We start from the raw sequence: 144,179 nt of genomic DNA, 5'->3' as shown, positions 1-144,179 counted from the left end.
CTATTTTATATAAAAATTTTATTTGTGCAAAAAATATAAAACAAATTGGCATCAAAATTTAACACTTTTTAGTCAGAATTTTTCTAAAAATAGTCTATTAAGTTATGAGCTCTTAAACAACAACGAAGAAGAGGCTCTTAGTGGTACTATTAGTACAGTTGAAAATATGCTAGAATACCCCGCTCTTAATGGCACGAAAAGAGCAATAGAGAGAAAAGAGCAAAAATCACAAGTCAGATGGAGAGGATTGAATAAATGGAGAGCTCACAAAATATGGCGGAGAAGAGTTGATTAAGCAGTTGCATGAGCTAATACTTCAAATTTGGGGCACAGTAAATATGCCTAAAGGATGGCATACAAGCTCAAATTTATACGGAAGGGGCCATATTAAACTGTGCAAATTATAGGGGGAAATTCAATGTGTATGCAGAAGAGATTGTGGGAGTTGGACTGTGTGGTTAAGATTGATTAAAATTGTAGTGTGACAGACGGCTGCTATGCGGATTAGTGAACAGCTGATTTGCTTATTGGATAGCTTTGTTAGTAAAAGATGAACCGCAGACAAAAAATACGGGTAATACTCTGATGCTAAGAAATGATTATTTATTAAAAAAAAAAAAATCTTGTATTGCAATTTCTCAAACTGCTCGGAAATATCGAAACAATTAATATAATTTTGGAACGTGTTAGTGCAAACTATCATTGCATTCTGTCTTTCTTGTTCTTCTCCTTAAAACTTTCAATATTTTTCATTTACCATAGCTATTAACAATATTGCCTTCGAAAATTCCCCGAATCCGCTTAAATTGTGAGAACTAGGTCTATTTGTCAATCCGCATTGGTTGCACTTAAGCACTGAGATAATTTCGAAAAGTCATTAAGCCCGATTAATGCGCCGTTATCTGTCTAGGCTGTTTTTTTCTGTTTTTTTTTTGGCGATGGGGTAGGGTTAAAAATGCCTTCGCACCATATAGTAATCGTTGCTTATACGTGTGTGACGGCTAAACTAAAAATATCCCTCCTCTTCTCTTGGATTTTTCACTCCACCCCGGGACTGCTTCCGCGTTGCTTCAAGGTAGAGGGCCAAGACGGCGTCCTAAGAAGGGCATTTACTTACTCACCCTCCGTCCAGGGACGTCTGTTTTGAGAAACCTATGAATGCTCTTCAGCATAACTTTCCATTTCGCGCTTCTTTTATCGGGTAATATCCTCCACGAAATTTGCGGCGGTATTCCATTTTTCTTCGTCTATCACCATTTTCTCTATTATTTCTTCAGATGTAAATACACCAGAGCTGTTCTCTCTATGTTCCACCTCTCGCATTTAAAGAAGAGGTGGTCCGCATCATCATACTCAGTATCTCCATATATGCAATTTGGTAGGCTCACTTTTCCCATTTGCCACAAGTACTTGCGAAAGGATCCATGTCCGGACAAAGACTGTGTGAGGTAATAGTTAACCTCAACGTGCTTTCTTTCTACTCATTTTCTTAGATCGGGTATTAGTCTCGCTGTCCATCTACCGTACCGTTCAGAGTTCCATCTTGCCTGCCAAAGTGTGTGCGTTTGAACTCTAATATCGGAGAAGCGTGGTACTGGGATTCCTGTGATTTTTGCCTCCCATCGCCGTTTGTGCTCATGTGCTAGGCTATTAGAGTCCGATGCTCGACAACAGATCAATATTTTATAGGTTATGAGCTCAACATTAACCTACACTGCCTCTTTATAGACTTAAACAAGAGTTTGATAAACTTAACAGAAAATGTATTGATTATCCCCTGAAAATAGTAGGTATACCCCAAAAATATTATATATAAATCTGATTAATATGACTCCCATCCACTCATACGCTAAAGTAATAATGAATGGCGAATATAAATATAATACGAATTTCAAACGAAATCCGACGTAAGGCAAGACTACTCAGAGACATAGGAAGCTGGACAACAAGGTCGTACGATCACAGCAAGATCCTCCTACAGGGACCCTCGCTGCTCAAAAATAGATCAGACTACACAGTCCTCGACTTTAACGTCCAGAAATACTTTACGGTACGTTTTCCACCGAGAGCCGAATGGGGCAAAAGGAAGGTGAATGGAAAATGGAATATTCAAATCTACACTGACGGTTCTAAGATGAACTGTGGTGCGGGAGCTGGCTTCCATTCGGAGCCGCTCAACCTATCTCAGTCAATTCGACTTCCTGACTCTGCCAGCGTGTTCCAGGTTGAACTACCAGCGATCAGAGAAGCATGCAAATCACTAAAACTCTACAATGAAGTTGGTGCAAGAACAGCTATCTATTCAGACAGTCAAGCAGCTATCAGGGCCTTAGACTCCAACTCCATTTCATCCAAACTAGTCTTACAGTGCAGAGAGGAACTAGAATTGCTTAGTCATTGGCTTGAAATTACTCTGATATGGGTTACCGTCATAGGAACATACGGGATAATGAGATAGCGGATGAGCTAGCAAGAAAAGGTTCGGCACTAGACATAGCAGAGGCGGTGGCAGTGCCCATCCCACTCAACACAATAAAAGCAACCATTGCTTCGCACTATCATGATTTAGCCGAAAAAAGGTGGAAGCATGTATTACAACAAAAAACACATGGCCGTCGTACAAAATCCAAAGGACGAATCACCTGTTAGGATGGTCTCGACCAAACATTTTCACAGCAACCCTTACATGCCATTGGAAGGTAAGGGATCATGCATCCAGACTCAACCTCCTCTTCAATCCTATCTGCAGAAGCTGTCAAGTGGAAGGGGGGAAGGAAAGTCTTTTCCACTGCTTATGTGAATGTCCAGGGCTAGCTAGCGCACGACTTCGCTCTTTCGGTAAGCTTTTCTTACAGCAAATTAATGAGATCTCAGACACCGAGATAAAGAATTTGCTGCTATACTTGAATCTCACAAAATGGATCTGACTTAGAATAAAAAAAAAAACATGAGACATCATCACACGAGGACAGTGATAGTAAAACGGATTATTTCAGTAAAAATACTCTACCACTTCAACAACAACAACAACAACAAGACAAGATGACTCATTGTCAACGCGTTTGTTGGATTTAACACTAAAGTTAGCAATCAACGAAATAGATCAAAGTGGCACAATATTTTATAAATCGCCACAAACATGCGCATATGCCGTTGACATCGTCACCTTTACGGGAAAAAGAGAAACGTTTCCGAACGTTTTCTTGCACCTAGTGCAAGCTACAAAGCCAGCGGGCCTCCTCAAGATAAATGAAGAAAAAAACAAGTATATTACACGACCCCTTCCGGATAGTCACATCAGAATCAGATGTTTACATTTTCAGCTCATACAGGAATTTAAATATCTGGGCGTAGTACTCAGGATAAATAAAGATGCGTCAAAAATAAACACAATCGCATTCAGGCAGCTAACAGAGCATATTTTGTGTATACAGGTATCAAACTTATGAAAATTGCATTGTTGTCAAAGGAACACACACTGCAGCTGGGAAGAGGCAATGGCCCACCCCCGGATTGTAATGACAATATATGAATGGGCTAAAATATGTGCAGGCCCAGAGTTTTTCTAAAAATTCTGACCGAAAAGTTTGGTCTTTCAATGAAAATATGTTGAATTCTTAAGTATTTTCTGCATAGTTTGAAATTTTGGATGATATGGCTTTTGTTGTAGTATAAACTATACTTGCATAAAATAATTAAATAAAAATTAAAACTAAATTAAAAAAGTTATGAGTCAAAACTGGGAACCAAATAAGTATAAGAAAATAAAAAAGTGTGAAATAAATAAATAGTTACAACTTTTCAATATGTCACGCTACTAATATTGTGCACATAGGTGTATGTTGAAACACATGTACAAGGCCTTGCCCATAATCACTTGTGCGTATACAGCTCCCTCTAGTGGAATTTAAAGTAGCCTCTTAAAAGGCCCTATACGACCCAATTCATGACGGCATTTAAGCTGCTGCTAAGCAAATACCAAAGTGAGCTATGTTAGGATTTGTTTATGTATGTGACACTAAACTAGTGCAAAATGTAGCCAGAATGTAGCAACTGCCATAGGCAGTAATTACGTCAAGTAGTCGTTGTGTTTTTAACTTCTGCAGATATCATCTCAAAATGGGTTAAATTTGAGACAAGTCGATTTACGGCAAGTGTGGTGACGTGATGTATGGCTATTTAGTGAATGATGGGATGATGTGTATTTGGAGCGCAAAGTGCCAGAACAGTGATTATGGCATGCCATCATATTAATGAAGTTAGTGGTAAGGCATATTCACGCTGTCAGTTCGGCAATGATTTAGAGGAGGGGCAAAAATTTGAATATAAAATAATAATGCGACTAGGCTCATTAGGCAATTGACACAGTGACCCTTGAATATAGGGAATGTATAGAATATGTACATAACAGATAAATATGCATGAGTGTGGAAATGTACTATGCAACTGATATTAGTGGTCAATATAATAAATACTGCGCCTCGCGTTAACATACAAGTATGTATAATTTTTTTTTTTTTTTTTTTGCTGGAATGTGCCTCTATAGTGTCGCAAAGTTTGTGCTTGATCTGTCTATTAGCTTGTTTTTGCGATTTAATTTTATCAGTCAACCGCAGGTATGCTCTGCGATTTTCTCTATGGATAAAAATATCGAGCAAAGAATTTGCTTTGAACGCGATTTCGTGTGCCGAATCATTGAAAATGTTGCACAAAGCCTATGGCGATTGTGCTTTATCAAAAATACGGGTCTATGAGTGATATAAGACTGTTACAGGGGGCCGAGAAGTCTTGGAATATTTGCCCATCAACGTCTTCAACGGCTGAAAACGTCGACAAAGCCAAGGAAGTGGTGCTGGAAAATCATCATTTAAATTAGAGGAACATAGCTGTGGATCTTAGAGTGTCTCACGAATCAATTCGGAACATTTTACACCACAATTGGGCATGAGACGCGTGGCTGATCGACTGGTTCCAAAAGAATTGAGTTTCTTTCAAAAAGGTCATCGGAAGAAGGTGGCTGAAGACTCGAAGGATTATCCAGCGCATCTTAACAGATGATGAGACGTGGGTGTATGAGTTTGACATGCAAACCAGTCAACCAGTAAACAGGTGGCTGAATGGCGCTATACACATGAGCCTGAACCCAGAAAACCACGTCTAAGTCGGTCAAAAGTGGTCCTGCTACTCGTTTTCTTTGATTATCACTGGTGTTGTGCACTCGGAATTCATTCCAAATGATTCTATGGTAAATAAAAAATATGGAATATTATCTGGAAGTTATGTGACGTTTGAGAGAGAAGGAAGGAAGTGCGTAGGAAACGGCTTAATTTATGAAAAGAAAGCTTATGGCCATGCACAATGATAACGTACCGTCTCACAAGGCTCATATTGTGAACACTTTTTTGACCAAAAACTCAACAAATATCATCGAACAAAACCCGTATTCACCAGATTTAGCCCCGTGTGGCCTTTTCTTTTTTCCAAAACTTAAATTGCAACTCCGCGGACGCCGCTTAGAGTCGATGGATGCCATTGAAAGAGCTGAAGAAGATATCTTCAAACGCATCTAAAAGGTGCTTTGATGACTGGACTAATCGTTGGCATATGTGTCTAACTTCGAATGGGGCCTATTTTTTGAAAGCGACAAAATAATGATTTGATGATTAAACAATTATTTTGCATTTAATTGAACAATTCCCGGTACTGAACCAAATGTACCTCGTGGAAAGTCCACACTAATATTATTTTACCTCGGTCTCATCACGGAAAAATAAATACATTATCCCATGCTAATATTTCACTGAGTGCGAGACTTGAGTTAGAGCAAAAGAAATGGTTTCTCAACGTTAGCATGCGACAGTAATGACTTTTTTCTCGTACTTCGTGATGATAATTTGAGTTTTAAGAGAACACTTCGGAATGTTTCGTGACTTACTCTCACACCCCGGCGGTCTTCCAAATCTGCGGCTAACATTCTAAGGCTTCACTGCGGTCGTTAGCCAATTTGTTTTACTATTGTCCTTTCCATCCTTGGTGTCAGCTGTTTTGGTCCACCAGTGTTTGGTCTAGAGTGTTTTAACTATAACCGATTTTCGAGTTACACGAATTTCTATATGATGTTGCACACTGTCCTTACATTAATAGAAAACATTTCAGCCATTGTAAAAATACTAATTTCATTCACACGTTAACTAGGCATAATTGCAAAAACTTTTTTATTAATGTGAAAGGAGAAGTATTTACTTCTCACGACAATGGAAAATTGCTCAAATTACCGCCATACGCAAGCCATGAAATGATGCCACCAAAATCATATCGACCCATCAGCTTATTGCTTGAATACTTTCAAAAGTGTTCAAAAAAATATTGTTTGACCGACCAGAACCAACTCTGACAGCAAAAAAAGAGATACCAAGCCAGCAATTCCTATTTAGACGACAACTTTCAACAGTCCAACAAATCCACAGAGTTGTCAACAAAATACTTAGCGATATGAATGAGCTATCGGCTCCCAAACTGGCAAAGGAAATCCAGCAGGAAGTGGGCAAATCATTTTGCGTTGAATAATCAGTGCAACGGGTGCTTCAATGGTCGAGCAGCACGAAAGAAGTCCTTTTTAAGCAAAAAACAAATAAAACCAACTGAGCCGAGTTGCCTTTGCCAGGGAGCTAGAAATTAAGGATTTAAATTTGTGGACGATAGTAATTTTCTCTGAAGAGTCAAAATTCAATATCTTTGGCTCAGATGGAATGACTTACGTGTGGCGAAAACCCAATACCGAGCTCTACAAAAACAACATAAAGCCGTATGTGAAGCATAATGGCGGCAGTGTAACGGTAAGGGCGTGTATGTCAGCAGGTGACGTCGGAAATTTTGTCCTTGTTGAGGGTGTTATGGACAAATCAATGTACCTTAATATACTGAAAGATTCATAATTCCAAAGTGCCGAGAAAACTGGAAAACGTAAAGATTTCCGTTTTTACCAGTACAAACATCCGAGACATCAGTCGACGATTGTGCAGAATGGTTCATGTGTAACTGTTTACATTTAATGCAAACACCGGTCCAATCACTCGGCATAAACCATATTGAGAGTAAGGTGAATTTATTTGTCAAACTTCGCGGGATTGAAATTTCGCTCTAGTTATTTTTTTCATGAGTTGGCAGCACTGTTAATAACATCTGGGCCAACTTTCATGTGAATGTCATTATCAGTAATATATTTACGCTTGTGCTTACCAAACGACCAAGAGTGCATTTTTCGATTTTTACAATGTTTGATTTGATAGAGCAGAGAAGTGCCATCAAATTTTGTTTGCGGAATGAAATTTCGGCTGCGGAAACGTTTAGCATGTTGCAGAAGGCGTTTGGTGATTCGACCATATCGCAGAAAAATGTTTATAAGTGGTACAAAGACTTCAAAGAGGGTCGAGAACGTGTTGATGACTTGGAGCGCTCCGGACGACCATCGACGTCAGCAGATGACCAACACGTCAATAAAGTGAAGGAGTCAGTGCTCAAAAATCGTCGGTTGACTGTTAAAGACCTTAGTGATAAGATCGGAATATCAGAAGGATCTGTGAAAACCGGTGCATTTTGAAAGACCATTTGGGCCTACGAAAAGTCAAATCTCGTTTGGTACCGAAACCTCTCAATTTCTTGGAAAAAAGTCGTCGCGTTGATGTGTGTGAAACAATGCTTTCAGACTATCAGGACAAGCTCAAAAGAATCATTACGGGAGATGAGACTTGGATTTATGCTTACGACCCTGAAACAATCGACCAATCAAGCGAATATCGTGCTAAAGGCGAGGCCAGACCGAAAAGAGCACGTCAAAGTCGTTCAAAAATAAAGGTCATGATGACAGTTTTTTTCGATTTTCGTGGTGTGGTGCACTATGAATTCCTTCCACCTGGCCAAACTGTTAATAAGGAATATTATTTGAGCGTTATGCGTCGTTTACGTGAAGCAATTCGTCTAAAAAGACCAGAATTATGGGCCAACAACTCTTGGTTTTTGCATCACGATAATGCACCGTCTCACACTGCACTCGTTCTTCGTGACCATTTCGCCAAAAATTCCACGCATATCGTTCCGCAACCACCGTATTCGCCTGATTTGGCTCCGTGTGACTTCTGGCTATTCCCAAAACTCAAGAGACCACTCCGGGGAACACGTTTCGAGTCGATTGAGGAGATAAAAGCTGAATCGAAGAAGGTGCTGATGGCTATACCGGAAATGGACTATTTGGCATGTTTCGGGGATTGGAATGATCGTTGGCATAAGTGTATTTCATCGAGAGGGGATTATTTTGAAGGGAATAAAATTGCTTTACAAGAATAAATAAAGATTTTTCATTTTACAACCAAATTCACCTTACTTTTTGCCCACAGTATATAAGCGAGATCAGCTGAAAAATGTAATTTTGGAAGAGTGAAACAAAATTGGATCTGAAATTACCAAAAAGCTAGTGGAATCAATGACAGAAAGGCTTAAAGCCACGCGTAAGTCATTCTATCTGATACGAAGAGATTGAGTTTTGACTTATCAGAGAAAATTACTGTCCGTCTGAAATTTAAATCTTTAATTTCTAGCTCCCTGGCAAAGGCAACTCGGCTCAGTTGGTTTTATTTGATTTTTGCTTAAAGAGGGCTTCATTCGTGCTGCTCGACCATTGAAAACCCACTGCATTGCTTCAACGCAAAATGATTGCCCCACTTCCTGCTGAATTTCCTTTGCAAGTTTGGAAGTCGATAGCTTTGGATTTTTTTTTTTCTTTTTTTTTGCACAAATAAAAGTTCGTCAGGTTCATTGACGTGCTTTGTTTGGTGCTTTACGGCCTCTATTATTTATACTATTTTCATGAACAAAGCATTCAATTCATACATTGCACTGTAGCATTCCTCGAATTAACAATTTCGGCAATTTTTCGCTGCGTTTTTTCCACCATGGAAAAGTTTAATCATCGATTCTCGCAGCTCAATCGAAGTACGACGGCCCATTTTATTTAAATTTGTGTACCAATCAGTTAGCGAGCAAAAATACAATAAAAAGGGATACAGGCAACGTAATAATTGAATATTAGTTACAAAAACTAAAAGAGCGAAATAACGTTAACCAAGCGACTAGGTCGCCTCAACATAAACCAGCATGTGCATGAAATCAGCTATGACAAAGATTTTGCTTTGTGGCTGCGTGTCAAACCCTAGAGTGAGTGGGTCAGTATATCCACGAATGCTGCTCTGCGCCCTATGTTTGTACAGCAATTGACTAAATATTAAAATTTAATTTTGTGTGTTTTTTGTTTTTTTGAATTGCGCCAGTTCTTCACGTCATAACAATCTACGTATACTCTGAAATTCAAACTGCATAAAATAAGCGGCGAGCCCCTGTAATTTAAAATAACAATACCAATACAACTTTTAGTAAACAAATCCTTTCGTAGTTGACTTGCGTTGGTGGTAAGCTGAGTATTTTACACCTGACTAAGTCTGACCAAAGAGGCTTTAAGTTGACTGCTTTCGGCTTTTGACATAAAACATCATAAGCTATAAAGTAATGAAACCGAAATGCTGCAAAGTCGTTTGGCTAAGAGAAAGTAAAGTGAAAACCACAAACATATTCGACGCACCTATCCATGCGTACATAAGAGATGGGAGAATATCGGTGATGTTATCGATATACCGATGATTTTCCTTTCCAAAAAATACTATCGATGATTTAGGAATATCGTAAAAATGAAATGCAAGGTGAAGTCCAAAATAAACAAGACTGGCGCCATTAAAAACATTTTGCGCCATATTTTCAATGAGTTAGTGCGTTGGAAGTTCCATCCCTAGCTGACTTCCAGTGAAATCTTGGTGACATTCGGTTCAGTGGAAGCGGAGTTATTGCGTCTAAAGTGTCAGTATGCTTGTGTCATCGGTACAAAAGTGAGTTTCTAACAAAGACCCAAATAAAGTTTTGTTTTAAAAACATTTGAATTAATGAAAAAAGTGTACGGCGATGATTGTCTACCTCGTGCCAGAGTTCATGGGTGATTTACACGTTTCAGAGATGGTTGCGATCGATTTATGACATTTGAACTTAACACTTGGACTGCTCATTGGACGAAAGGTTTGTGCACGTTTCATTCCGCACAACTTAACTGAGGACCAAACATTGCTCAGAATTCAACATTTGAAAGACCTCATTTAAGAGGCGAGAAAAGACGAGAACTTCCTAAGCGTCAAAGTGCCTAATGGAAGGCTCCAGACGTGCCACCACCCAAAAAATCGCGTTTGGAGAAGTCAAAAATCAAGTCGATGCTCATTAGTTTTTAGGATTCCAAGGGAATTGTCCACAAGGAGTTCGTGCCAACACCCACAGTGGCGGCGATTGTCGCGAAAACCATATTTGGAGTAGCTCAACTGCAATTATAAATTTGATCCATTAATGCATTGGAACAGGCAGTTTAAAGGTTTATAATATTTTCTGCACGAACCAAGAAATACGAGGGGCGTTCAATAAGTACCCGTGATAGAAATGAAAACACCATTTTTTTTTTAATTTTCATTTTTATTTCCAAAATAGTCCCCTTTTAGAAAGATACACTTCTCTCAACGCTCCAGGCATTTTTTTAATCCCTACAAAAAAAAAAAGATTTGTCGAACTTTCTAAAATACGCCTCTGCCTCTGCCTCTCTGTTAGGGAACACGAAAAGGTTGCTGGGAGCCGGATCGGGTGAATACGGAGGTGCGGCAGTAATTCATAACGCAATTCATGCAGTTTGGCGGCGACAACTCCGGGTGAATGTGCTGGTGCGTTATCGTGGTGAAACAGCACCTTCTTTTTCGTCAAATTCGGCCGTGCTTCCTTCAATGCTTTGTGAAAGCGGTTCAGTAACTAACTGTAGTATTGTCCAGTAATCGTTCTTCCCTTTCCGTCCGATGGGACTGTTTTCGCCTTCTTTGGGGCAGATTCATTGGAAGATATCCATTGCTTTGACTGTTGCTTAGCTTCTGATGTGCAATGGTTTCATCAGCGGTGACAACCCGATGCAAAAATTCCTTCAAATCTCGCTTAAATTGCTCCAGACACCGCCTCGAATTTAACCGCCGCATCCGCTTGTTGTTCATCGTGAGCTATCGCGGCACCCATCGGGCCGTCAATTATTTCAGCGCCAGCTTATTATGTAAAATATTAAATGCCACACTGGTCGACACACCTATGGCCTCTGTTACTTCTCGCCCCTTTTTTCGTCGATCAGCGAGAATCGTGTCGTGTATTTTCTGAATGATTTCCTCGGTAACCACACCTGCCGGGCGTCCTAATCGCTCCTCACTAAAAACGAATGTTCGCCCACGTTGAACCAATATCCAGCTATGGTCATAGATGGCGAAGCTTTCCCATATACAGCATCTAACTTTGCTTTTATCTCCTCGCATTTTTCTCCATCCAAAAACAATAGGCGAATTACCGAATGATCCTGCTTTTTTCTTTATTAGCGAAAATTCCGAAACATATCTTACTTGAATAGCTGTCAAATCCAAACGAACCAGTCAATCAGTCTGAAATTTGTTTTTCCGATAGATGGCAGTACGCGATGCTAACACCAACTTCCCTCATGAACGCTCTCTGCCATCAAATACGGGTACTTATTGAAACGCCCTCGTACCTTTGCGTTCCAGCTTCATCTGTCGCAGCAGAAGCAGAATATTTAGCAAGACTGGGTCAATTATCAGCGATAAACGCACTTAACTTAAGGCAACAACAGTCGGCAAGTTGATTTTTTTTACATAAAATTTATATAACGCATCAAAAGCCCTTAAATTTGGGATAAATCGATAGAGGGTGCGAATACTATCGCATTATCATATCATTAATCCTTACCATCGATAGTTTTCCACCTCTAGCGTGCAGGTGTGTGTATTTAGAAAACTTGAAAGAAAGCAGCCTCCATTGAGTTATTCCACTATGACTAAAGAGATTATAAATCGAGACAAACAGATGAAGACAAGCATTCAACAACAGTAACAAAGGTGTTACTGAGTCTTTAATAAAGTTTGTGCTGTAAATAAAGCTTACAAATTTTAAAGCACAATTTTTTTCATTTGAGCTGCCTTAAAATTGCAGCTCTTACAGCTTTGGCACAACAGTGAGCAAAGATTTGGGTAAACAACCGCAATCAATTAAGAGCAGCTGCAAGCTATAAATTCGCATGAACCTCTATCACTCACAGAAATTCAATGGTAAATCTATATATTTGTTTACTAACTCGAAGTACAGTGGGTTGCCAAATTATTAGGTACAGCAAATTTTTTGCTTATTTTCTTTATTTCGATGCACTTGGCTACAGTTTCAGTGGTTAAAAAGTTAATGAAATTTATTATTCCGTTTGGCATGTCTCTTAGGCTCATATTTCAAGTGGTTGCTAAAAGGTCTAGGGCGTATAATGTTGATAGTGCTAGTCGCTAACCCAGCATATCCGTTTCTAAAAGAGCTGTGCAGCGAAAATTGCGAAAGGAAGGCTTGGCAGTACATCGTCCAGTAAAGAAACCTCGCCTAACTGAACCCATGAAGAGTAAGCGACTAGACTGGCTCAGGAAACCGCCAAATGACTGTTGTGGATTGGAATAAAGTCGGTTTGCCTACTTACAAATGATAAACATTAATTTAGATACTATTTTGAAATATTATTAACTTTTTTTAGGTGTGTTTCTCAGATGAATCTACTTTTGAAATTCTAAGCGAAAAAAAGTAGCTTCGTCAGAAGGCGCCCAGGTGAGAAATACCACCCTGGCTGGATAGTGGAGAGGGTGAAACATCCCATCAAAGTAATTGTGTGGTCAGTTATTAGTAGAGCTGTGATAGTCATGCAAATGCATGTTGCATGCATATTTTGCATGTTTCGTCCATAAAAGCATATTTCGATTTAAAATGCATGTTTGCATATTTTTTGAGTAATTTTAAGAAATGTAAATCATTCTTCTAACCAAAACATAAAGCAAAACAATTCGCAGCTAAACTTTCGTTTCAAGAAGAGATCTATAACACTTTATGCGCCCATCTTTTTCAAAATTTTTTTATTTGCTTTCTCCAATGAGGCGACAAATTTGTTCATAAAAATGGGACTCGAAAATTTCCACGAAATAAGTTTGATCGGTTGATTGAAAATTGGGTTAAGATGCCAACAGATAGAAAAGAAACGCCGGGTGAATTTATTGTGCGTATGAAAAACCAATTTCCCAATGTTTTTCGGTCGGACAAATCAGTTTTATTTTGTTCACATTGCAATTGTTTGGTTTCTGCGAAAAAAATATTGTATTTCAATTCAAACAGCACATTGATTCAGTGAAACACAAGGATGCTCAAGAAAGAAAAAAAAACAGAATTCTGAACGTGAAATGAGCCAATTGTTAATATCAAATCATCAACAGAAACATGGGCCAAATCTTTCGGAATTCAATATGGATTTATGTAAAACTAAACTGAAATAAAAATGTTTACTAGCCCAGGAGAAAAAACTATCTTTTTTGCATTTTCGGTATTTTTTGAGAGATTTTCGAATATTATTTTGGACTTTTTTTGCATTTTTTCGTACATATTCCAGAGTTTTTCATCAATTCAGAATCAATTACTGCCGACCCTGAGGGAATGGTTACAGGATGGTGAAGACTTCGTGCTTATGCACGATTTGGCGCCGTGTCATAAAGCCAGCAGTGTTACTAAGTTCTTGAATGACCAGTCTTACCTTGACCAGGCAATTCTCCGGATATGAATGCCATAGAAAGTCTTTGGGAGATCACCAAAGCTGAGACTACCAAATGATAGATAGAAAAGCTGATAGAGGTTTGGCAACACAACCCTAAAATGAGAGAAAGTGCTAAAGAAAGCAAAAACGTATGCCCAGGCACTTAGAAGCCTTTAATGAGGTTAAGGGAAATGTTACAAAATAATGACTCGTAAGAATTAACACTTCCCCCAAAACTTTAAAATTTGTGTAGGTAATATATTTAACGACGTTTTTTTTTCATTTTTTATTTCGTTTATAATTTTCTTAGATGTTTTCCTTATCATATTAAACGTAATTTAATTCCTTGTTTAATTTAATAATTTTAGCCAAATACTCAACAAATGCATTCTTTGCGATTGTCCCTAATAATTTGGCAACCCACTTGCAATCTAGCACTACGAGTATAAATCTCGTGTCAGGCAAAAAGCACTACAAAACCCCTACACAGTAAGCGTTAACACTCACTCACTCACGCGTGCTTGCAGAGACAACTGCAAGTTGTTCTATTTTTGGCCCTTACAAATAAATAGATAAAATAAAATACGTACAAACGATTTTCCTTCAAAAATGTGTGTATATATTATTTTAGCAAATTCACGTCCGCACGAAAAAGAAGCACAAAAAAGGAAAGTTGCGTGCATCAGGCGATGTTTTATAAAAAGCTGACGTAATGCGCTGGCACAACAAAAATTGATGCTCAAATCAAAATAAAACATAGATATGCACATTTGTAGTAATGAGACTAGTTTGTAATCCATGTTTAGTGGGTCAAGTGCGCCATAAGGCATCCATATGCAAATCCTTTTGCTAAATTTATTATTTAAGGCTGTGTTTTTTATTTCCTTTGGTTGTACCTTCTGACTTATACGTGATGAACCACTTATAGTACACATGCGAGTATAATAAAATGTGTATGCAAGTACGCCTGTACACACATACAAATACATAAGTCAATAGTTTCTCACAAATACACAAAAACACAAGGCGAATTCCAAAGTAAACAGAACTTTTCAAACCGAAAACAAAAGCAAGGCAAAGGTTTTACTCATTTGAAATCAATACAGCAGTTTTCATGCACTAAAAGGGCTCAACATGAACTTTTTAGATCCTCGACGCGGATGTACTTTAATAAGCCAGCAAAAGCCTTTTCGGATGGTTTCTATTATGACGGGCGGCAAATCTAAGATAGAACTTCAACCCAGTATGGGAAGTGGTCTTTATTGTGCCAAGTTTTTCCTGAGCGATCTGCCTGAGCGTAGCGGTTGTAGCTCCCCAAAGTTCGTTGAAGATCTTTCTAGCGATCCCGAAGCGGCAGCAAGAGTAAACAACATGAGACAGCTGTACCGCATAGTTGGTCCCCTAACTGACCAACAAAGTAACAGCAATCAGCCGATCACAGATCTAAATGGTACTTTGCTGATTTCCAATTATGATCAGATCCGCAGATGGAAGGAACACTTTGAAGCAACTAGAAACTTTGCTCTTAGCAGTACACCTAGCTTTGAAGTGGGGAACACAACAACCAGCAATAAAATAACAACATTCTGCCCCAGCTTAGCGGAGATTAAGCATGCAATTAAGAAGCTGAAGCTCCACAAAGCTGCGGGTGAAGATGGCACACAGCCTGAACTAATGACTGCCGACCCGCAAATATCAGCGGAAATTCTTCATCTCCATATCACCGCCGTCTGGAGCAATGAAAAGCTATGTCCTTTCTGGACAAAAGGCATCATTGTAAAGCTGCTCACGAAAGGCGATCTGCGTGACTGGGACAACTGGCGAGGAATAACTCTACTTAACACCATCTACAAAATTGTAGCCGCGATCATACAAAGCAGGTTCAAAGATATCGAGCGCTCCTTAAGAAACAAGCAGGCTGGTTTTCGCTCTCACCGAAGCTATGTTGAGAGTAGAATAGCGCTCTACATGCTATTCGTGGACTTTTAGAAGGCGTTCAACGTTATCAAACGAGGCGCAATAATCCCCCTTTACGAGAACTCCAAACTGGCAATGCTTCACAAAGTGTGATATCAGCGATGCATTCACAAATCTCCAGGCACTCTAAACTGCGAATATTCAGCTCATGCGTGAAGTTCGTCATATTGCACGGAATCGAGATATGGCTGGTCTCTAACACCATCAGACAGAGGCTACAATCCTTCATCAATGAATGCCCCCGCATCATCTGCAGAATAATCTGGCCAAACACCATCAGGAACGACGCACTGTGGAGATTAACGAACGAAGAACCCATCCTTAGGCAAATCAAACGCAAAAAGTGGCGATGGATAGGTCACACATTAAGAAAACCATCAGACAGCATCACGAGCATAGCACTGAGCTGGAACACGCAAGGGAGCAGAGGTCACGGTCGACCAAAAAACATTTGGTGAAGGTCGATGCTGTGTGAACTAGCAGATCTCATGGGACGATGCAAAAACAACACAAAACCGTATACGATGGAAGAGTCTTGTCGAAGTCCTATGCTCCCGAGAGGAGTGAACAAGGGCGGGAAAAAAAGCATGGATAAGTCAGTAAATCGAAACGAATGGATGCTAATGAATTCGCGGTCTTATTTTTGTGTGATACAAAATAGAGAATGTCAATACGGTGATGATGACCCATTGATAATTTTTTACGACTTATTGATTCCGAGTCTACTGCAAAATAAGAGCCCGTGGAGATAGATTGTTTGAACCAGTGGCTTAGATTCTAAGATATATTTGATTTCCCTCTTTTCTTTTTGTGGAAAGTGAAGGAAATGGGTCGCCATGAATGCCGGTTTCTTCCTTTTTGACAGGGGATTTGGGGCAAGTCGGTTTTGTGGCTTAGGAGCCATGATTATTTTTGACTTACTGTAAATGTATTTAGTTTAGACAAATGAGAATATGAATGAAAATATTAATATTAATTAAAAACTTGAACCACCCTTTATACTATTACTGATTAGGCATAATCTGATTGGAGATATAATTTCACGCCCTTGTCACTTAAAAAATTATTTTTTTATTGTTTCTGGTTTTATTGTCAAGCACATCACCCCTCCTTCCACATGAGAAGCAAGGATAACATGATTTCTCTTTAACTACGAATATAGTGAGAGAAAAGTTAGGGGAACTTCAGCCGCCACCTGGTCACTTGGGAGACTCAGCCGAATACTGCACGATCGAATTCTGCACACATATTCACACACTTGTCCAGTTGTTGATTCAGACGGCAACGATGTGTCATTGGCCCATTTTTTCGTATATCACCCACACAATCTCAGTTTTTTGCACAAATATATCAGCCCATCAGCTGATTCTGTCTAACGAACACACCTCTAAAAATCTTTTTTCCATGCATATGAAGTATACAGTGGCTCAATAAAGAGTTCGGACATACAGAGCAAATTCAAAATTTTTGTAAGAAATGCAAGTTAAATATTTTTATTTTTGTATTTTTCTATTGGGTATTCAAATAAGTTTTAAAAAATCAAAATAATAATTTACAAATCTATTACCTCCTTTTTATAAAAAAATATATCCCGCAGCATTCGCAAAATTGGTGTCAAAAAAGAAGTCGGGCATCTGGAATTATTGCGATTGCTTGGCACTTTGAAATGGAGAATCCCACAATGAAAAAGAAAGAAAGAACCAAACGTCATAAATTAAAATAAAATTTCAGTCGTGATTTATTGAATAAAAGTCCAAATTATAAACATGGGTAGACGGTGGAGACAAAGCTCAATTGAAGTCAGAAATTTAATTGTTAGTCTTCATAAAAAGGGCAAAACCGTTCGGTAAATCGCAGTAATAGTGGATAGACCCCATTTGACTGTATACGTCGTGCTAAAACGTTTCAAAGAAACAAAATCTGTCGCAAATAAGAAGAAATCGAGACGAGCAAAACTGTTTTTGGATGCAGATGAACGGTGGATAGCGCACGAAAAAACCTTTGAGCAACAGCAAATTAACCGACACAAGAGAACAAAATTCGCAAAGTGTCATAGAGATAAGGATTTCGAGTGCTGGAATCACTTTTTTTTGCAGTTGAAAGCAAGTTTGTGGAGAGAACCTAATTAAAAGTTCCTGGAAAAAAACTTACGTCCGACAGTTAAACATGGGAATGGGTCGGTAATGGTATGGGGTTGTATGTCCGCTGCTGGTACTGGGAATTTGTGCTTCATTAAAGGAAAAATGGGCTACAAGCAATAACTAACAATTTTGAAAGAAAATTTGGTACAAAGTGCTGAAAAATTTGGAATTAAGGACAAGGTCCAGTACTATCAAGACAACGATCCCAAGCATAAGGCACCTGATGTTCGCCTACGGTTTATGTACAACTGCCCCGAAGTATGATACTTGAAGCACTTCCATAATCTCTAGATATCAATGTAATTGAACAGCTGTGAGCTCATTTGGAAAACCAACCGAAAAAGCTTGTTATTAGAAACAAGAAATACCTAAAAGATACTACATATTAAAGAAGAGTGGGGGATATTGCATCCTTTAAAATGCAAGAAGCTGGTCGTATCCATGCCAAGAAGAGTGGATGCTGTGATAAGAAATAAAAGATTGCCGACTAAACATTAATTATATGTTTATTTCATTATTAAGAGGAAGGTATGCCGTTAATAGAGGAAAATTACATCAGGCAAATGACCACCACGACCACTCTTACAGGACAATATCCTTTTCATGAAATTTTCCATAATCGAATTGCAAAGTGGCTGCCCTATGTGTTCGATGATTTCACGACTTCCATGTATGAGATCTTCAATCGACCCTGGGCTATTCGTGTAGACCTTCTCTTTCACATGGCTCTAAATAAAAAAGTCACAAGGTGTTAAATCTTAAGATTTCGGTGGCCAATTGTGATCACCTCTTCGAGAGATAACACGGTCCGGAAACTTTTCGCGTAAGAGATTAATGGTTTCGTTGCTTGTGTGGCACGTAGCGTTGTCGTGTTGAAAATAAACGTTGTCCAGATCAATACCATCCAATTCCGGCCATAAAAAATCTTTAATTATCTCTCGATAGCGTAATCCATTCACCTGCAACATCTGTTATTGGGAAACTCTTTATTATTTGCCTAACTCTACTTTAAAGAAATGTCCGAACTCTTTTTTTTTTCATTTATTTTATTAAGTTCTTATGTTTGTATTTTCTATGTACGAATGAGTTGAAGTTTGTTTAGGTTTTTTGTAGTTAGAAAAATACGCTTGAAGAACGCAAATAAATGTGACAAATAAACGCATTCGATTTGAATTTTAATATATATTTTTTTATTTAAAACCATATCACTTGGGTGTCCGAGTTCTTTATTGAGCCACTGTATGCATCACTCACGCTCACAAGAACTCACTCACGCTTACTTCTAACCTACACATCTGAAAGCACTGCAGCCCTACCTTAAGGGGTCCAGGTGGTGTAGAGCTTAAAAATTTAGGGTATTTTCAGAAATTTTTTTTTACAATAAAAAAAAGAAAAACGATATTTAAAAGTTTTAGGCTTTTTATTTAACTTCTTTTACATACAAAAATTAAAAAAAAAAATGTTTTTAATGGTTTAAAATTTTTAACTTTTTATAATGAAAAAATTTGGTTTTTTAATTTAAAAAATTGCCTGAAGTTGACCCTCCCGGAAAATTGGACATGAACGGTGTTGTCTATTTTGGCTCTTCTATTTATCTGAAACATAAAAACCAAAAAAATTATTAATCAGTATGACTGTAGCTATGCCGCGCTACTAGAATAAAAAACAAAATTGACAAAATGGTGTGGTTTTGAATTTGACGCTCTAAAAATCGGGTTTTTTCAGTTTTTTAATAAAAAAAATACGAAATGATTGGAATAATAATATGATTCTAGTGCGGGCGATAGCAATCGATGTTGTGAACAACTGATTAAAATTTCAGACGATTCGGTTGAATAGTTTTGTTTTTTACTTGAGAACACCAAGCCGAAAAAGTCGTTTCGAGATAAATGAGTTTAAAATTTGAGGTACAGGAGCGTGCGGACCGCTCTCTACCTAGTTAATGGCCTGTAGAAGCTATAATATTGGGAATTTCTGCATGAAAATTTCACAGTATAATCTCAAGATGCTATACTCTCGAAATATCGAAAAACAAAAAATCGATTTTTTGAAATTTCTAGCCCACCGGGTCCCCTTAAACTTAACTCTAGCTACGGCCATGAGTCCATGGCAATAAATTTTACTGATATCTACTTTGCTTGCGTTGTTTATATGTATTTTCGTTTATTATAATTTACCTTAAAGGTCACATTTGGCCTTATCTCCTTTTTTTTATTTACAATTTTTAAATCCTTCACGTTAATTCATTCATACAGCCCTCAGATAAACAACTTAATACAAACTTAACATTTTCAAGGATATCGCAACAGTAAAATAAATATTTTAAGCCAGCAGGTAGCTCAGCGTAATTGGCAACTTTAAAATACAACTGCATAACATTGTGTTTTACCGTGAACCACGCGCTGCCCAACCTTCTGGTTACTACGATTTCCAATGAATTTTAATTACATAAATAGCTTTCACGTACATTCGTAAAAATGAATTAAAATCACATGTATAACTATATTTTTTTTTTGTATAATTATTTTCCTTATTTGTACACACATACATCCTTACAGTACACAAGCAGTCGCGCACATAGATTTCGTCGTTTCACAGAAGAAGCTTGCTTTTATGCCTTTTACAGTTGCTGGTATTTCATCCGAGTTAATTTATTCGTAAGGTAAAATTAAAAATGGAATGGTTACATAAATTTAATTCCCACAGCTGGTATTAAAGAAAGAGTGAAACCTCATGTGTAGAGGTAAAACCTATCTGCTAGAATATCGTCATCTTAACCGACCGGCAGGCAGTACTCAAAACCCTTCCCTCATATGAAAAAAGAACAGGGATCAACCCTGTGTGCTTGTGGAAGTTAAGTGCGCAATTTCGACTCAGGTCATAGTGGTGTAAAGGGAGACGAGAGAGCAGATATTTTGGTAGGGGAAGCTGCAACGCTGGAAAGAATAATGGGATGGCGCCTATCGTCGTACCGTTACTTGGCTCTCAGCGAATTTGACAATGAGTTACGTGGTTCTAGCACCAGTATGGCCAGATTACCATTTTCGTAACTTGATTTAGCATTTTTTTGTTATTTAATCTCGGAGTTTTAGTTCTTTCTTCATGACTTTTTTCTAGTCTGTACTAATTAAAGTGTAACGTTTATAATTTTGTAAAATATACATTTTTTTAAATTAGTTCAATAATTCATTCAGTTTCAATTAGTTTTACTTTTTGTTAACATCTGGTCACATTGCCCGCGATTGCAATTGTTGTTGGTGTTCTTCTGCTTTCAGCAGTCAAATCTCTCTCTCGCTACTGCAGTGTTGCCTAGCTTTGGATATAAAAACGCACTAAAATGCCCATTTAAAGACAATAGAGAACTACTTAAAGAACTTTGTATGCGCGACAAATTATTTTTAAAATGTGCGCTTTTTTAAATAAATGTGTTACAATTCAATTTATGACTTTTTTTTTCTTAAGCGAAACTATTTTGTTAAGGGAACGATTTTTGCTATATTTGAGGTTATGTAACTAGATAAGGTACTCTTTGTGTAAAAATGTCGTTGGGGTTTCTTCAGCATTTTCTGGTATTTTGTTTCGCTAATTTTTACTATGAATGCACCTCTTAATGCCCTATGTACCACTAAGCATTGATGACCGGAAGAAACGATTACACCTCTATGGCTTTAATTCGCATTCAGTAAGCTCAAACGCTTTTTAAAATGTGTTAGAAGGTTTTGAATGCTAAGAAAAGTTGAGAGAAGAAGGCTTAATATTCTTGCCTAACCTTAAAAGAGCACTTTCACAATATCAAATTTTATAAGAATTAACAATATTTCATTGACACTAAAACCTTCTCTGAGAGAGAGTGAAGAGGGTTAAAACTCTTTAGTTTAATAAATTAAAAAATTGTTAAATGAAAAAAACAAAATTTTAATTAAAAAAAGCCCCGAACTTAAAAATTTTCGCATTTTGGGTATAGAAAAGCACTACATTTATTGCGAAAAGCAATTGGTTGGCAATACTGCACAACTCGGCTAATGTGATGTCACGCACTCTCTAATGGGCGCAATCTTGTTTTTGTCATTCTTGGGAACCAACTACGATCAAAGAAAACCTTAGAAAAGAAACCGAACCAGGGATGAGAGATTACAAAATTTGACCGTCAGAAGCAAAATTGTGAGAGTAATTTCGGTGGCTACGTCATAGGGCATTCACACACCTAACCAATCAGACTGCAACTAAGTAATATAGGCGAAGGCTGCGCTGATTTTTTCTTGTATCACCTACACATTCGTCACAGGTGACTCCCATATATTTATTTTATAATAATAATAAATATAATCGATTCATTTCATAAGTTTCATAAGTTCATTTGAATTATAATCAATGAAAAATCGGTAGTCCGCTCACATATAGATTGTCGGCCTTAATTCGGTGGTTCTTAACATATCGTCCTTCCAGGGCGAACCGTCGTCCTCTGCATTTGCGTCGTATTTAATATTCAGCCCTGGCGCTTCACTTTCTTTCACGCTCCCCTTAGTTGCTGTACTGGCCTTGTTGTATGTGTTAGCTTTTGATATCGGGAAAGTACTCTGGAAGTTGCTTTGAAGCCGTGAGCAGATCATGGTCGTTTCGACAGGACTTGGCACCGTCGCGCAAAGCTCGAGTGAACCAAGAATGGCTAAAAAACAACATTCCGATGAAGTTCGTTCACACGATGATTCTCAAATTTACCTAAAAAGTTCTCAAATTCTCAAGATAAATTCTGAAACTAAAAGGTTCACCAGTCTCGAGGCGCTGAAAAAAGTCATTGTCCGCGAGTGTGCCAAAATACTTGCAAGTCACATTCGGGCAGCTTGCGATTCGTTTCTGGACCGTCTCAAGGCTACAGTCAAGGCAAAATGTGGTCATATCGAGCAAAAGTAAATTGATTCTTGTTTTATTTTTGCTTATTTTTTACTTTGATTTGAATAAAAGTAATTTTCCAAACTAAGGCTTTCAGCACTCATGCCATCGTTTCGGTGGTCTTTCGGTGGTTTACTCCACATTGCGTTTCTGGCTTCACAAACAGCACCCACTCTCTTCACATGCTTTTGCCACTCTGTCCGTTGTCTTCGGCCCCCTTTTGAGATGAATGGCTCTCTCTTAATTTGTGATATGATCAAGTCTTGTGCGCTCACACACCGCTCTGAGCGTTTGTATTTCTGTGGTCGTAAAGATATGCTGTGTTGTAGGTATATCTGCGCGCGTTTCGACTGTGTATGCCATGGTAGGGAGAATACATGTTTTGTTTACATGGGTGTGGGGTTTGCTCCTATTTTCTTTCTATGCAAAGCAAGAACAACAAACTAATATAAAGCAACTGTCTCTTTTTCTGAAAACTTTTCCAAGTCGAATTAAGCAATAAGACAAAAGTCCACTTCTTATTGAGAATTGCATACTTACAGGCTAAACAAAAGTTGCATAACAATAAACGTAATAAGTACAAATCACTTAAAGTGTACTCTTCACGAAAATTTATTTAATAACTCAGTTCATTTCTTACCAAAAAAGAAATGATACGCCAACCTTTCTTCTCTGGCTTTTAAATCAAACACCAAAGGACGTAATAAGATGCTGGCGTACTCTGAAATAAAATCTTTTTTCTGTTTTTTTTTTCAAACTTTAAGCAAAAGTAATACAATAGCGCAAGAAGGCGAATCATAGGGTAATTATTAAAAAAAGAAGAGAAATAAAAAACCTCAGTAAAGGCAATTCGATTTTATTGTATTTTTTTAACTCTTAGCTTCTTATTTCTTACAAGTTAATTATTGAGAATGAATTATTAAGAGGCGTACTTGTATTTTGAACTTAATCCTCTTCTTTGTTTCCAGTTTGAAATATCCTTCATATTGGTCTTTATGCGAAATGAAATAGCCAACGCCTCTTTATGAGTAGCGGGGAAAAACCATGAAACACTAACCACTGTTGTACGAGTATTGTAATTACAGAAAGGGAATCCTCATTTGAATAAGCCGGAACGCCTTAAAGCTATGGTGCTTACTTTACAGAGGCAAATGAGTTATGTATGTATGTACATATGTACATAAAATAAAATGTTAAACGCAAATAAGGAGTAAAGTGCAAAGAGAGAAAGCTACTTAATCTCATTGCTGTTGGACCGCAATTTCATTTTATCTTCTTTATATCAAACATTTTTACTGTAATTTGCAACAATGAAATGAAAAGCTTAAAAAACGATAATTTAAATTGCTTTGTAGAATATTGCTAAGTAGAATTTCTTTGCAGTAATAACAAAATGAATAAACTAATTTTTGTTTCTTTTTCGTTATGATTTTTGCTGTTTTAGAAAGAGCAAATATTCCCAGTTGAGTGGCGGTCGCTTCTTCCTACTGACCGAAACCATGTTAGCAATTATCACAATTGCTATTTCTCATTTTCAAGCAATGTCTGCCCCCGAACTGCATTACCCCATTGAAATGCTCTAATGAAAGCATAATTCTATAAAAAGCAAAGTGCATACCCCAAAATGGAGTAAAAACGCACCTCAAATGTTTGTCATAGACAAGTGCACTACACTAGTATTTAACTACAGAGTGTCATTATATAAGGAATCCGATTTGATGTATACAGTGACCGACAAAAGTCTACATACACCCCCCAATTCCACTGGATCGAAAGCTCAAAAACTTTACTGAAAAATGTGTTAACCCAGTTTTATTTTAAAACTTTTTCTAATCATTATAAACTTAAAAAAATCCATATATTAACAGAAAACAGCAAAGCTATGATAAAAAAACCTAAAACCAACGTTGACAAAAGTCTACATACAGTACACAAATATCTTACTCCAGTGTGAAAAACTTCACTTTACTCTAAATAATATTGCTTCTTAGTATTTAGTTGGCCCACCATTCGCATCAATTACAGCTTGAAGCCGTCGTGGCATCGAGGTGACTAAATTGTTTCTTCTATTAGTCGTTCTTTGCGTACTGAAGCGCTTGAAATTGGATTTTTTCTAATTTTTCGATCTAGAATTTCCCAGACATGTTGAATAATATTCAAATCTGTTCTTTGCGGTGGTGTATTTAATTGCCTTGGCACATGGTAAAGCAGCCAATCCTTCACAATGTGTGCTGTGTGCTTTGGATCGTTATCCTGTTGAAAGACCCGACCTGGACCAAACTTCAAATCATCCACCGAAGATTTCAGATTGACTTCCAACAGTGATTTGTATTTATAGCGATCCATATTACCTTGAATAAATACTAATCTTCCAACTCCATATGCAGCAACAGCTCCCCAAACCATTACATCGCCGCCACAATGCTTCACTGTTGATACCAAATTCTTCCGACTCAGTGCAGTACTTTTTCCCCTCCACACTTTTGATCTTCCATCGCTACTGAATATACTAAACTTCGAGTCATCTTTGCCAAAAATCCATCCCCTTTTCCCAGTGTGCTTTGGCGAACTCTAGGCGAAGTGTACGGGGTTTTTTCAGAAATACGAGGGGTGCCTTTTATATTTCGGAATTAGAGAACAAAAACAAATCACTTTATTGTTTTTCAAAATATTCTCCATGAAGATCTATACACTTTTGCATGCGTTTGAACCAATTGTCGAAGCACTTATGCCACTCTGAATGAGGTACCTCCAAAACATGCATTCTGAATGCCGCAACCGCTTCTTCAGGTGTCGAAAAACGTTGACCTCTCAGTTTGTTTTCTATGTTCGGGAATAAAAAGAAGTCATTCGGTGCCAAGTCAGGACTATACGGCGGATGACCCATTAATTCGATGTTTTGGGTGCTCAAAAATGCAGTTGTTTGAGCCGATGTGTGAGAGCTCGCATTGTCCTGGTGAAGAGTGATCCGTCTTTGGCGATTGGTTTTCCTAATTTCTTGGAAGACAACTGGCAAACAAATGGTTGTGTACCACTCAGTATTTACTGTTCTGCGTTGTTCTAGTGGTACGGTTGCGACATGTCCAGTTTTTCCGAAAAAACAGGCGACCATTTGCTTGGAAGTGCTTCGTGCGCGAACAACTTTTGTTGGATTTGGCTCATCTTGAAACACCCATACAGTCGACTGCTGTTTACTTTCGGGCTCATACGCGTAAATCCATGATTCATCACCTGTCACGATGTGTTTCGAAGCCCCGGGATCGTATTTTTTGAGCATTTCCTTCGACCAATCGACACGAGCCTTTTTTTGAGCGATTGACAAATTGTGTGTGATCCAACGCGAACAAATTTTTTTGACTGTCAAATGTTTATGCAATATTGAATGTATGCTGGTCCCACTCATGCCTAAGATTGTCTCAATCTCATGATAGGTAACATGACGATCTTGCAATATCAGTTCGCGCACAGCATCAATGGTTTTCGGAACAACAACAGGTTTTGGACGACCTTCACGAAACTCGTCTTGGAGTGAACTACGACCACGATTGAATTCACCATACCATCGATAAACACTGGTCCTTGATGGGGCTTCATCGCCAAAAAATGAATTAAGTTCATCCATGCAATGTTGCTGAGTTAATCCAATTCGAAAGTTGTAAAAAATAATCGCACGAAAATGCTCACGATTTAATTCCATTTATGAAAGCCGTTCAGAGCTCTTTGAAGTGTTCTTGGATGAGCACGCTTGTTTAATAAACTTGCTATATCCCCGGCCAATTTCGGAGCAGAAACTTTTGGATTTTTGTCCACTTTTTTTAGAATCAAGCTGACGTCTCTGCGAGATAGTTTGCTCGGGCGGCCACTGCGCGGCTTATTTTCGGTGGAACCACTATTTTTAAAGTTTTTTACAATGGTCTGGACTGTTGCGCGACTTAAGTTTAAGATTTTTGAAATTTCGTCATTTGTTTTTTTTTTTGTGCTGAATAACTAAATTTCTAACGTCAACTGATATTTCTTTTCGATGTAGATGCTTAAGTATTCAAATTGCAACTAAAACCAATATTAGCAAAGCAACAAACATAAGAAAAGGAAAGAAATAGACAAACGGTATTTTACTGTTATCACAACATAGGATATCAGAGTACAAGGTAGGAAACCGGTTCTGTGTGTATACTTTTGCCAACGCTGTTTTTGCGTTTTTTTAGCATAACTGTGTTGTTTTATGTTAAGGAATGGATTTGTTTTAGTTAAGTCGGTTGGAAAAAGATTTCAAATGTAATTGCATAAACACATTTTTAAAAAAAGTGTTTGTACTTTTTAAACAACGAAAGGGAGGGGTGTATGTAGACTTCTATCGACCACTGTAGGCTTTTCTTTCGAGTGGTAACGACCCATAACATCGAGGCCAACCACATCACACCATCTTTTTGTCAAGTTTAAAGCACTTTGCAATACATCGCAAAGAGTGTTCTCGAACCTGCCTCCCGCTATAATTACAACGTCAACCATATATCCCTAAAGCAGGTCGGCTCCACAGGAGGTGTGATAAAACTCCCTCTGCGGATACCCCTTACTTGTTTGTAGCTGGATAGTACTGTGCGCTGTTGCAGTTTCAGCTATCCTTGTTCGTAGCAGTGACTCTAACCATCTGCAGATGTGTCCCTGCACGTTTCATTTTTCTAATGCGCGACATACCCTTTAGTGAGAGGCATTGTCGAAAACTCGTTCAATATCGAGGAAGGCACAGAGAACTGTTTTCTCACAGTCTTTCCGTAGACCGTCCGTAGACCTTCCTACCCTGTACGCATGTTGGTTTTGATGGCGGGGTGTTATACGCAGAGTGTTTGATCTGATTTTATTATCAATAATCTTTTCCATTGCTTTTGGTACAAAAGAGGTGAGACTTATTGATCTGTAGAATTTAGCCAGTGAGTAGTCCGTTTTTCATACTTTTGTTATGTAACCCACTTGTGCCCACTCCACACTGAATGCCAGCGCAAAACTGTCTCGCAATATCCCAACTAGGGGTGGTGTAATTAGCTCCACGCCCTGCTATACATAGTACTGCAGGGCGGATACTTAACCTGTTAAGCGATTAGTTTTTCTTAGACAGCTCGATTTACTGTGCTGAATTAATTTCAAGCGATGGACTGTCGATGCAAAACCGGTTTTCTGCCAAATATTGGATTCACCGTACTGGATTACTGTACCTGAAAGAGTTTTGTTTAATTTTAAGAAAAAAAATATTTTTGTCTACACTTTTGATATGAAAAAGAATAGATATTTAAAACAGTGGGGAAAATCGGTGAATCAGTGGAATTAACTACTCTGGCGTCGTCAAGAGATGTTGTAGCCGTCTTTTTATTGAGTTAGTGCGTTGGAAGTTACACCTTAGCTGAATTTCAGTGAAAGCTTGGTGACATTCGGTTCAGTGGAAGCGAAGTTATTGCGTCTAAAGTGTCAGTATGTTTGTATCTTCGGTACAAAAATGAATTTCGAACAAAGAGATGATATCAAACGTTGTTCACTTGAATTAATGAAAAAAGATTCTGGCAATGATTGTCTATCCCGTGCCAGAGTTCATGAGTGGTTTAAACGTTTCAGAGATGGTTGTGACAATGAACATACGGGCTGTCCAAGTAATCACCGAAACCCCCATAGAAATAGTTCGTAAATTTATCAAAAACGAACCGAAAAAACGAATCAAAAATTGCTCAGAATTCAACATTCCAAAGACCTCATTAAAGAGGCGAGAAAAGACGAGAACTTCCTTTCCAAGTGTTAAATTTTAGTTGGTGATGAAACGTGATGTTTCCAAAATGAAGCTAAAACTAAGCGTCAAAGTCCCAAAAGGAAGCCCCCAGACGAGCCACCACACAAAAAATCGCGTTTGGAGAAGTCAAAAATCAGTTCGATGCTCATTTTTTTTTACGATTCCAAGGGTATTGTCCACAATGCAATTTTCTATCTTGGCGTTTTGAAGCGTTTGTTGCATCCCATTCGTCGAATTCGCTCTGAATACCGCGAAGGAGGAAGCTCCCGCTAATTGCATGATTATGCACCATCTCATGGATCCACTCTTGTGACTTATTTTTTGACTTGAAATCACATTTTAACCATCAATCACTCACCGAATTCGCCTAATATGGCTTCCTGTGATTTCTACCTATTCGCAAAATTGCAATTGGTCATTAAAGGAAAACGTTGTGCGACCGTAGAGGTCATCCAAAAAGTCTTGTACCGACATCATGAAGGAAATTTCGGTCAATGACATGACACACTCTTTCGAAAAGCTTTAAGATCACGTCAAACAGTGTATCGAGGCCAGGGGGGACTATTTGAATAAATAAACTCGAAGTTATCAGAACAAAGCTCCTGTCGTTTCTATTTTAGCTCAGTGTTGTTTACTTTGGATTTCACCTTGTATATTACATTTGTACATTTGTATGCCAGCGATTCTCGAGAGCAGTATTCTGCATTGATTTGCAAATAAGGGGATGCTGCTGTGACTTGACTAGACTAGACTTTATTGGGTCTATAGCTCCTCCTCCTCTTTATGGCGTGTGTCTTCTTCATGGTATTCCTCAAATTGAAGGGACCTACAGTTTTATGCCATTCGGCTACGACGGTTGAAAATCGTTAAATAAGTTGGTGTTGCTAAAAGCTAATTAGTTTTACCGTCAAGTTGTCCTTAAATACCGTACGCACCGTGTATTATATTGTTCAAAGTGTAATTTTTTGACAAATTGATGGGTCCTTTTGTTTTTGTTTTTATTTTTTTTGTCGCTTTCGGTATGATGAAAAGTGGCATCTTTCATTGGTACGAAAATTTTTCCTAGGTGTTTCAACTTCAAATCCCAAACAGTTGGGTGCGTACATGACTGGATCACTTGACATGTAATTGTACATTTGTATATTTCGTACAAAAAATGTTGTCCTAGCACCAACACCGCTAAATGAAAGACACACCAAAAAAAAAAAAATTAATCAATAATGCGCAATTCTTCATTGCTGCCCAAGCACAATAAAATTTAATAAAGACGCTTTCCACTCGCGTTTCATTAATTAAGCAAAGCAAGCCAGCAAATACAAAATTATAGCCTTTGCTGTTGTAATTGTTTGTAAAAGTCACTTGCTAATATATTTAATGGCATTTACCAATCAGGCACGTCATTATTCACATGCAAGTGGGAGTTGAAGTTTCCGATTCTCACTCATTGAGTCACTCACTCCCTGTTGCTTGAAATAAGTTCTACTATATTTTATTTTATATTTATATTTAAGGGGACCCTGTGGTCTAGGAATTTTTAAAAACATTGAACTTTTTTCTCGACATTTCAAAAGTATAGTACCTTGAGAATATACTGTGAAACTTTCATGCGGGAATTCCCCCAATACTATAGCTTCTACAGCCCATTAGGTAAGTAGAGAGCGGTCCGCGCGCTCCTGTACCTCAAACTTTAAACTCATTTTTTCGGGACGGCGGTGATGAAAGAAAATATTCAACCGAACACTTGAAATTTCAATATGTTGTTCACAAAATGTATGGCTATCGTCGGAACAAGAATCATAATTTTATTTAAATAATCTATATATATAAAAAGAAGTTACATTTCCTTGGTAATCTTATAACTCAAGAACCGCCGAACCGATTGACACAAAAATTTTAGAGTTCTTTTCTGCCTTTGAGGAGGTGGTTTGTGTGAAGTTTGATTGAAATCGGCCGTTCCTGAGTTATGACATTTTATGTGAGTAATAGTTTCCTCTCATACGAAATGCCTATATGGGAAAAACAACAACAAATACACAGCCGCTTATGAGCGTACCGCTTATGAGTTGTACTGTTGTGGTTGTAAGTGTATTATGTTAATATTAATTTTGGACGAAATTATAATAAAAACTGGAGCATTCAAGGAACTGGAAAAACATTTTTAACTTTATTTATTTTAGCATAATTTTTTAGCGTAAAAAATTTAAATGGAGATTAAAGAATCAAAGTTTAATTACATTATCGGCTCTTTCACCTTACCTGTATATAGGTGACCACCACAATCAAATTTTAAAAAAGTACAGAAAAGGCTATTATGACATCTTTAGAAAGTATGTTGAATGAAAAAAATCAACTAATACAACTGTTTAAACATTTTACGAGTTCTATAAAGAAAACTTAATATGAAAAATTTCTTGCGATATAAAACAAACATTTTATGTATGGTGGTGCGAAGCCCACTGGGAAATGCTAGTTTCCTATGTTTTACACTAAAAAACTAGTAAAAAACGACCTGATTTTGTGAGTTTTTTTTCAAAAGCGCGCCATTTTGTCAATTTTTAATTTATCCGATTTCTTCTAATTCCTATCATAACTGCACTCTTTCTAATTAAGAATCTTCTTGAATTTTGTGTTTCAGCTGAGTAGAAGTCTCGAAATCTCCTACGCCGTCCGAGTCCGATTTTGCGAAAGGGTCATCTTTAGCGGCGTTTTTATAATAATAAATATTGCAGTAAAAATTTAAAAAAAAATTTTGTATGCTCAATAGATGTAGTTATAAACACCAAAAATTGAATTATCATTTTTTTTTTTTTGAATTGTTAATGCCAAAAAAATCGTGAAAATAGGTGAAATTTTCGTCTTCTAGATCACCGGGTGCCCTCACAAATGCCTGTATAAGTTGTGCATCAATTAAAGAATACACTCGTTTTAATTGAACTAATTAATATGAAATGTAAGTACAAATACATTTTCGGTAAGTGTGAATGTAGTAATCCATCAAAAAATACACCCACACCACTAAATACACCTAAAGTTAACAATGGCAAGTGTATTGCTTTGTTCATGCCAAGCAAGTCATTTATCTTCTTCAAATGATTCAACTGCCAATGGCCCCTATTGCACCTTTACAAAAGACATTTGTTCGACAATGATGAGTCTATTGTGATATGAGACGGTCAGTGTAGTTATGGCATTGTCATGAGACGTGAAATATGTATGCACATACCTACATACGAGTGTGTAGAGAATTGCTCCGCACGTTGTTATAAGGGCAAACTAGAGATATGAGTGTTCATTGTTATAGCCTTCGTTGGCACTGACTCGCTTTGATTTGAAAATTATATGAAAATACTTTTGTGGTGGGCAATCACTTAGTAATATTGATTCTATAGAATTTGTTTTATATTTTTTTTATCTACTCAGAACTACACCTCATATTATAACTAAGGGGCGGTCACTTTAGTAGTATCAGATTTTAAATGGAAATAAAACAACGAAAATTCATTTTGATTGGCCAATCTTTATTATTTTTGTGTAAAACCATTCATGGCATTTTTTTTAAGATAGTTCCTTTGAAATGTTGGCGTGATTCGGCCATCCCTAAACACCAATTTTGAATGACTCGCTGGAGGACTTCGGTCGATATTTCGTGAATAACTTCAGTAATGTTCACTTTCAATGCCTCAACCGAAGCTGCTATATCCTCAAAGCATTTAGACTTCACATACCCCCACAAATAAAAGTCGAAAGGTGTGATATCAGACGATTTTGATGGCCTCCACTGGTGCGAGACGAGAGATAAATTGCTCACCGAAACAAGGACGCAGTAAAACCATTGTTTCACTGGTCGTATGCCAAGCATTTAGCTTCGTCTTGTTGGAACCAAATGTTGGAAATGCTTCAATTTCCAGAATCCGACATCCGGCATCAAAAAGTCATTTATCATGGCGCGATAGGGTTCACCATTCACTGTTAGATTGGGACCAGCCTCGTCTTTGAAGAAATATATGCCATTGTTTCAATGGATGAAATGGCTGTTCTTGAATGACTTCGGGTTGCTCTTCAGCCCAAATGTGGAAATTTTGTTTATTGCCGTAACCATTAAATCAAAAATGAGCCTCATCGCTGTACTATACACCATAAGTTGGCCTGAGTGCGCGATGAACACTTTTCAACCTACATTGTTGAGGCGTAAGTCTTTCCATGATGAAATCTCAATGAATACTGAAACAAATTATGTACTTAGTTTGACAGTAGTCACGCATGGTCTGTAAAAAACCCTATTGGAAAAAGTACCTCCAATCTGAGGTACGTATGTCTTTATATGCTGTGAACCAAATTAAAAAGAACCCAGCTGATCTTCATATCGGCAATGCACGTTTCGAAGCTGTGGAATAATTTAGATATCTTACAGTGGGGCTTAGTGCCAAAGACGACACAACAATTGCCACACAAGACAGGCTGCCAGCAGGAAATAGGGCATACTTTGCGCGTATAAAGCTATTGAAGTTCAAACTCCTGAAAAGAAACCAAGAACTACGTGTGTACCATGCTCTCTTACGTCCAAGCATGACATACGGTTGTGAAATCTAGACCATGAAGATTTATGGCACATATCGTATTAGATACAACTTTTAACCTTACCTGATCCAAGGGCAAAACACCATAAGCCCTCCGTTGGGCACCTTTTTTAAAACCTGCAGTTGCGTAGCCGGATCTGGCCTTTTCTCGTTATGTTCGAGAATCCTTTTTAAAAGGTGATAACCATAAATCGATAGAAAATTAAATTTTATGAAGCTACCTGGAAGCTCAAGTCGTTAGCTCACGTCCAAAGTCGAAAAAGCCCATCAGGATCGTAAAATATAAAAGCCCAAAGCATACGCTGGCATCGGCGCGTAGAAGGAATACCAAAACGAGCCTTCAATAAATAACCGTATGCGAAGCAAACTAAGAGCAGACCAAAGAAAAGATGGATAGATGCAGTTATCGACGATCTCAAAAAGATTAACGTAAAAAACTGCTGGCGGTTAGTAGCGGATCGAGAAATTTAAGAGAGGATAGTTGCGGAAAGGACTACAGAACTATTACAGGTATGCTGACAGGTCATAATCTATTGGCTGCACATGCGTACAAGATAGGGATTGCTAACACGGACAAATGCAGGAAATGCAGAGAGGATGTTGGAGAAACTTTGGAACACCTTCAGCGCGTCTGTCCGGCATTATTAAAAACGAGTTTAAAATGCCTGGGAGCCTCACTGTTGGAGGGTCGGGAGGACGTCTCAAACGCGGATCTGCCGGCTCTGCTTAGATTCGCCAAAACCGTTGACATCCTACCTGATGTCTACTTTCAGAATTCATAAAAGTCGGTCTCCATCTGGTATCGCAAGGGACCAAAAGGTCTATGCGTGGCTTCATGCCAACCAGACTAACCTAACCGAACCTAATCGCGGAAGCAGGGTCCACCCAGGATTGTCATGCTAAAAAAGATGAAGAATCGCTCTTCACTGAAAATGTCATTCAAATCAAAATATGTTGCTATTTATTTAACTTTGCATAATGAGAAGCAAGGCGTGATATTTCACCCGTGAGGATATTGATGCTTGATTTTTCTGAGGATCGTATGAAGGTTAATTCGATCTGCATAACTTTGTTGCATTAACTTTAAAAAAATTTTTACTCCACATTTTCTTCAGTTTTGAGTGTTGCCGAGTTGGTTCAGTTTGTATAAAGTGGCGCAAAATTAATCATTCACTTTTGTTTTTACATAACTTTTGTACTAAAAAAAAAGGATTTTACGTGATGGAAAACCTTATTTCGAACTTTACGCGCATAATTGCTTGTTTGTTTGTAAACTGGAACTCACAAGTGTCCAATATGAACGGACGTACGACGTCATTTACAAAAATTATAAAACTTCCGATAGGGTGATTAATTTTGCGCCACCTTATATAATTACTCAGAACCGATTCACATTGCTTTGGCATTAAGTAAATTAAGTTTCGCCATACAAAAGTTGATACTATACTCCCCGAAGCCTCTATAAGTTACCGAACCTACCGAATATACATATAATAGACGCTTCTACTGTATTTCAAAAATTTTCAATTGGATTTGGGCTTGGCGCTTGTGGTGGTTACTACAATTTTTCGCCCTTGATTTCTTCTTGGAGGAGCATAGGATCTCTATAGTATAAGGCTTCTTCAAGCTGTCTCCTTGTACAAGCTGTCGACGGTCTCTTAGTTATTTCTTACCTTTTTTTCTTGGTAGGAGGTTGAAATCGAAATGTGAAAAACATCATCAAAGGCGCTAAATTCCACTCCGGAACCTAAAGATATTACAACAGAGTGGAGCCACACTTTTGTCTGCTGACACAACAACAGGTGCCTGCGTACAGATTTCTCTCCTGTGGGCGTATGGAGACTCGATAGACTTCGATAATTTCCATGTCTTTTTCAGCGTTTTTGTATTAAATGATGTAGCGGAAATTTTGCGATAATGTGAATTTTACAACCTATCGAATTTTCATTTGACTGCTGCTGTAGTGAGTGCTTGTCTCAAGCGTCTGTTCGATTGTTTGTTTGTCTCAAGCAGTTCGCCTCCGGTGGTATGCTGCTGCTATTGTCGCCGTTGAGCTTTCCTGTCCCAACGAATGTGTTGCAGCTTCCTCATGATTGAGAGCGCAAACGCTCTTAGGTCAGATTAGATTAGAATTGCGTGGGGCTGGACAAGTCCACGTGCTCAGTCAGGAGACCATTGTACTACACCTGGGTAGATTTCAGTAGAAAGAATAGAGATAGGAAAGATAAAAAGTGGTTGGTAAGACGGATAAATTATTTTGAGGTCACTCTTCCACAAATCTCTGGAATTCACTGATGAATCTTAAGAGATCCGGAAGAGGAAGAGTATGAACTTTATCCATACTCAGTATATCGCAACCTAATACTCGTATCCTAAGTTTGATTCTGGAAAATGCTGGGCAGCTACAGAGAAAATGCTCTGCAGTGTCGTCATTCTCAAGGCAGGATAGGCATATCGGGCTGTCGATGACCCCATGGCAGCCATATGCTTGCCACACGCGTTGCGCCCTGTGATTATACCTACCAGTACTCTCAGGTTCTTCCTGCTGAGTTTTAGGAGAAAGGTCGCTATTAGGTCGCTATTTTCCTGCTTGGTTCATTCACAAAGCACTTGGTAGACGTCATGAAGTCGTCAATCCATAGTTGAATCGATGCAGAATTGACACCTAGAAAGGGTTCAGTGCCTAGTGGCATACTTGCAGAGCCTTCATTAGCCAATTTATCAGCTAACTCGTTTCCCTGCAATACCACAATACCCAGGCACCCAAATAAGGCTAACTTCTTTGTATTTTGCAACACAGTTCAGTTTTGTCTTACATTCACTGACTAACTTCGAAGAGCGGCGTGGGTTAGCAAGGGCTTTAAGTGCAGCCTGACTGTAACTACAAATTCCAATACAAACGATCTTACGGCGTTCGATCTCTGTCGGCGAGTATTCTGAGACCGTCGTGAGCAACGCCAAAGCGAATGCAGTGCTCTGCGCTCTCTATTGCATTGGCGCAACCGGGGCAGTAGGAGCTGTCTGTAAGTTGAGAGCGATGTAGGTATTCCAGAAAACAGACGCGTCCGATGATTATTCGGGTGAGGTAGTTATTATCCGCTTGGTTTGGCGTAAGTCTGTCTGTAGACACTGTTTGGCAGACACTATCCATCTTCTTTGTCGCTCGGTCTCTTCGTGCTCTTTCCGTAACTTTTTCTGCTGCCACCGGTTTTGTTCCTTGTGCACCGTATAAGCGAGGTTGCGCTCTCGGGTGGTTATCTACTAGCATCATTCCGGCAATAACACATTTGTGTCCTCCGAAACCATTCTATAGGCACATGCAATCCATTGTTTCTTACCTGTTCCTTATGCTATCCATAGTGAAGGGTTTCAATAAAAAATGCAAATTTTTTAGATAAATTTCAGAATGTATTTAATTTTATAGCGTAAAATTCGTAAGGTTCAATTAAAAATTTTAAAAAGCGAATTTGAATGAAATTTCACAATTGGCGCTCATACATACATATTATATATCTATTTTTAACAACATTGACCATTTGGCGATGTACGCCAAACAATTTGTACATCAGTTTTATTTGTGTGCATATTTTGAAATATATTTACAACTGTAAAACACTTGAATATTTCGCTGCGAATATTGTAACTTTGATTATAATTTGGCTATCAAACTATTTAATTTGATTTCATTTATTATTTATTAGGCCCAAATATGAAACCTAATTAGTTAATTTCTACACGCCTCACATTTACATATACACTTGCGCTCACATAATTGCGTCACTTTCAATTCTTACTTTTTTTATTGCTTAAAAACTTTGTAAATTGTATAATTTTCACAAAAATGTATGAAATAAAAAATTGACAAAAAAAATTTCGCGCGAAAAATATTGCGGTTATTGAAAAAAGATAAAGTGACTCAATTACGTGACCACCAGTGTATATATGTACATAGATCACAACTTTGTTTGTATTTGTATAGTTAATTTTACGAGCCAATTTGTTGGCCAATAATTCACCTCAATAATTCACCTCACCTCATTCCACCTTGTATGTAATTTTATTAATTTGATTTATGAATTTTTGGAAAATTCACAAATTATTTACATAGCCTCGCACTCGCCAAATTCATCAAATTTTATTTCTTGCATAACAATATTTTTATTATTATTTCATTAAAATATCTGCACTTACACATAAATACATATAATTAGTGAATGTAATCAAAACGACGTACTAAGAGCACTGCTCTTCCCTACCAACCACTCGCACCCGCCCGCCCAAACATGCTGATCTACACCGAATCAGACATCTGTCGCTGCCATTTTGGAATTCTGCCGTGCTGGCGTCGCTTTTGCCCTCAGAGCCGCGGACTGTCCAGGACAGTGTTTGTGGTCATCATGGTGCCGCTGTTGGCCATTATAATTGAGTTTCCCGCCACCGAGAGGTTCGATGAGTTTTTACGCCGAAAAAACCCCCCACTCAGCTGAATGCCCTTGAAGGTGTCGAGGAAAGCGCGACGAAAGCCGGCGTTCATGAAGCAATAGGTTATTGGATTGCAACAGCTGCTGGAGTAGGCGAGCAATTGAAAAAAGGAAATCGATGTGTAATCCACATATTCATAGATGGCCGGCCCAATGAACATCGCTACCGTATTAATCACATATAATGGCGTCCAGCAGATGAAGAATTCGAGCACGAGCACAAACAGCATTTTGATGACGCGCTTCTTGCTCTCCAGACTTTTCGTCTTGTTGGACCTGCACGAATAAGCCAAGAAAATAAATTCAACCGTTAGTGTAATAAATGATTGCGTGCCAGCATTGTAATAAATCTGTATTTGAATGCTATTGATGTGTTACATTAAATTTAAATCGAATTTCTGCCAAATAACGCTACACGTGCCATAATCTTATGGCAGCGGCTCAACATCCTAGCGCTTGGGTGGTAAGAGTAAATACGTGAATATTGGAAGTAATAGGAATAATATAGTAGACTGCTGGTGTATATGTAGATGTTTGCGTATATGTGGGTATATATGTAAGCTTCTGCGTCAACTTGTGTTATGCCGCTTAAGAGTATCGAACAAATGTCGGATGCGGTGAATTTATATTTAAAATTACAGCGCCACCGAATGGCAGCTGGTTTTCATAAGCAGATTTTTCTACACTAGGCAGTTTGCCATTGCCTGCCGGCAAGCGAAAGCTGCTCTTTTACATGCAGGGTGGCAGATGAAAAGCGCTGCTAAAAATAAGGGGTCTCTCGGAAGTGACGCCTAGATAACAGTAGTAAATAATCCTTATACGGTTAATTTTTTTATGTCAACTTTGGCATTTGTCAAGTGGGCAGATGTACAATTGTACGCGCTAGAACAGAGACGTTAAAATCATTTAAGCTTAATTTGAAAATTGTCCGTCTTTAAGGACAACATAACGCAAAATTCGTGATTTTATTGGTGAAAATAATAATCGGAATGAGTCAAAGGTTCAAAACTTCAAAGGTTGGTCAAACAACTTCCATAAACAGGGTTTGTCGAGATTAGAAAAAGGACTGGCATACCAAGAACGGGTCGTTCTGTTCATAATATTGCTGCTGCTGCATAAGGTAGTAGCCCGGTGTGACGGGTTCAAAAAATCGATTTTTTTTCTTTTTACATTTTTCGGAAGAAAAACATCTTAAAAATATACTATAAAAATTTCAGACTGAAATTTTAATTATTTTTAAAGCTCGAGCTAAAATAAGAGAGCGCGGCGTAGTGTGTATGAAAGCGTGTGACACGCCAGCAGCAAGTGTTGTCGAAACTTTAAAGGCGTTTTTCCCAAAACCATGTTTTCGAAATTTCGGGGAATCACTGACTCAAAACTATTCAACCAATTTGGCTAAAAATTTAACCCGTTAGTCTAGACACACATATCTAGATCCCGGACCTTTAAAACATTTAATTTTTAATATTAAACTATTTAATTTAAACCATTTATGAAGAAAAAAAATTAGATTTTGAGAACTTTTTTCACAAGTCCGCCATTTTTTTTTTATTTTTATTTTTTTTATGTATATTTTAGGTTCGGGACCTAAAATAAAGTCTGCAGAATAATAATATCTTTGAATTTTTTATTTCAGATGACTTTGGAAGGTGTGTATTTCCCCGAACCAACTCATCTTTTTTTTAAGGGCTCCAATTTGACGTCAAAAATTTTAAACAAATTAATATAAAATAAACTTAAAAAAATTTTTTTTTTATATACTTCAAAACACCAATAAAAACATGTAAAAACTTTAAAACGATCGCATTTTATTTTCTTTTTAAAAAAGATTCAGAATTTCGGTCGTTACACCGGACTGCTACCATAAAGGTAGCATTTGAAATGGTGCCTGTTTCTAATGGGTGTTTCCTTAAAAGTGTGTAAAACGGAAACGAAACAAATCTCTTATTTTTGCTTTAGGTATTTTATTTTTCTATCTATTGTTAAAAAATAAGGTTAGTTCAAAAAGTTGTCAGCCTTCAAAAAATAGTCTTCACATGAACAATGGACACAGCTATAGCCACTTCTACTGAACTGATTTTGGATGAAATAAAATTTAAATGGCGAAAAATTGATGTCGTTATCGTGTGAACTGCGATCATCTGAGAAAACCAATTTTGGTATATTTTTCGAACCTTTACGGTCAAAAAACAAAAAAGAAGGGTCAAAAACCGGTTTTCCATCTTTGAACGTCCGCCACTTAATTAAATTTTATTTTTTTTTAACATCGTAGTTTACACGATAACGAAATTCATACTGAACAAGAACCTGTTTGACTTTTTGATTTCAGACACCTGTGAGTCCCGGAATCCGTGTCGCCAGCGATATACCGTTTTTTCAAAGACCATTTTTTGAAGGCTGACAACTCTTTAAACGAACCTCGTAAGGCAAAAAAAAATTGTATTTCCTAACAATGGATCAATAAAAAAATATTCAAAATACAGAAATCAAAAATTTTTTTCGTTTCCGTTTTGCACGCTTTTAAAGAACCACTAAAAAACATTATTTCAAATGACTGGCTGATCTGTAAAAAGATCTCACTTAGACCTCTAGGGTCAATTGTGTTTCCAGTGTTACCTATATACAGGGTGGCTGATGAATTTTGCTACATTAAGAAACTCAAATAACTTTTTTTTTAGTGTATGGAATTCATTTATTTTTTTTCAAGTTGAAGGTCATTAAATTTTATTAAATGTAGCTTAACTAGTTTTAAAAATAATTGAATTTAAATGCCCCCCATGCTCGTTGACACAAGTGCGGCATCTTAGTAAAAAGTTGTTCATTGCTGTTTTGAGAGTTGCGACAGGAATAGCCGCAATTGTTGCCCGAATGGATTGTTTTAGTTCATCCAAATTTGTTGGCTTTGTTTTATAAACTTCTTGTTTACATAAACCCCACAAGAAAAAGTCAGGTGCAGTAAGGTCAGGCGACCTGGGGGGCCAACGAAATTCGGAGTTTCTTGAAATCAGTTTATTGGGAAATTTTCGTCGCAACTCTGTCATAACAGTCTGGGCTATGTGAGACGTTGCCCCATCTTGTTGAAACCACACAGAGTTGAAAGGAATTCTCTTTCGGCGTAGTTCTGGATAGAAAAATTCTTTCAGTATTTTCAAATAACGGTCTCCAGTAACCGTAACGGTGTGACCATTTTCTTCAAAAAAATAAGGCCCGACAATACAGCGTGAAGAAACCGCACACCACACTGTCACGCGAAGAGGATGCAATTCCGTCTCGTGGAGTATCTGTGGGTTAGAAGTACTCCATATTCGACAATTTTGTTTGTTCACATTGCCGTTTAAATAGAAATGGGCCTCATCAGACATGAAAAGGCAGTTTAACATGTTTTGGTCTTCTTCCACCATTCGCAGGATCTTCTGGCAAAATTCCTAGCGAATCGGCAAGTCTGCTGCATTCAGTTTGTTAACCTTTTGTAGGGAAATAAGTCTAAATCTTTGTGCATTATTGTTTGCAAAGACCGTCGGCTGACACCAAGTTGAGCAGATAAGCTTCTTGTTGAAACCCTTGGATTGCTTTGTATAGCTGCAGCTACAGCAGCGATCGTTTCCTCCGTCCGAACTGGTGGGTTTCGATGATAAGGCCTTCTTGCGACTGTTCCTTGCTCAGCAAAATTATTCACCAGTCTCATTATGGTCCATTTGCTCGGGGGATCGCCGCCAAACATCCGCCTGTACTCTCTCTGTACCAAAACTACGGACTCCAGTGCGTGATAGCGGCGGACTATCCAAATTCTTGTTTGCGTGTCCCAGTCATCCATTTTAATAAATTTTAAAGATCAATCTGCAAATTAAAACAAAAATGGAACAGATAACTTAAAAAGAAAAAAAGTTATTCAATTTTTTTTTGGTAGCGGCTTTCATCAGCCACCCTGTATTTGGAGTTGAAGTATATACCTATTAAGTGAGACTTTCAGCTATTAGTCCATAGATGTCGCTAGGAGTATTTTTAAAGCTTCCCAAAGGTCTTGTTTCTTTCGTCTGTCATCTGTCAACAATATTCAGTTCATTGTTCGCTACGTTTCATACAACCATGCATTTTTGTAGCTCTTAAAAGTGTCAAATTTCGTGCCTTCAAACTACGATTTGCGGACATCGTGAAACCACTTATGAAATGCTGCTCTCCCGGTTCAAAAGGAAGTCTTTTTTGTATCGAATCGTTACGGGTGATGAATAACGGGTGTGTTTCTCCAATCCAATGCGTAAACGATCGTATAGTCCGTCCGGTCACATGCCAAAAACAACGGCCAAACCAAATCGCTTCGGCCGCAAGGCAATGCTGTGTGTTTTTCTTTATGACAATGCACCGCCAAATCAAACAAGAGCGAAACATTGCCTAAAGCATGCTCTATGATGTCCTGATTTAAACGGTCCACACTTACTGATCCTGGATCCAGTTGTTGTGCAGATGGTAATGAAGTAACATAAGCGTAGACTGTGTCGATTTTTTCGTACATCACCACCACAATCTCAGTTTTTTCGTAATAAAACCCGTTTACCTATGTCAGCCAATCAGCTGATTCCTGCAAAATCACAGGAGCCGGTTAACGGTCCGATGTTAGCCACACCTCTGGATTGTGTACCTAACGCTCATGAGAACACCTTTTTGAAAAAGAAATGTTTTTCCTACACATTTTTATTGGCTTTCACCTTTACTCAAAATTTCTAGAGTTTGTTGCGCAGTGTCTTGCTAGACGAGTCGATTTGTCAAGAGGAAATGAGAAATTTGTTTATCGAGCAAACCTTTTTGTATTGAATCATGTTTCTGACTATACTGACTTGCCGGTATAAAATTGGTCATGCGATTATACAGGAGAGATATGGGAATCTTTGTGCATTATTACCTACCCACTATTTTTATTAATAAAGTTCACACGCTGTACGACTTAACGAGCCGTTTGGACTTAAGACAAAGAATTCTTCAACTTCGTTTTTATGACAAACGAAGCCTACATAGAAATAAGAAAATTGTTGTCATACTGGAAACATTTTTCGGCACCATGTGGAGATGACTCTTTTTAGGCGTTCCAGAAGCATTTCTGGCATGCATGTAAAATCGCTTTTCGATGCCAGTCTTCAACTGCCATTGCTTCTATATATATAAAAATTCTTGGTTGGTGGGTTTAGATGCTGTCTGGGTGACACGGCCCAGACTCAACTTGGACACAATGTGCCATTTTGATACACCACTAGCAGAACTACTGTTCTTATTTAGTCAAACCATCTTGATTTGGCTATAAATCTGCCCATGACATCTATTTTCTTTCCTGCAATTTCTACCAAGCTGTTCATTGAGAATTTCTTCCCCAGCATTCTATGTCGTATAGCATCCAGACTTGGGCACTCACACATCTAGTGGAAGACTGTCTCAATAGAATCCTCTCGATTGCAGCTTCTACGGGGTTGCCAATATTCGACGGACCCATCTGGCAACCCTGTATCTTTTGACAGAGACGTCAGATCGCTTAATAACATACCGCGTTGGAAGCGTCAGTCCAAACAGATTACCATGGAACAGTACACGCCACGCGAGAGCTCCCAAATTGTTGTCAACAAAAGAAGTCAATTGTGAAAACTCAACGTGCGTATAAAAAATTAAATAATGTGAAAAGTGTGCCTTCTAAGAACACCATTAAACGTTTGTACGAAAGGTTTTCGACTGGTGATGCTCTTTCTAATCCAAAGAGGCCAAATCACAACCGACCATGGCGTCGCCAAGGACATCCTAAAATCGCCGTTCTCAGCAGTTGGGCATTGCTCGGACCACTTTACAACGAATTATCCGCATTGATTTGCATTTATTCCCGTACAAGATTCAATTGACGCAAAGATTGTTGCCTGCGGACAAGCCTCGTCGATTGGAATGGGCCCAAAGAGTCATCAAAATCCGTCGGGTCCGTCGAATATGGGCAACCCTGCCATCATCTACATCATACATCTATCGTTGTACGGCCGCCCCATCTTCCTAGCATCGTCTCCGATAGGTCAATGGCCGGTTATTGTTGACGTAATTCTATAGATGTCTGTTCTTGGCTTTCGTAACAATTCGTTAGTACTCAACTTGTTGTACTCTCGCCAAGTTTCCTTCGGTATTTCGCAGGTTTCGGCGTTAGTCCATCTGTCAACAGCCTGCTTTTCGTGTTGCAAAAAGATCTCCCTTTTGTGACAAAGAACTTAAGAATTTCATCAATGAATTGCAGTAAAGATTACAAAAAAAGTTGCTCGAGTTTTTTAATATCGCCAAATTAATCGGTCCATCCAATCGATTGCAGTGCCTGTTGCAAAAACAAATTTGACCCTAGCATTCATCGCAAATTATTAATCTGCACTTCATAATTTCTTCTAGCAAATGTTCTTTACTTAAAGATAGTGAGTTGCCTGCTTTTCGTTTCAACTGTTTGTCATAGCTGTAGTTCTACAATGGACCACTAAGCTATTTTCCACATAAACAAGTACGGACACAACACTCAAAGACTATTTGGCCATTTGCTTACCTTCTCAGTGCGGTATCGTGTAACCGCAGGCTTGGCGTCGATGTTGATTTACTTCGTTCCATATCCTGTTCCAAGTATATCTGCAGTTGTTGTTGTTGTTGTTGTTGTTGCTGCTGATGTTGATTTAGTTGCTGTTGGCTTTGATGTCGCTGCTGGTACAACTTAAATCGCTGCTGTTGCGGCACATTAATCACAGTCATCGAAGAGGATGGTGACACGCTGCTGCTACTGCCCCCCAGTCCTCCACTGCGGTCATTATTATTGTGATTCAGTGATTTTATCGAACCGGCCCCCATGCAATACAAATGACGCCGCCCATCTGTCGCCGTGAGTAGTTTACGTTTCTGAGTTATCGCCGTTGTCGTCATTGCTGGCGTTGGAACGACGTCGTCTTCAATTGAAAAAGGAAAAGTAATGGCAATAAATATATATTTTATATAAATACTAAAATGAAAAATAGCAGATGAATTTTCTCATTGTCACGTTTGCTCGTATGCTTGCAGTTGGACACTCATTGATGGCATTACGATTCTTCATTTTCTCTGCGCATTTCCGATACAAACATATTGGAGAGATTTGGATGATGAAGAATAAAAATGAAAAAATATTGCGGAATATCAGCACTGAAAAGGTTCATAATATTTAAAACCACCATTGAAAAACCTACAAAACTGCAGAATTGCTTTAGAAAGCAAATGAACGACAAAAATTTTCAGCTAAATTACAAATATTCTCGGCTTTCGTGAAAATTTAAAAAATAATAAAAAAAGTGAACAATAGGAGTGTGAAAAATAATAGCCTATCCGTACAAGGACGAGCAAATGGAATAAAGTAAACGTTGGGTTCGCGTGCCACGCGTTTAAAAAGTTGCTGTTCTTTCTGTCGAAAAATTTAAAAAGCCAAGACTTTCTGTCGAAAAGAGCAAACTCGTCCGGGGGCTGCTATTTATATTTCTGGCCTCACAATGGAAAAATAAATATTAGAAATTGCAAATGATTTTATTGTTTTCAAAAAACATTCTTCTTGATGATCAATACACTTTTGCATTTGTTCGTGTGCAAATAGATTTTTTTTTAACGGCTAGAAATATATTTCAAATGTGTAGGTTAGGTTAGGTTAGCCTGGTTGGCAATAAGCCACGCATAGACCTTTTGGTCCCTAGCGATACCAGATGGAGACCGACCTCTATGAATACCTAAAATAGACAACATGTAGGACTTCAGCGCTTTTGGCGAATCTAAGCAGCGCTGGGAGATCCGCTTTTGAGAAGTCCTCAAGACCCTCAAACAATGGGGCTCCCAGGCATATTTAAACGCGTTTTTGATAATCCCAGACAAATGCACAGAAGGGGATCTAAAGTTTCCTCAACATCTTCTCTGCGTTTCCTGCATTTGTCCGTGTTAGCAATCCCTATCTTGTACGCATGTGCAGCCAATAGATTATGACCTGTTAGCATACCTATGATAGTTCTGCAGTCCTTTTGCGAGAGCGTAAGTACGAATTGAGTCAGTTTTTTGTCGTTAGTTTTACACAGTACAGTAGATATGCAGCCTGCTGTTTGCGGTTAGCCTTTCTATGGCCACCCTGCTCCGTCGAACATTTTTGGACTTAATACAATATGAGCGTATTGCTTTTATTGCTGCTTGACTATCCAAGTATATATTAATTGTTGAGTTCTTTCTTGTTCTAGTGTAGGCTAGCTCCGCGGCATTCCCCACAGCAAAAACTTCCGCTTGGAAAATACTGCTGTGGTCTGGCAGCTTGAGAGGCTGCCTTATCCCTAGTTTTGAGCAGTAAATACTCGATCCCACTCCGTTCAAATGTGCAAGGTGACACAAAATTAATCACCCTATCGGTAGATTTATAATTTTTGAAAATGGCATCGTACGTCAATCATATTTGACACTTGTGAACTATGTAGACAGCTGCAGTATACAAACAGACAAGTGCGCTCCATCACTCCAAGGTCAAAATAAAGATTTCCTACACGCAATTTTTTTTATTTAGTAAAAAGTGATTCAAAAACAAAATTAGATGATTAATTTTGCGCCACCTTATATATCAAGGGTGATCAATTGAGAGGTCTCGGATTTTAAATTGAAATAAAAGAACAAATATTAAAATTGATTATTATTTTTTTGTAGAACTATTCGTGATATTTATTTTTTAAAGACAATCCCTTTCAAATGTTGGCAGCAACTGCTACGTAATACGGCCAGTCTTAAACACCAATGAAAAAACATTTGAATGACTCGTGACTCGCTGGAGGACTTCAGTCATTATCTCGTGAGTAACTTTAGTAATTTTGGCTTCCAATCGAAGCTTGTTTATCCACAAAGCCTTTAGACTTTATGGTACATACCCACACTAATAAAAGCCCAAAGGTGTGATATGATCCACTAATCCATTCATCCACGACGAGAGATAAATCGCTCATCCATTTATTGTTTCACGAGCTGTATAGCAAGAGCGCCGTCTTATTAGGAACCAATTTTGTGGCCATCACGAGCTGCAATTTCCGGGATCAAAAAGTTATTTGCCATGGCGCGATAGCGTTCGCCATCCACATTTACATTGGCGCCAGCCTCGTCTTTAAAGAAATATGGACCGATGATTCCTCCAGCTCATAGGCCGCACGAAACGTTTATTTTCAATGAATGTAATGGCAGTTCTTGCATGGCCTCAGATTGCTCTTCAGCCCAAATACGGCAATTTTGCTTATTAAGCCAAAAATGGGCCTCATCGCTGAAATTGGTGTGAGCGCGCGATTAACACTTTTCACACAGCGTCGATTTTCGTAATAAAATTGTACGATTTTTAAACTTGTTGAGGCGAAAGTTATCCAATAACAGGTGTTATCTATCGCTATCGAGAGATGTTTATAAATTTTATTTATGGCCGGATTTGAATGGTGTTGATCTGGACAACGTTTTTTTTTTTTTGACAAGACGGCGCTACGTGCCACACAAGCAACGAAACCATACGGGAAAAGTTTCCGAATTGTGTTATCTCTCGAAGAGCTGAGCACAATTGGCCACCAAGATCTTGTGATTTAACACCTTATGACTTTTTTATTTGGGGCCACGTGTAAGAGAAGGTCCACGCCAACAGGCCAGGCTTAATTCAAGACCTCAAATATGGAATTAGTGAGGCTTTCGAGGACATAGGGCAGCCACTTTGCAATTCGGTTATGGAAAATTTCATGAAAAGGATATTGTCCTGTAAGCGTAGTCATGGCGGTCATTTGCCTGATGTTACTCTCCACTTTAAACGGCACACCTTCCTCTTTATAATGAAATAAACATCCGACCATTTATATTAAAAAAATAGCATTTTTCTTTGAATATAAAAATAACACCTCTTATTAGATAGGTAACCATATATTTCTATCGTGAAATGTCAATGATTACCGTAAAATCACGCGCGATCTGTGAAAAACCTAATTGGAAAAGGTGCCTCCAATCTGATCACCCGTTATAATACTCGTAAACAATTCGTGCAGTATGTTGAACAAAATTTAACGTAGCTTGGCTTTAACGCAGCTTGTTAAACGATCTAAACTTTGTAAGTGAATAACTGCAGCTCGTTCACCAAAATTCGACGCAACTAACGCCTGTTGTTGTCAGATTGTCAACACTTTTCTTTCATCATTTTGTGCGAACCCTGTCGAGCGTCTCCAGATGCAGCAGTGGCATTCTCTGCCGAACCAGCAGTACGGAGTCATCCCCATCTTGTAATATTCCTAGTGAATCCAATTTGCTCAACACGCGCAGCCAAGCAAATAATTGTTCACACGCATGGAAAAGGACTAGCACAAAAATAACGACTAAATTCACGCTGCGCTAAAGCAAGAAGGCCAATAAATTAATTATCTGTCTGTCTGATGGCATTTACAACAATTATGATACATTCACATTGTGACTTTACCTCTAGCCCCCTCTGCCTTACGCACACAAGCCCAGTACTTAGTAGCCCAGTGGAGTTAGACAGATGCCGTTGCGTTGACATGGATTGCCGACTGCACTTTATTTTATTTTCGTCAAACGGACAAGTTTAACTAAGCGTCAATTAAAGCGCATTCATTTTTAAGTAACATCTTTTTAGTTGAACTGAAAAGCCTGAATATTTAAATATCCGTTTAATGGCACCAAAAGTTTTCTGCAATTTTGTTTTATATTCGCTTTCCCACACTTTTAGCTGCGCAAGTATATTTTGCAAGTGCAAGCCTGATGGTGTGGAACGTAGAATATTAAATTGGACTTAAACTTTATTATCAATTTCACGCTTAATTAAAGCTAGTTAAATGTAATTAAGCTACTGATCACCTACGCCTCCTCCGCAGCAGTCAACAGCGTCTGGCAATTTTGGGCATCAACACCTCTAGTATGATAGTTAGTAATAATGCCACAAACATATAAACCTATGCCTTTGTATGCTAAAGTGTGCTTGTGTATGAGTGTAGAAAATTTGTGCATTCAAGCAAAATTTCAGCGTTTATTCTCGAACCTTCATTCGTGAATGAAAGTGAGTGAAAGTCAAAAAAGTTAGTAGCTGTGTTTGAGCAGCAAAACTTTTGGCAATTTGAAACTTTTTCAAAATCTATGTATTCAAGCGAAACCACCGTCCAATAACTAAATTTGTCGAAATCAGCTGCTCAGATTAACAATTTGCTACCATTAGCTTTTGAGCAGTTCCACGACTTGTAATTCGGTACTCGGGGATTTTGGGGTGACTGGTTAATTAGTTTATTTTAGCGTTAGCTTTTTGAAATTCCAAATGACTCACGATATTTGAAAAAAAACTTTAATTTTATTAAAATATTGGCTTGGAGAATAAGTTCATAGCGCTTTTATATTTTCTCTTTTTTTGCAACGATTTGTTTGCTGTTTGGCAACTGGTAAGTATTCATTCAATAGAACTCTTCCTGCTCTTAAGAACTATGTTACTTGTATTTTTAAGTTATTTAATTTTTTATTAGTTTCGAGGCTTAGAAATGGAACACCCAGGACCTAAAAATCAACTTTTCCGACACCTGCTCTTCTTTGCTTTTCCTCGAGGCCAAAAAGTTGCCGAAGCAGATCTGGACATTTGTGACGTGTATGGAGAAGCTGTCATAGGCGAGTCTGCAGCACGGAAATGGTTTGCAAAGTTCAAAAATGGCAACTTTGATGTCGAAGGCTTTTTGAATTCAACCAAGAACGTCTGAAATCACTATTGAAGGAGAACGGTCGCCAAACCAGTCGTGAATTGGCGGAAAGATGAACTTCCATCATAAAACGATTCTCAATCACCTTCATTTAATGGGATTTACCGAAAAATTGGGAGCCTGGGTGCCTCAGCAGCTCAACAAATCAACATAAAAAAAGAAAGTCGACTTCAAATTGCTTCTCAGCATCTCGCCCGCCATCGAGCAACACGCGGTCATAAACAGCGCTTTTTCTACTGCATTGTCACGGAAGATGAGAAATGATGTCTATACATCAATATGAAATAAAGAAAGGAGAGAGTGGATCCAGGAGATACGGCAAAGCCGAGAGTCAAGCCGGATTTTCATCTAGAGAAGATCGTGATATGTGTTTTATGGGGCTGGGAGTGCACGATGCATTGGGAAATGATCAAAAAGAATGCCGCGGTCAACAAGGAGCTCTAAATTGCCCAGCTACACCGCGTGAATGAGGTTATTCGACTGAAGAGGCCTAATCGACATGGTCAAACAATACTTCTTCGTGACAACGCGCAACTCCATGTTGCACAAGTCGTCAAAGCCGCACTCCAAGAACTCGAATGGGAGAACCTTCAGCATTCTCCGCATTCTTCAAACCTTGCACCAACCGATTACCATCTTTTCCGCTCCCAGTCAAACCATATAAAGGGCTGTACCTTCGATACCAAAGAGTTCTTTAAAAATTGGCTTAACAAACTTCTGTGACATCAGAACAGGCGAGTTTTGGCGGAACGGCATCAACAAATTCGTCGAGAGGTGGGAACAGGTTGTAAACAGCAACGGCGAATACATAATTGATTAACTTATTAATATAATTATAGTTTTTTGTTTAAATAAAAGTCTTCGGTAAAAACGTTACGAACTTATTCCCCAACCGAATAGTTGTCTATTGCACGGTGTGAGAGTTAAAGTTATACTTGAAAGAGTCTTATATGGTGGCCGTGGCCGTCGATCCTTGCACGGTGAATTGCGAGAAGGTCGTCCAAACGCGGTTGTTGTGCCAGAAACAATCGACGTCAACGACTGTGCGTCAATTCATAAAACAAAGTCGTCTTGTGACCCATTGCGAGATAGAGACATCCCTGTGCATTAGTAAGGTAAGATGGCCAGAGTACCCCAGGTACGCTACAAGTAGCACTTACGTGCCGTTTTGATAGTGCATTAGTAAGACCAGCATAGGATCAATATTAGATAAGGATTGGGTCATAAAGAAGATTTTTTCTCATTGGATATAGTTTAAATTGACAAGAAGAACGGACTCGTGTGCTGGTGTAAAAAAATGTTGAGCAAATTCAGTCGCGGTGGTTTGAGATACATCTCCGATATATGTATATATATATATAATTGGCGCTTACACCCTTTTGGCCGAGACCTTCCTCCTAATTGCGGTGTGCGTCTTGATGTTGTTCCACAAATGGAGGGACCTACAGTTTCAAGCCGACTCCGAATGGCAAATTTTTAATGTTTATGAGGAGCTTTTTCATGGCAGAAATACGCTCGGAGGTTCGCCATTGCCTGCCGAAGGGCGATCGCTATTAGAAAAATGTTTTTCTTAATTTTGGTGTTTCACCGATCTACGATATGGTAACATGATTTAAGAGTTCCAAGACGAGCTTAGTCTAAAAAAAGTGTTTCGTGGAAGAAGGACCTCAAAGCGAATAGTTGCCTGTTTTTTTAAAAATCTGATCATGCGTGCCACTAGAAAAACGTACAACAATCAATTCCAAACCGAAAACAAATCATCCTTCACCAAGCCAATGCGAGCACTCACGTAACGATCCACCCCTTGGGGGAACCTGTTATCCCTATAGGGCGCGTCCCCAGGTGGTGGATAGGGGAACGCCTCCCAGATATGGAAGGTAGGAGAGTAGGTCTCCCGCGAACCACACAGGTCGAAGACGTAAACTTCGTTAAAAAAACTCCCTCAACCCAAGGTGTAACGCGACCCGTGCCTATTGGGTGGGTTTGGCAGCCGGGGGATAAAATTAGGCTGTCTTTTAACGGAGCCCTCCTGACACCAGGCCGCCTCAGGTTGTAACGGTGGCCTTACCATGGTATGGGGCGCTGCCATGGCGGACTGTATATTTCCCCTAAATCCTCATTGGTCACCGCACATGGCGACATGTGCAGCCTTCTGGAAGGGCAGGTGACCGTACGAAACAGAATGAACAAACAAAATAAACCAAAAAATTCGGATAAGATTACAAAGAAGACGGACAAACGGACGGACACAGACCCAAAAGGAACGGTTAAACGGACGCACCCATTGACACAACAGTTGGACAAATGGACAACTCGGACCGACACCAACGAACTGAGGAAGTTGGGAACTTCCTCAGAGGACGAACTCTTGGCCTCCAGCCAAGAGACGGTTGATGGCAACGCTGTGGGCCACAGCACGCCATCAACCACTAATCAACCATCCACATCCGCTGATGCCAAGGGGCAAAAGCGCCAAAACGCTAAAAAAGGCCCGTCCAGGTACAAGCTCTACCAGAGGTCTCTGACTATTCTCGGAAGAATAAGAAAAAATGAGGCTGAAGGGAAAGCTCATCCAAAGGACGCGGTCGATAAGGCAAGGTGCCAAAAGGTGGTCGATGAGTACCTGGCGTTCCAGGCCACCCAGAAGGCAGAAGCCGTGAAACGCAATCGTTCGCAGGACGAAAGCGACAAACCAACGAAGAAGCCAAAAGTGTCGGTTCACACAGCTTCAATACCAAAACCAACCAAACGCTCATTTAATGAGGTGGCACGGGATCACCTGCAAATAGCGTTGGTTGACGAATTAACTAACCGCGGTAAACCTGCATCGGATAAGTGGTCCGAAATCGAGGCACGGCTGTCCCGCATTGTCGTCGATCACGTCATGGCAAACCCGGAGGGTCATGTGCCAGGATTTGATTCAATGGAGGTGGTCCGCGGATACAGGGTGATCAAGTGCGACGATCAACTCTCCCTTAACTTCCTGCAAACAGTTGTGGGCAAAATCCAGAGCGACTGGGAAGGTTTGAGGCTCAAACTAATCCCGGCCAGCGAAATCCCTCGACGGCCGAGGGCCCGCATCTGGATTCCAAACATGGAATTTGAAGCTAAACAGCTTATTCCATACCTGCAGGCACACAACCGCACTGTTCCGATGGATGATTGGAGTATCATCAAAGCGGAGGCTCCGCAAAAGAACAGTGTGTCCTTCCTTCTCCAAATATCGGAGGAGAGCATCGAGCCACTGGGGAAAGTGGACAATAAACTTCGGTTCGGCGTCAGGAAAACGCAACTGAAGATATTCCGATCTGCAAATCCGGAGGATGAACAGGACGAGGTTGACGGCGCCAACGAGTTGCTCACATGCATGCAACTTGACGACGCCGCATCCACCAAAAACGATGGCGCTAATGAGCAGCACCCGGAAGTGCAGCTTGACGACGCCGTCAAATTGTAAAGCGACCAGCAGCATGGGTCTCAAGGTTGTCCAAATAAACTTGCAGCACTCGCGGACTGCAACGGACAACCTAACCGTTCTCCTGGCGGAGGAGGACGTCGACATCGCTTTAATCCAGGAACCCTGGGTGCGGAGCACCGAGGTGAAGGGGTTTACCGGGAACAACCACAACCTTTTCTACAAACGGACCGAAGGTAACCCCAGATCTTGTATTGTAGCTAAGAAACATTTGAATATATTTTTAATCCCATCATATTGTTCACAGGATGTGACGGCTGTGGAGGTAGAAGCCGCTGACGGTGTCGGCATCATATTGGCTTCCATCTACATGGCACATGATCGGCCAGCACCACCCGAGGAGGCTCGTCGGCTTGTGCACGAAGCCAGAAACAAGAACCTGCTGCTCGGATGCGATGCCAACGCAAGGCATGCGTTGTGGGGAAGCTCCGAGACAAACGACCGAGGTGAGTCTTTATATAATTTTATTATTAATACTAACTTATCGGTATGTAACAGGGGTAACACTCCCACTTTCACCTTTCCTAGTACGGAGTACTTCAGAGGATGGGAGGAAGTGATTGATGTTACTCTACTGTCTGAAAATAGCTCAGTAAGGGTAGATAATTGGAGGGTATCCAATAAAAGGTCCTTTTCTGATCATAGTTGGATTCTATACGATTTGGATCTTAAGGTAGATCCACCCCTACCGTATCGAAATCCTTTAAGAACCAACTGGAAGAGGTTCAAAAATATAGTAAACAAGAGGATAGGAGAGACTCCTATCCCTCAAATCACTCTCACGGAAAACCTTGAGAGCAGGGTCATAACACTGGAAAAGGCATTTAGTAGGGCCTACAAAACGTCCTGCCCCATAAAATTTAGCAAAAAAACTCACCCTCCTTGGTGGAGCAGTGAGCTCTTAAAACTAAGGGAAAAATCCAGATCAACGTTTAACCTCAGCTACTCGACGGGAAATTGGGAATTGTACAGAGAAAGTCGGAGACAGTACAAGAAGGCAATCAGGGCCGCCAAAAAAGAGAGCTGGAGGGAATTTTGTTCGTCAATCGAATCCACCAGGGATTCTGCTAGGCTCAGCCGTGTTCTTTCCAAAGACCACTCAATGGCTTCTTGGGTCAAGAAACCCGATGGAACTTGGACTGCTACAGCAGAAGAATCGCTAGAGCTTCTGCTAAATACGCATTTTCCGGGATGCAGCGCTTACGAAAGTGAGAGGGGAAATATTAGGCGGAGCCAATATAATCCACAGCATCTTGCAAATGAAATTATTACCAAAGAAAAAGTTGCATGGGCAATCAAATCTTTCTCACCCTTTAAATCTCCGGGGCCAGATGGGATCATTCCAAAGATGTTACAGGAAACCTTGGACTGTATCCTACCATGGCTAGAGGAAATTTTTAAAGCGTGTTTAAACTTAGGCCATATTCCAGATAGCTGGAAACTAGTCAAGGTCGTCTTCATACCAAAAGTAGGTAGAAGAGGACATGAATCAGCGAAGGACTTCAGGCCAATCAGTCTTTCGTCTTTCCTGTTAAAAACTTTTGAAAGACTTTTGGATACGCACCTCAGAAGCTCTTTGGAGAGCTCGGGTTTATCAACTGCACAACACGCATACCTTAAAGGCAAATCTACGGAGACAGCGCTTCACGAGGTAATCGGAACAATAGAGGGCTCTCTAGAGAGCAAACATTATACCATGGCGGCGTTCTTGGATATCGAAGGCGCCTTTAACAATGTTAGCACAGATGCCATCCAACGGGCGTTGATAGACCTGGAAGTGGACAGTTGCATCAGTAACTGGATCATCTCCATGCTAGAAACCAGGATCATCAAAGCTAATATGGGTAATATCAACATAACCAAGAAGGTCCACGGAGGCACTCCACAAGGGGGAGTATTATCTCCACTTCTTTGGCTATGTGTGATTAGCAAAATCTTAATAAAACTTGACGGAGGTGGGGTAAAAGTGGTGGCGTACGCTGATGATGTGGTGTTAATGGTGTCAGGACTGTGTCCAAATACGATCAGTGGGATCATCCAAAGGGCGTTAGGCGAGCTTAACTCTTGGGCCACAGGATGTGGGCTAAGTTTAAACCCGCGTAAAACAGAACTTATGCTTTTTACCACCAGATATAAGGTACCAACTTTTACCCTACCAAATATCAACGGACAAACTCTGTCTTTATCAACCAGCGCAAAGTACTTAGGGGTAATTTTGGACTCCAAACTTAGCTGGAAGTTAAACGTCGAAGAACGGGTAAGGAAAGCAGAAATTGCTTTATATGCCTGTAAGCGTATGCTTGGAAGAAGATGGGGTCTTCAACCTAAGCATACATTATGGCTGTATAAGGCGGTTATACGACCCATTTTATCGTATGGTTCGGTAGTTTGGTGGAAAGCTCTAGGGAGAGAGTACAATACCAAACTACTCGGCAGAATACAAAGATCAGCCTGTGCAATAACGGTCGGTGCAATCAGATCATGTCCTAGAGAGGCTCTCAATGCACTGACACACGTTATTCCAATAGACCTACATATAAAGAAGACGGCAACCATGAGTGCATTTAGGTTAAATGAGGCGGGTCGCTGGAAAGGAAAAACTTATGGTCACGCTAGTCTATTATCGCGACAAACTCAGTTAACCTCGGTGAGGACTGACTACATCGTCCCGATGGTAACGTTCAATAGGAATTTTGCCACACTCTTTCCAACTAAAAAAGAATGGAATAAGGGATTCTCTCTAAACAACTTCGATACCACAGTCTATACAGATGGCAGTAAAATGGATTGTGGTGTTGGAGCTGGTATATATTCTCATAGACTTGGAATTGAAAAATCTGTGCGTCTCCCTAATACCAGCAGCGTCTTCCAAGCGGAAGTACTAGCAATTGGGGAAGCCTGTAGGTTACTAATCGCAGATTTCTCTTTTAAGGGCAATATCGCTATTCTTTCGGATAGCCAAGCCGCAATCCAGGCGCTGGACGCGACTATAACAACCTCTAAAGTGGTGGAGCAAAGTAGGAATAGCCTCACCAACTTGAGTGAAAACCATAGAGTAACCTTAATTTGGGTGCCGGGACACCGGAACATAGAAGGCAACGAAAAAGCTGATGAACTGGCAAGAGGGGGATCTGCCATGAATAGCGCTCTTGCAGTACCAGTATTCACTCCACTAGGTGCGGTCAAGAACGCAATTTCCCTAAAATACCTTCGAATTGCAGATTGTAGATGGAGAGACCAGACGAAATGCAAAATCAGCAGAACGTTATGGCCAACCTACAACCTCAAGCAATCGTCGACATTAATAAACATGAAACGACGGGACACCTGTAGACTTACGGCAGTCATAACTGGCTTCTGGTCTATCGGAGAACAAGCCGCCAAAATGGGCATCCCTCACAACACATACTGTCACAGTTGTAAACAACCGGAGAAAAAAGAAACAATCTTCCATTTCCTCTGTGAATGCCCTGCCCTATGGAGGGACAGAATGTTAACCCTGGGCAAACCGCTGTTCGAGAGTCTCGAGCAACTGTCTGGCTTAGACGTCAACAACCTAATAAGGTTCCTAAACCGCACAGACTGGATATAGTCCTGCTGCAAATAACTGTTAAACAATTTGGTAACGAGGATGTGGCAACAAAATGGTGCGGAAGCGCTAGTTGGATTCTGGCTGAATCACCACTCTAACCAACCAACCAACCAAAAAATCGAACTAATTTGTAATACGTCTTACAGACCTTGGCACCTAACGACTTCTTTTTGTTCGCGAACGTCACATCAGAAATAAAAGGCGTGGTCAACCTTTTTGAACGCCTGAAGAAGCTGTTGAATCCTTTAAAAAGCCTTTGTGAGCTCGTTTTGAATGTATCCATTTGTGAGTGGCAAGTGTTTTCAAAATTTGTTCAAGCAATTACAGATATGTATTGGCTTCGAAGGAGAATAGTTTGCTAAACAATAAAGTCATTTCCATTATTTTTTACTGTGTTTTCATTATTGTACGCAAAATAGATATAAAAGACAATCATCCTAATAACTTATTTAAGCACCAAGCCAACTTACCCGGTAGCCCTGTTTATACTTCACCATTTCCGCTCGCTTGAAACTTGCATCAGCACTTTGATAGTAAAACTATGCCAAACAGTTTTCTTTGTGTCCAATGCCGTAGTCTCTTTTGGAAATGCGCTACCAGGTGCAAGTATTCCTAACAACTGTTGTGTCTCTTCGGCCATACAATTACCAAAAGGAGCCAATGGGAGCATTGCCAACAAAAGGATTTTCTCCTTGCCATCATACTGATGGCATTCCTCACTTGCAAGCGAGCATTAAAGCCAAATTGCATTTGTTCTTACTTGGATGTGTACACAAATGTTTTAACAAGCAACTTATGACGATAAAACCCCTTTGAGGTTAAAGACTAAAAGCAAAAGTGGTTAAAACATGTGAAAACGAAACTCCAATTTTCTGTTATGTGCCTCTATTGCGTTATATCGCAAACGCACATTTTCGCTACAGACATCACTGTCGCTGAAGTGGCTGATTTTGAAATGCGAGTTAACGAAATTTCACCATTTTGAGCGCATAGACCACAAACAAAACCAAACAAAAGAGCAAAACAAAACATCATTAATTCACATAGGTAAAGTAAGACCTGTTCGTTTTTGATGTTATCCTGTTATTTCCTTTCTCTTCTCCCGAATGACCTGCGCTAAAGTGTTCGGGATGTGAAGGATATCGATGAGTAAGTTCTCATTCCAAATAATGAGCTGCTGAATTTGTTGTTTACTTTGTAGTGGCGTAATTGTGTTTGGTGGCGGCACTTCTGGGTAAGCAGCTGCAACTCTACTGGCAAATTCAAGCTACGCCTGGATATGTTTTTAGATGGATTGAATGTATGAAGTATAAGAAAATGTGAGGTTCTTTCAACATTGGCCACCAGGGATAGTACACAGAATAGATATTTGATAAAATTATATAATAAAGCTTGTGACGGCTGTCACAATTGGGTTTTAAAGCATACAAACACGCAAAAATTAAATAAAGGCTTTCTAATATGAATCGACCTTTCGGCAATCCATGCTAAACTTCCGAGTAGTCAGAAGTTGACATGCCACCTTGATTCTGGCATGTCAACTCTGACACTCTCCAAGTATGACTAAAGCGCCGCTTTAATACCCTTATGAGACCTTCAACGGGCAAATATGTACAACCAACCAGATCTGTTGATTTAAAAGAGAAAATTTATGGGGGTTAGATTGCCGCACTGGCCCTAGCCGTCGAAGAAAGCAGCACCTGAATCATCTAGCTGTCAAACCCGTACATTTACAGAGAAAGTGCTCAACAGTCTCCTTCTTTGAATGGTCCCCACAACTTCTGCACTGGGGATTAAATGATAAACACAACTTTTCTGCATGAATGCCGATCGTCCAATGACCGGTAAACACAGCTACGAGTGTGGATCACCTCGACCAAAAAGTTACCGGAATATATTCAGAAAATTCAAATTTCAAGTTTATTTTTCAAAAGTGATAATATCGTCTTCAAAGTACGCCCCATCAACTACAACGCACTCACGCCAGCGTTTGATCCAGCTCTCGTAACATTTCTGGAACTTTATTTTCGGTATAGCATCACAGCCATCTTCGATTTTTCCTTTACTTTCTTTCGGTTGTAAAACACGTTCCCTGTAATGGCTTCTTTAACACTGTGCGGTGCCAAACTCAAGAGTTGTTTTTCCATAAATCATTTTTTGTTGGCAAATTGCCTTACGTATACATCTCATAACGATCAAATATTAGTCCTTAATAACTGTCTGGCCTTCTGAAAAGGATTCGTGGTGTACAATACAGTTGGAATCCATAAAAACCGTGAGCTTCGCTTCGATTCCTTTTTTGATTGAAAGCGAACTGTTTATTTTTTTTTGGTCCTAGTTCATTTGGAGCTCTCCACTCACTGGCCTGATGTGGGGATTGCGTTTCCTACTCATAAATCCCCAACTCGTCTCGAGTGGTGATGCATTTGATTCCGTCTTGTTTTTAGCAATATCACGAGCCTTTTTTCCATGAAATTCAAGTCCTTTAATACCAACTTTGCCGCAAAGTGGCACAAACCCAAATCATTAACTACTATATCCTGAATGGATCCCTAAATAATCTTCAAGTCCTCTACCAACTAACTCTTCAGCCTTCTCATGGTTTATTTGGATACTTTGCGGTTATTGATCAACTTTTCTTTCATTTTATTGATGTTTTCATCAGTTTCCGATGCCAGTGGCGTGACACTGCTTTCGTCATCCTCGATGCACTCACGATCTCTTCTTCTCTGCCTTCATGGCACTCGTAAACGGCAGTTTTCTCTAGAGTACCATTAACGAAACAGTTTCCCAATATTCTTAAGGTTTTCGACCATTGAATCTATTTATAGCGCAAAATTTGATACAAACTCTTTGTTGCAATTCCAAATCCATTTTTAAAACTGTAAAATATCGAAAAAGCGTGCAGAGATAGATTTACTTAAGACGACGTAACTTTGACGAATCTGAAACAATGGCGATAAAATTTTAGTAGGAATGTTAATCACAGATGTGCGAACCTAACAAGAAAACAGAACTGGAATCAGTTGACTTAGAGCGTCACCTGACATTTGTTCGGGGAACTATTTGATCCAGGTGTCAATCCATTATTGCTAATTAATTATTTTCAATATTTACTTGGTAACTAGTAGTTAATATTTACTATTCTCATTTGCAAATGACGTCAATTACACAGTGCGACAATTTTCAGGTCATCGGCTCGGGCCCAAACCAAACCAATTGCAAATGAAAGTACTTATGTAGAATAGTAAAACCCCAACTGGGTTTTGGTCAGTATCGATCAAATGTCATATTAAATAATATGGTAAATCCAGTACAAATATTGATTTTTCTTAAATTTCGTCTTAGAAGACTTTAACAAATTCAATGATAAATTTTTTGTAGAACATTTTAACCCAAAGCTTTTTCTAAACTCATCCCATATTTCACTCAGAGTGTCAAGCCAATTTAGCTGCTTTTGATTAACCACTTCGCTACGTGCTAGAGTGTTTGGCTGCTTGCCAAGCGAAAACTTTGTATGTGAACGCTACAACAGTTTAACGATGTTGAAGCAACTTTAAGTTTAACCTCTCAGCCTACAAGCGCCATGCCTAGGGCAGTGCTACCAAGTATGAGTAAGGGTATTTTACTTCGTCTTAGCAAATAGAATCGTTCATTGTCTATATATATATTTATTTGACTCGTTGACTCGTTCTTTGACACAAAAAACTGCTTTAAATGTTTATTCTTTGCAAGTTGTGAAAACCAAAATAATGCGGTGCTGCCAAATATTATATATGCAACGTTGGGTTTAAGGAGAGCTTGCTGTTTTCCTTCCTATTCGATAGGTGGTTGATGAATCAAAATCAGCTATTAAGGAGTAAACGAATTAAAACAAAGACATGTAATTTGTTTTCCGTCATCACCAAAATGCGAAGGCGTCTAGTGCTTACGGGAGTAATTAGCTTCATTCTCCTAGTCCAAAAAAACGCTATGGAGATGCGTTGAAGTTTATGATAAAGAAACGGAAAGCTAGAAACAATCAAAGCGATGAAATGCCAGTATTAAAAGCATATGGACCAACACTCTACCCCCACCATTGGGAAATGACAAGTCATTCTACTTATCAGAGCTACGCATTCGTACTACTTCCGCACGTCTATTTGCGCAACATGCTGCGTCACAGAGCTAATCACACAACTTTCTTGTCTGCAATTCAGCAACGTCACATCCAAATGAGTTCGGCTGATAAGCGTAATGGCAAACCCGCAAACCTGTGTTGATAGATAAAGTCACGAGATGTGCAAAGTTTTCCTAACTGGTGAAACTCGAAACAGACGACTATACTAATTGCGGGAGTGGGGTGGTTGGCCCAAGTTGGTACACAAATACTGATGCGAAGACACATAGGTGCTATTTAACACTAACAGTAGGCGGAAACAAACAAATGTTGAGTGTATTGTTTATACCGGCCTCCAGGCAGTGCTTTGCTGTGGTACCGCAAAGGTTTGGGATAGTAAACAGTTGAAATTTTTTGAAATTTAAAAAGGTCGCGCCAAGGAGCACCAGCAGACTTGGTGGCTCCTAAAACACTCAGGCTAAAAAGCCCATTGTATTTAAAGCTCTGTAAAGAGGGTGGATAGTCAAGGAGGGAAGGAAAAAAGCATCAGAGAAAGAGATAGGAAAGAATAGAGACAGAGATGGAGATAGCTAGTCCTGTGAGATTTTTTCAGATTCTTTGGTAAATCTGTAAATATCCTCTAGTTTTAGAAAACGAATATTACTCATTCTCATGACATCGGAACCCAAAATTCGTAGTCGTGCTCTAGCAAAGGCAGGAGAAAGTGCTCAGTGCACTTCCATCCTCCTAGCATGACAGGCACATTGGGTCCTCAATGATTCCAATGGTGGTCATGTGCTGACCCCATGGGTTGTGTCCTGTAATGATACCGACCATCAACCGAACGTCTATTCTTCCAAGTTTTAGTACAAAGTTTGACAGTTTTCTGTTCGGACTTGTCACAAAACACTTTGCAGTTCTGCAGCGTTCTAGACCGGACCATCGCTCTTTATGTAGATTGCCTACATAATCGCTGATCCAATTCATGATTGCTGCGGAACTGATTCCAATTATTGGCTCAGGCCCTTGTGCGGAAACCGTTGATCCACGATTGGCCAATTCATCGGCAATTTCGTTTCCTGAAACACCAGAGTATTCTGGAACCCATATACGTACAAGCCTGTTTTGTCTTGCGACAGGATTAAGCTTCTTCTTACATTCTTGAACAATCTTTGAGGTCTGCCAACAAGACAGCGGACGGCGCTACTTGTCATACAGCCCGTGAAGCAATGAACTTACTGCGTTGTCCTGTCGGTAAGCAATTTATTTCACGTCTGGAACTAGTGGATTGGCCACCAAGTTCGTGTGATATCACACCTTTGGAATTTTATTAGTGGGGGTATGTAAAGTCTAAATGCTTTGTGGATAAACCAGCTTAGATTGAGAAATTGGAAGCGAACATTACTGAAGTTATTTGCGAGAACCGGCCGAGGTCCTCCAGTGGGTCTGAAGTCATTCAAAATTGGTGATTTCGGATGGCCGAATTACGGCACAGTTGCGGCCAAGGGGAAAGGGATTAAAAGGGGAAAGGATTAAAAAATGTCATGAATGGTTCTACACAAAAGTAATAAAGGCTGACCAATCAAAATGATTTTTCGTTGTTTTATTTCAATTTAGAATACGATACCTATAAAATGATCACCCTTTAAAATGCAATTCATGCAAATAAGAAGACTTAGTCAAATAAAAGTAAAAGCCATTAAACAACCAATCTAAAACCACTTTTTTCTCGTGATACTTAAGTTCTTCTCTATTAGATAAAGCTCAAGGGGCTACATACTCCCAGAATTTTGGAAAATCAATTTATTTGTTTTGACGTAATAACGTCTTATAATTTGATTTAGCCGGCTGCACCCACGAAAAAATGTGTCGTTATCTTGCTCATGCGTCGTTACCTTGCTTGAACTGCAAGCGAGAGCGCGGAACGAACGACAAAGAGCACAACCGGCCCCCGCATTCGGCAACGTTCGACATCTGGCTCTCTTCTACTTGAGTGAGCATATATACTATGTATGTATGTATATGTGCATATTAGACTGGCCGCAGCTTGTATGGAGAAAAATAAAAATTGAAAATCCAAAAGTTTTCGAGTCGTAAAACATGAGGTTAGATGCAATAAAGAACGGTATATTTTTTCAGCCCGATCCGATGATGTCTAACCGTGCCCATTTGATCCCAAAGTATGGAAAATTTGAAAAAATTACAATTTTTACTAATTTTTTTTCGTTTTCAATTTTTTTGTTCGAATCTTATAGTTATTTATTGATGTGATGAGATTTTAATGATCTTGTTTACTTTATTGCGGTATGGCCCAATTTATATCGCGAAAGCCACCTGACAAAAGGCGCTTTCAGCACACATAACTGATTAGTGATACGTGGAAAATATGTCACCGTCAGTTGAGTAATAGAAATTGTGTTTTATGAACGGTGTGTTGAGCCAGCTGCTAAATGAAATAATTATTTTTAAATTTTATGCCAAGGTACTTTTTAAATAATTTTTCACACTTCACTATAATAATAAAAATAAAAATTTGTTTCATAATAAACACTTTGGTGATCACTAAACAATTCATCAACTGTTGTGTTCGCTGAATACGCTAAAAGTTTTGAATTTTTACTCGACATTTGAATTAGTAGACTTTGACATTGCGTTCTTATTCAGTGTGAATGTTTTTCTCGATATTTGAATTGGTAGGCTATGGCATTGCATTTTTATTCAGTTTCAGTTGTCTTATGCGTTTAATAGTACAAAAGTAATTAGTTAGTGAAAAAATGAGTTCAAAATCATTATCAGGCATTCCGAAAAAAAGATTACGTTCTGAGCAAAAAATATTTCTTGTGGGTGAATGTGAAAGTGTTATTTTGGGGGCCAAGTTGCCATCAAGGAAACAGATGCTCCAATTATTGTTTTACAAAATGAGGCTCGAAAACTTGACTTTGGAAAGCAGTATGAAATACACGATTGGTGCCACGATTGAATTTTGGAAAAAAACTAAAATTCCCACGGCGCAAGAAAAAAATTTTATTAAAAAACATAAAAATCTTTACGAGGAATGGAGAAATTTACAAAAACATTCCAAGACTCCTAACGAGAAGTGTCGTAAAAATGAAGCAGAGTTTAAGGATAAAATTGAAAACTTCATATTTGACATTGCAGCCATGGATGCCCTAGGTATAATGAAAATGCAGGAAGATAAAGACTTTCTTTTGCTCCAAAGAAATAGAGGACGTCCAGGTAGTATGTATGGTGTCGATACTGTACTCACAAGAAAAGAAAAACACAAAGAGTAACGAATGGAAGAAGAAAGAAAACGCGTTGAAAAGCATTTAGTTCATAGTATTATAAGTTTATTAAAGTTAAGCTTTACTGGTTCTTTTTTTTAATATTTGATCCCATTTGAAGCTAATTATTCTCTTGAAGTCACTGATACCGAGGATGCTGAAAAGGATATTTCAGCTGGCGAAGAAAATGCAGCAAAAGATATGAATGGAGGCGAAGATACAGACGGAAGTAACATTAATTTACTACCGAAAAAGGCAAATCGAGGAAAAATTAATTTTATTGATGATAGAATGCTTGCATGCATGGACAAATGTAACCTCTCAACAAGAGATGCCATGCATTTGGTGAGTGCAACGGTTGCTGCCTTCATAAATACCATGCAAAATGTTAATGGAACGCCGTCAATGAAAATGGAAGATTTAATTCTTAATCGAACAAGCTCGCAGACAAGCTCAAAATATTATTAATGGATTCAATGTAATGGTTTTACTGAATATGTTTATAAGATTTTGGATTCTTGAAGTCTCTTTTTACTTGTTTGTAGATTCCCGACGTTTTTGTCCTTGACTGGGATAGAAAGCTGCTTGCAGAAATCCGAGGCACAGAAAAGAAAGATAGATTGTCTCTCGTTGTCACAGGAGAAAATATGGAAACACTGCTGGGGATACCAAAAATTGAAAGTTCAACGGGAGATGCAATAGCTGCACAAATACATACTTTTTTGTGCAAGTGGAAGCTCGATGATTTAGTGGAAATTGTATCATTTGATACAACAGCTGCTAATACGGGAGTTAATAATGGAGCAGCGTTCTTGCTTGAAAAAAGGTTGGGCTGAAATCTACTTTTCTTTCCCTGTAATCACCATGTTAGTGAGTTGCTAGTCAAAGCAGTGTTCGAACTAAATTTTGGCAAATCATCAGCACCGGAAGTTCCCTTATTCAATCGTTTCTCTAACAGCTGGAAAAACATTAATTCTAAGTCATTCAAAAGTGGAATATCGGAAAATGAAGTTCGGAAAGTCTTTACAATAGCTGAAGTGGAAATATTTAAGAATTTTTGTCTAACTGCATTAAACAGTCACCACACTCGTACCGATTATAAAGAATTACTACAACTATCTTTGCTCTTTGTTGGGGAAGACGTACCAAATTTTTCACAAGTACGGTCACCTGGTGCAACATCACACGCAAGGTTTATATCGAAGTGCCTATATTGCTACAAAATGTTTCTGTTTCGCGAGCAATTATTAAAATTATTAAAATATTATATTATTAAAATAAAATAAATTATATAAATAAAGTTAAATTATATATATATTAAGTAATTATATACATATTAAATTAAATTAAATTATATAAATTGGAAACAAAAAAAAATGTTTGTAAAAATTGTGATTTTTTGAAATGGTCCATACTTTGGGATCAAATGGGCACGGTTAGGCAACATCGGATCGGGTTAAAAAATTACACCGTTTCTCATTTTTGGATTTCCACAAAAAAAAGTTACGGCCAGTCTAGTGTATATGTATTTAAATTCACATATGTATTTGTATTTGCATATGTCTTCTTCCTGTGTGCATGGTAATGAACCATTTCTCTGTTAAGAATAGGAGATGATAGGAAAAGTAGGAAATGAAAGGGAGTGTTTCGAGTGTAAAGTGTAAAGTGTCTTGAAAAAGTCAAATCGATGATATTGCCTCTTAGTGTTGTTGACTTATTAACGTCTGATGCAAAATCGAAATTGAACATATCTTTCAAGAATTTGAAAAATGTTTCGTCATTTTTCACGTTTTGTGTAAATGTAACTTGACCTATTCCATTGCGATTCCATTCACCTCCTTCTCTATATCCATACAAAATAAAACAAATAAAATTAAAATTTTGTTTTGAAAATTGCAACCATTACATCAGTATTTTCTTATGACGTTGTCACGTTAAACTATCGTCAGTAAACCGACTTTACAGACAACCTCTTTTTTTCGATATTTCGAAAGTATATTACCTTAGGAATACACTGTGAAATTTTCATGCCGAAATTCCCAATCTTATAGCATTTATAGCCTCTTAACTAAGAAGAGAGCGGCACGCGCGCTCCTCATGGGTCGAACTTTAAACTCGATTTTCTGGAAGCTACTTTTTCCGACACGGTCGGCATGATAACTCATACAGTTTTTAACATTTTTTAATGCGGTTTTTTTTTAAATATTCGAAAATGTTTGCTCTATAGATTTGATTTTTAATATTTTTATTAAAAAATTTTATAAACCTAATTAAAGTGTGACATTTATGACGTAAAACGCATAATTTAAAGAACAAATGCCGTAAATTGTAAACTTTTTCGAAATTCAAAAATCCGACTCGACAGTCTACAGGTATAACTACAACTTTATTTTACAAGATTTTTTTTTCTTTTTACAGATCCATCAACATTTCAAGGATCGACTTTTCTTTCATTGCACTTTGGGTCACGTGATTTTTTATATACTAATTTTTGTAAAGAAAAATTAAAGTAAAATTTTTTATAATGTTCAAGTACTAATAAAAAAGGTATACATTTTTTTACATTTATTTCTATTATTATCCTTCCTAAAAATAGACTTTCTTTTAGCGCTTTTTTGACGCTGCTGGACGTATGTAACCCCTTAATAAACTTTGCTTTCAACACCACACAGGTTAAATATTTCACATCAAAGCCTTGGAGCTGCTAAGCGCACTCCCATAATATTTTTCTATTTTTATTTATTTATTTATATGAAATATAATCATACAATAAATAATTACATTATAGGAGTACGGCAAATAGCAACTCGGGCTATCGGCCCATATATGGACGCACTAATCCGCAAAATGTTTCTCGTACGAATTTATTAAAGCAAATCGAACAAAGCAGTTATAAAGCCGTTAAAGTCGAAAACTCCACACTGACAGTTTTATTATGTTTATGTATGTGTTTATGGAGTTATAAAGTAGCACCAAATTCAAGATTGCTCTGTCAGTGACGCACTTTCACACCTCCTACGATACACATACGAGTACACCTATACATTCGCACTCCATATGACTCGAAATTTAGCGCATATATCTGCAGCCAGATGCTCAAATAAAGTGAATCGATAACCATTACCGCGCGCTATGTAAATTATCCACATAAAAGAAAGGCGTGTAGAGCGCAAAGAAGTGCGATTTCGAGCAGTCGGCTATACATTTTCCCAATACGTACATATGTGCTTCTCTGTTTTTCATATACGCACACGCGTATGCACATGCAAGGAGATAGAAGAAATGCAATGGGATGCTATAACATAAATCACCATAATTTATAAGTCTATAGCACCGCCAGCTGTGTTAAAGCGATCGCTGTGTTAAATGAGTGTTTTTATATATACAAACGAGTATAAAACTTTTGATAGAGAAGGGAGTCAAAAAAAGGCGATGACTTTTGGCTTGATGTGTATGTGAGTAAGCGTAAAAACTAAACAAATGGTAAGTACTTTTCAAAATTGAAGTTATAGCTACGCGCAAATAATGGTATACACGCGATTGGTTACCCAATCGTGCGCGAGGCACGTATTTGAAGGTAGGACGAACTCATGTAAGTTTCCTTTTTTCGCAAGTTTAAAAGAAACCTAGAGTAGCTAACAAACGTCAGATTTCTGTGGTCACAGCGCTCTCTTTGAGCAAAGGAGACCTAAGAAACCACTGATGAGATATATTCCAATCCGTCAAACTGTGGTGTTCCCAAATAGTTTAAGTGCCACCTGCACTCTACATTTCCTGCATTCGTCGCTGTTCTAGATTCATATTTCATAAGAATACATTGCTACTGAGTCGCCGCTTCAGCGCTTAGTCGTTTAGTAGGACGCTATGGAAGACCTGGCGGTTCGGTCAAGCTTCTACACTTGATACAATGAGTGGTTATAATCAAGAAATCGACTACTTCATTCCTAAACCCACCTTCACCAGGCTCTTCTAGACTAGCAAAGACCATGGAGAAAAGGGGAAATTATTTTTCACACAGATGGATCCAAGCTAGAAAAAAAGTAGGCTATGGAGTTTTTTCAGAAGAATTAGGAATAGAATTATCTGTCCGACTTCCGGTCTGCTATAGCCTCTACCAAGCAGAAGTTTTAGCCATAGAAGAGGTAACTGTGTAACTTAACACACACGCCGTAACAAAAACTACGATGCGTATCTTCTCGGGCAGCCAGTTGGCCATAAAACCAATGGAGTCAGTCATACTAAGATCAAAGATTGCGCAGGAAGGCCTAGCAGCTTTAAATGATATTAGCACCGTCCTCAAGGTTCCGAACATATTGAGGGAAATTGCAATCAAGCTAGCCAGAAAGTGTACTGCTGTTACAGCTTCCAAATTAATATTCTCCAAAAGGTCAATAGGTCATGCAGAGAAGAAAATACTTGTGTTACAACCTGACTAATTTGGCCACAAATAGATCAGAAAAAATTAGGAAAATTGCTTAACCTCTTTTGAGAGATCATCTCGATGGTTGTGGCTTGTATCACCGGTCATTGGCTGTTAGGTAGGCACTCTTCTAGACTAGGAATATTTCTGCATGAATACCGAATTTTTTTACTCCCTTACGCAACTACGAGTATACGACGTTGGATTAAGATCTATATATGTCGTCGCAAAGCTCATACAGCTCCTTGTTTCAGCGCTTACGATACACCAAGGTGAAAATTTCCAAAAGCCTTTCGTAGAATCTTTCTCTGAAATACTCCAAGAGAAGCCCGATCGGATATTGTCATCGTCCAAGCTTCTGGGTGATACGTTAGGACGGGCTTGATGACAGCCTTATACAGTGTTACCAACCTCATTTATACTCGACATACATATTATTCAGATCGTATAAAACACGCCCAGGTTTTTATATGCTAAGTCTAAATGTCTGTCCTGTACCTGATATTTCATAAGTTTGTTTGTTTCCAAAAGATTAAATTAAATTATATATATGTATATAATTGCCGCTTAAATTGTTTATGTGTTTTTGGCCGATGTCTTCCTCCTATTTGTAGCGTGCGTCTTGCCGTTGTTCCACAAATGGAGCGACCTACTGCCGATTCCGAACGAACGTTGGTTTTTCATTTTTAGGAGGAGGTTTTTCATGGCAGAAAGAGATTTGCTATTGCCTGCCGTAGGGCGACCGCTATTAGAAAAAAATTGTTCTATCATTTGCGGTTTCATTCGAACCTGCGCACTCACCAACCCATTCGGCTGCGGCAGCCACGGTCCGAATTTAGTACGTGTTTGCTTATAAAGGGTGCTTAAATTTGAAAGGCCGATGTTGAATGTGAAACATACCTAAACTTCAAGTCTTTTTCTGCATTTCATTTGACATTTTATACTATAATTCCAGACTAACTCAATTTAAACCATGGAAAGATACACAATCGAGCATGGCGTTTAAGTTATTCAGGCTTATTATTAAAACGGACGTTCAAATCAAAATGCATATCGCGCACTTCGTGATTTTTTCGGCAATTTAATCGTTCAAATGTGCGTACAATAGGAAAAATTGTGCAAAAGTTTGAGCAAACCGGGTCTGTAGGAGATGTGAAAATGCCAGTGCATGCTCGTACAGCTCGTACTGCAGAAAATATTGTTGCTGTTTGCGATAGTGTGGTTGAAGAGCCGTCCACCTCAACTCGTCGTCGTGCCCAATAATTGCATCTCTCACGCTCGTCATTGATGAACATTATGCATAAAGACTTGAATTTACACGCTTATAAGGTGCAATTGATTCAAGAACTAAAGCCTCTTGACCATTTCAAGCGTTGTCAATGCTCAGAATGGTGGCAGGAAATGGCAACAGTGAATGACCAATTTTCGAAGAAAATCATCTTCAGTGATGAGGCAAATTTTCACCGCATTGGATTCGTCAATAAGCAGAATTGTCGCATTTGGGCGAATGATAATCCAAGAGTAATTGCGGGAAAACCAATGAACCTACAAAGAGTAGCTGTTTGGTGCGGTTTATGGGCCGGCGGCATCATTGGGCCGTATTTTTTTCAAAATGAGGCCGGTCAGGCAGTTAGTGTGAATAGTGTTCGCTATCGTGAGATGATAATGAGCTTTTTGTGGCCCGAATTGGAAAATATGGATGTGGACGATATGTGATTTCAACAGGACGGTGCCACTTGTCTCACAGCTAACGAAACAATGGCTCTTTTGCGCGAAAAATTTGATGGCCGAATATTCTCACGTCACGGCGATGTCAATTGGCCGCCCTGATCATGTGATTTGACACTGTTGGACTTCTTTCTTTGAGGTTATTTGAAAGAAAAGGTATACGTCGATAAGCCAGCAACAATTCAAGAGCTAAAAGATAAGATAATTCGGCAAAACCTCAATTATGCCTCAGCGTCATCGAAAATTTGGACCATCGGATGGAGGTGTGCCGCCAAAGCCGCGGCGGCCATTTGGCCGATATTTGGTTCTGTACGTAATTGAGCTATACCAATATTATCATAATAAAGAGAAATGATAATAATTTCCTAAAAAATTGTATTTTATTCAAAATCAACACCGGCCTTTGAAACTTAACCACACTTTATGAGAGTAGTTTTAATAAAGCTAACCTAAAAGAAGCTAGTAATTTTCAGAATATAACTATTATAAATATTTTTCATTATAATTTTCATCATCCATTACTCGGATTAAAATATTTACACACATTCGGCACCGAAGTGTAACCCATTTCAGACAGTTAGCGCAGCTAATTCACGGGCATCAGCTGTCTGTTAGTTGACTAAATGACAGTCCAGAGTATTGTTTACAAGCGCGTGGAAGCATCTGGCCCAGAATAAGCACGAAAAAAGAAAATCTGTAATGGATTTCAAACGTAATAGTTTGATTGCACTATATTTGACTAGAAAATCACAACCAGCGATTGTTCGTGAGCTCGAGCACCTCTGTGTTTTTTGACGAGAAATTTGAGTATTTCGTAAATGATTTCCCAAAACGACCGTTCCTAGGAGAATTTGAGTCGTCAAATGGACACCAGCACCCGCTACAGGTAATGGTTTGGCCCGCTATAACCGCTGTAACCTCAGATGGGCGCTCTCCAATCGTTTTTATCGAGCGTGGCGTCAAGGTAAATGCGAAATATTGTCGGGAAAGTATTCTGGAGGTTGTTTTGAAGCCGTGGGTAAACAAACACTTCGGTGGCAGGCCATGAACGTTTCAACAGGGCTCGGCACCGTCTCACAAAGCGCAAGTGAACTAAGAATGGCTAAAAAACAACGTTCCGAACTTCAGAACGTCCACACAATGGCACTCAAATTCACCAGACGCGAATCCGATGGATTATTTTCTTTGACCCATTTTGGAGTGCAAGGTCCGAACTAAAAGATTCACTAGCCTCGATGCGCTGAAAAAAGCCATTATCCTCGAGTGGGCTAAAATATCTGCACGTCACATTTGGGCAGCTTGCGATTCGTTTCTGGACCATTTCAAGGCCATAGTTAAGGCAAAAGATGGTCATATCGAGCAAAAGTAAATTGATTCTTAATTTTATATTATTTTTACGCATTTTTTACTTTGAATTGAAAAGTAGTTGTAAAAACTAAAGTTATGATCTTTTTAATTGGTTTCACTTCCAGTACCGGACTCTGTACTATATTTAATAAAAATTATACGAAAGCAAAATTGAATACATTTTGCGCCACCTTGCAATTGTACTTCACTATAATTTCATGCAATTGAAAAATAAAATTCCACATCTCTAAACAAACTTTTTTAACCTAAGTAACCTAAAGCAAGTATTAAAATTTTTTGCCGTGTTTCATTTGAAAAAAGTTATACATTTTTATCTCTAAAAAACATCCGTTGTATTGGATATTTAACTTTATATTTATTAGCTAACTTTTTCTTTTCACTTCAAATATTGTAGCCTATGGGCGTTATTTGTTTGTATGTACTTTTAACTTTTGCAACAGATTTGCCAATGGCAAACTCGTTCACTGAAAGCCAAATTGGCACAAATATCACAAATGAACTCAACGGCACGTTCAGCCAATTCTTTGCAAAAGCAAAGTTGCACATTTTTTCACTTTTGGCTTTTCCCCAACAGTTGTGACATTATTTTGCTGCTTTCTTCCGCTTGCTTATTTATTGGCTTAATACCTTAGCCTCCCCAGAAACACTTGCAGCCAATTGCAAATTGCTTTAAATCGGCTCAAATAAATACATGGGAAACTTAAACTTTGAGCAGAGAAAATGATGCTATTCAAATTTGTCAGCACTAACAATGCGCGCAGGTGTGGTAACAAACGAAGTTCTAACTAATTCTCCGTTTCATTTACAAACATTGAAGAAACTATTTCTGAGCCTCATTACACCGCAGGAAAGAGCAAATACCTTTATCGGGTTGCTCTAGTGGAAGTAAATATTTATATGTGTATGTTTTTGCTTTTGTTGTCTTTCCGTTCTGCTTACTTTCTAACTTTTGGTGTTGGGATTTTGCTGTCCGCAGAAGCATCGCCGTTGAATGAATTGACGAAGATAATGCAATTTGTTGAAAATGGTTTCGCAAGCCGGTCAAGGCGACAGGTGGGATACTTATCGAATTCGGAAAGTTTGACCCTTTGAGTTTGAGAAGTTTGTATGTTCTTTTAAACGAAAACGAGCATCAAAAGTGTTTACGACAAGTATTTGTGTGCCTGTCGCGCCATCCTTGCAGTTACACCAAGCAAACTTACCTTGAACTTGAAAAAGAAAAAACTTTGGAGACTGCATATAAATAAAATGAGTTAAAAACTTCGATTGAAAGAAAAATAAATGCATTACAAAACTTTTTTCCAATTTCAAATAATTTGTGTTTTGGCAACTTTTTCGAATATATCGGCTAGAGAACTTGCACACTCATGGGCGTGACATCTGGCGTATTGCATGGCGGAAAGTTTTTAAAGCCACACAAACTGCAAAACTACTTAGATAGAATCACTTTATTGGTGAAACAATTTTTGTTATGCGCGCATCGATGGACTTGAGCCAACTCGAACCGTCGTCTACTTGAACTAAAACTCGCTACAAAACTAAATTCTCTACTATATTTAAGAAATAATGTTATGAAATAAAAAATTGTGGCTGAGAAATTGGGCATTTAAGAAAGGCTGGCTTATTATTCAATGTTAGAAAATATTTCTTCAAACCAACAGTCGTTACTAGGTACACATTTTCTTCTTTTCTAAAACGAGTTATGAACGACGCGCCAAAAAAATCAAAAAATGTTTTTTGTTCTCGAATTTCCTCGCAGTTTTGATTTAACAAATTAAAAAATGTGTCATTAGAATTTTAAATTTGTTTATTAGAATATTGAGAAAGCATCAACGTATGCAGTTTTCTAGGCTGTGCAATTTTAGGACCAAAAAGTGTAAGTTTGAGTCACTCACACCCCTTTTTGATGATAGAGGACGTTTCTGAGAGAAATTGGTGTTAGCATCGTGTGCTGCTTTCTATCAAATGAAGACAAAACAAATTTCAGACTGATTGATTGGTTCGATTGGATTCGGCAGCTATTCGAGTAAGACGTGTTTCGGGATTTTCGCTAAGACGGAAAATGAGCAGGGTCGTTCGTTAGTTCGCTTTTTGTTTTTGGATAGGGAAAAATGCGAGAAGATAAAAGCAAAGTTAGATACTGTCTATGGGAAAGCTTCGCCATCTTTGACCTCAGTTAGATATTGGTTCAACGAGTTTAAACGTGGGCGAACATTCGTTTTTGATGAGCAGCGACCAGGACACCCAGCAGGCGTGGTTACCGAGGAAATCATTCAAGAAGACAAAGGCATGATTCTCGCTGATCGACGAACGAAAGTGCACGAAGTAACAGAGGCCATGGATGTGTCGACCAGAGCGGCAATTAATATTTTACATGATAAGTGGGCGATTAAAAAATTGACGGCCCGATGGGTGCCGCGATTGCTCACGATGGACAACAAGCGGATGCGGCTGTTAACTTCAAAGCAGTGTTTGGAGCAATTTGAGCGAGATCAGAAGGAATTTTTCATCGAGTTGTAACCGTTGATGAAACCTAGATTCATCATTACACACCAGAAACTAGGTAATAATCAAAACAATGTATTTATTCCGGTCAATCTGCTCCAAAGAAGGCGAAGACAACTCCGTCGGCCGGAAAGGTCACGACGACGATTTTTTGGTAAGCAAGCGGCGAACGGGGTCATTCTCATGGATTTTTCGGAAAAAGGAAGAACGATTACTGGACAATACTACAGTGAGTTATTGGAGCGCTTGCACAAAAAAGTGAAGAGGACACAGCCGAATTTGGCGAAAAAAGGTGCTGTTTCACCAGGATAACGCACCAGCACATTAACCCGGAGTTTTCGCCGCCAAACTGCATAAATTGCTGCCGCACCCCCCGTATTTACCCGATCTGACTGCCTGCGACTTTTTCTTGTTCCCTAAGATGAAGAAATGGCTCGTAGGAAAGAAGTTTAGTTCAAAGAAGGAAGTCATCGCCGAGACAGAAGCGTATTTTGGAGAGTTCGGCAAATCCTATTGTTTGGAGGGGTTCAAAAAATGGCCGGAGCATTGAGAGAAGGGTATCTTTCTAAAAGGGGCCTACATTAGACAACACTTTTTTTGAAAAAAATGGTTTCTTTATTTCTAGCACGAGTACTTATTGAAGCCCAAGTACGGCAGTCTTTTATATGGAAATGAAAATGCTCAACACCTCAGCCAAGAAAAATTTGTAAAAAATCTAAAAAAATGTTCAATCACCTGAGGCTAGGTCTTTTTTATACTAAAATTGAATGAGCTCTAAAGCTGCAATTACAGAATTTTTGCCGAAATTCTGAATAAGAAATTGGAAGTTGTGATGGATTTTTTTTTATTTGTAATTTTTGAAATTTTTCTGAATTTAGTTCTAAGCGTGGAGTTTTGAGTTAATATATATGGTTATTTATGGTTATTATTGGCGGCCGCCGTTGCCGAATGGGTTGGTGCGTGATTACCTTTCGGAATTCACAGAGAGATCTTTGGTTTGAATCTCGGTGAAACACCAAAATTAAGAAAAACATTTTTCTATTAGCGGTCGCACCTCGGCAGGCAATGGCAAACCTCCGAGTGTATTTCTGCCATGAAAAAGCTCCTCATAAAAATATCTGCCGTTCGGAATCGGCTTGAAACTGTAGGTCCCTCCATTTGTGGAACAACATCAAGACGCACACCACAAATAGGAGGAGGAGCTTCGGGCAAACACACAAAAAGGGTGTACGCGCCAATTATATATATATATATATGCAATATATAGGGTTTTCCAATATGAGGTGTTATTTTGATATTCAAAGAAAAATGCTATTTTTTAATACAAATGGTCGGATGTTTATTTCATTATAAAGAGGAAGATATGCCGTTAATAGTGGAATATAATATCAGGCAAATGGCCACCACGACCACGCTTACAGGACAATATGTTTTCTTGAAATTTTTTATAACCAAATTGCAAAGTAGCTGCCTATGTCCTCGATAGCCTCACGAATTCCATCTTTGAGGCCTTGAATTGACCCTGGGCTGCTGGCATAGACCTTCTCTTTCACGTGGCTCCAAAAAAAAAGTCACAAGGTGTTAAATTACAAGATCTCGGTGGCCAATTGTGCTCAGCTCTTCGAGAGATAACACAATTCGGAAACTTTTCCCGTAAAAGACAATGGCTTCGTTGCTTGTGTGGCACATAGCGCCATCTTGTTGCAAATAAACGTTGTGCAGAACAATACCATCCAATTTCGGCCATAAAAAATTGTTAATCATCACTCGATAGCGCAATCACATTCAAAATAACATCTGTTATTGGAAAAGCCTTTACTATTATAAAAACATAAAAAACCATAGTTAAAACTTGGTACTTCTCGCAGAAATATTTTTGCTAGCCCTTTCAATTTTTCCCTCCAATCGCATAATGTAAAATTATAAGCTTATAAATTTAAAGCTATTAAGTATGCATGCTTGGTCGGCAGCTATAAAAATTAATTACCCTTTTCATTCGATAAGCTCCAGCTTAACATATCGCACTTGTTACGTTAAAGCGTAATAACTCAAAATCTGAACATTTTCAGTAGAGACGAAAAACTGTTTCCGTAAATATTAATAATATAGGTATTACAAGGGAAAAAATATGTAATTGCACGAAAATATCATTAAAAACAATATAACGGTTGTTTCATTCTTATTTGTTTAGTAGTTGCGCTAAAATAACAAATTTTTGAGTGGTTACTCTTTTCCTTTTCTTTTTGAGTTGTTACGCTTTAACGTAACAAGTGCGATATATTGAAAAATAAAATTCCCCTTATTCTGTAAAAATTTTCAGAATTCATTTGCCCAAACTGCGGTTTTCATTATCCATTGAACTCTGCTGGCACTGTTTACGTCTCAGCGAAAAAAAATCATCCACAGAAAACATCGCACACAAATCCATTAAAAATAAAATAAATAATTGGCGCGCACGCTTTTGCTATGTGTTTGGCCGAGCTCCTCAGCCTATTTGTGATGGGCGTCTTGTTGTTATTCCGCAAATGTAGGGACCTACAGTTTCAAGCCGACTACGAACGGCAGATGTTTTTATGAGGAGCTTTTTCATAGCAGAAATACACTCGGAGGTTTGCCATTGCCTGCCGAGGTGCGACCGCTATTAGAAAAACCTTTTCCTTCATTTTGGTGTTTCACGGAGATTCGAACCTACGTCCTCCGAACTCCGAATGGCAGTCGCGCACCAACCCATTCGGCTACGGCGGCACAAACCCATTACTGTTAGTAAAAACTCAAATGCAGCTACTAAATCACCCGTATAAAAGTGTTGAACGCGTGACTGGCTTGTGAAATAATTCCAACTTAATAGAAATATTTGCATATGACCCTTGTGGAAGCGTTTAAATTTTTTTACGAGCGTTTCATGTGCACTTTTATAATCAAAATGCATGCGTATGAATCTGTAATAAAACCGCAATAACCACAACTAGTCTTACTCGTATCCGCACAAACGTATGTGTGTATGTATGTGTGTGTACAGGGTTTGATTGAAAAGTAATGAGCCTTCCCACGCGGAGCGTCTGCCAAGCGATCAACCGAATCGGCTGATGGGGCAAAATGATCGTTGGACCTTCCCCTTCCACTAGAAACCGGTCCCGGTTCGCTGGCAACAGCGGTGCAACCAAACATCGTTCCGCGCGTGAAAGCTGTTTTAAAAGTGTGTTAAGATTTTGCAGTGGCGAAAATGCAGCGATCGTTGGAGCAACGTTACTCGATCAAATTTTGCGTAAAGCTAAACAAAACGAGTACCGAAACCATTGGGCTACTCAAGGAGGCTTACGGGGACCAATCTCTGTGCAGTGCCCAGGTAAAACGGTGGCACAAGTCGTTCAAGGAAGGCCGGGAGGACGTCGAAGACGAACAGCGATCTGGACGCAAACAGACGAAGATGTGAGCCGGGTTCGTGAATTTTTGAATATTGACCCTCGTGCTAGTCTACGTGAGATCAGTGAAGAGTTAAATTTAACTTATTACAATGTGCGGGAAATCGTGACCGGAAAACTTGAAATGCGCAAAGTGTGTACCAAATTGGTTCCAAAGGCGCCTCTGCATTGGCCAAGATGGGGGTTCCGGTGCTTCCTCACCCTCCCTACAGCCCAGACATGTCTCCTCCGGATTTCTTCTTGTTCCCGCGTCTGAAAAGAAAGCTGAAGGGGAGACGTTTCGACTCCATCGAGGCGATCCAAAAAACTGTGACAGCCGAATTGAACGTGATTCCGGCGGATGAGTTTAAAAAATGTTTCCTGCAGTGGAAGGACCACTACCAGCTGTATATTGACGCTCAAGGGTCATATTTTGAAGAACATTAGTTGTATAAGCCAAAAGGTGTAATAAAACTGCTAAAAAAAAATAAGGCTCATTTTTTTTTAATCAAACTCTGTATAAGCAGGGGTACCAGTATCAGCAACCCTAATAAGGCTAGTATATTTTAATTAAGTATTGGCCGAGGTATTATTTATAAGCTATAAAATACACAGGGTGTTAAAAAAAAAGATTAAAACAATTTAGAACATTTAAAGAGGTGTAGTAAATAGAAGTACGGAGCAAAACAATCTAGGTAACGGTTTCGGAGAACCAACCATTTAGTCTTATCCGACACAATTAACCCCAAGCCCCTCTTCAGTTGGATCGAAAATGATACAACATACAGTATAACCTCACAAAATAAAATTAAAATATGTCAAACTATGCCATAGCTCAATAAACTCCGCAGAAATTATATCCATTTTATTATTGACTCGCTGTTTGTGCACTGCGACCTGAAGAGTCATCCATAACCCCATTTCCCAGGTAATTTAGTCTGCGTGCGACTGCCCAGCATAAAACGTGTTCTGCTGTTTCTTGTGCTTCTTGGGAGAGTCTACAGTAATCGTTGTCTGTCGCACCTATTTCTTTCATGTGGTAATAAAGTTTACAGTGTCCTGTTAGTAGTTCAGTGTAAAGTTTTACGTCCTTTCTTAAAAAGTGCGGCCGACTGCTTTCATATCAGCACAGTTAATCATAGTAGGCTCACACCTCACTATAAATACGGCTTTCTGTAAAACTTTTCCCAGCGGTCCATTTTATTAAATACTGCAAAAAGTTTTCTCCTACCATGCATTTGATGGTGGCTTGAATGTGAAATGAGCAGTTCTGTCAACTGAAAATGCAGTTGTTGCTACCGTCGCTTATGCTACAGTGACCACAACACGTCTATTTAAAGTAATAGCAGATTAATCAGAGAGTTTCATTTGCACCATCGAGAGCGTCGAGGAAAAATGCTAAGCTTTTGTTTTTGTCAATGCTTTAAATAACTTCTTCATATACCAATCGTTGGCCTTCTTCCACAACGTTTCGGTCACAACGGATTCAACGCTTTCCCGCAATGATATAAAATTTCTCTCAACTGCAGAACATTAAAAAAACAGCATTTACGTCCTTTTTTCTTGCTCGTATCTGAGCAAGGCTTTTATGTGCTTACGAATTTGTTTTTGTAAAGCATTCCCCATAGCAAGTGCGTTGATGACTTACCTACATCCGAAACATACAAGTTGTCCCATTAGGGGCATGCGTAACATAATTTTGTAGTAAAAGTTTTTATTAGAATTTATGAATTTCATACAAATTTTTTATGATCAGCCAGAAAGTTGCTTCCCGGAAATGCAAATGCTTTTATTTAACTCTTAAAGGGTTAAATTTTTACATTCTACGAAATGAAGAGATGGACACATTTTAGAAGCAAGCGAGTCCGAGTCATGCATGCACAAAAAAAAATCAAAAAAGTACGTGTAGAAGTGGAACTTTCAAGGCAGACAAAGAAAGAGGGAGAGACCCGAGGGATAATGAGAGGGAGAGAGAGAGAGAGAGAGAGAGAGAGAGAGGGAAAGAATATATATCTAAATAAATTCACAACATTTGCAGAGAATACAAATAGACAAAATTTACAAAAAACGGAGAAGAGTCGACCGATGTAGGTAAACGCCGGACACAAACCGTGGCAACAACGCGCACTACTTCGAGCGTTTATGGGCCGCACAAACGCAGCGATTTCAGGACCGCAGAACCGGCACAAATCTCCGCAAGGCAATAGCAATAAATCCGACGCCAGAATGGATAGCACTTTATAGTACGCACAAGCACTAGCCAGGAAACGGAAATAAGCGCCAAAAAGTAGGGCAGTAAAAAAAACGCCCCAAACAATAGGCACTGAGGAAATATAACGCCAAAAAGTAGACACCAAAAATATATTTCCGACATGCTTGCACCAACAAACAAGCGCCAAAAAGTAGGCAGTGTTATTTCTCACTAGAAATTAGCAACCACAAGGAAAAACTCAGGAAAAATAGCCCAAAGTGTATCTAAGATATACCTATATAAGTACAGCTCTCTCTCTCCTTTTCCTCTACGTTACATCTTTTTTCTCTCTCGCGGAACGAAAATGCCCAAAACGTTGCATGGCCTTGAAATTTTACTCTATTCTTTCTCGTCCATCGACGCCTAAGAAGTTTCAATTCAAAAATCTTGACTACTGTTTGGCTGCTGCCGCTGCTTCTAAAGGGTTTTTCAATAAGGGCGGGTAGATGTTGAAATGGAATAAAATGGCGTTTGCTGTGTGGCACGTAGCGCCGTCCTGCTGGAACCACATGCCTTCTAGGTCCATATGGTTCAATATGAGCCATAAGAAATTGGAAGGGCCACCACGTCTACCGAAAAATGGGCGCAATGCGCGCAACGTTTGCGTTAATGAACACTCATTTTGATAATAAAGGTTTATCATTTGAACGTGCTGTTCAATCGTGTAACTTGCCATGATGATTTGGCATAAGCAACTGAATAATAAACAAAAGATTTGACAGATGTCACCAAAACAAAATAGCTGCCACAGGGCGCCAAAATCGACCCGCGCCAATTGGAAAACCCTTTACTTGTCAAAAAAATAATTGCTTATTGAGAAATTTGCGCAATTTTAAAATGTCTGGACATCCCTTTCAAAGAAAGGTTTTAAACATTTGCTTGGCCCTGGACATGGTGCTTCCTGAAAGCTATTTACATTCAAAATTTCATAAAAATTGGACACGCCATTTGAGAGATCAGAGCTCACAAAGAAATTGGGCTTCTTTTTATATAATTAATTATAGATTTTTATTTAGTACTTTTCCACGGCTCCCTCTAGTCATCAAAACACAATAAAAAAATAGAGTTACAAAAAGTCATACCGAACTTTGTCACGGGAATACATAGCTTGTGGAATGGTTGCTTTTAACCGAACAGACGACTACAAGATGAAATGTGGGAGGCGCCATTGTCGCCACGAAAAAATCAAAAAGCATCGTAGAGCTGAGCTACTTACAAAGGTTTACCCCTAAGACAGAAGACCGTTAAAGAAATGTAAAAATAAGAAAATAGCGACGGCTTGAAAAATCTAAAAAAGACCAAAAGCTTTTCACACATAACTTAAAAAAAAAATATTCATAGATAATCAATTTAAGGAGTAACGCTCAAAAGCTTTATTAACAAATAAAATGAATCTAAGTATTAAAATTGGTTGAATAGAACTTAAGAACTTAAGTTACGCTCGCTGTCAGTTAAAGAAACATCCTTCAAAAAATAAAAAAACTCGCTTTAAGACGTTGCATAATTTTGAAAGGTAGTGGAGTTTCCTGTATGCTGCGATGTCTGAATTTGGTATCCCCACAAAACTAATACGGCTATGCAAGATGACGTTGCTCAACACCATCAGCGCCGTCAGAATTGGGAAGGACCTCTCCGAGCTGTTTGATACCAAAAGAGGTTTCAGACAGGGTGACTCGCTGTCGTGTAGCTTCTTTAACCTGATGTTGGAACGCATCGTAGGAGCCGTAGAACTTAATCGCTCAGGCACAATATTTTATAAGAGCGTACAATTGTTGGCGTATGCCGATGATATCGACGGAACGACATAGACAGAGCGCAGCGAATAAAGATCCAGCAGGTACGTTGGCTGGGTCATGTCGTCCGAATGTATACAAACGCTCCGGCTCTAAAAGTATTCGATGCTAAAGGCTTGGGACTATATTTTTGAGCCAACTCAAAACAAAATTAATTTTTTTCATCAGAATAAACTGAACTGCGTTAAATAACTGCTGCACTAGAACTTATTGACAATTTTAGACAATTTGTTTGTTGCTTGTTTAATTTTAATAATTTTTTTTAAGAACATTGAGTTCATTCCCTTGCAAAAGCCATATGAATCCAAGTTTTCAACTGTTTACAAATATAAAATAAATCCGAAAAGTTGTTATTAAAATTTCAAATAAATTGTAAAAAAATTTCCCGTGAGTTGTTTTATAGTCCATTAAATTTTAGTAGAATGAAGTGCAAATTTCAAGTGTCTCTAGAGTTGCCTTGATTTTTGACAATTTTTCTAGGGACAGTGTTGGGTGTTCCCTGTCGACTGCGTTCATACATGCGACTTTTGTTGCTTCAGCTCGTAACTAGTGGAAAGGAAAAGGGTAACGAATTGGTTGTGCTCGGTTACTGTTGGTTGCTGCAGCGGTGAAATTGCCGTGTGCGAAGACATGGTGTTGCCCAAAGGAGAATTCGCAAAGTTGAAACAAGAAAAGTTTTCCTGCATGAAGGCGGCCGTATGGAGAAAATGTATAAGATGTGAAATTAAGGCGGACATTTTTTGTATTTTTTTATTTTGAATTTTTTTCTATGTATATGGTTTTTGTAGAAGAATCAATTATAATTTCATAAAAAATAATTGAAGTTAAATGAGAAACTGGCTAGGTTAATCCGGTTGGCATTAAGCCAGGCAAAGACCTTTTGGTCCCTAGCGGTACCGGACGAAAACTGACCTCTATTAAGATTTAAAGTAAACATCACGTAGGATGTCAACAAATCTAAGCAGTGCCACCCTCAAACTGTAGGACGCCCAGTCATATCGAGCGAGTTTTTGATAATGCCGGTCAAAGACACAGAAGGTGCTCTAAAATTTCCTGTACATATATCCTCTCTGCACTTCCTGGATTTGTCGTTGCTAGCAAGTATGACCTTTCAGGGGCCGTTTATAAACTTCGTGTCTCGAATTTCAGAAAAAAATTGCCCCCTGCCCCCCCTTGTGACTCTCTGTGACAAATCTTTACACAAGTCCTGAAAGACACGTGATAATTCGTGATATAACCGAAGTAAAAAAAAAAAAATAAAAATAAAATAAAATAAATATATTCTGTCATGCCATCATACACAAAAAGTAGCTCAGCAATTTTAAATTAAACAAAAAATTAGGCGGATATTTTAATTCTACCTTTATTTTTCATTATAATCTGAAAACAAATGTTAACCAAAGGAGCCCATCTTTTGGGTTGTATGGCAGCTGGCCAATACATGTATATACATCTACAAATGTATGTGTCTGTCCATCTGCGTGTGTATGTACGTCATTAACTTTATCGAAGTTTTAATTTTTTCACATATTTATTGCTGATGTACATATTTAAGTAGATTAGCTCCAGAAATGACTACATCATGCCAATTATATTTAACAGCAGCCCAAAAGAGTCTGGTGGGCGGGTTGTGGTTCATTATAACACATTTTGATTGATTCAGCTTCAGGCCAAGAGTGACGGTGGAAATATTTTGTATTTTAATGTGCAAAAAAAAAAAACAAGAGGGATTATTTATAAATTTTCTTACCTTTATTTTGCTTTCCACGTGTCGACATATTTAATTTTCTATATTCTGGCCTGTGCAGCCGAGTGAATACTTGCGTATCCCACAGGCTGTTGACCCGTAAAGAAATGTTCTAACCGCAATTTAGGTTTGTATCAGGAAAATTATAGAACTAATATTTTGTAAGAACTGTGCCGAGGTTATAAACAGAAGTAAACTTTCTAAGCTAATCAAATCTGCGCGTGCTTAAATTTCACATGAAAAAAGTCAGCCATTAGGCATGCAGCTCTATACCTTGAGGAGATATGCAGTTTGTTGACCTTGTTTGGGTTTCATCTGTATCCTTAAAGTTTTTAGAACTTTTAATGCTGATGTAATTCAAGTGAATTAGCTATTTGATACCTTAAATACTACAAAATACATACAAACTCGTATACTACAGGATGGTGGTCCACCTACAGAGTTCTTGGAATTATAACTATAGATTTTTTTTATGATACTTTGCCAGCTAAAATGGTATTCGTGATGCATCGAAAAATTTGTTTATTTAGGCAGTTGCAATGTGGGCCGTGCAAAACATAAATTGCGGAAATTTTAAAATCGCATAATCAGCTGAAACGACGAAGTCAATTGGTGCTGATTTCACTGCATTGCATTATTTTTGCATGGAAAGCTATAAAGTAGAGGCGGTTCGAGGGTACAAACCTAAAATGAAAGTTATCATTGCTGTGAATGTAAATGCTGAGAGTCGCGTAAATCTACTGAAACATTGGTTGAACAGAGTGAGTTGCTGTAAAGCCAACTGTCGAAATCATTTCAATGGAATTGTCTTTCAAATTTAATTACAAGGCTTGTTCACTCCAATAAAAAAAAAAGTTCATTGAAAAATATTCATGCGCTTTTATTTATAACCGAACGCTATATTAACACCTATTTGACAGTAGCTCCAAATAGCCTAACACCCGTAGATGAGCCGTTCATTAAATAAACATGCAAGTTGACTTAGAATTAGGCAAACAAAAACAGTGTTGGTTAAATATGTATTTTCGGTTTTCTTGTTTGGTTTATGTGGCAGAAATTTTGATTACAATATGCATAATAGATGAGGGTCATTATTTATTCAGCATGTTTTTGTTTATTTACGGCAATTCTGTGTACTACGCTGAATGTGCTTTTTACGTTTTTATACGGTTGGCAACGACTGTTGGCCCAAAAGTTATCGCCTCGAGCCTCACTTTAGGTGTACCTACAATACTTTATCGAATTAATAGAAAGAGTTTTTGTAACAATCAGAGGACATTAGCTTAATTTAAAAACGCCTGAGATTTGGGGGCAACAAACGGGTTCCAATTGGAAATTCCTGGGTGGAGTTTTATGGAGTTGGCGCTAACGCCCGTTTTGGGTATTTGGCTGAGCTGCTCCTCCTATTTTTATTTTGTTTTTATTTCAGTGTCATTTATTGTTTGTAGAAGAATGTCAATAGCTTGTTCTTTCTATTTTATCTGATGATCTGCGAATGTGGCTACCATGCAATTTTTTTTTTTTGTTGGGATCGGTATATCTGCAGTAAATATCAGGTACAATAGAGGGCCTAGGACACTACCTTGGGGCACACCTGCTGTCATTTGCATCATGCTTGAGCATTCGTTTTCAAACTTAATAAAAAAATGTCGGTTTTCCAGGTAACTTTTGAGCATGGTGAAGTGATTCCATGGTAATATTTCGCTTAGCTTATGCAGTAGTCCTTTATGCCACACACTGTCAAAGGTTTTGCAATACGAGGGGCACCTTTTATGTGTCGGGATTTGGCAACCCTGGTTTTGCAATCTGGCAACTGACAGCTGTATCGCAAAGTTTGACATTTTTTGGCTGTTACGTACTCAAAACGTTTTGAAATACCAGCGCTATTTGTGTTGTTTACACTAACTTAAAAGATTCATCTCGGTTCGAAAATGGAATTAAATCGTGAACATTTTCGTCCGATTATTTTTTACAACTTTCGACGTGGATTAACTCAGCAACATTGCATGGATGAACTTAATTCATTTTTTGGCGATGAAGCTCCATCAAGGACCAGTGTTTATCGATGGTATGGTGAATTCAATCGTGGTCGTAGTTCACTCCAAGACGAATTTCGTGAAGGTCGTCCAAAATCAGTTGTTGTTCCGAAAACCATTGATGCTGTGCGCGAACTGATATTGCAAGATCGTCATGTGACCTATCGTGAGATTGAGACAATCTTAGGCATGAGTGGGACCAGCATACATTCAATATTGCATAAACATTTGACTGTCAAAAAAATTTGTTTGCGTTGGATCCCACACAATTTGTCAATCGCTCAAAAAAAGGCTCGTGTCGATTGGTCGAAGGAAATGCTCAAAAAATACGATCGCGGGGCTTCGAAACACGTTTATGACATCGCGACAGGTGATGAATCATGGATTTACGCGTATGTGCCCAAAAGTAAATAGCAGTCGACTGTATGGGTGTTTCAAGATGAGCCAAATCCAACAAAAGTTGTTCGCGCACGAAGCACTTCCAAGCAAATGGTCGCCTGTTTTTTCGGAAAAACTGGACATGTCGCAACCGTACCACTAGAACAACGCAGAACAGTAAATTCTGAGTAGTACACAACCATTTGTTTGGAGGTTGCCTTCCAAAAAATTAGGAAAACCAATCGCCAAAGACGGATCACTCTTCACCAGGACAATGCGAGCTCTCACACATCGGCTCAAACAACTGCATTTTTGAGCAGCCAAAACATCAAATTAATGTATCATCCGCCATATAGTCCTGACTTGGCACCGAATGACTTCTTTTTATTCCCGTACGTAAAAAACAAACGGAGAGGTCAACGTTTTTCGACACCTGAAGAAGCGGTTGCGGCATTTAGAATGCATGTTTTGGAGGTACCTCATTCAGAGTGGCAAAAGTGCTTCGACAATTGATTCAAACGCATGCAAAAGTGTATAGATCTTAATGGAGAATATTTTGAAAAACAATAAAGTGATTTTCGATGATTAAAATTTGTTTTTGTTCTCTAATCCCGCCATATAAAAGGTACCCCTCCTATCTATTTAGATAGCTATGCAGACCCTTTTATTAGCCATATCATTTAGTATTTTGTTTATAACTTTTTGGACTTGTTGCACAGTTGAATGCTGTCGTCTAAATCCAAATTGATGGCTTGGTATTATATTTTTTGCTGTCAGAATTTTGTCTAACTTGGCAAAGAATATTTTTTTCAAATACTTTTGAAAGAATGGGCAAGAGACTGATGGGGCGATATGATGTTGTTGCTGATGCACTTTTACGTGGTTTGGGGATTGCTGTTGAATATTTGTCGTATATATGTGATTGCTACATCAGGTAGTTCTTTTAGTATTTAACCATTTATTAGATCGTAGCCCGGTGCTTTTTTACTGTTCACATTTTTCAAATGAAATCTGATTTCTGCTGAGGTTGTCATTTTCATTTTCTTTTCTGGGTTACTCGTATTTGCATTTTGTTCAATGTGCTGATTGTCTATTTCGTTTGAGAATATTGTTTTAAAGTGTTCAGCTAGTGTGTTTGCCTTCTCTTTATTGGTCTTTGCCCAAGTTCCGTGTTGTGTTTTGATAAGGTGTTTATGTGGAACTGTTTTGACTAAGTTTTTAGTTGCTTTCCATAGTTGCTTGTGGTATGCGTCTTGACGTTTTACGATGTAGGTTTAACGACTAATCCGTTTTCATTGCTTCTCTTCTCTATCTTGCAGCTTGAGCGATTCAATTTTGTTTAACTGCGCCCCTAATCTTGCAATATTTCATAAAAATTAAAAGTGCAATCCTGTTTTTTTTCTGTGCACTTCTAACTCGTAAGCAAAACATTTCCAACGCCCTTCATTATAACTTTTGTTAATTTTGTAATAAATCTGGACAAATAGGATCTCTGACACCACCTACTTATGTATTCATGCTTTTGTTACTACGCCCAGGTACACCATTAGATTCCCTTTCCTTTAGTGGTCAGGCGCGCAATGGTTCATACTTTTGGGACTTACGATTATAATGAAGGTAGTTTCTAAAGTCATTACATCCGAGGTGTAAGGAGAGCGCCGTTACACCATACATATGCACACTTACCATAAATATGCCCCTCCTGCAGGCACTTATTGAGCAGCGGTTTGGGCACATTCGACAAATTAGCTTAGGGAGCTGGGAGCTTAGCACGCACACAAATAGCCATCCGCTTTTTTTGCATACAAACATACATGCATATGTATGCGTAAAAACAAGCTTCCTCTGTGCATACATAGACACCTGCTGGAATATTATATTTTTTGTGTGGGAAATTCTGTGGTTTGGTTTATGTTTCGTTTATTTATTGCGCGCGAAATGTAAATAAATATTAAAAATAAATATTAAATAAATGGAATCCAATAAAGTATTGTTAATAGAAATTTAAATGTTATCCCTCGAATAGGTCAATTTCACGTACATACATAAGCTATTATATTGCCACAAATTCTGAAAATATTTTTTTAATTGATAACTTTAATTAAATTACTGCAATTGTCGTTTTACTTTTTTCTAATACAAATTTTAATAGCCTGAAATAATAAACTATGCAATTTTGCTTTTTTCACTATGATTGGTATGCCGCATTCGAATCAGATGTCAGATATTCTATATCCCACCACATTTTAGTGGAAATTTTCGATATAAACATTAATTTTGTCATATTTCGCAAGTGAAGGTGAATAAGAAAAATGCTGCTGAAATTTGTTAGTTATTGAAAGTTCAAGCTAATGCTTTTCTTATTTGCTGTCAATTAGTTAAATGAATATTAGAAGTGCTCCTAAAGCGTCAAACGTATTTCCCCACAAGTGTCAAAATAAAGCTGTAAACCTAAGCGCTTTGCCTTCAATCGAAATAAGTCGGCCATGGAGGTTAAAACTTCAAATAGTATTCGTGAAGGCCTAAATAAAGATCCTTATTTTATTAAAAGATTATTAAATTTACTCAAATATTATCTTGTTAAACAAAATAAATAAAATAAATACTTGGCGCGTACACTTCTGTTAGGTATTTGACCGAGCTCCTCCTCCTACACATGGGCTGAAATGTTGTGGGTCCTAACACATACATGGCACTACTTTTATTGCATTCACCTCTTTTTCAGTTAGTACTAACCTTAAGGAGACAGATACTTGTAAAATTTCGAAACAAAAAAATTTTTTTTTCATAAAATGTTAATATAATCCTTTAAGAATATGTCAAACAAATTTTAGAACGTAAATTTAAGTATTTCTTATATTATAGATCGTCAACCATGACGACTCTATTCTTTGCATTCGAGTGCTGGGAGAGGTTTAGTTACGTTGCCGACTTAAGACGCGTTTTTCTCGAAACACGATAACTCGAAAAGTTACTGACCGATCTCCCTGAAATTTTGCACACATCTTTTTTATGATATTACTTTCTATGTGAATTTACAATTCGAAAATTTTTCGAAAAAATTATTTTTTCGAAGCGAAAACAGGAGGAAAATTCGCCCCGAAATTCATTTTTTTAAAGCATTTTATCCGCGAATTTTTCTCTTTTCCATTTTTATTTAATTCATATAGAAATTAGGACATTAATAAACAAAAAAATTTTTGGTTTTTTGTATTCCGATGACGCCGATGCTACAATGCCCCGCTGCGACCTTCCTGGAAGAATTGAGTGTACATCCGCCATTTTAAATGATTAAAGTAAAAAAAAAAAATGTACAGGGTAAATCCGGAATGTTGAACTTAAAAACAAAACTATTGGGTATTTACTCAAAAATAATTTTATTTGCACTTAACTTTGTATTGTATAATGTGAGTACACATATCATAGTTGAAAATTATTCAATGTAACCTCCATCTCGTGCAATTACCTGCTCCAGCCGGGACCTGAAGTGCCCACATGCGCGAGCTACCTCCTCTTTGTCCATTGTGGTCATCACTTCCTCGATGGTTGTCTTCAGAGCGTCCTCAGTATTATGACTCTTCGCGTTAACTTTTGCTTCAACTGTGCCCCACACGTAATAATCAAGAGGATTGCAGTCTGGGCTTGAAGGTGGACAAAAATCTAGTGACCAGTGGTAGGGTAGGTTATTCTGGAGCCAAGCCTGAGTCTTCTTTGCTTTCTGAGCAGGTGCGGAGTCCTGCTGAAACACATATTCTCTTCCAGCAGCCACGCGGCCCATCTAGCGTTGCGTTTTTTTGTAGCCAAACCACTCAATTATCTCTTTAGGGCTTTTTCCGGCGCGAAGTGACCCTAGTATCGCAGCTCTTCTGTCCTGCTCTCGACTCATCGTTTCACTAGCACTTACTCCGGCACTCCAATGTCAATCAGGAAACAACACACTCAAAATATGTCCTTTATAAGCGGTTTTAGACTTAACGCTACTGCTCCAGAGCTTTCGAAATGTTTACCGGATTTACCTCGACGGCCCTGTATATTATTTTAATGTATAAATAAACTGTATGCCAATTTTGAAAAAACAATTTTTGACTTATTCATTATAAATAATTTTAATGAAAATCAGGGAATATATGGCCGTTTACAGGTATCTGTCTCCTTAAAAGAACAGCTGTTAAAATTTCATGATATTCTATTAGTTCTTGAGTTGTTGTGCTGAGTGACGCTGCTTTTGCTATTTTCAAAAAAGAATAAATCACAAATAATTTTCTGTTTTAATTTTACACAGCTTCTTGATGGAAAAAAAACCGTTCAAACAAAGCAATGGCTTGAAGAGTGTTATGGGGGCTCCGCTCCATCAGAAACAACAATAAAACTATGGTTTGCTGAATCAAACGTGGTCGGAGAGACACCGATGGTGCACAAGGCAGCGGACGTCTAAAAGAGGCGGTAACACCAGAGAGCACCAAAAAATCCACAAAATCGTTTTGAGTGATCAAAAAGTGAAGTTCCGTGAGTTAGCTGACATTGTCAAGATAGCAAAGGAACGTCTTGGCTTTATATTGCATGAGCATTTGACTATCTCTGTTCAAAGTAGGTGTCACAAGTAAATCAAAACAATGGCAAAACTACATGGATTGAACTTCGAAGTGCTCCCACATCCACCGTATTCGCCAGATTTGGATCCTAGCGACTACTGGCTCTGTTGTTGTTGTTGTTGTTGAAGTGGTTGAGTATTTCCACTGAAATAATCCTAATTAGTGACCAGCACCATTTGACTATCATCGTTCTCGTATAATGATGTGCTTTTTTTTGTTGTTCTTGTTCTAAGTCAAATCCATTTAGTAAGGTCCAAGTATAGCAGCAAATTCTTTATCTCAATGTCTGAGATGTCATTAATTTGCTGCAGGAAGGGCTTACCAAAGGAGCGGAGTCATGCCCTAGCTAGCCCTGGACATTCACATAAGTAGTGGAAAATACTTTCTTTCGCTCCTTCCGCTTGACAGCTCCTGCAGATAGGATTAAAGGGTAGATTGAGTCTAGCTGCACGATCCCTTACTTTCCAATGATCTGTAAGGGTTGCAGTGATGCGTGAGATGTTTGGCCTCTGACTGTTCGCAGTCCTAAAAAAATGCTCGCCGGTAAGAAATTTCGCTCAAATGAAGAGGTTATCGCTGCAACTAAGGCCTCTTTTGAGGCGAAAGATAAAACGTTCTACAAAAGCGGCATTGAAATGTTAGAGCGGCCCTAGAATGATTGCGATGTTCTTGCTGGAAATTGCGATGATGAATAAAGCTAAATTTGAAAAGAAAATACGTGTTTTCTTTGTTGACCCGGGACTTTTCAGCCCATGTGTTGTGTCTTTTTTCCTAACAGAGCGTCGTCACATTATGCCGTTAAAACGTAGCAGTTTTAAATTAAGCGAAAAGTTAATTTTACTCCAAAAGAGCGGAATCCCACAAACTCACAATAACGTCATCCAAGAGAGGATTTCTTTGGAAATGTAAGTTCAACTCGGGACTCAAAAATTGTGAAGAAAATCAGTACATGTCTTCGAAAAATAGACAGGAATGCAGTTCAGCAGTCATTCGAAGGCGTCCCTACAAGGGTCAGACGTACGGCTGAACAGAAACTATGCATTATTTTGTTTAAGGGGGTATTCTAGTCTAGAAATTTGAAAAAATCGACATTTTTTTTCAAAATTCGATAGTTTAGGTATTCAAAAATATCTCCCTAAGAGGATTTTTCAAAATTCGAATTATTTTCGAAGTTACAACTATTTTAGTGACGCGACAGCTAGACTGGTTTGAGCGGACGGCGAACTTCAAACGTGTTTTCTCGAAACTACTTCTTTCGATACGCTCGGCACGATATCTCAAGTTCTAATCAACCGCTTTGCTTAAAGTTATTATGAATATTCCTTAAATATATCTCTATCGGATGACTCACGAAAAACTAGAAATTTCAATTTTTTACTATGTGTAAAAAATTCGAGAAAGCTTTAAAATTAGGGAAAAATCGACCTCAATTTTTGAGTAGCCGCCATTTAATGAAAAAAAAATTTTCCCCTTTTTCCTGTGTCATACGATAATGACATTCATATTAATTAAGAATTTGTCAACTCTTTTTTTTCAAATGACCACAAGGGTAGAAATCATGAAGACGAGGACACTGCCTTTTGTTTTCCCCTTCCACTTCAAGGACGCATAATTCCATGAAAATCTATATATATGTATAAAAGAAAGTCATGTTACACTATTTATAACTCGAGAACGGCTGAACCGATTTGGCTGAAAATTGATGGAGAGGTAGTTTAGAAACAGGAGACGGACATAGGATACTTTTTATCCCATTCGAACGCGTTTCCGTATAAAATGTGGTATAACAAAAACGCATCTGATATGGAATAACAAAACGCAAATGACAGCTAAACGTAATTTTGTCTATGGTTAAGTAGAAACTTTGATAATATAAATTTTATCAGAAATATATAACCACAGTACTATGTATTCTCTTTGATTCGTCATTATCAATGCCGCGACCAAGACGATCGAATCTTTCCCGGCAAAGCCGTAATGCAAGAAGGATACGAAACATTGCGAATGAAACGACTGAAGAAGCACAAGAAATTGCCCGTGAAGAGCGCCGCGTTAGTATGGGTCGACTTCGTGCTTCTCAATCACAAGAGCAAAGCGAGGCAGCCCGTGAAACGGTTCGGTTGGCAATGCGAAATCGTCGAGCGAATAACAGAGATCAACAAGTAGATCATTTTCGACACACACGAAGAGAATTATCAAGTGCTGATTTGAATCGAGAATTATCAGAATTATGCTTGGTTAAGTCAACGAGCAATTCTCGCCGCAAAGAATAATGATGTATACGCTCTGAATTTCACTATTCACCATTCGATGACGATTAGGTGACATACAAATTTGTTGATCCCATAACAAATCCCCATGATGTAGTGAATTATCCAACGGGGTTTTTGAGCTCTCTGGAATTACCAGGATTTGCACCATATAACTTGCAACTCAAAGTTGGTTCAGTTATTATGATATTAGAAAATCAGTCTTTTCACATGGGCAGCTATACGTTGCGTGTTCACGAGTTGGGAAACCATCCGATTTGTTTGTGTTAACGTCATACCAAAGAACAAAAAATGTGGTTTGCCAAAAGCACTTCAATGAAACGGATAAATTAAATACAATTTTTCCTTTTCAAATATAAAACAAAAAAAATATTTTTTTTTTCATCTTTTAATCCCTAAACGAAATGTTACAGAAAAACGAAGCCACCTGGTGGCGAAACGGAGCTCGCGGGTTTGCTAGTATATATATATATTTTTTTAAATTCATTTTGTGTGCTCTTAATATAATATATAAATAAATAAATGATAAAAAATGGATAGTAAAAAAAAATATCAATAGCTTTTTTTATTCACCGTCAAAATATGCTCGAAGTTCGGGCCTCTAGGCTAGAATACCCCCTTAAATTTTATTTTAAACCCTCTGTGAAGAAATTACAAAAAACATTCCTTTTACAACGTTTTTTCTTCTCAACTGCCGTTGGCTCAGTGCACATTTTCGGTCGTTATTTCATTTCACCCACTGTTTTAACACACCTGCAGGGAGTAAACTGTACAAATATAGACGCATAAGCCTTTACCTGATGTTTACCAAAACAAAAAAAAAACAAAAAAATAAACAAGCGAATGCCAAATACTAAGCGCGCAAGTCCCACGCTTGGCAGCTTTCATTTTATACCATAAATTATCAAAATTTTTCACCGGCACCGCCAATGATACCCCAGAGCATTGCGTTTTTCCTCGTATTGCCTTTTATTTTTGGTCGCATGCACAAAAATGTAATATTTTTTTGAGAATTTTCTCCTTTGTTTTGTATAGCCAACCGACTTTCTCGCTCTGATTACACTGGACGACTCCTTTGTTGTTCCCAATTGGACAAACATTCGAATCAAGTGCACTGAAGTAAACTTAAGAATACAAAATCTACCTACCATAACAGTGTTGACGTTGCTCTACAATTTTCTTTTGCTGTTCTTGTAGTGACTGCTGTTGTTGTAACTGCCGACTTTGGGATGTTGATTTCTTCATGGAGTGTCGGCGCTCTTGTGTCGTCTCGTAATCATCACCGCCAACACTAATACTACTGCGGCCACGTACACGAAAGGAGACATTGAATTGAAATCTATTCGCTGGCTTTGTTGTAGTTGTTGTATTCGGTACCAGTGCTGTGGTTAAAGCATCCACTTCATTGCCCAATTTTCCACCGCCACTTCCACCTCCGCCGGCTACAGCAGACGAGGCGACGCTGCCGAAAATCATGGCACGTTCATTCTGCATACCCACATACAGGGTGCGTGTAATCAATATATACGCAAAGCTGAGTATCAGTAGGGGGAGCACGAGTAAAATGAGATCTAAAAAAATATTGTAGGAACGTTCGTAGGCGAGACTGTCTGCGGGCCATTGTTCGCGACATTTGCGGAGGCCTGAAAAAAGATCAATAAGGGAATTAAATTAATATGAGTAAATACATTAAATCAATGAAACGACAATGAAATGGCAACGAAATTCTTTGAAAATAGCAAAACATTACTTGTTCCAATGCGTTGAAATTTAAAAAGAAAGCAATAGACAAAATTTCATTTAGTGCTCACAGCTAACAGGAATGTAATGAACAAAATGCAAACGGCGTTTGAGACACATTTATTGCAAATAATCACATCTTCTTTTCCCGCGTGGCTTTATAAGCTTTAAAAGCCGCTTTGTCAAGCATCAAAATCATTTAAAATCATAAAATCCCATTTAAAACTCTGCCAACAAGGGGCGCAACACTTTTACATATTTGTACAGTAAAACCTCAATACAAAAAACCTGGTCATAAAGAAAAGCTTTATATAGCAAAACATCTGCCGAGCACGCTGAAAGACCCCAGCAAAGTATTTTATATAAAAATGCTCCATAGATAGAATTCTACCGCTTGCCTAAAGGAGTGAGTGTGCCTGTGACTAAAGAAAGGTTAGTTGGAAATGGTTGCCCACAGCATACACTTGAACGAAAAAAAGAAAAAGAAAATTCGTCCTTTGTAATACCACAGTAAAAGAGATAAGAAGACTGGGAAAAAAGAAAGGAGCAGAAGACCGATTCGCGGTGGTGTTAGCCACTTCGTACTGCTGATGAATTTATCAGATTTTTAATATTAATGCCTGCTATATCAGCAGGTGTTGCAAAAATATGAGAGCGAAGATACTTAAATCTTAGCCCTGCGTCAATTAAGGAGAAGGTGCTGAGATGGTTCCACTACATCCTTCATAAATCAGACGCAAAAAATAATCGAAGTAATGCCGAGTCTCACTGCATGTACGAGGTGTGTGCAAAAAGTATGGCGAATTTTGAATTTTCGCAGGTTACGTATATTCGAAGCTCAATTTTTTTGCGGCGATATGTTGGTGCTCATGTCTCTCACTCATGCCGAGAGTGAATGCCGGGCATTTTGAATGTTCAGTTAATTGTTGACAGCTGCTTTGCTTGCACGTGTTTCGGCTCGTCTTCGATTTTTACCTATACAAAAAGATGGATCAATGAACCTGTATCAATTTTTTTGTGAAAAACGAAATTAAGTGCGCGAATGCATTCCGAATGTTGACTATATCAACTACTGTGTTGGCTACTTTGGACCAACCGTTTATCGGTGGTACACAATATCCTCAGAAGGCCGAAAAGATGTGAACGACGAAAAGCGTGCCGAACGCCCGAGCACTTCAATAACAGACGAAAAAATTGATAAAGTGAAGAAAATGCTATTGGCCAATCTTCGAATCACCATTAGAGAAGTTGCTGAGGACCTACACATATCGATTGGCTCGTGCCATTCGATTTTTTCAATGATTTGGGCATGAGACGGGTCGCCGCAAAATTTGTACCAAAACTGCTCAATTTCGACCAAAAGCAGCATCGCATGAACATTGCAAATGAGAACGTCATAATTAGTGATGAATCATGAGTTTATGGTTATGACGTGGAAACCAAAGCTCAATCATCTTAATGGAAGTTGCCGAATGAACCAAGACCGAAAAAAGCGTGCCAAGTTCGGCCGAATGTAAAAGTTTTGCTTTTCGTTTTCTTCGATTGCAGGGGCGTTGTGCATCATGAGTTCTTGCCACAGGGTAAAACGGTCAATAAGGAATATTACCTGCAAGTAACGCGCAATTTGCGCGAAGCAATCCGCCAGAAAGCCCGGATTTGTGGAAAAACAAAAATTGGCTCTTCCATCACTATAACGGCCCTACTCACACATAGTTGCTTGTACGCGACTTTTTGGCCAAAAACAACACACTAATGATGCCACAGCCACTGGCCCCCTGTGACTTTTTCTTGTTCCCGAAACTGAAGAGGCCCGTGAAAGAACGAAGCCACGCTACGATTGACGAGATAAAGACGGCATCAAAGGAGGAGCTGAACAAGATGGAAAAAATGATTTTTTGAAGTGCTTCGAAGATTGGAAAAAACGTTGGCACGCGATACTTATTGAACACACCTCGTATAACTCGCAGCCACTGTTCTGCAAGACCATCCACGAAACTCGACCGCTGAGGCTTTGGTAACCACACGAAATCTCACTCTATAGTTTCGCGGGGTAACTACCTCACAGGTCCCCTATCTAGCCAGCTCATCCGCCTCGCAGTTTCCTGCAATGTCGCTATGACCAGGTACCCAGATGAGCCTTATATCAAAGTACTCGGTTGCAATCGAAAGTGAAGTCAGGCATTCTCCAACCAGTGTCGAGTGCACCATCATCGAGCACAGGGCCTTGATTCTTGTTTGGCTGTCGAAATAGATATTAAACTCCATGACAGTTATTACGCGAACCAGAAATGTACTTGGCATGGGCAAAAAGTATGCAAATTAGACACAAATCAGCGGTATTTTTCTTTTCTATACTCATAAAATAAATCGTCAAAGATACATATTTTTCTGACCACCGGATTGGAGTTAATCCATAAAACTTGATACAATTTTAAAGTTCCACACCACCACTGATTTTCTTGATATACTTTATGTATAATTGGCTCTTACACTCTTTATTTGTGCTTCGCTGAGGTCCTCCTCCTTTTGTGATGTGCGTCTTGATGTTGTTCCACATATGGAGCGGTGTACAGTTTTATGCCGCCTCTGAACAGCAGATGGTTTTTTATGAGGAGCTTTTTCATGGAAGAAAGTTTGCCATTGCCCGCAGAGAAGCGACCGTGATGACAACAAACTTTTTCCATCATTTGGTGTTTCGTGCTCGGGGTTCCGAAGCCGTGTACTCCCGCTAATAATGATTTTCATGAAACTTATCAAAAATTGAGGATAATTATAGTTAGGTTTTTGCTGTGAATCCCATTAGTGGCGCTGAGATTGAGATATTATATTGTATTTCATATGCATGGTCCGACTTGGTTCATGTGCAGAGTTTATGATAGCTATAGGAGAATAAATATTTTTAGAGAAATCTGGCAACCAAGAAGTCGCTAAAATCGGCATATGTCGAAATCTCGTATTTATCACCAAATTTTGTGTGTCTGAATATGCGATGCATATTTTGTGACCTAAAGTTATTCACCTTATAAGACTAGGTTTTTCCCCTGGAAACTGAGAGCATTGACTACCTTTGGTTTGCCCCTGGAAAGGTTTCGAAAGATTCGCGTCAACTCAGCGAGCGTCAACTTCCAAAGATGGATCGGAGGTGCTCGCACAAGCTTCCAAGATTGATAAGTCCGCTCTGTCAAATTTTGTTCGTGTCCTCAACAGACCCTCTCCGCTAGGTATGTTTGCATCAGACTCTACATTACTTCGAGTCCTTGTTTTAGCAGCCATCTGGAGGATAAGATGAAATCATCTCAGCATCTTCTCCTCAGCTTCCCTGCACCAGCGGAGGTAAGATTTATGCATCTCGGCTTTCACATCTATGCGACGCTTGTGAAGATAGTAGGCCTAGATATTAACGACCTGATGAATTTCATCAGTACATAGTATGAAGTGGTTAACACAGCTGGGTTTATCATTAGGTCTTTTGGCTTTTTAACCAATTCTATCAATTCAACTCTTCATCATAATTCGTTATACCGAATTTATGGGGGCAAGTTAAGATGAGATAAAATATTAGATGTCACAGAAACAGAGGCGCACTGCGATGTAAAGTATCTTTTTAACTCCGATAACTCTTTTCCCATACAACGAAGTATATATTTTCTCATCTTCTTCAAATTCGGTACATCGAGGTTTCACTGTAGTCATACAAGTGTTGTTCGTACTCTATTTTATATTTATACTAGAATTAAAGACTAAAAACGCAGATTCAAACATATACGAGGGTCGTTTGAAAAGTCTGTGCAAAGTTAGAGAGCTACCACTACTGGCCCGTATCGAGGTTATGTTTAGTTAGTAGCATCTTTTGCAAGAACACACACCAGGTTTAGGCCGAATCGGTATATTTCGTTGTGTTCCTGGCATTCGCTGCAATCTAGGAAGTCTGGTGATTTCCGCTTTCCATCACGATAACGGACCAGCTAACGCCTGAGCAGTTGTGGTCGTAAAATTAATGGAGGCAGGGTTCCTACTCATTTCACAGCCCCCACACTTGGCTCCGTAAGATCCCTTGGACTACTATTGGTTCCCCAATTTGAAAAATTGACTGGCGGGAAAATATTTCATTCAAACCAGAGGGTGATTGCAAAAACGAGTTGCTTTTCTTAGACTTGAACAAATTCTATTATTAGTAAGGGATCAACAAAACTAGAACAGCGTTGGACGAATTCTAAAGGGCGGTTAAATTCCAAGGGCCGTTGTTGATATATAAACCACCTCTAAACGTCAAGTTTCTTTCTACATTTCATTCGATGCTTTGTAATATCAGACTAACTCAATTTGAATCATAGAAACACACACAATCGAGCAAAGCGTTCAAGTTATTCAGGCTTATTATGAAAACGTGCGTTCAAATCAAAATGCATATCGCGCACTTCGTGATTTTTTCGGTCAATTTAATCGTCCAAATGTGCGTACAATCGGAAAAATTGTGCAAAAGTTTAAGCAAACCGGGTCTGTAGGAGATGTGAAAACATCCAAGAGTGATTGCCGAAAAACCAATGCACCCACAAAGAGTGACTGTTTGGTGCGGTTTATGGGCCGGCGGCATCATTGGGCCGTATTTTTTCCACAATGAGGCCGGTTAGGCAGTTACTATAAATAGTGTTCGCTATCGTGAGATGATTTATGGCCCGAATGGGAAGATATGGATGTGGACGATATGTGGTTTCAACAGGACGGTGCCACTTGTCACACAGCTAACGAAACAATGGCTGTTTTGCGCGAAAAATTTGATGGCCGAATAATCTCACGTCGCGGCGATGTCAATTGGCCGCCAAGATCATGTGATTTGACTCCGTTGGAGTTCTTTCTTTGGGGTTATTTGAAAGAAAAGGTGTACGTTGATAAGCCAACAACAATTCAAGAGCTAAGGGATGAGATAATTCGGCACATTAACGGCATAGAACCTCAATTATGCCTCAGCGTAATCGAAAATTTGGACCATCGGATGGAGGTGTGCCGCCGAAGCCGCGGCACCTATTTGGACGATATTTTGTTTCGTACGTAATTGAGTTATACTAGTATTATCATAATAAAGAGAAATAATAATAATTTCTTAAAAAATTGTATTTATTCAAAATCAGCACCGGGCCTTGAAACTTAACCACCCTTTATAAACCTAAAAGAAGGCTATAAGGAAAAATACAAAAGGTTTACCCCAAACAATTAAGTAGTTTTTATTTTTACAGCGACTTTTCAAACGACCCTCGTATTTGCATATGTGTATGTGTATGGTATATATATTTACGAGTAAGTGTTAGTGTTTGCATACATACCTTGCCGGCTGGTTGGCATCAATTGGCTAAATATCGCTATAGGCGTCATACACAAAACGCTGCCAAACCAAATGAAGCCGATAATGCGATAGGCGTGATTTAGTGTTTGCCATGTGCGACTTCTCAGCGGATGGCAAATAGCATAGTAGCGTTCGCAGGATATCGCTACCAGAGTCCACGAAGAAACAGCTACGGAAATTGCTGAACAATAAAGAGAAGCATAAAAATTAAGAGTTAAAAATAATAATTATTATTAAGCGAATATTTTGTATACATACATAACTACTGATATTCAATTTAGATAAATGTGCACGCATACATACATACATACACACATATGCGTATACATAGTTCAGCGCCTAAGCAGGGCTTTCAAAATAGCTTATCTGAAAAATTGGTTCGCATCACAGCTTTGCCACAGCCTAACGCATTAATGAAAGCTGGTGTGCACTTATCCTGTGGGCTCTTGATACATAGTTGGTCTAAATATATTCCATCTCATCTAATAAATAACGGAATTTATGTGAATACTGATTGTTGAAAAAGCGGCAGAATAATCGCGCTTAATATTAATTGCTTCAAAATGGAGTTGGGAAAAAGCACAGGATGCGTTCTTTGCAATAAAATAAAAATTAACGCATGGCCTCTGTAAATCTGCACAAATTTGTTTTAAGGGGGGAGTCTGGTTTATAAGGTCAAAAAAATCAATTTTTTTTTTCGTTTTAAGCGATTCCTAATATATTTCAGAATATTCACACAAAGTTACAAAGCCTAATTCTCAATATTTCCGTAGATACAAAGCCAAAGGTAGGCGAGCATTAGGTAGTTACGCTGTGACCGGACAGCTATAGTACAAACTTTATCTTCTTTTCTCGACTTTTCATTTTTATGATTTCTTTGAATTGGCGTACATGAATGAAAAAAAAACGAATGAACCTTTTGAAATGAATCATAGCTTGTTCCCTTCAGTATTAAATTCTCTTCTATTTGAACTAACAGAATAGATAAAAAAAATTTTCAAGATTTTTATACCAAGTTGAAGTGAATTTTTTTTTTATAGAAAGGCATTTTTTTCTTTAAAACCTCCAAAAAGTTGAAATTTTGGAACTTCTCTCAGTTTTCTTAGTTCATCTAGAATAAAAAATTATGATAATTAGAAATCCATTTGAATTTTTTGCTTTAGATAATAATTACGAGTTGTATCTTGTACGCCAGTGTTTCAGCGCTCTACTAATTTCTATGTTAAAAATTTTTTTCAACTTATTTTAACCAGTACAAAAATTTTGTATACTTTTTAAATGTTCATTAAAAGATAGAAAAAACTTTGCATTGCTAAATTATTTTTTTCCTTAAAAAAAAAATCGCAAAGAGATGCAATTTTTAGACCTCATAAACCAGGCTCCCCCTTAAAAATAATACAGTTTTAGAGTATCGCAGTAGTTACTGTTATATACCGCGAAATCTTTCCGACTCGACTAAGCTCCAATCAGATCTGAATAACGTCGCGGAATGATGTGGGAAAAGTCTTCTTCTTCTTTATTTGCAATTCGTTACCGAATGTAAGCGATCATGTATAAAATATCATGTAACTATAAAATTCTATGAATACAAAATTAAATAAAACCAATAAAGCTAACAATATGCTCATGCTCACAAAAATAAAAACATTTTTATAAATTTTTTATAATATTTGAAAAAGCGTCTCTGTTTGGGGCTAATTCCTAAAGATGACCGATATTTTGGACTCGGATCCATTAACGTATATTATATTTCGCAACCAGGATAATTTTTTTCTTCCGATGCCTCACCTTCCTTCAATTTTTCCTTGCAGTATAAGTTGCACGGCGGCCGCCGTAGCCGAATGGGTTGGTGCGTGATCACCATTCGGAATTCACTGAGAGGTTGTTGGTTCGAATCTCGGTGAAAGCAAAATTAATAAAAACATTTTTCTAATAGCCGTCGCACCTCGGCAGGCAATGGCAAACCTCCGAGTGTATTTCTGCCATGAAAAAGCACCTCATAAAAATATCTGCCGTTCGGAGTCGGCTTGAAACTGTATGTCCCTCCATTTGTGGAACAACATCAAGATGCACACCACAATTATTATTTTTTTTTTATAAGTTGCAGAAGATTATACTTATGATTTCGGCATATAAGACACAGGTAGGCTGTTTTTCTGCGTTTAATGCACCGTAAAAGCTCTCTTTCCCTATTTACTCCTCGATGCACTTCAGAGTTTGAGACACGATCGGTCCACGGAATTTAAAGTAGTCTTCTTAGTATCCACATTTCTAATGCTTCTATGCGATTCATATCAGAAACTTTCATCGTCCAAGTTTCCATGCCATACAACAAAACTGACAGAACATAACATCTAACAAAACGTTTAAATTTAAATTAAAATTATGATTTTTTAGAACGCTGCTGTATTTATAAAAAGCAGCTCTAGCCATTTCTATGCAGCATTTAATTTCCATTGAATCATCGCATGTATCATTAATATATCGGCCAAGGTACTTAAATTTATTAACCCATTCAATCGGCATGTTATTACTTGTCAGTGTGAGATTATTGTAGACATTCTTAGGACTGAGTGACATAAATTTTGTCGTATTGGCTTTGATTTTCAAACCATATATTTGGATTTGTCTTGTCACCCTATCGACCAATCGTTGGAGTCCTTCCATGCTGTCCGATATTCAAGTTGTGTCATCAGCGTATGTTATGTTGTTTATATATACGCCATTAACTTTAATACCGTCCTCAGTGTTTTCTAAGGTTTCTTGGAAAACTGCTTCTGAATAGATGTTAAATAGAAGTGGAGAAAGAATACATCCATGCCGTCCTCCTTTGGAAATGGGTACATCATTTGATTTTTCACCTTCTATAGCAATGTGTGCAGTTTGATTCCTATATAAGTTTTGTATCACTGTCTTTTTCTTTAAGATGTAATGCCCTCAAAATGTTGAAGAGCTTTTCATGCCGCACATTATCAAATGCCTTTTCGTAAGAAAACGTCCTTTTGCACGTCCATGCAATTTTCCACTAGCAAATGAACACAAAATAATGATTCTCTTGTACCCATGCCATTTCTGAAGCCAAATTGTGATTGCCCCATTACTTCCTCACAAGTTTGATATATTCTATTATAAATCACTTTCCGAAATATTTTTAGCAAACTACTCATAAGACTTTTAAGTCTATATTCGCTGCAATGTTTTGCGTGATTCTTTTTTGGAAGAGTAATAAATGTTGATTTAAGCCAGTCTTCCGGGTAGTTACCGTCTTTACCTAAATTTCAGGAAATGTTTTCAGATATCGTTTTCCAGCTGATATTTAAATCAGGAATCGTGTCCCGCCGTTTAAATGAAGTTTCAGATTTGGGTATAATTGGTGATTCAAAATTCCTATTTGTGGGCAATTTAGATTATATAATTTCTATGGCATATTCTTCACTTGCCTTTACATATATCAGGCTTTGCTGATCCATACACGATTAAGTTACTATTTACCTCTCTCGAACGACATAAGCTGGAATAAGCTATATTTACAGTACGTAGTATGTAAAGGGTGATCAGATTGGAGGTACTTTGTCCAATAGGGGTTTTTTGACAGATCACGCGTGACCACTGTCAAACTAAATACATAATTTTTTTTATCATGAAAACACCTACGCCTCAACAACGTTTAGAAATCATAAAATTGTATGACGAATATCGACGCTCTGCGAAAAGCGTTCATCGCGCCCTTAGGCCCACTTATGGTGTCCAGCGATAATTGCCATATTTGGACTGCAGAGCAATCCGAAGCCATTCAAGAACAGCCATTACATCCATTAAGACAAACGTTTGGTGCAGCCTATGGACTGGAGAAATCATCGGCCCATACTTCTTCAAAAAGGCTAGCGCCGATGGAACAGTAAATGGCGAACGCTATCGCGTCTTTTTGATCGCATCATTTTAAATTAATACTAAATGTGAGATAGATATGGCAGATCAAATGGTCAGAAAGTAAAGTGTGAAGCCAGGATCTTCAAGATGAACGCTTGAAGTTTTTTTAAAATTTTCAATTTAGCAGCAATAAATGTATAGATTTTGTACAACGAAACAACCAGCGAAAATATATAGCGAATTGTTTCAATTAAGTGAAGAACTTTCCGCATGGTATAAAGAACCATCTGAACAGGAAAACTTAAATAACATCTCGAACAGCTCTGTAAGTTCGATTGCAAGAAAAACCTATTTTGCAAGGTTTCTGTAATGAAACTATGAATATAAAATACCCTTGTGTTGGTTGTGAAAAAAAAGTAAATTGAATTTGTGGGGGGCGGGCCAAATCCAAGCACTTGGTCAGTAGATACCCGGATAGATATCAGTAGAAAGGAAAGATAAAAGGTGGATGGTAAAAACGGACAAATTAGTTTGAGGTCACTCTTCCGCAAATCTCTTGGATTCATTGATGAATTTTAAGAGATACGGAAGAAGAAGAGTATGAACTTTGTCCATACTCAGTGTGCCGCAACCCAATATTCTAAGTCTGATTCTGGAAAATGTAAGACAGCTACAGAGAAAATGCTCTGCAGTGTCGTCATTCTCAAGACAGGATAGGCATATCGGGCTGTCGATGACCCCCATGGCAGCCATATACTTGCCACACGCGTTGCGCCTTGTGATTACACCCACCAATACTCTCAGGTCCTTCCTGCTGAGTTTTAGGAGCAAGGTCGCTATTTTTCTGTTTGGTTCATTCACAAAGCACTTGGTTACTCTGCACGAATTCAACTCAGACCAACGACCTCTGTGGGTAGACCTCATGAAGTCCTCAATCCATAGTTGAATCGATGCAGAATTGACACCTAGAAAGAGTTCAGTGCCTAGTGCCATACTTGCAGAGCCTTCATTAGCCAGTTTAGCAGCTAACTCGTGCCCTGTAATACCACAATCTCCAGGCACCCAAATAAGACTAACTTTGTTGTATTTTGCATCACTGTTCAGTTTTGTCTTACATTCACCGACTAACTTCGAAGAGCAGCGTGGGTTAGCAAGGGCTTTCAGTGCAGCTTGACTGTCACTATAAATTCCAATACTGTTACACCGTCACTTTCTCTCAATTAGCCAGTACGCCACATTCAAGATGGCATAGAATTCCGTCATTCCGTGGCCATCTATCCTGTGGCATAGGAGTACTTAGTGTCTTCGTCTAAGTACCATCCAGATCCGCTTCCATCGCTGGTTTTGGATCCGTAGGTAAGTGTGCTGATATCCCGTTAATAGGTTCTCTGGACTTAACCATTGATCTCTATGTGGGATCAAAACGTCATACTTCTTACCGAAGCTAACGAAGGCACCCGATTGTCCACCGGCATCGAGAACAGTGTACACCGCTCTGACAACTGGTGGTATATCTGACAGTGGCCAGTGCTTACTTCATTTCCCCAGACTCTGTTTAACTTGAGCCTGTACGCCACCTTCATTGCTTCCTTTCGAATTTGAAGTTCTAGAGGTTGCAAGTTCAGAAAGGCATTAAGGGCATCACCAGATGTGATACTCAAGAACACACTTCTCTGTAGCCTGTGTAGTGGTTTTACTCTGTAATTAACCATTGTGGCTTTCCACCATAATACAGAGGCGTATGTACATAATAATGGGTCTAATCAGGGTTATGTACAGCCCGCGTGCTATCGCCGGTCTTAGACCCCAAGTCTTGCCAAAGGTTCTCTTACACTGCCAGAAGACTTTTAGTGTTCGAGAGACCTTCTGCTCGACCTGCTTCTTCCAGGTAAGTTTTTGCTATCTAGGATTACTCGTAAATATTTAACGTCAGAAGACAGTTGCAGTGTTACCCCTTTCAATGTGGGTAGTAATAAGCCTTCCATATTGCGTTTCCTAGTGAAAAGCACTTAGGTACTTTTTGTAGGACTCACCGTAAAAAATGCTTGGATCCAAATAATAACTAAACCTAAAAAAAAAATAAAGAATATGTCTACTTTTTATGTAAACTGAATGAAATATCTCCAGTGCTACCAACCACATTGTGTCATACCATATGGTGTTAGAAAAGTGACATTTTAAGCTTCATTTAACAAAAAACAAATTAAATTCGGAGAAGTTGAAAAAAAGTTATAGCTGTTCAAAAATGAGTGAAAATAATGAAGAAATTCGCTATATTTTGAAATTTTTGTGTAAAAAAGGGAAGAGTGCCACGCAAGCCACCAATGAAATTTGTGAAGTTTACGGAGACGATGCTGTATCAGTTCGTGTAGCACAACAATGGTTCGCTCGCTTCCGTTCTGGAAATTTCGATGTGAAAGATGCACCTCCGGTCGACCTATCGTTGAAAAAGTCGATGAAATTATGGAAAAGATTGACCAGAACCGTCACATAAGCTGCCATGACATCGCCAAGGCACTAAACATTCATCATCAAACGGTTTTGAACCATTTAAAAAAGGCTGGTTACAAAAAGAAGCTCGATGTTTGGGTACCACATGAATTGTCTGTGAAAAATTTAACATCTGCGATTCTTTGCTGAAACGAAATGAAATCGAACCATATCTGAAGCGAATGGTAACAGGAGACGAAAAGTGGATCAAATACGACAATAATGTGCGAAAAATATCATGGTGCAAGGATGGTGAAGCTCAACAAATGGTCGCAAAGCCAGGATTGACGCCTCGAAAGGTTATGCTGTGTGTTTGGTGGGATTGGAAAGGAATCATCCACTATGAGCTGCTCGAACGATGGATTCTACACTTTACTGTTAACAACTGATGAGATTGAAGCAAGCAATCGAAAAAAAATGGTCAGAACTGATCAGCAGAAAGGGCGTCGTGTTCCATCAGGACAACGCTAGGCCACATACATCTTTGATGACTCGGCAAAAACTGGGAGAGCTTGGCTGGGAAGTTTTGATGCATCCACCATATAGCCCTGACCTTGCACCATCGGACTACCATTTGTTTCGGTCAATGCAGAACTCCCTTAATGGAGTAAAGTTGGCTTCAAGAGCAGCCTGTGAAAATTACTTGCCGCAGTTTTTCGCCGAGAAACCACAAAAGTTTTACACTGGAATAATGTCTATAGAAGAAAAATGGTGGTCGACCAAAATGGTACATATTTGGTTTAATAAAGTTCATTATAAATATAAAAAAAATGAGTTGAAGTTTGATTAGAAATACGAAAAGACTTTTTCGACTACCCAATATATTTTATTTTATTTAAACCTTTCTTTAAATTTTCATATTTTGCCCACTAAATATCGCACCGGTTAAAATTACCGGTTTGGTAGAAAAGGGTATATGGGAACTGCTGGTATTTCTAATTAGCAAAGCAAAAATTATCCTGAATCTATAATTGCCCGCGTAATTGCAAACATAAACTGTAAATATTTTTCAACTAAACTGAAAAGTAAATAAGTGATTTGAGTTCCAGTTTTTAAAACTATTTTGTGTTATTTAGGAAGTACTTCCTTAAAAGAATTTATTTTATTTTGAAAACGAATTAAATTCTCCCAAAGTTCTAGAAATCGGAGCATTTAAAGCATAATTAGTTCATACCATCCCCAACGAGAAAAAATCATGATTCCGTAAGCTTCGCTGTTTCGGTTTTCGCGGTTCTCTTTTGGGTGACTCTGCAGCACAATTCCAGCCTGTGCTCGTTTACGTGTTTAAGTGCGAGACCAAACGCAAGATGTGTACGCATAACTTTAAAGTTTTGCTCGAAACCTGTGCGCTGTGCACAACCAAGCAAAACTTGAATTGATTTAAATTTTAATTAAAAGCACATACCAGCTGTTACCCAAAAAAAAAAACAAAAAAAACAATTCAATTGAAAATGCACAAAAGTGAAAATCACAATAAACGAATTTTATGAGATTTTTATGAAATCAGAATGCTAGGGGCATCGCATTTTGGGAAAACAAGGATGGAAAGCCTTCGTAGCTGTAGGCCGCCAATAAGCGGAAAAAGCGTGCTTGAATTTTAAGTGCCACAATCCTGTTGGCCAGACGAGTGTAGCGAGTGTTGCGTGCGCTGCTCATCATCATCATTACCATTGCCTTTCAGAGTTTTCCTTTTTGTTGTATTTTTTTTTTGTTTTTTGTACTTTTTCTTTGTATGAAAATCGAATTAATGGCATTACAGTATCCGCACCGCATTTAGTTTCGATTTCAAGGACTAACAACAGCGAGAATACCTGCAATGTGGTATAATTTGGGTTGCGACATAAAACGGTACCAGCAAACATTGCGTGCAACACGTTCGCGTGCTTTCTTTTCCGACGCTGCGAGACACCGAGTCGTTGAGTGCGTGGCTCGGGTTCCTGCCATGCATCCCTACTTTTATCACATAATAAGCATTTTTCGTTGCCTTTAGGACTTCCGTGCGTGTAAATAAATTGCTGCAAAACCGTAGTCACTTTAGTGAGGCGTACTCGTATATGTATGCGTGGGTCTCCTGACACCTTTATAATGGTTGCACACACACACACACGCATGCATGCATGGATATGGCGAGATGTGTTGATTAAATTGTTTTTCACACGCTCGCGTGCAGGAATTTAACACAAGCACAAAATTATGCATGAGCACCGGCAAGTGTTTCAATTTATTCACCCATACAGAGGCGCATATTTTTCCTGCGAATGCATTACCTGTCAGTCACTTCCTTAGCTGTACACACAACTCATTTCCTGTTTTGACAAATAATTTAGTAGGCATGTAAATTTTGGTGTGAGGGTCTGCATTTTATTTAATTTTCAAGCGAATATCTTAGGGCAAACTTCAACTTGTATCCACGCTTTCCTGGGTTCTTTCGAACTCTGTTGGATGGCTGCAGGGCATCAACAAGGGATTTCTACTTTCTCAAATGAAAGAGAAAAAAATGTATATGGAAGTTAGTGAAAATATATAATTACTTTTGCAGAGCGATAACAACTTCTTATGACAAGAAAAGGAATTACTCTGTTTTCGCAGGTTGGCGATTTTAAACATTCTCTTTTCTTTCGTATTTAACTTTTCTAGTCGCAATTAAATTTGTTTCGAATGCAAGAATTTCTACCTCTAAAAAGTGTTTGTGTTAGTTTTCGGGTATGACGAATTTGAATCAGCTACGTATTTTTACTACAAATAGCCGCAAAGGGGCACTTCGGTATAAAAAATATTTAAGGAAAATAGTGTTATACATTGTATTGGGTGTTTTTTAAGAGATTGAGAACTTAAAGTGACAACACAAAACAGAAATATTGTTGGAATAATTTTTGAAGTGAAACTTCTTAGACGTCGATGGACGAGCGAGAATGGAGAGAAAAATTTCAAGGCCATGCAACGTTTTGGCCATTTTCGTTCCGCGAGAGAAAAAAAAGATATAACGTAGAGGAAAACGAGAGAGAGAAGGCTGTACCTTATATATATCTTAGATACATTTAGGCTATTTTTCCTGTGGGGTTGCCAATTTATAATGAGAAATAACACCGCCTACTTTTTGGCGCTTGTTTGTTGGTGCAAACTTGTAGGAAATATATTTCTGGAGCCTACTTTTTGGCGTTATATTTCCTCAGTGCCTACTATTTGGGGCGTTTTTTGGTCCCAATTTTTTTGGCGTATTTTTTTTTTGGTGCCTACTTCTTGGCGCTTATTTCCGTTTCCTGACTAGTGTTTGGTCATACTAAAGGGTAATTTTTTAAGAGCTATAGGCAAGTTTTTAAAAAAAACACACGTAAAATTCAGAAAAATGCATGAAATTTTTATTGAAATCGATAGTACAGTCCATATAATTTAATGTTTGAAGATTATTTCATGCAAATGTTGAGCGCGACTGCGCCTCAAATGGTCCATCCGCTTAGTCCGATTTTGGCATACTCTTCCCAATGTTTCGGCCGGTATCTTACATATAAATGCTTTAATGTTGTCTTCCAATGCGTTAATTGAACCAGGCTTGTCTGAATAGACATGAGCTTTAACATTTGCCCCACAAAAGATAATCTAAAGGCGTTATATCGCACGATCTGGGTGGCCAATCGTCAGGTCCCGAACGTGAAACAAAATGTTCACCGAGCTCGGCTCTCAACAAGTCCATTGTTACAACTGCTTTGTGGCATGTGGCACCATCTTGCTGAAACCACATGTCATGTTCTTACATTTTGGGCAAAAAAGCAAAAAAAGTTGGATATCATTTCACAGTTACGTTACGATTCGCAGCATCTTTGAAGAAGTACGGTCCAATGATACCTCCAGCCCATAAAAAGCACCAAACTGTGACCTTTTCTGGATACATTGGTAGCTCTTGCAATTCTTCTGGCTGATCTTCATTTACGTACCCATTGATCCAAAACTGAGCTTCGTCGCTGAACACAATTCTTCGACTTTAAACTTTCTTAACAGAACACGCATTTTTATAATAAAATTCAATGATTTGCAAGACGATTCATGGTTTGTAAGACGATTCATGGTTAAATTATAGACCAAACTGAAGATGTTTGACGGTGAAACAAAACCAACTGTTTAAAAAGATAATAGCTAAAAAATCCCCCGTTATAAAGTGCTATCTATTCCGGCGCCGGATTTATTGGTATTGCCTTGCGGTAATTTCTGCCATTTCTGCGATCTTGGGATCGCTGCTTGGGTGATAAACGCTCAAAGTAGTGCGCGTTGTTGCCACGGTTCGTGTCCGGCATTTACCTACACCGGTCCACCCTTCTCTGTTTTTTGTAAATTTTGTCTATTTGTATTCTCTCTAAATGTTGTGAATTTATTTAGATATATATTCTTTCTCTCTCTCTCTCTCTCATTCGCTCTCGGGTCTCTCCCTCTTTCTTTGTCTGCCTAGAAAGTTTCACTTCTGTTATGTGTACTACGCTACACGCACTTTTTTTATTATATGTAATCTGGTAGTTAGTTTCATGGCATATATTTTCCGGCATTTGACCGTCGTGGCTACGAGTTACATGGTCCATTCCATCAGTCCACTTTTTGAGTACTTTTTCCAATAAATCTGGTGGCTTAAATATTGCAATAAATCGATTATTTAGCGTCGTCTTGTAGGAACTAAATGTCGTCGATGTTTAGCTGATTAATTTTTAAAAACATAAACTCAGTCAGCATAGCTCGATAGCGCTCACCATTCAACTTAACAGCTGCTCCCTCCTCATTTCGAAAGAAATGAGGACCGATGATGCCGTCAGCATGTAAACACGTTAAATGGACGAAGTTTTTTATCAACTGCGCAAACAGATTTTATTTTTTTCAAAGTAAATTACCAGAATTTTTATGCGATATTCTGGCGTTAAACGATTCATGATGACTTGCCCAACATTACTGAACAGAAATGTCAACACATTTTCCCATTCTCATCTGCCAAATCATAGTTATCGATGTCGATAGTTCTCATGCAGCTAAACCGAAAAACACCCGATATAAAAAATGTCTCAGTTTTCTCTAGTTGGCAGTTTTGAGCGTTATTTTCTTCATTTTGAAGTTGGTGGTCATGGAGGAGTACTTACAAAGCAATTATAAACAATTAAATCTGATTTGAATGCAAAAATTTCTATTCTGGAATTTATTTTTACATAAAATGGCCGCTAAGTGGCGCGGCGGTGTGAAAAACATGGGGCAAGCCACATTTTAACGCTTTTTCTCCACTGTGAAAGTCATTAAATTGTATCTAATGTAGAAAAATTTCACTTTTATCTATGATTTTCATTAAGCTAAAAAAATACGTTTCTTAGTTTTCTTTTCACTTCCTCCTGTGTAAACCCCATTTACAGCTCATCAAAGTACTTGAAAATAGTTCGCATGACTTGCCAGTTTGTTGAATGCAATTCTTACATATACGAGCACGCATACAAACATAAAGCACTAATTGCTGCACTCAAATGCATCAGTAAAAACTTTTTAGTGCCCTTAAACATATTTTGCTAATGGCAGCTTTTAATGAAATCGGTGTGAATATGTCCTTAAAACCTCATTAATTATTGTATATGGCCAGCTTGATTGATTCGCCATGCACTGAGTCGAATGAGCAAAGGTGAACGCTTTCATCACATTAAAAATATCTATGGAAGCAGGGTATAGAGGACAAAAGGATCTCGAAGTTAGTAATAAATATACAAGGTGAAGTACAAAATAAACAGGATTGGCGTCATAAAAATGATGTTGATAGCGCCATCCTTACAATGAGTTAGTGCGTTGGAAGTTACATCCCTAGCTGAGTTTCAGTGAAAGCGAAATAAATGCGTCTAAAGTGTCAGTATGTTTGTGGTTTGTGTCATCGGTACAAAAATGAGTTTCGAACAAAGAGCTAATATCAAATTTTTTTTGAAAATCGGTAAAACGTTTGCCGAAAGATTTTAATTGATAAAAAAGTTTGTGGCGATGATCGTCTATCTCGTGCCAGAGTTAATGAATGGTTCACAGGTTTCAGGGATGATTGTAAGGACATAAATGACAATGAATATACGGGTCGTCCAAAATCAGTAGTCACAGAAAGCTATTTCGAAATTATTCGTAAAATTATCTAAAATGAACCGAAATCCGCGTTAAAATTCGTGGAATCGGAGTTGAATATCTCCAAAACATCGATTTATCGCATTTTAACTGATCATTTGTGTTTGCGAAAGGTCTGTGCGCGATTCATTCCGCACAAGTTAACTGAGAACCAAAAATTGCTTAGAATTCAACATTCGAAAGACCTCATTAAAGAGGCGAGAAAATTCGAGAACTTCCTTTACAACATTGTAACTGGTGATGAAACTTGGTATTTCCAACATGAACCTGAAACTAAGCGTCAAAGTGCCGAATGGAAGGCCCCAGACGAGCCATCACCCCAAAAATCGCGTTTGGAGAAGTCACAAATCAAGTCGATGCTCATTTGCTTTTACGATTCCAAGGTAATTGTCCACAAGAATTTCATGCCAGCGGGCGAAACCGTCAATGCAATTTTCTATCTTGGCGTTTTGAACCGTTTCTTGCATCGCGTTCGTCGAATTCGCTCTGAATACCGCGAAGGAGAAAACTGGCGCTTATTGCATGATAATACAGCATCTCATCGATCCCCCTTTGTGACCGATGTTTTGACTAGACACCGCATTTTAACCATCAATCACTCACCGTATTCACCTGATATGGCTCCCTGTGACTTCTACCGATTCGGAAAATTGCATTTAGCCATGAAAGAAAAACGTTCTGCGTCCTTAGAGGTCATACAAAAGGCTTGTACTGACATCCTGAAAGACATTCCGGAGAATGACCTGAAACACTTTCTGAAAAGAGATATCAGAACAAAGCTCCTGTCTTTTATATTTTATTTGGGACTTCACCTTGTGTAAAAAGCAACGATTCATCGCTGAGTTTTTAAATATTTTCCGAGGTTTTTTTTTCTTTGCAACGTTCGCATCCTTGAATCCTTCGAATTGTACGAATTCGGCAATAGTGGCTGTGGAATTAGTTTATGCCACTCATTTCCCTATCCACCATTTTCATGATATGCCGGAAAAAGCTACTCATTTCGTGGTAAGCTTTAAAAAATGAGAAGTTCGAATGCTGAGAGATAAAAAAGTAATGCTAGTGATGGCAAATACTTTGGGTAATAAACTCTGCACATTTCATTACAATTGAACAAACTTTCGCAACCCAAGCTTAAATTGACCATATCCATTCTCCGACCATTTATTTGCATTATATTTGTATTAATAGCTGAGCGATTACAAAATCATTTGCATATAAAAATATATTACAATCCTTTAGGAGTTCGACAAGCACTCAACTCAAGCAACTTTTGCCGCCTTCTCCTGCCATGTCGTGTATTAAATGTATTCTGCATCAATGTAGGTATTCTGCAACTTTATGCAACCGTAATTAAGGAACTGCAACAAAATTACAATTTTCTTACAGTGGAAAAGAAGCTGCGCAAACATTTTCTTGCTTAATACCGGCGAGTAAAGGGAACTTATTATTGGATAAGAATTAGGCTGGGTCGGTAAGATTTTCTGCAATACCATAGCTTATTAGCAAGAATTAGGAAAACAGGAAAAATATATGAATATTTGTGGATTTATGAAACACTCTTCAACAATATCACAGCCAGGCATAGATTTTACGCAGTGATGTCGAGTTCGAGAAGTTTCAGTCGATTGCCTCGATTGTTCAAGCATCTCGATAGTCCATGTTTTCTCCCGTATACGATTTGTGGATCGCAAATTGTCGTTCATAAGTTAAAGTAACATATTTGCTAAGAATCGAATCAATCGACTTATCAGCTCTGACTCGCTCCCGGCCGGCTATTGTTAAAACATCTCGATGGTTCTCTCTCGCAGTCCCTGGCAACGAATTGCTAGTCACTTTTAACGTTAGAAGGGTTAGGTTAGGTAAAGTGACTGTTTTGCGACGCACCTAGGCCAAAAAGAGGCCTCTTGAGATACGTTAGATAACAATAAAATATCTCGTACTTAATTGGAGTCCATAGCAGCTTTGCTCGCACATGAAATTAATTTTTCCAAAGAGAAAATTAAATCATTGCAATTAATGTTGTCAAAAAAGTACCGGAAATTGTTCAATAGAAAGCAGAATATTTCTTTAATCACCAAAATTGTTTTTGTCGCCTTCAAAATAGGCTCCATTCGAAGATTGCTTCTATTGCCAACGATTAGTCCAGTCATCAAAGCACTTTCTAGACGCATTCGAAGAGCTCTTTTTCAGCTCCTTCAGCGAATTCTCCTTAATGGCCTCTATCGACTCAAAGAGGCTTCCGCGGACTGGCAATTTAAGTTTTGGGAAAAGAAAAAAGTCACAGGGCGCTAAATCTGGTGGTTATTTGATGATAATTGTTCATTTTTTGGTCAAAAAAATTTCACAATATGAGCCTTGTGAGACGGTGCGTTATCATGGTGCATGACCATGAGTTTTCTTTTCATAAATTGGGCCGCTTCCTATGCACTTCCTTCCTTCTCTCTCAAACGTCGCATAACTTCCAAATAATATTCCGTATTTTTTGTTTACCGTAGAACCATTTGGAACGAATTCCGAGTGCACAACACCAGTGATAATCAAAGAAAACGAGTAGCATGACTTTCACTTTTGAGCGACTCTGACGTGGTTTTTTGGGTTTCGGCTCTTGTGAAAAGCGCCATTCAGCCGTCTGTTGATTAGTTTACATGTCAAAGTCATATACCCACGTCTCATCACCTGTTATGATGCCCTGGATAAACCTTGGGTCCGAATCACTTGCTCAAGCATGTCTTCAGCCACCTTCTTCAATTTTATGAAATAAATTCAACTCTCTTGGAACGAGTCGAGCAGCCACGCGTCTCATTCCAATTGATGGTGTAAAATATTGGGAATTGATTCGTGAGACACGCTAAGGTCACGAGCTACTTCCCTCAAACATAAATGATGGTTTTCCAGCACCATTTCCTTGACTTTGTCAATGTTTTCATCCGTTGAGGACGTTGATGGGCGACCAGATCGGGGCAATCTTCTACGACTTCTCGGCCTTTTGCAAAAACCTTATAGCCCTAGCCACTTGTAGACCCGTGGTTTTGATAAAACACACTCGCCCTAGGTTTTCTGCAACAGTTTCAATGATTCGGCATACGAAATCCAGCTCAAAATACAAAAGTAAAGACAAATTCTTTCGTATTTTTATTCATAGCGAAAATCGCTGAGAATAGAGCCAAAAACAGATCACATTCGAACTCTGCGACACTATAGAGGACAGTTCTACCAACGTTTATTATAACTAAAATAATATAAAAAAAGGGAAGACTTGAAACAATCAGAAGACACCTCGGTGGTACAGTCGGGCGACGAGTCCATTGTTCATTCGACTTTTTCAACAATGGCGATTCTCTCGTATGTTTACGCTTCATAAGCTCGCCCATGACTTACGAATGACACCAAATGAATTTCACGCATTAAATACGAATATGGGATTAAAAAAACTCTACATCAGGTTTCGATTTCGAAAAAGGCCGAATACCAGGAGTAGGCAGCTAGAATTTGAAGCAGCATTAGGATTAACCGATCAATTTATACCGTCCATTTATTTTAAATAGGAATTTTTGATAATAAAAAATATTTATTGGTTTGAATTCCTTTCATTCTAACGAGTTAGATGGTTCCACGCTTGGGTTACGCACTCAAAATCATTTTAACATGGCAAAGTGTCAGCTGTATAATAAAAATAAGATTTAGCTCATATTTTGGTTCAGTTCCACACGAATTTTGTTTTGTAAGTACTCATTTTCAGTATTGGTAGGCTAATTTCATATATCCCCGTATTACCTCCGGTTACAGAAAAAGTTTTTTTCTCATAGCCGGCGCTAATTGCCAACTTATTGCAAGCTTGCTGTCGCATTTCTGTAATCGAAAAACTTCTCATAAAAATCATCTGCATAAAAATGTAAGCCCCTACACTCATAGATCAACTACAGAATGCATACCACAAATTGGATGAAATGCTTGGCTAAACATCTAATAAGAGATGCTCTGGAGAATTCTTCTTCTTCCTGATTTGCACGATAAACGCTTAAACGATTTTGTCCGAGTTTAACAGAGTCGTTTCTTTCTCTTGTCAACCGGCGCCAGTTGGACACACCAAGTGAAGCCAAGTCCTTCTCCACCTAATCTTTTCAACGTAGAGGAGGCCTTCTTCTGCTACCACCAGCTTGTACCGCATCGAATACTTTCAGAGTCGGAGCGCTTGTACCCACTCGGACGGCATGACTCAGCCAACAAGCCGCTGTATCTTTATTCGCTGCGCTATGTCTGTGGCGTCGTGAAGCTCATACTGCTATTGTTTCATCGCCTAGAATACTCGCCGTCACCAATGTGCAAGGGTCCAAAAATCTTACGCAGAATCTTTCTCTCAAACACTGCAAGCGTCGCTTCATCGGGTGTTGTATTCGTCCACGCTTCTGCCCGATAAGTTAGGACAGGCATGACGAGAGCCTTATAAAGTGTTAGATTTGTTCATCGAGTGACCATTTTAATATTCAACTCAGTCCAAAGTAGCACTTGTTGGCAAAAGAGATCATGATAAATAATAAGTACATACAAAAAATATCGTTTTTGGTGGTACAAATAAACTGTATGAAATATCTGCGAAGTATAATAAAGAATAAGTTAACGTAGTTTCGGACATAATTGCACGCCTCTTCTTCTTCATCTATTCTATTCTTTCTATTTTTTTATTTTATAAAATTATCTGACTTTCGTCGTGCCTAAAACCAGAACATCAGAACTATCTGTCATATCTGTCTGTATATTTTGTGGTTCTCCAGTATATTTTATAATTATAATCCTGGATCATATTCTGATCCAATATTCTGATCCACATTCTCATTATGTGACCTACATAATTTCTTTTACCCATAGTGCAATTTTTCCCACCTTCTAAGTAGACACACCCTAATGCGTGTGCTGCCATTGGTGCATCTCAAAGTTTACAGGTTAAATGGATTGTAAAAAGAAAATAGTTTTTATTGCTGCTCATTTAACGAGTTATACTCGCATTCAAATATAAATATACGAGTATATACACCGCGACTCACTTGCTTCGGGGCACTACTTTAACGATGAATTAATGCTCTCTGCTTTCAAGATAATTTAACCGTAGGATTGAGTCGTAAATTTCTTCAAACATTTATCATTTAACCACCACAGTATGAAGAGACGAACAAAGGGGAAGTGCCGTTTGGTTCAGTATGTGCATTTCTCCAACTACCTTGCAAAAAGTAGAGTACATTTTACGTTACTTGAATGGCGGCATATGGAAATTAAAGCGAAGATAACAAAATAAGTACCGCTGGAATATTGCTGAGCATAAATAAACAATTCACGTTCGCTTAAATAGTACCCCCACCATATTCATGTGAACCCCGTTTATATATGTCGATAGTAACGTTTACTACTTTAAACAGCCTCTTTCAAAACGAAAACAAAAATAAATTAAGCGTTGTGCAAATTATATGTTTAACTTCGTCTAGATTCTCATTACTGTCGGGACAAAGCATAACAAAAGAAGAGGTGTTAAAAGCAATAAATTCTGCAAAAAATAACAAAGCCGTAGGACTTGATGAAATTCCAGCTGAATTAGACATATAAACTTGTAAATGAGAAAAATATAGGAATTATAGTTAAAATATTTAATAAAATCACTTCCTACTTGCATAGGGGCCAAACTGCGAGCCTAAGACTGCAAAATGATGGTACGAGTGATGTTGCAATCAAGAGGCAGTTCACCAAGGATGTGTTTTATCACCAATATTCTTCAATTTATACTTGGAATATATATGTGAAGAAGTTTTGGTATCAGTAATATACGATTGCCGGTGACACTGCAATTTTGGCTGACAAAATTAGTGACCTGCAATAACTCGTTAAAGAAGTGAGCGAAAAGAGTCAAAGAGCCAAATTCATGGTTGTTTCAAAACACTCTCAACAAATCACCAATTCAAACATTTACATATGTATATGACAATCCGATTAAAAGAGTAATGCGATTTAAGTACCTAGGATGTTGGCTTAGAGAAATATGGACAGATGACAGATAAATTAGCAGTCGGATTGAAGCAGCGAGGAAAATATTCTTCAATTAAAGGAAAGTTCTTTCCAATAAAACATGCTATGTATGAACATGCTATTATGTACTCGCAATCTTAAATGTTAGGTTTGGTCGGTTTTGTTGTACAGTGTGGAGGCATGGACTCTAAAGGTAACGAGTATGAAGAAATAAGAGGTGTTTGAGATATGGTGCCAGAGGCGGCTGATGGAAATATCGTGGACAGACAAAGTTAGTATACAAAGAAGTCTAAAGGAAACTTAGAAGAGATAGAGAGCGATAACTAATAATCAAGCGCAGCAAAATCGCATGCTTCGGTCATGCAGAGTCGACTATATAGCGTTTGCTTTTTGAACCACCTATTTTTTTGAGAATGGTAACACAAATGACATGTCAAATGTATTCATAATTTACTTAAAGGTTTGACATTTACGAAATGGGACGCTATAATCTTGAACAAAATTGGGAAATATTGAAAACATATTTCCAAAGTGGTGAGTCTTCTACTCAAACTGTGAGAAATTTGAAAAAAAAAATTCCAAAACAAAAGATTTGCCAACAAGACAGTTTGTGGATCAATTTGATAATCGTGTTCGTGAAAGTGGATCGTTAATGGATAAAACAACACGTGAACGTGCTCCTACAGTGCGTGCACCCGATAACATTGCTGCAGTAGCCGAAAATGTGCGTGAACATCCAACAACCTCAACTCGTCATCGTTCTCAAGAATTGAACACATTGCATAAAGACCTCGGTATGAAGGCTTACAAAATTCAACTGGTACAAGAACTGAAGCCTAATGACCATCCAATGCGTTTTCGGTTCGCTCAATTACAGAAACTCGTTTGACCGAAGATGAGCATTTTTACCGAAAAATCATATTTTCTGATGAAGCTCATTTTCACATCGGTGGCTACGTCAATAAGCAAAATTGTCGGATTTGGGGCTCAGAAAATCCACACGTTACTGTAGAGAAGCAAATGCATCCACAACGAGTCACTGTTTGGTGCGGTTTTTGATCTGGCGGCATCATCGGGCCATTTTTTTTTCGAAAATGAGCGAGGAGCCGCGGTTACAGTAAATGGCGAGCGTTACCGTCATTTGAACGATATTATTTTTTATTCATAAATGACAATGTTCAATCTTCAAAAAGCAAATTTTACATGACCCACCCTATATTATGCGTGGCCCCAAATATCATATGAGTTGTTACAACTGAGTGTGCAAGGTAAAACGAGGAATTGCAAGGAAACAAATGTCTTGGCTGCGAAACATTCGAGAGTGGAGTGGATCAAAAACTATTGGGCAGTTGGTTGAAGCAGCACGAACCAGAGACAATTACCATGGTTTTATATCAAATATTTTATGGTTTTGTTGAATTTAAAAAAGAACAAAGAATTATTTATCATATAAGTTAACAATGGCTTACTGTGATCGGTAACATTCTGTGTTAAAAATTTGCTCTTTATTTCCAAGGTTGTTATTTGTTAAGCATTTATGAAACAAAACTCATTTTAGGTAACATACACTCAATTTCGTTCTCTCTCTCTCACTCTCTCTCTCTTTCTATGTCTCTCTCTTTCTTTCTTTCTCTGTCTCTCTCTTTCTCTCTCTCTCTGTTCAACACATAATTATGTGTATTTACTTACGTATATGCCTGTATACTCGTACATATGTGCTATGTGTGTATCTATATCTGTACGCATGTAAGTAGTTAGTGTACATACATACGTATTTGACTCCCAGACTAGAGACAGCAGTCCCTGCCGGCGCACGGCTTTTACTACTTTGTGGAATAAATTTTGCACCTCAAGATGAAAAGCCAAATTTTATGGTTTGAAATGCACTTTATTATTCAGTATAGTCTCTCTGAGATCCCAATTTATGAATTCCATCGCTGAACTAGGAAGCTGGAAGGGCTGCAAAATAGGTTTCCACAATTGGTGGAAAACGCTTTCCAGACATGAGTTCTATTACGTCTAAAAACAGATGGAAGTCGCTATGAGCCACATCTGGTAAATACGGTGGATGCTCCCACAATTCGATCTCTAATTCACGTATTTTTTCCATTGTGAAAATGCTTTTATGTATTTTTCCACGAATTTTTTCCTTCAGTTGATCTAGAAGGTTGCATTACTATTCAGAATTTATTGTTTTACAAGTTTGCAAGAAATCCACAAACAAAATACCTTTCGCATCCCAAAAAGCTGATGCTAATATCTTCCTTTCAGAGCCGAAGAGCCCGGTTCACACCACTCTTTAGCCTACTGTTTTGATTTAAGATCAAGGTGGTAGACCCAAGACTCATCCATAGTGATGAATCCAAGCAAAAAACAAACTTTATCCTTTCGAAATCGCCCTAAATGTTGGTGTGTTATTCTTCCATTTTCCGGCACCCATTGTGCACACAGCTTTTTGAAACCCAATACTTCAGTGAAACCCAACGCCTACACTGCCCAATGGGATGCCTATAGATGAGTTTATAATAAATCGCTTTCACTCACTTGACGATTTTCCAATACGATTTCCTGTATTTGTTCTATGTGCATCGTCTTCAAGGCTTGTACGACCATGTTAAAATTTAGCACCCCATTTTTCTACTGTGCTAATTGATGACGAAAAGTCCTTATACACTTTCAACGTTCCTTCACAAATTTCTTTTGCTTTTATACCTTCCGAAAATAAAAATTCAATTTGCGCACGATGCTTGATTTTTTCCATTCTAGAAAGTACTGTGACACGTCGGTACTACATGGCTTGTAAATAAAGAATGAATTGACGGATTGAAAGGAAACTTCACATACGCTCGTATGAAGAGTGCACCAAGACAACAAAAAAAAAAAAAAATATAGGCTAGTAGCAATGCCCTCTCTTATCGAATAGCAAAACTTATTGAGCAACCTGGTATTCATTTTTTTTTAACTAAATGTTGTTATCTTTCAATAGTAAATAGTTTCCTTTTTCAATTATGATTCTGTTATTTGCACAGCATCATTTTCGAAATTGTTTTCATCAACTCTCTTTGTTTTTGTACTCATCGTATTTACCCGTCTAGACTTTACCTCGTTTAGTGATTGTGAAAATTTGAATGGCTCTTCTTGGGAAATATAATTATTTAATGGGTCAATTGGTGGGTATTTGGTTGCTAAATGAATAGGATTATACAGAGTGGGCCATATAGCGTTTGCTTTTTGAACCACCTATTTTTTTGAGAATGGTAACACAAATGGCATGTCAAATGTGTTCATAACTTCCTTAAAGGTTTGACATTTGCGAAATGGACACGACACGTTACTGTAGAGAAGCAAATGCATTCACAACGAGTCACTGTTTGGTGCGCTTTTGGTCTGGCAGCATCATCGGGCCATTTTTTTCGAAAATGAGCGAGGGCCGCGGTTACGGTAAATGCCGAGGGTTACCGTGACATACTCAACGAGTTTTTGTTTGGAAAAATTGAAGAGGAGGACATGGACGATATTTGGTTTCAACAGGACGGTGCAACTTGCCACACTGCCAAAGTTACACTCGAACTTTTGGCTACCGTTTTTGAAAACCGAATAATCAGCCGAAATTCCGATATCAATTGGCCGCCTTGAGCTGTAATTTAAGCCCGTTGGACTATTTTTTGTGGGGAGCCGTTCAGGACAAATGCTATGCGAACCATCCAGAGCGATTGATGCTTGAAAACACGAAATCGAAGTTGCCATTCATGAAATTGGAGCCCAAGCAATCGAAAATGTGCTTAAAAATTGGGCTGATCGAATGGCCTACTGGACGATATTATTTTTCATTCATAAATGACAATGTTCAATCTTCAAAATAAAAAAAAAAGGTTTGAAAAAATATTGATTAGTTTTTTTTATAGCCGATTCAAAAAGCAAATTGTACATGGGCCACCCTATAGTAACGGGTGATTTTTTCGTGTTTTGCTTCACTGTCAAACATCTGCAGTTCGATCTATAATTTAACCATGAATCGTCTTACAAACGAACAACGCTTGCAAATCATTGAATTTTATTATAAAAATCAGTGTTCTGTTAAGAAAGTTTAAGTTGGTCGAGGATCCACTTTTTTATCGAAAAATTCTGTTCAGCGAAGAAGCTTTTTGGACTAATGGGTACGTAAATAAGCAGAATTGTCGATTTTGGAGTGAAGATCAGCCAGAAAATTTGCAAGAGCTACCAATGTATCCAGAAAAGGTCACAGTTTGGTGCGGTTTATGGGCTGGAGGTATCATTGGACCGTACTCCTTCAAAGATGCTGCGAATCGTAAAAGCTCATGTCTATTCAGTCAAGCCTGCTTCAATTAACGCATTGGAAGACAACATTAAAGCATTTATATGTAAGATACCGGCTGAAACATTGGAAAGAGTATGCCAAAATTGGACTAAGCGGATGGACCATTTGAAGCGCAGTCGCGCTCAACATTTGCATGAAATAATCTTCAAACATTAAATTATATGGACTGTACTATCGATTTAAACAAAAATGTCATGCATTTTTCTGAATTTTACATGTGTTTTTTTTTTGAAAAACTGTCCTATAGCTCTTAAAAAATCACCCTTTATTTAAATCTAATTACTACCAAGTTTAAGACTACAATTCGCACACTTTTCGCTCTTTAATATAAATCTGATTACTAAATAAATATTTAGTTGCAACACAAAAGCTTAATAAATGCCTTCATTACCCACCAAAATGTATTAATGCTGATTTTTTGGCTTGGGTATGGTAAATGTATTAATGATGAAGTACGTCAAATCACGGAAAGTTACAAACCAACTTTTTTTTCGAAACAATTCAAGCACAAGTTATGCAACTGACTTGCCAACATACAAAACCTACAATGAGACTAAAGTAAAAGCAGAATGAATTGACTTAAGAAGTAACTGAACTTTTAAATATTATATATTAGAACGTTTTTTTTTTTTACTTTTTCTCAAGTTTGTTTTAGTGGATTAATTGGTTTTAGTACCTCCCACTTTACCACCCGGAAATATCATTTTATTTCTGATGATTGATGATGGCTTTTTCCTTCCGTAATTAATTGATCTAACCATTTTGACATTTTCATGAATTCAGCGATGTCGTCTATGGTGACAACCGACAAGTTAGCGTATGAGCGACAATTGTAACTGTCGCACCGCAAATTTTCGCACAGACCTTCACTTGCATGCGTAGCCAGAATATCAAACGGAAAATGTCTCTTAACTGCAAGTGTCAGTGAGGAGGCAACTGAGAAGAGCAGCCTTCTCTCGTCTAACAAAAAACAACTTTTCATAAGTCCCTCCCTTGGAGTGCTTGGGATGATTTATGAGCTCGTTGTAATACCAACTACTCCTTAAATGGACCACTCAACCGATGCTAATGAGTTAGGTGGCCGGCCAGTTGGACCTATTCTAGGAAGTTAGAGATGCTTTTAAGACTAAATTAATTGGTGCTTTATACTGAGTATTTTGCTCTATTACGAGGGGTGCCTTTTATATTTCAGGATTAGAGAACAAAAACAAATTTCAATCATCGAAAATCACTTTATTGTTTTGCAAAATATTCTCCATGAAGATCTATACACTTTTGCATGCGTTTGAACCAATTGTCGAAGCACTTTTGCCACTCTGAATGAGGTACCTCCAAAACATGCATTCTGAATGCCGCAACTGCTTCTTCAGGTGTCGAAAAACGTTGACCTCTCAATTTGTCTTTTACGTACGAGAATAAAAAGATGTCATTCGGTGCCAAGTCAGGACTATACGGCGGTGGCCCATTAGTTCGATGTTTTGGGTGCTCAAAAATGCAGTTGTTTGAGCCGATGTGTGAGAGCTCGCATTGTCCTGGTGAAGAGTGATCCGTTTTTGGCGATTGGTTTTCCTAATTTCTTGGAAGACAACTGGCAAACAAATGGTTGTGTACCACTCAGAATTTACTGTTCTGCGTTGTTCTAGTGGTACGGTTGCGACATGTCCAGTTTTTCTGAAAAAACAGGCGACCATTTGCTTGAAAGTGCTTCGTGCGCGAACAACTTTTGTTGGATTTGGCTCATCTTGAAACACCCATACAGTCGACTGCTGTTTACTTTCGGGCTCATACGCGTAAATCCATGATTCATCACCTGTCACGATGTCATAGACGTGTTTCGAAGCCCCGCGATTGTATTTTTTGAGCATTTCCTTCGACCAATCGACACGAACCTTTTTTTGAGCGATTGGCAAATTGTGTGGGATCCAGCGCGAACAAATTTTTTTGACAGTCAAATGTTTATGCAATATTGAATGTATGCTGGTCCCACTCATGCCTAAGATTGTCTCAATCTCACGATAGGTCACATGACGATCTTGCAATATCAGTTCGCGCACAGCATCAATGGTTTTCGGAACAACAACTGATTTTGGACGACCTTCACGAAATTCGTCTTGGAGTGAACTGCGACCACGATTGAATTCACCATACCATCGATAAACACTGGCAATTGATGGAGCTTCATTGCCAAATAATGAGTTAAGTTCATCCATGAAATGTTGCTGAGTTAATCCACGTAGAAAGTTGTAAAAAAATAGCACGAAAATGTTCACGATTTAATTCCATTTTTGGACCGAGATGAATCTTTTAAGTTACTGTAAACAACACAAATAGCGCTGGTATTTCAAAACGTTCTGAGTACGTAAAAGCCAAAAAACGTCAAACTTTGCGATACAGCTGTCAGTTGCCAGATTGCAACACCAGGGTTGCCAAATCCCGAAATATAAAAGGCACTCCTCGTAGAAGAGCGAAAATAGACAACACCGTTCAAGTCCAATTTTTCGCGAGGGTCAACTTCAGTGCCATTTTTAAAATTATTAAAATTTTTTTTTCACTTTTGTATGTATCATAAAGAAGTTAAATGAAACGCCTAAAAACTTTAAATATCGTTTTTGTTTTTTTTTTAAGAAAAAATTCCTGAAAATGCCCTAAATTTTCGAGCTGTAAACCACCGGGACGTCTTAATAGCCAGCAACAATGGGGAAGATATAGCTTTCCCATCTTCAGCAATTGGTTCCGAATTTAGATGGAATGCATTGATCAACTTACTTCGAGGGCCTTAAATTCTTCGCCCCCAACTCAATCTAACCTATCCACCTCTTCTTCTTTCAACATTTTAAACTTTCCAAAAGCATACAAATATTTCAAAAATGTATTCCTCATGGATTGTGGTTAATTTTGCAGCTGAAATATTTAATTTTGCATCTACAATTCCGCAACCACAACTACCCATAAAATACGCAGCGAAATAAAGGAAATACAATTTTATGAAAAATACTGCACAACGGTGCTACAGCTTTTGACTGCGACCATTAGTTTCCATTTGCATTTTCAAATGTTCGCCTACGTATGAAATAAATATTTTTGGCAAGTCCGCCAGTGCATGCACAACTTTCTGGCACCAAAACTAACATTGCTGACAGCTATGAGTACGCAGACTATTGCAGACTCGACAGTCTTTCAACAAAACGCAAGACAGCTAACCGCGAATTCGCTGGAAATAGAGGGGCGTTATGTCATGTCAAGTGCGCAGTGTGTATGTATGTATGTATTTACAATAAAAAAATACACGCGATTGTGTTAATTGGACGTGAAGTTGGTGACAAATTTGGACACAAATATGTTTTTTTGTAATTGAGAGTGTTTTGCTTTTGCAATTTTTGCCACATTTCTCCTCAGTTGCAGGATTACTGTCGAAAATGCAAATTATTAAAAACCTAGTGCTAAAAATTCTGTGGACAAAATTAAAAAATGCGAAATCCCATAAATCACGGTTAGAAACAAAATGATATTTAACAGAAATTTACGAGCTGAAATCGGTTGCATTTTTTGTTTTTTTCTTGTTTTTTTGTTATGCATTGCGAGGTGATGCAATTAAATTCCATGCATTTGCACATGAAACGTAAATAAATTAAGTTATGGCAAACATTTTATTATTGACCTTCGTATAAGTATTGCTCCAACTCTACACAAAGATTTCACGATGTTTGACAACACCTTTCGTAACTCTTTGAAGTTCATCCATTTAGGAGATCTGATGGCTCCTTCACGGAGAAGCAAAGCGAGACATTCAGCTTGCTGATGGACTCTCACTTTCCAGGAAATCAGATAAGATTTGGCCGGCAACAGCCCTCCTTTGGCGGCTAGAAGTCCCCCGGACCAGATGGCATTTATCCCGCCATGCTGAAGGAAGGCAGAGAGTCAGTAACTACACTCCTGAAGAAAATCTTCACTGCATGCTTGGCACAGGCTTATATACCACGCTCGTGGAGGATGGAATGTTTCATCCCTAAGGAGAGATCACTTCACCAGCCCCAAAAGCTTTAGGCCTATCAGCATGACCTCTCTCATGCTGAAAAGTCTCGAACGGCTAATGGAGTTGCATATGCGTCAGAGGTCGCTGAAGGTTCACCCACTCTCTACATTTCAGCATGCCTATCATAGCGGAAAATCCTGCGAGTCGGCACTGCAAAACCTTTTTCCTAGGATAGAGCTGGCCATAGACAGAAGGGACTACGCTATGGGCATCTTTTTGGATAAAGAGGTAGCTTTTAATAATGCCACTTTCAACAGTATATGCAGTTCTGCCAGCAGATATGGTGTAGACCGAGTGCTGGTGAAATGGATTCGTTCAATGCTAGTCCAAAGAATCGTCACGGTGCGGGCGGAGGAGGATCTGCTGGTGTCATCCGGGGTTAATAGAGGCTTCCCCCAAGGTGGTGTGCTGTCTCCACTGCTCTGGTGGATGGTGATCCATCCTCTACTAACCACCTTAAATGGTGCTGGAGTCTACACACAAAAAGGAAAGGGCAGAAAACTCTGGATATGATTGACACTTGGTGCTGGCGAATGGGCTATCGGAAATCCCACCAAGACTGGTATTGTCCTCTTCACTAGAAGGAGGAAGCTTGATGGACTCGTTCTGCCTAAGATAAAAGGAGTCACAATCCAGCTATCCAAAGAAATCAAATATCTTGGAGTATACCTCGATAGTAAACTTCTTTGGAAGTCACACATTGAAACAAAAAATATCCAAAGCACTGACAGCCTTCTGGCGACGTCCCGCAACTGAAAGCCTTGCGAATTCGAATTCTTCATCCAAAAAAGATCATGATCAAAACTTGGAGAGCACAGTGCACTGGGAAAGGCTTGTAAAGAATGCCACGGTCAACAAGAAGCTCTACATTACCCAGCTTCACCGCGTAAATGAAGCTATTCGACTGAAAAGACCTGATCGACATGGTCAAACCATACTCCTTCACGACAACGTCAGGTTCATGTTGAACAAGAGCTCGAATGGGAGCCCCTTCAGCATCCGCCATATTTTCCATATTCTCCGGACCTTGCACCGACCGATTACCATATTTTCCGCTCCCAATCAAACCGTATGAAACCTTCGATAACAAAGAGGTCCTTAAAAACGGGCTGAACTACTTCTTTGACACCAGACTAGCCGATTTTTGGCGGAACGGTATCAACAAATTGGTAAACAGCAATTGCGAATATATAATTGATTAACTACACAGGCCAACAACTAAAAAACTTTTTCGATAATTTTAACTAATTACTTTGTAATTTGGTGTCCTGATTACGAAAAAAATTACTAAAAAGTTATATCACCCATCAATTTTTCACATTTTACAATTAAGTAAAATTAAGGTTCATGTACCAAAATGTATCGGATATATTTCACAGTCCTGCGAGGTACAGTTTCTAAAACGGCTATGGGTGTTTCTTCAAGGTTTTTTTATGCTGAAAACGAATATGACCTTGAAAATGCTCCAGCACGTCAGGATTTTTGGCAATTTGAGGTTAAATAGTCAAAAAATGCAGATTTTGGCTATTTTTTTAATTTTTTTTTTTTGAGCAAGGTAAAGTTTTTTTTAATTTTCCACAACGACATCGCAAAGTACTACTCTTTAGCTTCAAGGTCCTTTTTTTAAATATTTTTACGATTAATATAAACAAAGTTATACTATTTTGAATTCGCCCTTTACAGGGGCGTTAGAGAGTTAGAAAGGTTGAATTTGCATATCTAAAAGTCTCCAATTCAAAATAGAATAACTTTGTTTATATTAATCGTAAAAATATTTTTAAAAAAGGACCTTGAAGCTAAAGAGTAGTACTTTGCGATGCCGTTGTGGAAAATTAAAAAAAAACTTTACCCTGCTCAAAAAAAAATTTAAAAAATGGCCAAAATCTGCATTCTTTGACTATTTAACCTCAAATTGCCAAAAATCCTGACGTGCTGGAGCATTTTCAAGGTCATATTCGTTTTCAGCATAAAAAAACCTTGAAGAAACACCCATAGCGGTTTTAAAAGCTGTAAAAAAGCGAGATTTTGCAGGCCTGTGCTATTAATATTGGCCACATAAAAAGGGAGTGATACACGTAGGTTTTTTCAACGCACTCTTAACTCTATACATGACCTGTAATCCACGCAGTATCTCTCAATGTTTTTCGCCAGATTTTACAAACATCGGATCACAAAAAATTGCTTGTAATCTGAGTCGTTCGGCACCAAAAACAAATTGCTGTATAATAGCAGGTAGGTTTGTGAACGATGCAGTGTTGCCAGTTCTCGAGTTACAACTAGATTCGCAGAGCTTTATTGCCACACCTTGTATATGCTCCACCTTTTTTCACTCTCCGAGAGGCAACCAGAAAAATTCGTTCAACTCAGTTAGAAAACCTTTAACAACTCCGACGTCGTGCTTGGTGAAGCTAAAAATGCCTTAGAAATGATTGTTCATATTTCCGTATACAGATTATGAGCTTCCATATTCGTTCCTTAATATTGGGTCTGTCTAACCACTTTAATGATAAAAAACAATCTTACACACTTTGGTTAAGGGTTTGGTCGAGCTCCTCCAGCTAATGTGGTATACGTTTTGATGTCTTGAGTGACCTACAGTTTTAAGCCAACTCCTAACGGCAAATGGTTTTTAAGAGGAGCTTTTTCAAAGCGAAAACACACTCGGAGGTTTGTTTGCTATTGCCTGCCGAGGGGCGACCGCTATTAGAAAATTTTTTTTTCTATTATTTGATGTTCATACACGGATATTCGAACCTACTCGCTTTCGGCTACGGCGACCGCACTTGAACAAAAATATTTTCACCTAATAGAGCAAAGGACAGTCAGTATATGCTTCGGGGTCTGGAAATTCCCTCGCAGTACCGGCGGGCTATCTGCTACTTCATTGCCAATGCATTCACTGGGACTTATCCATATGAGGTATACCTTCTGAATGGATGCGAATTCTATTAAAATATTGAAGTAAAACTAACCCCAGCTTGAAGACACATAACTTCATGTGCTTTTCAAGTAAGAAACGCCTCCCTGCCCTCCGTGTAGATAAAAACATAAAACTGCCTGTTGGTTGCCCACCATCAAAGTGGCCATTGATACAATACATGATTTCAGACAAGCTGACTTGCTGACGTGCGACTTCTTTAACCTGCTGCTGGAAAAGCTCGTACGAACCACAGAACTTAATAGCTCAGGTACCATTTATTATAAGACCGTACAATTAGTGACGTGTGCCGATGATATTGTCAATATCGACCTTAACTACCTTCCTGTTGGGTCTGATCCTGAACGAGGACAATACGAAATACCTCCTGTCATAAAACAAACAGTTGGCACCCGCGTAACGGCCCCCACGTCACTGTTGATAATTATGAGTTCAAGGTTGTGAGAGACTTCGTTTATCTAGGAACCAGCATTAACACCGATAAAAATGTCAGCCTTGAAATCTAGCAGAGAATCTCTCTTTCCAACAAGTGTTACTTTGGACTCTGCTCTGACAACATGCCGGTCTTTGAACCTTCTACATACGAGTACATGACTGCATTTCTGGGGCTTACTTCGTTCTTTGTCCCAAAGGGAATTCGTTGGGTATAGGGTCTTTAAATAGTGTGTCAAATTAGACCTCGCAAGACAGCAGTCTACAGCGCTTGTGCAAAGTACTTCTTCGTGGTACATTATAATGAAGGTGAGTTAGATGCTTGACTTCTACATTTTCTTCTGAGATGAGTGAGTACTTCTTTCTGGATTGTGAGGTACGGAAGATATACATATATGCAAAAGTATTTCGGTAGTCGTGAAGGGCGTTGTTTTCAACTTCGCGATGGGGAGGCAATGGTCAACCTCCGCTGGGTCATTCAACTTTGGAACAACATCAAGAAGCGCACTTCAAATTGGAGGGAAAAATTGGACAAACATATCTATGAGAATGGATCACTTTTCATTAAAAAAAATCGATACTGTTTTTATACCGGAATTATAAAATCTATTATATTCTAAAGTTGCCGCCAAAAAAAATTCGAAAAACTATATACTAAGATTTGCGTGTGCTCGACCGACTTGCAAATACCTCGATAAGTAGACTATTTTGTAAATAAAATTAATATTCCAAAAATTCACTTCAGACTATACAAGAGTTTGAGCGTAAAAGGTGTGCATGAAAATATTCAAAAATTGCTTAAACGGGATGATATTTATTCAACTTTTTTCTCCAAAGGAGGATTAAGAAAAACCTGAATAACTCAACTAAACCGATTTGGTTTACCAAAATATCAGTAGAAACATATTTGCTCACCCTTTCCATTTCTTGGAAAGTAAACTTATTAACATTCCAATTTTTTTTTCGCAAATATTAACACACCGCTGTTCCACTGATTCCATTGATTAATTCTTTAAACATTTTCAAGCAGCCCTTTCACGCTTAAGCACTTCTATCATCTCAGCCGATTTGTTTGTGAGAAATATTTTTAAAAACTGATATTGAAAATAAAAATACAAAATGATCAGCGTAGAAAAAGTTATAATTGAAAGGAAAAGAAATTGTAATGATACAATTTTACAGTCTTTTTATTTGCTATTCAGCTAGTTTGGCAAATGCCCTACCATTGCATATTATTTGGTACCACTGCCAACTAATCCAAAGAAGAGAAGAAGTTGCATAAATGAATGAAAATTGTCTCACTTACTCGTACATAATTCTCAAATGCACATTCATATATGTATATTTTTATATCCTGGGGTGGTACATTGGCTAGCGTTTAGAAAAAACCGGAAAGTCGTGATTATTACCTTTGGCACTTCTGACTGGTTTCACATGCCAAACGACTTTAATTACCGCGCCAAATAACTGTGAATTGTGTGCTAAAGGTGTTCCAGACATGGAATTATTTGTGAACGTAGTGCCCTGTGAAACGCCTACCACTTACATGGCTACTTAAAAGCTTTGTAGCTTACATATCTGAATGAAGCAAAGTAGATAAGAACAAGAAAAACTAATAATTTTGCTTTAAGTGCGGCAAAAATGGCGCGAGATAAAAGATTTCCCGCATGTACACCAACAAAGGGCCAAGCTAAAACAAGCAAAGATATTTCAATTAGCCTGTAAGTAAACTTTTCTAACCCAATGCTCATAAAGGCGCTGCTTAATAAAAATTTACTAGTTATTTTAGATGAGCTGCGTATAGGCCAATGTTGCCAGATGCAAAGTATTAACTGTAAATCGTAGATTTTTACACAAGCTTACAATTTTTTCGAAATTTTCGGATTTGAATTAATAAATTAAAATCTCTTTCATTCAGTCGTTCAAGCAATGAAAAATTGTTGTGGACTTACAGATTCTTTGTACAAAGTTTTGTCTGAGGTGCTGGAATATTTGAACCCTCTAACCACCTTTAAAATGCCATTTTATACGAACTTTCTAAAGAAGGGGTCGAAACCGCCCTTTCGTGAGAAAGATAATGGGTTAAAATGTTCTGCAAAACTATTGCTCGTAAAATTTCACTAAATGCACCTTAACAAATCATATCACTCAGATATGAAACTTTTCTGCAGTTGCTCTAAAAACACTTGGGCAAAATATTGCAAACTTAAAATGGCCATAGCGAAGAAATTTGGCCCAAGAATACAAAACGAGGTTGTTTTACTAAATGCGTCTGGATCTTTCATCCAGAGTTGGGTTCATTCCGTCCAAGACTCTCAAGATCATTGTTGCACAGTGTAAGGAGACTGTTGCCCAGTTCGGCAATCAGTTTTTAATTTATTTATTTCATATTTGAAATAGCAAAATTTGGTATTGAAATTCTACAACTTTAAATTTGAGCCGGCTGAAAAATGTCAAAATTGATTGCTGAAACCGGGCTTGAATTTCATTTAAACAAATGTAATTTAATATTCCAGTTCATTAAGGCTGTTTTTGTTTATTTAAATACAATCCAAGCTTTTTATGTGATTTTATAATAATAATAATTTAATAAAATTAAAATTCTATTTTTTCAAAACAATTTTTTTTGTTTTGAAGGTTACAGATTTCTGTTCAATAATACATTTCTTTCTTTTTTTGGTTTTTTTACAGTTAAAAAAAACTCTAGCAACACTGGTATACCTAAGTCCCAGGATTGAGAAAAAAATGTTCAACTATTTCACCACACCAAATGTACGTACATAGGTGCAAACGATTTCTTCTCCGCCCTCTAAAGTGAGGAATTCACAGGATGCAGCATCTTAAAACAAGACACTGGTTCTGGATCATATAGATTTTGAAGGGAGCCCCATGACTTCTGAGTTCGCTAGGCAGGCACAGTAACTGGGTTGTTTTTGTTTTTTGTTTGTTTTGGTGGGCGAGGTTGGTTCAATATGCATTCGCACTTACAGCGACCGTCGTCTAGTGCGTTGAGTGGTGTGGCCACTAAAACAATTCCTTCTCCTCTCCTGAGGTGACTTCCTTCCCGCCCAGAACGGCGTCCATGAAGTGGATCAGTTCTAATCACCCACGTCTGGGTCCATCATATTTGTAGCCAGCTTCCTGGTGTAGGTTCTTCTTTGTGTCTATCTGTGCTGCGTTTGGGTCTATTGACCACAATTGGCTCCTGCGTCTATGGAGGTTTAATGTCATCGATAGTTTCCATTGCTCTGATTTTTGCAACTACTCGTAGGCTGCTCTTGAGCTTGCGCTGAGCGATAATATTGTCGTCCAAGATCGCAAGTTCCTTCTCGCAGGAAAGGGAAACGGCTTGTAAGCCACAACTCTCGATCGTGACCGGCTACCGCTGATGAGACGGAAGCTGAAGAGATGTTGCTTAGCATAACGAAGAGTGACTTTTGCGACAGCCGGTGGAGAATGATGGAGTGGAATCAGCTCAGAACCTACTCCTCATTTGTCTTACTGCTGTAAGCCTAAGTTTCGGAAATTATGCCTCTCACTTTCTTATTACGTTCTGGCTGGAAGATATCAGTTACCTAAAGAAATTTCTCTTTCCTAATCATCGAACGATCAAATATCATTCGCATCTACCCTCCTCTATTTACCTACAATCTCTTCCACAGTATGTCCCCAATGTGTACTGGATCCAGCGACATAGTGGCGTTTCGGCAAATGCGGAGACAAATGTGTGCGCATGAAGAGATTATGGGGCAAAACTTGAACAATCGAGTCGGTGCGAGTTTGACCTGCTCAATTTCCGGTTTTCATAAATTTGGAATAGAATAAGAGCAACTACTAACAGCAGGTGGATTAACCTGGATACTTTCGGAATATCGCGTTCACTTTGGACTACGCACAATGAAACTGATGAGTGTCAGACTAGCGAGACAAGCAAACTTATGAGTATCAGCTATTTCGACGCTTGGCTCAGAACTCTACATGTTGCGACGAGGAAGTATAAGAATACATTCGAAGAAAAAGTTCAGATTTCAGGTTCAGAGAACAACTTATTCAATTTAAGGGATAAATTGATGGGATTCGCCTAGTGATCGGTATGGTTGAAGGAAATTAAGGGGCAGCCCTAAAATCTGTCCTGAGCGAAGTTTATTTTGAAAAGCAATCTATTTAAACTAATCTAGCTCTGTCTGCAGCCGTATGCTGCTTTCGAAGCTGAAATGATTTTTATTGAAAGCAGAAGTAGGTACCTCCGTCTTCACTGACGGATCCAAGATGGAATCTGGAGTGGGAGCGGAGGTTTTCTCTAAATCAGCCAGCATTTCGGTCTGCTTTAAACTGCCGGAAACGAGCAGAGTTTTTCAAGCAGAGGTCTTCGCGATCCTGCAGGTATGCAAAATGCTTCAAGATCGCTGTTGGGAGGGTGACATTAATATTTCTTCCGATAGCCAAGCTGCGATCAAGGCACTGTCGTCGCCGTATTGCAGCTCTCTTCTGATAAGCTCCTATAAGGAGGAACTGAAACGTCTCGAACACGCGGGAAACATTTCCCTTATCTGGGTTGCTGGGCACAGGAATATAGAGGGAAATGAAATTGGCGACGAGTTTGCCAGGAAGGGGTCGACAGAACCGGTTTCAGCTGTCCCCCTCGCAGACATCGCAGAGATGGAGGTCTGTCTCTTTGCGCGCTTTTTGAAAACACTTTGGCCTCAATACGACAGAAACAGAACGCTTAAGGTGACGGGAATCCCCCGCCATTCAATTTCCAAACTCATTGCGGTGTTCACTGGTCACTGGGTGATCGGTACTCATGCGTAGAAGCTTGGAATTCCATACAACCCCTATTGCAGAAGCTGTGCGGATCCTGCAGAAAAAGAGACTGTTGAACACTTTCTCTGCAAATGTCCGGCTCTGGCGGCTAGGCGCTTGAGATTCCTTAGCATGCCCTTTAGGGATGACTTGAAGAAATTCTCCAGCCTAGATCCCTCTTCTCTCCTCCACTACATCAACAGCACTGGATGGCTGTAGAAGGTTTTCTCTTCCCAAAAATTTTTCTTTGCACAGGTAATGGTCCACATTATGGGAACAAAACGGCACATAAGTGCTACTTGAAGTGTCCCTGTGGCATTCTTGCCATTTTACCTACCTTCCTACCTAGGAGTAGGTTTGCTCTAACGCAACGTGAAGCGATGGATACTTGAAAAAAACTTTTTCTGTAACTTCGTGCTCTATGGCCGTAGTGCGCATAGAGCTCAGTATCTACTGCCAGAGTTACACACAAGCAATGCCAAACCATGAGCTGTGTAAAACAATCTATGAGCATAACTTTAATTCAATTTTACAGACAAACTTTTCAAATCAGATGGTCAACGAAAAACGAGGATGAAAATCGCCCTGGCCTTCCCAGATATGCGTTGTGTAAACTGGATGCTACTAAATAACAATTCAGACACCAACTTTCTTCAGAATTCAGTGTGAGCTGTTTCCCGTTTTATGGTGGTAATTTTATAGCCAAGTAAATAACGTTTTCAGTTGACATTACACTTACAACAACAGACAACACTTGGCACATTTCCAACTTACAGGCATACAAATGAAAAGAGTATGTTGAAAAAAGTATTTATTGTAGTTTGTATTTCATTGTTTTTGGCTTCTTTCGTTTACTCTGCTTCAGTAAATTTAATCCGTCTATTCTCGCACTTCTTTAGTAACAGTTCTTATAAACAAATCTTCTTTTCTTCTTCTTCCTATAAACAAATACTTTTTATTATTTTCCCAACAACTTCTTAATTGTAAGCAGAAAATTTTTTCGCAAAACTTTTGATTGACCATTTACAAGTCAAACACTCACCAAAGTATTCGAATGTACCAAAATAACATTTTTAGTTAAAAAGTTATTGTATTCCTAAGTTATCATAAGTTACCGGAGGAGGCTGCCAAACATTTGAGTGATAGAAAAAACTAATGGCGGTGCCCTTTGGCATCGTATTCTCCATATAATGCATAATAAAGAATGTAACGAATGGGGAAATGGTGAGACGGAGAGGTGGGGAAATAGCAAGTCACCTCTCGTAAATATATTTAATGGCTATACACAAACTGACAAGAGATTTCGAAAGTATTTTAATTTCACCAAACGTCCAAATAGAAATACTACCATAAGTATACGAGTACAGTGGGATCCGGATAATTTGTAATCTCGATGAGACGAAAATTGCTTTAGTTCGGACAAAAGATCGGGCACATAACAGAAGTGAAACTTTCAAGGCAGAAAAAGGAAGAGGGAGAGACCCGAGGGATAATGAGAGAGAGAGAGAGAGAGAGAGAGAGAGGGGGAAAAGGAATATATCGTAATAAATTCACAACATTTGCAGAGAATACAAATAGACAAAATTTACAAAAATCGGAGAAGGGTCGACCGGTGTAGGTAAACGCCGGACACAAACTGTGGCAATAATGCGCACTACTCCGAGCGTTTATCACCGACAAAAACGCAGCGATTCCAGAACCGCAGCAACGGCACAAATTACCGCAAGGCAATACCAATAAATCCGACGCCGGAATGGATAGCACTAGCCAGGAAACGGAAATAAGCGCCAAAAAGTAGGCACCAAAAACACGCCAAAAAACGCCCCAAACAGTAGGCACCAAGGAAATATAACGCCAAAAAGTAGGCACCAAAAATATATTACAAGTTTGCACCAACAAACAAGTGCCAAAAAGTAGGCAGTGTTATTTCTGAATAGAAATTAGCAACCACACCGGAAAAACTCAGGAAAAATAGCTTAAATGTATCTAAGATATATATAAGGTATAGCTCTCTCTCTCCTTTTCATCTACGTTACATCTTTTTTCTCTCCGCGGAACGAAAATGCCCAAAACGTTGCATGACCTTGAAATTTTTAATTTTAAATTTGCTACCTTAAATAGTAACTGCCTGATAAATTTAGAATTGATTGGTCAAATGGTGAATTTAACACGTAAAAATTGCATGATATTTTGTCCTCTCGATATTTGAAAATTTTATTTATTCATTTCTTTTTTCGCTTATTTTTTGGCCAAATAAAAAAATGTCTTTTTTGTTTTGGCAACTGCCATAAACAGTCGACCACTCGTAAGCGGCAATTCATGGCAAAATTAGCGTTGTTCGCCGTTTATTTTATTGTGCTTGCTGCAATTTACGTTGTGCGCAGATTTATTGCCACTCTGATTATAAAATATTAAAGCGGGGTTGTAAAACCTTATCAACCAAAATAAAGCAAAAGCATAGGAGCAACCAAGTGGGGGTTTTGGTGCCACAAAAGGACGGCACTTTTCATCATACTAAAAGAAAATTTAAAAGTACAATCACTGGTCGAAAATAATGCTCCAGTTTACTCGGAATCTAAAATATAGATTTTTAAAACCTAGAGAAACCAAATCTCCTTGACACTCAAACACTTTTCCCCTATAACAGCTTGAGTCTTGGCGATAATGCGGTAATAAAATTTAAGGGAATTGCATGCCTTTCATAGTGATGGCTTAGAAGTAAATTTTGGGTCAGTTCAGATGGGAGAAGCTGGTAAAGTTGTAAATCTACGTTAAAATGAGCAAATCTCCCATCAAAGGAAATTTTCTGAAAATGTATGGGCCAACACCGTCATTATCCCTATACTTTTTTATACGTTTCATTCTCCTCCCCATAGCTCGTAATATATCTTTATTTATGTAGAAAATAGCAAAAATTGTTAGCTGTTCCTTTGCATCACGTGCTATCAAGACTCCACTGTACGCACTTGAGCACATCCAAAGATTTTAGTGGTTTAGGGTATCAAACGTGTCTTAACGAGTTTTTGGCTATTCAGATTATAACAAGTAAGCCTAATATTTACGCAAGTCATTAATTAGCTAAAATTCATTTGTCCTTGCCACGTGCAAGCCGAGTAAGAGGTAGCCGCCGTAATCGAATATGCTTGTGCGTGTATCATATACGAGGTGTGGACATTAAATAACGAGAATTACGGTGCAAACAATTTATTTGGATTTCGTACAAATTGTCTTATTTTTGCCTTCAATTAGCATCTTCGGGCTCGGTTTCTCAAATTTTGTCCAAAGCAAATTAGAAATAGATAAAATTTTACAAAAAACATGCAGTGAGCTGGCGTAATGTCTTGACGGAGACCTTATGACTTGCCTTTACTTAGCGGTGTTCCTTTTTTTCATCGGAGTTCGGTAAAAACGTGGAGGCCAGACGAGGTGATCAAAATTTTATTTAGTATTATACTTTGACCTTCAGAAAGCCAGTGATGTGCAACTATGAAGATCGAAAAAAAATACGCGGTTACTTTAAATTTTGATTTGCTCTTTTCTGCTTTTCGGGCTGTCGCTGAATTCGATATCTTACGGTGCATGCATTTAATATCGCTCCCAAAAAATTTGGTGATTTTCAATATCATTCAGTCAATTGTTAGTTATATAACATTTCAAGCATTTGAGTGTGGTGCAACTTTTAGGTGCACGTACCAATTTGGCGCATATCAAAATTTGTTCCGCCGTAACAGAAAGATGCAACTCTAATGCAAACTAAGTCTGCGGCCAGAGAATGTTAATGGATGTTCATAAACAGAGAACAGAACAGAACAGTGAAAAAATCAACAATTCTCTGTTATGGGGTCCCGATGTTCTAGAACTCGAAAATTTGAGGTATTTTGAGGAATTTTTTTTACAAAACAAAAAAAATGAAAAACGATATCTAAATTTCTTAATCTTTTTGTTTAACTTCTTTTATATAAAATTTTTTTTAATGAATTAAAAACTTAAAAAAAAAAATTTTTTAAAGTAAATTTTAAAATTTTTAATTTTTTTAATGAAAAAATTTTTATTTTATTTTAATTTTAATAATTTAAAAAATGGCGCTGAAGTTGGCCCTACCGAAAAATTGAACCGAATGATGTTGTCCATTTTGGCTCTTCTATTTATCTGAAACACAAGAACCAAAAGTCAGTATGGCCCCGCTACTAGAATAAAAAATCGACAAAATGGCACGGTTTTGAATTTGACACTCTAAAAATCGGGTTTTTTTCAGTTTTTTAATAAAAAAATACGAAATAATTGAAATAATAATACGATTCTAGTACGGGCGATAGTCATTGATGTTGTGAACAGCAGATTAAAATTTCAGGCGATTCGGATGAATAGTTTTTTTTTCTTGTTTTTAAGAACACCAGGCCGAAAAAGTCGTTTCGAGATAAATGAGTTTACAGTTTGAAGTACAGGAGCGCGCGGACCGCCCCTCTATGGGCTGTAGAAGCTATAATATTGTGAATTTCGGCATGAAAATATCACAGTATATTCTTAAAATAATATACTTTCGAAATATCGAAACAACAATACATCGATTTTTTGAAATTGCCAAACAACCGAGTCCCCTTAATGAACATTTGTTAACATTCTCTGCTATGGCTATACAGGGTTTCCCATATTCGATGGACCCATCTGGCAACCCTACATCTTCTGACAGAAACGTCAGATCGCCTAATGACATACCGCGTTGGGAGCGTCAGTCCAAGCAGATTTTTACCATGGAACAGTACATGCCACGCGAGCGCTCCCAAATTGTTGAAATTTACATTCAACAAAAGAAGTCAATTGAGAAAACTCAACGAGCATATAAAACATTAAATAGTGTGAAAAGTCCGCCTTCTAAGAACACCACCAAACGTTTGTACGAAAGGTTTTCGACTAGTGATGCTCTTTCTAATCCAAAGAGGCCAAATCAAAACCGACCAAGACGTCGCCAAGGACATCCCAAAATCGCCGTTCTCAGCAGTTGGGCATTGCTCGGACCACTTTACAACGAATTATCCGCATTGATTTGCATTTATTCCCGTATAAGATTCAATTGACGCAAAGAGTGTTGCCTGCGGACAAGCCTCGTCGATTGGAATGGGCCCAAAGAGTCATCGAAATGGCTGAAGATGACGAGCAATTTTGGAACAAAATCATCATGTCCGATGAGGCTCATATCTTATTTAATTGGACGGGAAGCAAGCAAAATTGCCGTATTTACGCCACTGAAAATCCTCTCGAAATTCAAGAGGTACCTCTTTACGACGAAAAAGTCACTGTTTGGTGCGGCGTTAGTGCGAAAACGATTATCGGGCCGTTTTTCTTCGAAAATGAAGATGGTCAAGCTGTTACCGTCAATCAGGAGCGTTATCGCGATATGATAACCACTTTTGTGATGCCAATTATTCGTCGCGTATGAGGCAGTTCTGGTTTCAACAAAACGGCGCTCCACCACACACAGCTCGCATTCGATTTTTTGAAGAAATTGTTTCCTCGTCGTTTGATGTCGAAAAATGGCGATTTTGACTGGCCACCGCGTTCGCCCGATTTAACGCCACCTGACTTCTTCTTGTGGGGATATTTAAAATCAAAGGTTTATATTAATAAGCCAAAGACCATAGAAGAGCTCAAGAACAACATCCGTGAGGAAATAGCCGCTATTCCAGCCGAAATGCTAGCTAAAACTATGGAAAATGCTGCAAAACGGGCACAATATACCGTACAGGCTCAAGGCGGAGAGAGATAATATATCATATTCAAAAAGTGATGTCAATAAATCTACTTGAACCAAGTAAAATGATTATTATCGTCAACATCAAAAAAAAATGTGTTTTTCTTTGATTAAAAAAAAAAAACACATGGGTCCGTCGAATATGGGCAGCCCAGTATTATAGATTTTTTTACAGAAACGCGGCAACCGGTATACAAAGAAAGTTTCCTTTACTTGTGTACTTTCTACCATAGATACGAGAAAGCAAAATATTTTATATGCAGTGGCCACTCAAATATGAATCCTCGCTTTAATCAACGTTCGAAAATATTACCAGATGAGAACAATTTGCTCGTGCCTTTTTATTTTCCGCCGTTGCTTAGGGCTAAGATCAAAACGAACGCTTGCCTGGCATTGGCAACACAAAATATGTTCTCCCTCGTAAATATTTAGCAAAATGTTGCACAAACGCTCCACAATTTTGCACATTTTCGCAAAATTCCACGCACATACGTACATATGTACGTACTCGCACTTCGCTAAGTATCTCAGCTTTGGCTCACAAAAGGTGGAATGACAGCTTAATTAGAGAGAGCGAGCTTCGTTTGCAAGAATGTGTGCCAGTGCCGAAATTCGCGGTATGCTGTGTACGCACACTCTGCACGCTCCTGTTGGTATTTTGCTCCAGGCTCCTTCATCTGCAGTCTTGTCTAAAAATAAAAGCTGCTGCTGCAATGTCAGACGCATATTTTAACACGCGCACAGTAAATGAATGTATGTTTGTGTGTGTGTTCTATCGGCAGCTGTATAATTTTCAATTATAATCCTTACAAAAGCTTATTTGGATGTACTCGTAAATAGTATCAATGAAATGCTTGTATGCAACGCTGATGATGAAGATTTGATTACTGATGCACTGGTTTCTATGGTAGTGAATTTCGATTGACTGCGTCCTTTTTGGAATACTATACTGCTGCGGTGCACAGGGGGTTTCTTTGATACAAAACTTAATGTTATCACGCACATAAATCACGCCGTTTCCAATTCACTTGTTATGCTCGCTTTTGTTAGACGTCCGTCATCGCACTTGACTGACCCATATACTCTTAAGATATTATACTCTGCGTTTGTTCGGTCTAAATTAGATTATGCTGCTTTTATTTGGAGACCTATCATGCAGTCCATATAAATCGAGTGGAGAGGGTTCAAAAAATATTTGTAACTTTCGCACTACCTTCACTCAATTTCTTAAATCTGAAACCATCATACAAATCTCGTTGTCGTTTGATTAGTCCCTTTCCATTAAGTGACAGAGGTACTTTTCATGCAGGATCATTTATCTTTGATCTCATTAATGGCAAAATTGATCCCCCATTCCTGCTAGAAAGAATGCAGCTAATGTACCTTGCAGAAATTTTCGCCGTTGCAAGATTTTTCGCGTTGACTTAAGTAGGGCATTATTTAGTGCCAATGTGCCACTCGTTAGAACGTTGTCTGACCTTAATTATCTCTCCACCCTTTCGGATTTAGACCTTTCTAGGGCAAAAGAAGTATTTCAAATGCAATTAAAAAATTACTTTCTACGAAAGAAAGTAGGCAGTGTTATTTCTCACTATAAATTAGCAACCTCAAGGAAAAACTCAGGAAAAATAGTTTAAAGTGTATCTAATATATATATAAGGTATAGCTCTCCTTCTAGTTTTCCTCTACGTTATATCTTTTTTCTCTCTCGCGGAACGTAAATGCCCAAAACGTTGCATGGCCTTAAAATTTTACTCTCCATACTCGCTCGTTCATCGACGCCTAAGAAGTTTCACTTCAAAAACTTTATAACTATAAATAAAGTAACAGAAATACGAACAAATAGCAAACGCATAAAAATTAGTCAGTGAACTTAGCTTAGGTAAAACCTTTCAAAAGTAAAAAAATTGAAGTTATGAAATTTATTTAAAGGGTTAGGGGTGGTCAAAGGCTCGAAAAATTATGATTTACAATAATTTTTATTTGCTAGTCAGTTGCTTTATTTTACAAAAATAAAAACATAGAATAAATACATCATGATTCGACTTGACTTAAGCAAACTGTCAACAAAAAAAAAAAAAAATAATAATAATTGTAAAAGTTATCGCTATTTGTGTGGAACCCGTTTCTCCAGAAGTCTCTTGCGCTGATCATCACAAGTCCTTGGAGGTTCATCTAAAATCAATCGAACAAGAGAAATTAGTTTTATTAATAGATAATCTTGCGCCTGATAGAAGTTTTTTTTTTTTTTCAAAATTAACAATTAGAATGTTAATTCTCATCGTTTTTTATTTATAAGAATTTCGGTGACATTTTCTCTTTCTACTAGAGTTATTTTTCTTCACAGGCGATAGGCAACATGAAATTAATTGTTCGAGACTCCCATCAACAGCAATTCAAAGCGCTAATTTAGTTACATTTTTTCATGCTATACGGAATTTCATCCCTTACAGAGAGTTCACGTCAAACTCCAACACTTAATTTTGTTTATTTAAAATATTACGCAATATTTTTTTTAACGGAAAATATAATTTGATAGAAAAGTTGAGCTTCATAATTTAATGTTCTTCATACGCCCTGTCAGACCAACTTAAGGAGGAACGCCACTGTGAAAATTCAAAAAACTGGATTTTTTTTGCACAAATTGTTAGTATAACTACTCAAGAAAATGTGGTAAAAATTTTAAAGCGAAATTCGCTTTATTCCCGATTCTATGTGCACTTAAGTGTGCGCCCGTCGGCTCGGCCCCGTAGCGCTTACGATACGATGCTTTATTTTAAACGCGTTTTTCTCGAAACGACTTTTTTTGATACGGTGGCAACGATTTCTCGAAGACTAATGAACCGATTTTAATTTTCTTTTTTTCAAAATTTTTGTTATCGCATTGGCTATCGTTGTACGTAGCCGATTTTCAAAACTTTGAAAATAACTATTTTTTTGTGACTGTTGAATATCAAAAAATGGTGAAAATCACACATCGAAATTCAAATCACCACCATTGTGTCAAAAAAAAACAAAAAACAAAACAAACGGCTTCGTACAATGATAGCTATTTGGGTTTTATGATTTCAGATGATTAGTCATTGCTATATCGCTGCCACCAGATGACGTCATTTTTTTTTAACTCGTTACGTTTATTTACATAAATTTGTCAATTTTCAATATTTTTTAATAAAAATTTACATTAACATAGTTTAAAACATATATAATAAACTGCCTTTTGTCCGATGCTCGAATAATCATTCTTACTTACAAAAAAAAATTCCCAAAAATCGACTATTTTTTGACCCCCCATAGTGGCGTTCCCCCTTAAGGATGTTCTACAATAGGCAAGTTTCAGGACATACATAAATTACTCTATTAGAAAACATATCAAGGCTGCAACCTTGTAATACACACTAACAGAGTCATTGTACTTTTTCCACTAATTACGATTTTCGATGGCCTGTAATCCTATTAAAAATTTAAATACCCAAATTTACTATAATTACATTTAATTATGGGCAGATTCATATGAATTCTATTACTTTACCGAACAACTGGCGTTTTTTGGTGCTGTGTTTCGGTATAGCAGAATTCATTTATTGGCCCAGTGTAAGAATTGAGCATTGCAACGATTCATACTAACACAGGCTAAGGCGCTGCGCACACGGCTCATATCCTCATCGGCACGACATGTTTTTTTAATGCATCGGCAATGACGATACGCCTACATCTCCGTACTCAATGCGACTATCTATCGTCAGTATGTTGAGCGATGAAGAGCAATTTATGTTATTGTATTGTATTAAATTCTCCAACGGAGGAGAAATAAAAGAATAGGGAGGCACTGGTTGCTTACGTACATTAGGAATAACTCAAACAGCAGATTATTCATTACCACTGCCACGAGAGAGTTACAAGACAGTAATTACAAATTTCAGACATTAGTCAGGATGTCTAAAAATGCTTTTAAGGAGCTTGTAGAACTTGTGCAGCCGACTAAAGAGAATAAAGATTGCATTCGCTCGGAGAAAAGGATTGTGATGACGCTGAGGGAAGTAGCATTCTTT

At 38.4% G+C, this 144,179-nt stretch overlaps 1 protein-coding gene across 1 annotated transcript; it reads right to left on the bottom strand.

Annotated features, from left to right (window-relative positions):
- Positions 1–36,973: 36,973 nt before the first annotated feature.
- Positions 36,974–115,668, bottom strand: LOC129238132 (uncharacterized). Its single transcript, XM_054873168.1, has 5 exons — positions 115,596–115,668; positions 99,325–99,525; positions 93,412–93,906; positions 44,119–44,509; positions 36,974–37,847 (listed from the first exon to the last, which is right to left on the bottom strand). Exons 1-5 carry the CDS (start codon positions 115,666–115,668, stop codon positions 37,448–37,450), a joined length of 1,560 nt encoding a protein of 519 aa, XP_054729143.1. The 3' UTR covers positions 36,974–37,447.
- Between the last annotated feature and the right edge of the window lie 28,511 nt (positions 115,669–144,179).

Source organism: Anastrepha obliqua, chromosome 2, assembly GCF_027943255.1.
Source record: "Anastrepha obliqua isolate idAnaObli1 chromosome 2, idAnaObli1_1.0, whole genome shotgun sequence".
NCBI lineage: Eukaryota > Metazoa > Arthropoda > Insecta > Diptera > Tephritidae > Anastrepha > Anastrepha obliqua.
This window is presented reverse-complemented; position numbering and strand designations above follow the sequence as displayed.

Bases quoted from the DNA above. Each gene is read 5' to 3' on its own strand.
- LOC129238132 (XM_054873168.1), bottom strand. From the start codon at position 115,668: ATGCGACAGCAAGCTTGCAATAAGTTGGCAATTAGCGCCGGCTATGAG. The intron at 99,526-115,595 runs GTAATACGGGGA...TTTATTGTTCAG, and splicing joins AACTTTTTCTGTAACCGGAG to CAATTTCCGTAGCTGTTTCT. The intron at 37,848-44,118 runs GTAAGCAAATGG...TTATTCGTGCAG, and splicing joins CACGATACCGCACTGAGAAG to GTCCAACAAGACGAAAAGTC.